The sequence below is a fragment of the Limanda limanda genome, chromosome 1 (assembly GCF_963576545.1).
Source record: "Limanda limanda chromosome 1, fLimLim1.1, whole genome shotgun sequence".
NCBI classification, from domain to species: Eukaryota; Metazoa; Chordata; class Actinopteri; order Pleuronectiformes; family Pleuronectidae; genus Limanda; species Limanda limanda.
The window spans coordinates 7,547,032-7,690,302 of NC_083636.1; the positions used below are offsets into that span (position 1 = coordinate 7,547,032).

The 143,271-nt window shown below is 42.3% G+C and overlaps 8 protein-coding genes and 2 non-coding genes across 10 annotated transcripts; 5 read left to right on the forward strand and 5 right to left on the reverse strand.

Moving 5' to 3' along the window:
- Positions 1 to 7,434: 7,434 nt before the first annotated feature.
- On the forward strand, positions 7,435 to 15,796 carry LOC133012137 (sialoadhesin-like). The gene is made up of 12 exons (XM_061080116.1): positions 7,435 to 7,768; positions 7,874 to 8,164; positions 8,805 to 9,077; positions 9,705 to 9,980; positions 11,445 to 11,717; positions 11,826 to 12,092; positions 12,599 to 12,958; positions 13,485 to 13,742; positions 14,403 to 14,478; positions 15,193 to 15,307; positions 15,399 to 15,558; positions 15,786 to 15,796. The coding sequence occupies exons 1-12, from the start codon at positions 7,435 to 7,437 to the stop codon at positions 15,794 to 15,796; spliced, it is 2,694 nt and encodes an 897-aa protein (XP_060936099.1).
- An 8,229-nt stretch (positions 15,797 to 24,025) lies between these two features.
- Positions 24,026 to 25,841, forward strand: LOC133002517 (uncharacterized). The gene is made up of 4 exons (XM_061072362.1): positions 24,026 to 24,190; positions 24,286 to 24,451; positions 25,160 to 25,275; positions 25,575 to 25,841. The coding sequence occupies exons 1-4, from the start codon at positions 24,038 to 24,040 to the stop codon at positions 25,839 to 25,841; spliced, it is 702 nt and encodes a 233-aa protein (XP_060928345.1). The 5' UTR covers positions 24,026 to 24,037.
- On the reverse strand, positions 24,601 to 28,465 carry wu:fb74b10 (uncharacterized). Its single transcript, XM_061080226.1, has 3 exons — positions 28,273 to 28,465; positions 27,402 to 27,571; positions 24,601 to 27,186 (listed from the first exon to the last, which is right to left on the reverse strand). Exons 1-3 carry the CDS (start codon positions 28,463 to 28,465, stop codon positions 26,701 to 26,703), a joined length of 849 nt encoding a protein of 282 aa, XP_060936209.1. The 3' UTR covers positions 24,601 to 26,700.
- A 428-nt stretch (positions 28,466 to 28,893) lies between these two features.
- Positions 28,894 to 28,976, reverse strand: trnal-cag (transfer RNA leucine (anticodon CAG)). The gene has a single exon. It is a non-coding gene; the product is annotated as a tRNA-Leu (tRNA).
- A 3,365-nt stretch (positions 28,977 to 32,341) lies between these two features.
- trnal-cag (transfer RNA leucine (anticodon CAG)) lies at positions 32,342 to 32,424 on the reverse strand. The gene has a single exon. It is a non-coding gene; the product is annotated as a tRNA-Leu (tRNA).
- Positions 32,425 to 33,491: 1,067 nt separating this feature from the next.
- mapk11 (mitogen-activated protein kinase 11) lies at positions 33,492 to 43,418 on the forward strand. Its single transcript, XM_061075779.1, has 12 exons — positions 33,492 to 33,604; positions 39,257 to 39,386; positions 39,503 to 39,561; positions 39,797 to 39,908; positions 40,591 to 40,620; positions 40,818 to 40,865; positions 40,958 to 41,072; positions 41,164 to 41,235; positions 41,544 to 41,623; positions 41,862 to 41,940; positions 42,122 to 42,295; positions 43,345 to 43,418. The coding sequence occupies exons 1-12, from the start codon at positions 33,492 to 33,494 to the stop codon at positions 43,416 to 43,418; spliced, it is 1,086 nt and encodes a 361-aa protein (XP_060931762.1).
- A 3,752-nt stretch (positions 43,419 to 47,170) lies between these two features.
- Positions 47,171 to 51,926, forward strand: mapk12b (mitogen-activated protein kinase 12b). The gene is made up of 12 exons (XM_061072779.1): positions 47,171 to 47,289; positions 48,265 to 48,394; positions 48,532 to 48,590; positions 48,685 to 48,796; positions 48,948 to 48,977; positions 49,452 to 49,499; positions 49,580 to 49,694; positions 49,785 to 49,856; positions 50,292 to 50,371; positions 51,029 to 51,107; positions 51,206 to 51,379; positions 51,862 to 51,926. The coding sequence occupies exons 1-12, from the start codon at positions 47,171 to 47,173 to the stop codon at positions 51,924 to 51,926; spliced, it is 1,083 nt and encodes a 360-aa protein (XP_060928762.1).
- A 7,899-nt stretch (positions 51,927 to 59,825) lies between these two features.
- On the reverse strand, positions 59,826 to 65,062 carry rpap3 (RNA polymerase II associated protein 3). Its single transcript, XM_061071198.1, has 17 exons — positions 64,947 to 65,062; positions 64,563 to 64,719; positions 64,294 to 64,473; positions 64,099 to 64,209; positions 63,885 to 64,012; positions 63,662 to 63,783; positions 63,514 to 63,584; positions 63,285 to 63,419; positions 62,943 to 63,070; positions 62,674 to 62,795; positions 62,292 to 62,362; positions 62,064 to 62,156; positions 61,525 to 61,715; positions 61,243 to 61,426; positions 60,980 to 61,077; positions 60,736 to 60,836; positions 59,826 to 60,642 (listed from the first exon to the last, which is right to left on the reverse strand). The coding sequence occupies exons 2-17, from the start codon at positions 64,713 to 64,715 to the stop codon at positions 60,557 to 60,559; spliced, it is 1,974 nt and encodes a 657-aa protein (XP_060927181.1). The 5' UTR covers positions 64,716 to 64,719; positions 64,947 to 65,062; the 3' UTR covers positions 59,826 to 60,556.
- Positions 65,063 to 66,076: 1,014 nt separating this feature from the next.
- On the forward strand, positions 66,077 to 68,777 carry atp23 (ATP23 metallopeptidase and ATP synthase assembly factor homolog). The gene is made up of 6 exons (XM_061071854.1): positions 66,077 to 66,328; positions 66,518 to 66,563; positions 67,294 to 67,375; positions 67,462 to 67,599; positions 67,871 to 67,954; positions 68,044 to 68,777. The coding sequence occupies exons 1-6, from the start codon at positions 66,181 to 66,183 to the stop codon at positions 68,245 to 68,247; spliced, it is 702 nt and encodes a 233-aa protein (XP_060927837.1). The 5' UTR covers positions 66,077 to 66,180; the 3' UTR covers positions 68,248 to 68,777.
- Positions 68,778 to 96,091: 27,314 nt separating this feature from the next.
- lrig3 (leucine-rich repeats and immunoglobulin-like domains 3) lies at positions 96,092 to 116,948 on the reverse strand. The gene is made up of 19 exons (XM_061070856.1): positions 116,529 to 116,948; positions 112,418 to 112,489; positions 112,231 to 112,305; positions 105,888 to 106,022; positions 105,550 to 105,693; positions 105,065 to 105,208; positions 104,832 to 104,975; positions 103,645 to 103,788; positions 101,252 to 101,332; positions 101,067 to 101,138; positions 100,463 to 100,534; positions 99,332 to 99,495; positions 98,671 to 99,006; positions 98,281 to 98,562; positions 97,684 to 98,160; positions 97,437 to 97,595; positions 97,204 to 97,344; positions 96,823 to 97,077; positions 96,092 to 96,738 (listed from the first exon to the last, which is right to left on the reverse strand). Exons 1-19 carry the CDS (start codon positions 116,705 to 116,707, stop codon positions 96,497 to 96,499), a joined length of 3,318 nt encoding a protein of 1,105 aa, XP_060926839.1. The 5' UTR covers positions 116,708 to 116,948; the 3' UTR covers positions 96,092 to 96,496.
- Positions 116,949 to 143,271: the final 26,323 nt, after the last annotated feature.

Consider the following 143,271-nt stretch of genomic DNA (forward strand, 5'->3'; position numbering starts at 1 on the left):
CACGGTGCTCCGGGAGGTGCTCCGGTCGCGTCCCGGTAGTCCCGGACGTCCCGGTCCCCGGAGAGGTGCTCCGGTGCTCCGGGAGGTGACCGAGACCGGGACATCCCCGGGGACGGTCCCGGAGGAGCACGTCCCCATGCACGTTAACATGTGGGTAAAAATTTCAGCTGATTATTACTGATCAATAAAACTACACACACGACACAGTAAACAACAATGATTCTATCTGTCCACTGTCTGTCCTCTACCTGTCTCACTCAGTGCTCCGGGACCGGAGCTGCACCTCCGTGCAGATTAAAAGTATCTGCTAACTATGCAGCTCCTGTAGATCAGTGATAAGGTCTCTGATTGGACAGTCCTGTCAGCATGATGTATAAGAAACCCTTTCATTGGCTGTAGGCGCAAGTGAAGTGCGCCCATGGCTCGAACTGTCATCCGCCATTGAGAAGCTGTCCTTGCTCAAATGTTCCTGCCCCTTTTGTTGGCTTCCATAGACTTCCACTTGCCCGGCGCCCACAGGGAGGAGTGGCTTCTCTCTCAGTGATAACGAATGGCAAATATATTACCAAATATAATATATTAAGTGGTTTTTGACAGGGGCTTACGGTCTCCGGCACACATTTAACGCTTTAAAACAGTACATTTCTTATTAAATTATTTGATATATAATGTTTTTTGACATTTTGACTTTTTTTTTTCATCTCAAAATTGTAGGGTGGGCGGCGCCCCAGCGCCCTGTATGACGAACCGCCACTGTGTGTTCATATATACCATATTGATATTATATATCATTTTATACAATAATATTGTCTTTTGCACACTGTCTACATACTCTTAGTATATTATATTACCTATTTCATAGTCAAATACTTATATTCATATTCATACTTCTACTATATATCATAGCATACTCTCTGTATATTCTTGTTTACGTAAGTCTATATACACAGATTTATACATGTGTACATGTTATAATTACTATTATTATACCACCATTACTATTATATATACTGTTGCTGCCATTATTACCATATACTGCTTTTATATTGGTATAATTACTATCATATATAAATATATATTATGTTATATTATATACTATATATACCGTACTATTCTTATATACTGTCTAACAATACCATTACCATCATATCATCAGTAATTTTACCATCATCTTGCCAATGCACCTTATCTATCTATTTTATTGTATTCTAACAATACCATTACCATCATATCATCAGTATTACCATCATCTTGACACTGCACCTTATCTACCTATTTTATTGTATTTTATCTTGTGCTTCTGTTTTTTATTCTTTCTACCTCAATATTTTTAATTTTATTCTATTGTATTGTATTGTATTTTATTGTATTCAAATATACCGGCTGCTATGACAACTTAATTTCCCTTTGGGGATGAATAAAGTACTCTATCTATCTATCTATCTATCTATCTATCTATCTATCTATCTATCTATCTATCTATCTATCTATCTATCTATCTATCTATCTATCTATCTATCTATCTATCTATCTATCTATCTATCTATCTATCTATCTATCTATCTATCTATCTATCTATCTATCTATCTATCTAAAGATTATATGATCGAACAGCGAGGGTTTATAGAGTTCTTGACAGTGTAACTGTTGTTTATGCAACATTAATGAAAGGACAAGTTTAAAAGAAAACATTTATTATGAACATAATAAAATATAAAAACACAAATTACTAACAAAATATACTAGCTAAACCAAGATGCGTATGTAAATTAGGGTGCTTTCAGAATGGTGGTTTGACCCCCTAAGATAGCACCCCCCTTCTTCTGCAGAAGTGGTTTTACGACATGCAGTGGGGTCTGAGCTAATGAGGTGAGGAGATATGCGGTGTCTGTGAAAATGCTAATTAGAAAATGGCAGAGTCTGAGTAGAGCCTAGCTCACATTAACTTTCATTTAGCTTGTAACTACAATAACACCACATATATCAAACTTTAAAAACACCACACAGAATCAAATAAACAGTCTTGTTTCTAGTCAAGTCTCATTATTAAGCCCAGTATGTTACCAGTCGTAGAACAGGGAGAAAGTTGCTGTGCGGTCCGCCGTTCGTCCTGGCTTTGAAGTCTCTGGTTCGTGTGGTCTCTGCTTCCGCGGTTCTGTTGAGCTGTGGCTCAGATGCTGGTTCGAAGTTCTTACTTACAGGACACCGAGTCGCTGCAAGGAGTTCGGAAGAAGCTTGTGATGCGTGGAGATTTCCTTGAGAAGATGAGCTGAAAGCTCGACCTTTGCCCTCCGGTTGTTGGATAGAGAATATTTGAGCTGGAGGAATCCAGTTTCTCCACTCGCCGATGCAGGAGGAAAGGCCGACAGCCTCCCCCTTTGGAGATGCAGGAGAGACGGCTGGTAGCCTGCTGTCCTCAGTGGTGGTAGATGGAAAGAGAGTTGAGGAGGAGAAAGCTGGAGCAGCCTTCCGCCCTCCGAGGGATTGGAGAAAGAGAAAGAATTGGGGGAGACGTTCCCTTATATTGGGCTGATGACCCTCAGGTCATGTGGCCAGACTAACCAATTGGAGTTGATCCTGATAGAACTTTGCACTTATGTGTGAAGATGCCCAGAGCAGAAGGTGTCTGTGGCCCCCTGGGAGACTGAGTTCCTTTAATGTCTCAGAACAATGGAACCTGTGGCTTCTTGGGAGATTGAGTTTGCTCCAGCACATGTGGCTTTCTCAAGACAAAGAACATGTGCTTTCAGGTTTTGACTACCCATACAGGCCGAAAGATAGGCCTGGTTTTTGCACAAAAACCATGTCCCAACATAGACGTCTTTGGAATTAGAATTAGAATTAAAGGACACATGTTGCGTGCTGTAGTTTTAACATCTGATTGAATGTTTCCCGTCAGGTAACGTTGTTTCCTGTCATCAATAAGTCACAACATGAAATGATCATAATCTAGAAAGATATTTTACACTCAAGACATATTTGAGGCAAAACTACTTTTCTTTTTTACTGTGTTAAATTCCCATCATTTCTATCCCCATTATTTCAGATATCATATCATTCAAAATGTCCAGTAACTATAAGGACGACAGTTCTGTCTGGTGCAGGGACATGTGCTGATTTCTATCACGGTGGCTCCACAGCAACAGAAACGTATTAAAGTACAAGCAGCCTCAGAGTTGGGGTGTGAGGTTCCTGTGAAGGAAACTGACCCAGGAAACAGAAATGCATAAACACCTCCCTCTCTCATGTTGATAAGGGATGTGTTCCACTGATTCTCCACCTGTCTTGAAGTGTGTCTGAGTGGCGCTGCTGGATGGGACCATGGGGAACTCTTTGCTCCATGTGCTGTCCTTATTCTGTGAGTATCAGAAACTTTTATTCTATGAATGCAAAGTGTTTATTAGATGTTTGTCCAACCACAGCAACGGCTGCTGGAACTGAAATGTCTTGATCTATTTGCTGAGGTAACCAGCTGCATGTATTCTGTTTAGGGCTGGGCAACGATAAAAAGTTTTAATCGCGATTAATCGCATGATTTCCCCGATTAATCACGATTAATCGCATTTGTATTCGCAAAATCCAATAATGTATTAAAAAGTAGTGTATAGCGCAATTTTATTTTCAATGTTCTGCCATATGAACGAAAGTGCCATAACATTTGTTGTGCAAACACTTTTAACATCAGCATTTAATACAGTAGCAGTTAAATAAAATATTCATTGTAAATCTCAACTTAACAATGTTATCAAAGCAAATACAAAATTAAAGGTCAATGCCACTGCCAGGGCATTAATGTTATCCTCTTCGTTATGAAAAATGTATACTCCTCCCTGCGTATAACGTAGTCTGCCGAAGCCTCGCTCCGCTCGCTGTTTCGTTGAGTGATTTGCTGATAACAACTGTGTGTTTTGCATTTAGGTGATATTTTAGACTGGAAGTACTCCGGTGATAAGAAAATTCACCTTGGCAGTGGCTACAAATAACTTTGGTTCTGTCGACTCCGCCGTCTGGAAGAACTTTAAAATGAAAATGGCCATGTAAAAGCTCCGTACCCTTATCCATGGTTGTTTATCCGCCAATTATTTTCTTTTTTCCTGTTCCGCAGCAGTCAGCAACAGACTTTCACAAAATAAAAGCCTGACTTTCACAATAAAACAATAAATAATCAAACCTGAGTTAATGCGAGATAAAATAATTAATCGAGTTAACTCATCACTTGAGTTAACTTGATTAAAACGAGTTAACTTGCCCAGCCCTAATTCTGTTACATGCACTTCAATAACTTTTATTTGAGGCTACATTGTTATTGTTGGAGAACCGTTAGAAAGTGGAAATTATATTTTCTCTAAATGTATTATTTGATGCCCGACACATGAAAAAAGACCAATTTTATCCCTGATTCATTGATTCATTTGCCAAAAGATAATTTGATATAAGAAAAGTTGATTTAGAAACAAATCAAACGTTGTGATGTTCTCATGGGAATTATAGACTTTAAAGTTAGTCTGTGAATATTGTCCCGATGATTATCAGAGAAACAATCATCTGATCCACATGAATTCAAATAAATGGATCAAACACAGTAGATAACTGATCATTTTAACTTCTTTTATTCATTGAGATGTTGATTCTCAAGACATTTCATACTTTTGTAAAAATTTTTGATGGGTAGTTTTAATACTACTGCTCATACTAGCTTTTACAATATAACAGTACTTATGTTGCGGGTGGAAATCACAGGCAGGAGTCGTCGTTCTCAAGTTAAAATTAAGCAGGTTTATTCAGAGGTCACAGGTCAGGAAACTGCGGTGTCCAGCAAATGGTCATGCATGGTCACTGATCCTACACAGTAAGCTTCACAGGACAAATGGCGCTTAGACAGAGTGCGCACAAAGCTTATATATTGATATACTGGGCATGACAGAGGTTCTTGTACTCGCGGCAGTGCCTCGTTGGCTGGTTCACAAGGCAGTCCTGCCTTCCTGGCTCGTTGGGTCCTCCTCCTGGCGTTGCGTGTTGATAATGATGATCTGCATGCCACTGTTGTGGCCACCAGAGGTCATGAGCATATTGCCTGAGTGTGTGCTCATTACATGTGTGAAGTGAAGGGAAACCAGAGGTCATAGTGTCCCGGCCTCAAAGCATTCTAAGACTGATAATTTCACAGGAGAGAGGATATCTCAGAATTTAATATAATGAAGTGATTCATGAAACACTGTGAGAAAAGGCATGAAAACCTCCCCTATAGTCTAATCTGCTGTGTGGCAGACTCCCTGTTTGATACGGAGCATGAGAATGTTCAATCTTGCAACTAGCTGGAGATGTGTGTGTGTATCTGACCACACGTTAAAGTGTGTGTATGTCTGAGGTGCATGAAACATAGGGTTTGGCCGAGGTCTGATCCACCTCCTTGTGTGTGTGTGTGTGAACAGTGGTGTATTGTCAATACTTACTAACAGACTTATTACTAGAGTCTGTACTGTGTTTGATTATTTACCAGGTTTATTAATGTCTGATGAGATATCAATGTTTCTTTCAGTGATGAATACTCTCCTCTCCTGTGGACACACTGAATGTGAGTCAGCTCTTTTCTTTATTGATCTCTATCTTCATTAATGGGCCACTCTACCGAATTGGTGCAAAGTCAGGTTGGAAATATTTTGAAATTTTGTATGTTTTATTCCCAAAACTTTTTTCCGTATATATATTGTACTATATCTAAAGTACACATATCTAGTAAAAGAACCGTCAATTTTTATGTTGTATTTTCAGACTGTGTTGGAATGTTTTTCCTCTCCCAAAAATTGTCACTATCAAAACATAGTAATAAACTACAGTAAAAAAGTATTATTATTAACCTGTTAAAATTGTGTTTCCGTCCTTTCTCTGAAGAGTATTTTTAAAAATATTTCTTGAAGGTTTTCACAATTGAATCAATAAAAATGATGAATTATGTTGTACTGTATGTTTAAGGGGGTTTAGTGTCAGAAACCATCACAAATCCATTCACAAATTTTAACTTTTTACATGGAGAAGGGCAGCAAGGCCATCCTGTGGTCTGACATGTGATTGGCTGAAGGAGACAGAGACTCTGACCAATGAGAGGACAGTTGATGAAACGTTTCATCATGTTGTTGTTGACACAGACTGAGGATCAGCTGATGCCTTCGTCTTTAATCACATGTTCATTATGACTTGTTTAGCATTTGTGAACACTCTTGGGGTGATCTGAACATGCCTCTGTGTGACGTTTTCTGTTGGAGGGATTAAGGTGACGACTTTGTCCACTGTCTACCAGATCTTGTCCTCTAGTCGCGGACAATAAAAGCGGTTTCGCCCAATGTTGTGCATGACTTTGACCTCAAGGTCAAAATTTTGATCATAGAATTGGAAAAATTGAATAATGGATATGTAAAAATGGTCCTGTGAGCAGTTTGCAGCATTAAAGTAGTTGTGCAGAACTAGCATCTCATAAGTTGGCAAATTGCAGCAGTGAGATCGGCTTCAGACTGTTGAATAATGTGCAGTTAAACTAGGCCTGAAGTTGGAACTTTACCATATGTTTCGGTAATGACTGTTTCGGTATTGACAATTATAGCTAACTTTGAGCATAACTAAAGAATGCTAGCAAGCACATGGCTAGTATACACATCTTTGAAGAGGTGTATACACATAAAAACAAAATACTTTGCATAAAACCCCAAAAAAGTTTACTTAATTGAAGAGAATATGTGTTCGGTAGTGACAATTCTTAAGGTTACACGCTGATTTTCAGACTTTGGAACACATTTATATCAAAACTATGGGATTTAGCTGCTTACCATTCAGCCATGAGGGACAGGGATGCAGTGTCACTGCCTGGTCAAAAATGCAGGGGTGTGGCTAAAAACCAGGCTCAGCCAATGGACTAAAACTCTTGTGTTAACGTAGTGACATGAAAACTGGGGACATGATTTTTTGAGTATAGTTTTTTAATTTAAAAATTAAACCCACAATAAATCTAAATCTTACAAGTTCTGTTCAAACTTAATCATAAATATCTTTAAAATAAGATAATTGAAAAAAATCGTACAAATTTAAAAAGTGTTATTTACAGAAATTTTAATTTAGATGTCAGGGTGGGGGACAGCTACTTCCCAATAGAAAGTACCCTATAAATGATGATTTTGTATATATTTAGCTTATCCCTATCTCATTTAATGTCTTGGGTTTAAATATACCATAACATATTCTTAGTAAATATCTATGTCTGAATACTTAATTGTTTTGTAAATAGGTTTTCTTGTTGGGGGACCATACTTTGCACCAATTCGGTAAAATGGCCCTAATATGTATATTTCATCCCATTTTTCTTCCTGTATGTTGTTTATAAGTAAGTATATGAATGAAATGCAAACTTATAGAACAAAACTCTGGTTGGTATTTCCTCTAACTATGTCCTGTTTGTGCGGGGGGGTAGATGCTGAGTTGACCTTTGAACCCAACTCAACCACTCTAGCACACAGACCCAGAGCCACAGTGAGAGCATCCAGGACATCCATACCAGTGGGCGGCTCTCTGACTCTGACCTGTTCTGTGGAGGAGTCTGCGGGTTGGAGCTATGATTGGTTCACACGTTCCCCAGACGCTGAGGAAACCGCTATCGCAACAAATCCTCTGCAAAACTCTCTGAGCATCTCACAGGGAGGCAGCTACTGGTGCAGGGGAAGAAGGACTCACTCAGATTTCTTCTCAGAGAAGAGTCACGTGTATCACATCGACAGAACCTGTGAGTAGCACGCTTTCATGACTGGCTACGATGAAAACAGAACCAGTCAGCAGCAATATTAACCAGTTCTCTCTGTTGGTTTTATATTTGTGTTTGAATGTTCAGTGTCCAACAGAAGCTTTGTTGTGCGGCAACACAACTGGACTCAGATATTCAGCGGTGAGACGATCTCTGTCAGTTGTGAGATCCAGGGAGGAGGAGACACCCAGTGGGAATATGAATGGAGGACAACAAGCTCCCTCCAACCAGTCACTGGTCCAAACACAGCTCCCACAAACAGTGAATACAGGCTGGGCACTGCCTCTGTTTTCCACAGTGGAGAGTACTGGTGTAAGGCCAGAGCGGACTGGTATTCCTCAACAGAGTGGAGTGAGGCCTTCCAGCTGAGAGTAACACGTACGTCCAACCATCTTTCAAAACTTCCATCTAGGACGTTACGTCTTCACCTCTTTCTATTGGTTGTTCTTGGCAGGATTACGTAAAAACTACTAAACCAATTTCCGCCCAATCCCCAAAAAGCATATGGGTGTGGACCTAAACTGGTCCACATGTAAATCAGCTAATGTGGCCCAAATACCTTAAAACCAACCTTGATCTTTCTGGCACACATCAGGTGCTGTAGGCAAAGTGTGATCTGGATGTGGACCTCAAGTGGTCCATGAATGGTGAACATGGCTCAAACAGCACATAACACATGGGGACCTAACCCTAACCCTTGTGGTTGACACACGGTATTGCTACGGCTCATCTGTGGCCCGGCTCTGGCAAACAGCAGTGGACTGCCCCAGTGCCATCACTCCATGAGGTGTGTGGGCTGGATGCCAGTGTGACAGTGTGGGACACATCTGGGCCAGAAGCATTGAGCTATGTGGGGATCAATTAACCTTTTACATGTTGAGATTCATCATTAGACCTTTTTTGTTTTATATATTCTACGATCAGAACTTTGTCCTCTACTGAGTGAAACTCTGCTTCATACACTTCAATCTTTTTCCCCATTTAATTTGTCTTTCATTTCTCTCACGCACTTTGAAAGCCGATAAACCCAGGCCCAGGCTGACTGCCGATAACACAACCATCACAGGAAAGGGAAGCGTAGCACTGAGCTGCTCTGTGGAGAACGCGTCTGAGTGGAGATACGACTGGTTCAGAAGAACCTCAGCCTCCTCTGCAGCCCAGATCCTAAGATATAATGAAACAGATGATGAAATCAGCTTCTCAGATGAAGGCATCTACAGCTGCAGAGGACAGAGAGGAGACACAACCTTCTTCACAGAGGACAGCAACCGAGTCACAATAGAGAACAGAGGTAAGAGTCAATTTAGAAATCCAAAGACTAGTTCCCTCCGCTGTGGAGGTTATATTCTGTCCCTGGATGTTTCTTTCTTTATTTCTTTGTCAGCACGATTACGCAAAAACTACCGAATGGATTTTCACGAAAACTTGTGACAGAACCAATGAAATTTAGAGGGAATCCAAACATCCAGACTTTCTTTAAAACGATGTAACTTTCACTGAGCAACAGCGCCCTCTGCAGCCACATGTGCTATTTTTTTATAACTTCAGAGTGTTTTGAACTGATCTCAGTTCAGCTTCACTCTTCAGCTGCAGCTGGTTGTGACAGTTTGTGACTCTCAGTCAGTTCTTCTCACAGGAGATGGAACCCACTCACCAGAGTCACAGAGAACAGACGCTCAGGGAGAGAAGGAGGAAACTTTTTCCTTATTAAGGCAGAGAATCATTACATTAACTTGGAAGCTGCTGTTTTAAGGTTAAAAAGTTGCATAGTGTTTTGCTTTAAGATTGTGTGATTCTTTTTTGATTCTTCCCCTGATGAAAAGATGAGAGGACTGGTATCTGTACAGTTTGGTGGAGGGAGGAGATGTACTGAGTGCCATTCTACTTTCTTCTGTTCTCTGATTCTATTTGTGATCAGTTTCCCACAAGGCGTCTGTGGCCCTGCAGCCTGACTGGTCTCTGGTCTTCAGCGGTGAGACAATCACCGTCCGGTGTGAGGTCCCTGCAGATGTAACAGCTGAGTGGGAGTATGAATGGACCAAACCCAACTCAACTACGGTTCCAACACACAATGAATACAGGATTGTCAATGCATCCTCGTCCGACAGTGGAAGCTACAGGTGTTTGGCTAAAGACAAGAAGAACTTGAATTCCACAACCGAGTGGAGCGATGAAGTCACATTAACAGTTTCTGGTGAGAAAGACGGAGTTTTGAGAAACTGGAAAATGCCTCCTTGAATTTATGTTCATATGCGCTGATAAGAAATAGAATACAACAAAACAGTAATGAGGGATGCACGATTCAATAGCTGAACATCTTACTGATATTTATCTCGTTGTTGCGATCAGCCTATTGGCGAGTAAGATGACGTTCACCGATGTTTAGATGTTTTTCTCATCTGGGAGGAAACAAGTGCTGTTCAGAATCCAAGCCCAAACATCCTGGATACAAACGATCTGTGACCAAGGTCCTGCCGATACTCGACCAATCGTGAGTCAGCCTCAGCTGTCAGTCACGATGTTTCACCCTGTTTTTATAACGTCAAAAACTAATTCAGTTCAACCCAAAACTTGAACATACATCAGAGGTAGAAGAAAGTCCTTTCCTCCTGAGGTAATTTGACCTATACTGCAGCCAGCCACCAGGGGGCGAACTCACTGTTGTGGAGCTGTGATGTCGTCCATCTTTATATACGGTGGATGCTCAGCACCTTTAGACCAGATGGATGTGGGCCACTTCAGGCAGGGATGCGGCTCCTCTAGCTTTCCTGTGGACAGAATGGAACCAAGCCAAAACTCGTCCACTTGTTAAAGAGCTTATGTGGCCCAACGCTACCAAAACACACCTGGGTCTTTATGGTAAACATGTGGTGCTCTAGGCAAATGTGATCTGGATGTGAACCTAAAGTGGTCCATGTGGTGAATATGAAAATAGCTCTAAACGAATCTGGGCCACGTCTGGCAGCTTTGGCTAATGTACGGGACGGCTGTGGCTAACTTGTGGCTAACTGATGTGGCAAACAGGTGGTATAATCTGGGCCAAACCATTCTGTACTTTTGCTTTTACTGCTGTTTTAGTTTGTACGACTGCAGAAGACTGAAGGAGATACATGTTCTACTCATTTCATTCAACTCACATGAAATGAACTAAATGCCAAAGAGTTTTTGAAGGGGACATATTATGCCCATTTCACCACAGTTGATATGGTTCCTTGGGGTCTTAATGAAATGTCTGTAACATTTTTTGGTCAAAATACCACAAGGATCATTTAAAAAAGCAGCCTTTTTACCCTGTCTAAAACAGCCCTCCTGAGATTGTCCTGTTTTGAGTGCTCCGCCCCCCCCCTCTCACTGCCCCGCCCCCCGTCACAGCCCCGCCCCCCCTGTCACACCAAACACACTCCACCAGATCTCCGCCTCCAGGGGGGGGGGGGGGGGCTATGCCATGCAGACAGACTGTGAGACTGTGTCACAATCTGGTGTTTTCCCATTCGACTCACTCTAGCTTATAGTTTCTGACATAGAGGAACACAACAAATCGCGGGAGGTTTTTTTTTCAAGAGTTTTTGGGACTGTAGACACGCCAGATACCCAAATTAACGTGTAGAAGCACTAGAAAAGTGGAATTTTCATAATATGTCCCCTTTAACATTAACAGAAAGACCAGCGGCGAACCTGAGTGCTGACCACCGAGCCTTTCCAGTAGGGGGCAGTGTGCTCCTGACCTGCTCCGTGGGCCAAGCATCACCTGGATGGAAGTATTATTGGTACAGAGGTGAGAAAACCTCGGAGCCCCTGACGGATGAGGATTTCAAGTCACATGGACAGAGTGCTAGTGCCTCACGTGAAGGACTGTACTGGTGCAGAGGAGGAAGAGGAGATCCAGTTCACTACACCCAGTACAGTAACTCAGTCAGGATTCATGGAATCGGTGAGTGAGGAGAGAATCCATTCTGTGTTCATGACTGTTTGTTGAGATTACGTAAAGGTTGATGCTGATACAAGATGTTATTCTATCTTTACCGGTGAATATGAATAGTCCACAACAGAGCTGCTGTGACTCTTCAACCCAACTGGCCGAACAGATACAGAGGAGAAGCCGTCACCCTGAGGTGTGAGATCCAGGGAGGAGACTCTGAGTGGGAGTATGAATGGACAGCAACCAGCTCACATGCACCTCCCAACACAAAGGAGTTCAGGATCAGTCTGGGGTCAGATCTGAGCGGCAGCTACTGGTGTCAGGGCCGACTGAAAGGTGCACAGCAGAACTCAACAGGATGGAGTGCTCCCCTCACCTTGTCTCACAGTGAGTCAAGTCATATTTAGTATTAAAATATAGGTGTTTAAGTTTCAATATTACAAAGTTTATATGTGTTCAATGCACATGTTCAAAAGAGAAGCCAAAATATCCCAGATACCAGACATCTTTCACTTTTCAGGTCATTTAGAGCCAGAGTCTGTGAAATCATGATTGAGTGTGGAGCTGGGGTATCGAGGTCCCGCCCATTCATGTGCTCGACCAATCACCAGTCAGAGTCAGCTGTCAATCAGGACGTTTTACTGTTTTTATAGCATCAAATAATAAATTCAAACCAAACTGATCTGAAACATGAACACGTGAACAAACTGAAATGAAAGAAACCATGGTTGACATATACTGCAGGCAGCCACCAGGGGGCAGTGTTATAGTTTGGCTTCACTTTTGGGGGCAGTCATGTCGATGGCTGAATGTGAAGCATCCAGAAATTGCATTGCTTCCAAAAACAAAAAAACATGAAGACGTTTTTTTGTTGTGACGATGTTCCGTTTCAGCGGCTGCACCACGACCTGTCGTCACTGTGTCTCCGTCATGGCTGACTCCTGGAGCCTCCGTGACTCTCACCTGTGGGGGGGTTCCACATCTGACTGCAGGATGGAGGTTCTACTGGTACAGAGCTCACCCCAATAGTTTGGATCCAGTCCGCAGATGTTCACAATCATTTGGTCTGGGTCCTATGCACATTCCTAAGAAGTTCAGTTATGAGCTGCTCCCAGAAAGCAACGGAGGAACTGAACAAAACTCCTTCGTCATTCAAGGCCTGACGGAGTCAGCAGGTTATGCATGTCGAGCTGGAAGAGGAGACCCCGTGTTTTACACTGAGTACAGTGAGACAGAGTGGGTCTGGTCTGGAGGTGAGTTTGTTTCTTTCTCTTGAAGCAGATGTTGTCCCTTCAGTCGGTCAGTTACTTGGGGAACTTTACTTTGGCTGGTTCCTCCAGCTGATTCACTTTTTGGAGGTCATAGGTCAAAGGTCAAGACAGATACAGGGTTAGAGAGACAATCTGAAGCTTATATTGATCAGAGAATCATTCCCCGAAAATCTAATGTCACATGAAATTATTCTTTGTGTTCATCCTACAGGACTGATCTGAAGTTGATATTATTTATGATCATATGCTTGGACTGACATCATCATGATGTCACTGTGATGTCAACAAACGATGTCGTCCTTCTGACGTTTCCCCTTTAAAATGATGCAAAGCCTAAAATGACACCTTTAATCTGGAACATTAAAAATGTATTCTGGTAATATTATGACCTTATTCCCAAAAACAAGATGTGACTGAGATTGAGTCTCTGCTGATGGCTTCAAGTTTTTAATGCTCAACAAATTTAAACCATTAGTTTCTGTTTCACACTTCATGTCACGTTTTTCAGATTCCTATTCGTCAGTGTCTCTCACAGTGAGTTCGGACTATGTGCAGCACTACTATCGTGACAAGACCCTTCTGACCTGCGAGGGAAACTCTGATAAAGTGAGATTGTGGAGGTTTACTGGAGACACAGTACTATTGTTCGAGTGCGAGTCTCAGGAGAGAAGCACAAGCTTCACATTGAACAGGGATGAGCTTCGTTCTGGAGTTTACTGGTGTGGATCTGGATCAAAGATCAGCAACGCATTCAACATCACTGAAGGTTGTAGTTTTTCATCGTATCTATTCACACTGTGCATGTTTCCAACATCCCATAATGTGATTTATAGGTAGAGTAACTTAAAGTGGGGAGCACTGCCTCCCTTCACTGCTCCTGCAGGAGCTGCACACCCCACATGTACCAAGGTGCATCACATCAAACATGATCTCTGGATGAAATTCACCTTCTTTATTTACACAAACCACACGTTCAACGCCCAGAATCAGCTGTGAGAGTGTGTCCGTCTGCGTTAAACAAGCAGACATCACTTAACTGTGTGGACGCCACAGCCCACAGCGCCACCCGCAGGCTGTTTCCCTCTCTCTACTCAAGAGGGAGGTCTTTTGGTTGGAGAGCAGGACTTATTGATGTCACATTCAGATGTTGTGATGCTCTCACTCTAAACCCTGCGCTCACACTCAACTCTCCCCTGCTTGAGCTCAGATGTCCTGCTCTTGAAGCCAGGGCTGTGTATTGAAACCAGATGGTTTTCCAGCGCACACACAACGTACAGCTCATGGACGTGAGGAGCAGAATTTGACAAAAAGTGCATTGAATGACTTTGGCTCCACTTTAACATCTAATATTTAGACTTATGCTGTTAATATACGAGCTGAATTATCAGGTTGTTCACATTGTTGATGATTTTTTAACTGTTTACAGTTACCGCTGATGTTCTCCTGGAGAGCCCTGCCCATCCTGTGACTGAGGGACAGTCCGTTACTATCGGATGCTCATGGTACGGAAGACCAAACTTCAATTCCAACTTCTCTTTCTACAAAAATGGTGAACTCCATCAAAGGGATTTCATAGGGAAACTGGAAATCTCCGCTGTGGCAAAGTCAGATGAAGGTGTCTACAAGTGTAAACATGCAGGATTCTTCTCACCGGAGAGTTGGATGTCAGTAAAATGTGAGTGTGATCAATTTGAGGTAGAAAATGAGTCTCCAGGTTGAGAAGTAGATTAAAAACTTTTCTACTCAGTTTTTTCACTGAGACAGCTTCTAAACACCAGGTCCACTTGCTCAATACATTTATAAAACCTTTTGTTACCCGTATACCAGCCATCTTTCACTTTTCAGGTCATTTAGAGCCAGAGTCTGTGAAATCATGATGGAGTGTGGAGCTGGGGTATCGAGGTCCCGCCCATACATGTGCTCGACCAATAACGAGTCAGAGTCAGCTGTCAATCAGGACGTTTCACTGTTTTTATAGCATCAAATAATAAATTAAAACCAAACTGATCTGAAACATGAACACGTGAACAAACTAAAATGAAAGAAACCATGGTTGACATACTGCAGGCAGCCACCAGGGGGCAGTGTTATAGTTTGGCTTCACTTTTGGGGGCAGTCATGTCGATGGCTGAATGTGAAGCATCCAGAAATTGCATTGCTTCCAAAATGAAACAAACATGAAGACGTGTTTTTGTTGTGACGATGTTCCGTTTCAGCGGCTGCACCACCACCTGTCGTCACTGTATCTCCGTCATGGCTGACTCCTGGAGCCTCCGTGACTCTCACCTGTGGGGGGGGTCCACGTCCCACTGCAGGGTGGAGGTTCTACTGGTACAGAGCTGACCCCAATAGTTTGGATCCAGTCCCCGGATGTACAGAGTTAATTCGATATGGGTCTGGTGATAAGCCCTTTTCTAAGAAGTTCAGTTATGAGCTGCTCCCAGGAAGCGAAGGAGGAACTGAACAAATCTCCTTCGTCATCCAAGGCCTGACGGAGTCAGCAGGTTATGCATGTCGAGCTGGAAGAGGAGACCCCGTGTTTTACACTGAGTACAGTAAGACAAAGTGGGTCTGGTCTGGAGGTGAGTTTGTTTCTTTCTCTTGAAGCAGATGTTGTCCCTTCAGTCGGTCAGTTACTTGGGGAACTTAACTTTGGCTGGTTCCTCCAGCTGATTCACTTTTAGAGGTCATAGGTCAAAGGTCAAGACAGATACAGGGTTAGAGACACAATCTGAAGCTTATATTGATCAGAGAATCATTCCCCGAAAATCTTATGTCACATGAATTATTCTTTGTGTTCATCCTACAGGACTGATCTGAGGTTGATATAATTTATGATCATATGCTCGGACTGACATCATCATGATGTCACTGTGATGTCAACAAACGATGTCGTCCTTCTGACGTTCCCCCTGTAAAATGACGCAAAGTCTAAAATGACACCTTTAATCTGGAAACATTACAAATGTATTCTGGTAATATTATGACCTTATTCCCAAAAACAAGATGTGGCTGAGATTGAGTATCTGCTGATGGCTTCAAGTTTTTAATGCTCAACTAATTTAAACCATTAGTTTCTGTTTCACACTTCATGTCACGTTTTTCAGATTCCAATTCACCAGTGTCTCTCACAGTGAGTCCGGACAGAGTGCAGCACTCCTATCTTCACAAGGTCCGTCTGACCTGCGAGGGAAAGTCTGATAGGTGGAGATTGTGGATGTTTGTTAGAGACGATGAAGGATTGTTCGAGGAGTGCAGCTCTCAGGAGAGAATCACAAGCTTCACATGGGACATTGATGATTTTCCTTCTGGAGTTTACTGGTGTGGATCTGGATCAAGGATCAGCAACGCAGTCAACATCTCTGAAGGTTGTAGTTTTTCATCGTATCTATTCACACTGTGCATGTTTCCAACATCCCATAATGTGATTTAAAGGTAGAGTAACTGAAAGTGGGGAGCACTGCCTCCCTTCACTGCTCCTTCAGGAGCTGCACCCCCCACATGTACCAAGGTGCATCACATCAAACATGATCTCTGGATAGAATTCACCTTCTTTATTTACACAAACCACACGTTCAACGCCCAGAATCAGCTGTGAGAGTGTGTCCGTCTGCGTTAAACAAGCAGACATCACTTAACTGTGTGGACGCCACAGCCCACAGCGCCACCCGCAGGCTGTTTCCCTCTCTCTACTTAAGAGGGAGGTCTTTTGGTTGGAGAGCAGGACTTATTGATGTCACATTCAGATGTTGTGATGCTCTCACTCTAAACCCTGCGCTCACACTCAACTCTCCCCTGCTTGAGCTCAGATGTCCTGCTCTTGAAGCCAGGGCTGTGTATTGAAACCAAATGTTTTTCCAGCGCACACACAATGTACAGCTCATGGATGTGAGGAGCAGAATTTAACAAAAAGTGCATTGAATGACTTTGGCTCCACTTTAACATCTAATATTTAGACTTATGCTGTTTATATACGAGCTGAATTATCAGATTGTTCACATTGTTGATGGTTTTTTAACTGTTTACAGTTACCGCTGATGCTCTCCTGGAGAGCCCTGCCCATCCTGTGACTGAGGGACAGTCCGTTACTCTCAACTGCTCATGGTATGGAGGAAGAACCAACGATTCCAACATCTCTTTCTACAAAAATGGTGAACTCCTTCCAAGAGATATCAGAGGGAAACTGGAAATCTCAGCTGTGTCAAAGTCAGATGAAGGTGTCTACAAGTGTGAACATTCAGGAGTCTTCTCACTGGAGAGTTGGTTGTCAGTAAAATGTGAGTGTGATCAATACGAGGTAGAAAATGAGTCTCCAGGTTGAGAAGTAGATTAAAAACTTTTCTACTCAGTATTTTCACTGAGACTGTTTCTAAACACCAGCTCCACTTGCTCAATACACTTATAAAACGTTTTCACTTATTTTTACACATATACAAAGTATGTCTTAAATTAAATACTTATTCATACAGTTGTTTTTTTCACTTCAAAATGTCTGCTGAAGTGTTGGTTCTATGTTTGTCCACGTCATGGATCTTTCTTTGCTCCTCACTGCTCCTCGTCTGATCAGTGACTCCTGCAGCACCTCCCTCTACGCCTCCTGTGCTGCTGGTCGTTGGGCTGGTTGGTGGCTTCACACTGATTCTCCTCCTCTCGCTGCTGCTGTTGTGTTGGTGCAGGAATTCAAAGAGTGAGAGCTGCTCTTGTTCATTTCATTTAAATCAAACTTATTTCAAACTATTGTCACGATAGTCATGGAGCAGAGGTTGAAAAATAAAATCATGTAACATGATCATTATTGTCTTTTCCACAGATCTGTGTTGTGACAGGTTGGTTCCACTCTCTCTTGTTTCATCTTCAACAAAACAGCAATACTTTACTTTTTCATTCACTTGTGATTGTTTGACTGTTTCAGGCTCAGCCAGTCTCTGAGAACCAATCAGAGCTCAGACCCAACTGTCCACCACGATGATATCCAGCTGCCAGTGTACTCGTCTCTTCTCCACGGTCAGCCGTCCTTCTCCTACTGAATGCCTTCACAGCTATTTCTAACTTGTTGCTTTTCAGAAGAACCTCGTCACAAAGTTTCAAATTACATTTCTTGTTGATTTGATTTTTTATTGACTCTTAGGTGACGACGTCATCTATGAATCAATCAGAGGAGACACGGAGGAAGGTACAGTATAAAATGTGCCTCCTGCAGAGAAGTCCTAAATGAAAAACCTTCTGATTTCAGGTGGACGGGCAGATGAGGACAGAAATGTCCAACACGATGTCATGACATCAATACACAAGCGTGGTTTTCCAACATCTCATTTAAGTAACATGGTCCAAAGACAGACATTTGGACTTTTCCGTTGAGTCTGAAGCAGAGTTACAGGTGGAAAGGTTCCCCAGACTTGCTCCAAACCAATGCACCAGAATGTAGTCAGACCCGGATCAAACTGAACCAGGGATCGGTTTAGCTGCGCCCATATAATGTTTGAACAACAAGGACATTAATTTGCATTGGAACACGTGTGGAGCACCTGAAGCTGTTGATGCTGGTTGTGATAGATATATTAGCTTGGCAACGAGATCAACTTAATGAATAAAACAGTGGTTCTCCACCTTCTCAAGTTGTTTTATGTCTGATCTTCACAGGAACCCGAGGTGATCCAGAGGAGACGTCTGACTACGTTAATGAAAATCCACATTCAGCTTCAGGTACAAATATTAACAACTGGCTGTTCAGCTACTGGCTCATGAGCATTTGAAATAAACCTCAACTGAAACTCCGTCATATCATTATTAAATAGTTCTTGTACGATAAGTATGCAGTTCAATTGGTGTCTCAAATTTCAAATCCTTTGTGTAAAACTATGAACGGCCTTGATCATGTTGTATGGTTGAAGTATCAAGTGTGTATTTTAGAAATTTATAGTTATTGTCACTTTGTTTCAGGACAACTATGAATGGTGCATCCTCCAGAAAACAAGAACATGAAAATCAACATTCATCCCTAAACACCTTCACATATTAGACTCACCAATTTTGTAACAGCTCATTGGAAAGAACGACTTGATCTGGATTGAATCTCAGTATAAATGAAAAAATAAAAGCTGTGATATTTGCTTTTGTGTTTACGTTCAACATTTAAATTGGCTGATATGGGCCTTTTTAGATATTCACCGATATGAAAAGGTTCATTTTACAGGATAAATAAAGTGCATTATGATTATATTTTACATTGAACATTTTTTTGTCTTAATTCAAGTTCTATATATTCTGTCGTATTTGTGTTTTCTTTCAATTTATCTTTATTACTTTATGAAATATTGTTTTACTTAAGCTTAATTGCCAATTTTATACACAAGTGATAGTTTTTTACTCCTTGATATCGATATCGGCATTAGCCCCTTAAAAAAGCTTATTCTGTATATTTTTGCCGCAGTCATGCAACTAAAGTTTGAATGCAACATGTGATGTTTTCCATTCGCACGTATAAATATGTCTTTGTTATTATTCACCAATGACTCAATGGAGGATGATGTCAGAAAGGACATCATCTGTCTGTGTGTTATGTTCCATATACAGTCTGTGGTTATGTGTGATTATTTCCATGGCTCGTAATTCTCTGTTTGATGAAAACACTCGTCTGCAGACAGTTTAGCTTTTTATTTAGAAATGTGATGAACTGTAACAGATTATAATTCAAACACATAATTGAATATGTTCTTTCTTTTATCTTTATTAAACTTTGAAATACCACCTGGACTCTGGCCATATGTCCTGTTTTTATTTTGAAAACGCTCACCTTATGTGTCCTCAGTGTGACTTCCTGTCTGAGTGGGAGCTGGTTTCCTTCTGGTCCCACCAGTGTCTCCTCAGCCAGTTGCTCATGTCTGCAGAGGTCAGCTGGTCTTTGCCCAGTGAAGCGCTGCAGCTGAAGGATGTTTCCTCCACATGACATCTCTGCTCTGACCGTTGACTCTGGCTTTCAAGTGAAGACAAGAAGGTTTGTGTTTTATTGTGGCAGGAAACTCTTCTGTTTTTCATTTAAACCTTTGTCTCAGTGGGAAGACTTTTCTCCCACCTGCAGCCCTACATCATAAGCCACATGGTGGCGCTGCAGCTTTGGATTTATTATATGAATTATCTTTCGCAATAATCTCATCAAACCCTGATGAAAAAGAAATGTAATTGAGGCATTCAAACTTCATCATAAATAGCTATAAATGAAAATAAAATACAAATGCAGCCAAATATGTAGAACAATGAATGAATATGTTCTGCTGTTCATCTCTCTCTCTCTCTCTTTCTTTTCTAGTTTTGAATGATACTGGTGTAATTCATCCAAAAGAGTGTTCCTGTACCTATATATTTGTGAGGACCATTTTAAGTATAAGTATACTGAGGACATTTTGGCCGGTCCTCACTTTTTACATTCCATCGATTTACAATCGATCTTTATCAGACATTTTCTTGTGAATAAACACCTTAAACATGAAGTTACAAACTGGTTCTTCTCATGTAGTGAATCCTGCTGTTGTGTTGATGTGTTCAGTTCCATCAGCATCTGCTTGTGTCCTGGGAGAGGATTGTAATGGAAAATTCCACTGACCAGTGTCTAAGGTAGTGGAAATCCCCTGACTAGGTGTCTCACTGCTGTGATACTGTCTACCTGACAGGATGGAACCCTTATTTGGTGATGTTTTTCTTCAAACTGGTTCCGGGGACGGACGGACACAGCAGATAAGACATAGATGATGATCTCATGTCTTTCATGTCTTTGATGTTTTCTTTTTTTTATATCATCTCTTATGTAACGCCTCTTTTTATAAGTTCTGGCTTTTGTGAAATTGCAGCCAGGAGTTGTGGTTCCATTTTGAGCACCCGTGCAACTCAAGTCTGAGAATTTCATTATTTCAAATCTCAAGATGAATTTCTATCACAGGATCCTCACATGGGACTGCATCATAAGCAAAATGAGACACACACTATCAGTAAAAAGAATGTCGACTTGTTCTCCGATGTTGGGACCCACTCCTTCAGGTGTCCTTCAACATTTTCAACATTCAACCCACCCTTGAAAAACCCTGAACAAGGAAAAACCTACATACAACAAACAAACATTAACAACCAATCAGAATAAGTACATACAAACAAAAAGGCTTAACCTTTATCAAATAATAACAAAGTCAAACAAGGAAGTTTCAACCCATTCTAAATCTAATCCCGCCCCTTTGGTATCCTCCACTTCCGGTGGGAGGGGCTTACAAGACCACTTCCTGCAGGCTTCAGGCCTTTTTGCCTGAGTAAGATGTACTGCTTTCCTCATACTTGTGTTTGGAACACCTCCAATACTGCTTGGGGCAGCTGCTGCATCTACAGGTACTGACGTCTTCTACATACAAATGTAAACTGTGAAATCTCACATCCACTTATTTGTTGTATTTAATGTTACCGAAAGAACAAAACATGTTAAATCAAGGTTTAAATCACAGGAAACAAAGGAGCAGCATCTTTGCATAACTTAGTGAGCAGGTACAGAGCAAGGTGACCTTTTGTTGATTTGTTTACTGAACAGTGGTTTTCAAACCAAGGTTGATCCATAACCATATAAAACAAAGTGCTGAGTCACAATCCTTGGGGTAAGAATTTGCACATGTTAAAGCCTCAAAATGCCAATTCATTAGACTGAAAAAAATGAATAATAATAATAATCCTTACAATTTCAATAGGGCCTCCCACTGGTCGGTGCTCGGGCCTAATAAGACCAGAAAACATAGAATATAAATATTGATTCAACGATAATAAGCTGCAGGTCTGTTACCTTTAAATCAATGCTGAAGACCTTCAGTGCCTTTTATTAAACGAAATAATGACTCGTTATTTTAACCTTTTGTAAATATTTTCTCCTGAGTATCTGAATGTTTTTGGACAGAGACACTCAGGACAAGCCAGTTTCAAGATGAGAAGTTTATTGGTTTGCAAAGTAGAAAAGAACACGTGGAGAACAGGAGTCGAATGCACTGTCATCATCAAACCACATGGTTTAGAACATGACTCAGCGTCTGTGGCATCTCGTTGTACACACTCAGCAGCAGAGCGATGCTTGGTCCCAAGAACGACTTTGAGAGGCTCTAACGCCGACATCCTGTTTGTCCTCAGACTCACACACGTCCTCATGTCTCAGAGTAAAGTCCAGTCTGGACGTGTCGAAGCCAAAACACTTTCATCTCTATGAAGAAAACCTCGATATATAAACAGTTAGCATGTTACCATTAGCATCGGTAAAACACTTGCAAACACATCCTGCTGGTTACACTGTGATAGATAGAAATGATAACAACCACACCACACACATGAAGCTACTTCTACTCAGAGGAAACTTCAGCCGTGGAGTTTTTCTTCGGAAACCATTTATTTTCTTATCCTCGTTTAAACTCACGTGGAAAACAAAGATTTACTCGAGTCCAAGTTCTTGTTTCGCACATTTTAAAATCCTAAAGATGGAAAACATCACAGCGCCCTAAAAGTGAAGCCAAATCATTTGGATCGCCACCTAGAGGCTGACTGCAGTATAATGGTCTCCCCCATGTTAGCAAATGGGACATGGACCTAACTAAAAAGTCAAAACACACGTCAAATACATTTTTCTTAAAGATTTCCAGTTAGATAGTTGTTATCACACTGATGTTTATTCACGTGTTTGTGTTTATGATCATCTTAATCTTAATTGATGCTATTAACACAGGGAGAAACGACGTGATTGACAGCTGACAGGGAGACTTGTGATTGGTCAGGGGGGGGGCGTCTCAGCCTCAGTCACATCGCACAGAGTCTAAATGACACGTCGTCCATCTTTATATACAGTCAACGGTTAAATCCCATAATTCAACATCAAGGTTCTGTCTCAACTTCATAAATATGAGGTCATACAAGAAAACAGACTAAAGGAAAATCTCACCTTGAATCATATCTGAGAAATGTACAAAATATAATAAATCACATGATGGACTGGAATGAAAACTGACTTAATACGACCTCAGTCTTTCCACGGTGCCGACTCACATGCAAATCAACTTGTCTTGTAAAAACTCAAGTTCATCACTTTGTACATCCAACGTCTAAAAGCTGAGCCACTGACAGACCTGGGTCACGTGACCTGGTTCACCCACTCAGGGCAGGGCAGTTTGTTATCATCAAAATACAATCAGGAGGAGAATCACATTCAGTTTGTTAAAGGGTTGTGGGACAATTTGAAAATTATTATCAGTATGATCTAAAGACAGGGGATCGTCTGAAGAGCTTTAACTTCATCACGAAACACGACGTATGCTGATGTTTTCCAAACACATGAAATGATAATTTTCCATGAAGTGGAAAAATGTGCAGCTGCTGCTCCAGCTTCTCATGAACCTGCACCACAGACGACAAGAAACACACAACGATAAAGTCTGAAGCAGTTCAACTTTGCTATGATGAGAGAAAACACACACTTCCAGCTCAGCTCCATGCACAACCACACAAACAGCGCCCCCTGCGTTGAGCCCTTGAATTCAGGTGTAACTGTTCATCTGACTGGTTTCCAACAACACACACAGCTGTTCAGTTCAGCTTCATGTGTGAGGAGTCGAACCCACGAACCCTCGTCTCTACGTGAAGACAACACCAGCATGTTTTCATCGTTACGTTCAATGAAAACTCTAATTTTCATTATTATTCTAGTGACCATAATTCTAATTAGTCTCTCCCTCTGTTGCTGTTGTGTTCTCTTCCTCTTCGGCAACTACTTTGTACTTGTTAGGGCTAGGGATTTTTCTGATTGAATGATGCCATGTTTGTTTCTGTATGCACATATTCTTTGACACATTTTACATCTTCCTTTCTTATCTGTGTTTAAATGATGTGAAGTAATTCTACATATTCTGAACATGTAAAAAAATAATATAGCCTACTCTCAATTAAGAACTGATCTCCAAACCACGCTCAGTCACGAGACACCGCGCGAGAAGGGAAACAGGAAATGACGCGACACACGACTCGCTCGCTGCTGAACCGCTGCCCCTCCCTCCCGCCATGGACGTCCGACAGAAACAAGCGCTGCTGGTCGTTTGCGCGATGATCTCCTCGGAAGGAAGACGCGAGAAGAAGAAGAAACGAGTTTGGGTGAAGGAGTGGAGCGGCGGACGTGTGCAGCCCGGACTGTCTCTTCTGCAGAGGGAGCTGGAGGTCAATGAAGATCACACACACACACACACACACACACACTCTCTCTCTCTCTCTCTCCCTCTCCTGATCGGTTGGTGTGTCTCCCCTGCGAACAGACCCAGGAGCAGACTGGCTTCAGGAAGCTGCTGCGCATGACCGCAGAGGAGTTCGATCTGTTGCTGGCGATGGTCGAACCTCTCATAACCAAACAGAACACCAAGATGAGACTGGCCATCACCCCCAGAGAGCGACTCTCCCTGACGCTGCGCTTCTTGGTGACAGGTGAGGAGTCACGTGCACTCTGTGTTATTGTTGCAGCTGTTTTGTTTACTTATGGTAATCAGGCCACGTGGTTTTGTTGACGGAAGCACAAAGGGTGTCACGTGTTCACATTTTTAATGCAAAAATATAGATATACATAAATGTGCACAAACAAACAAAAATCACAGCTGAGACAACTCACAAGTAAATAAATAAAATGAAAATGTGATTTAGATCTATTTCATCTTCTGCTTGAGGACGAATGATGTGATGCTGCTGACAGAGATATGATGTGTGGGACGGCTTCTTCCCCCCCCCCCCCATCCTCTGGGTGGCAAAGATTTGGTCGCAGATTGTCACCAATAGTAGATCTGGAAGTAAAAATCCCAATAATTATCTGAATATAGATTTTGATTATCAGCCACAATATGCAACTATCCAATGTGGACTTAGCGCAAGGCAGGAGACCGTGAAACATTGTTATCTGCTCCTGTAGAAGCCACAAGTCTGTATGATATAAGCCCACAATCCTCGGGTGTAATATTGACGGCTGTGATTGGTGCAGCTTGTTTTTACCATGGAAATGTTTTCCTCCACCTTGATTATTATGGTGGCAACAATGCGTTCGTTCAACAGAAGCCGTTCTAAAAGAGGACGGTCACTGTTACACTCTGTTGCTGTTCAGTGTCTGTTTCTGAGCTCTGTTTAATTATTTATTTTCTAACGTAGGAGAAACCTTCAAGTCTCTGCGGTTGCAGTACAGGATTGGAACCAGCACGATTTCACAGATCATCATGGAGACCTGTGCTGCTCTGCACCGGGTCATGAAGAAAGACTTCCTGAAGGTAAGCACCTCTGGCTAAATGGACTGTCCAGATTTCCCACAATGCAACAGTGGACTTGAAATCTTACTTTAAAAGTCTTACATCTACACACCAAGTGTTATTAGCCCTAGTTTTTAGGTTCATATATCAAAAATGAAAACAATAATCCCTGATTTCCATTTCGAAAACATCAGTGGATCTCCAGAGTTTGCATCATGATAAGTAGAAAGGCTGTTTCAACAATAACAAATGTAGAATCCACAATACAATTTCATTTTATGACTATCAATAATGCAACTGTTCTTTCCTTCCATTACTAGACACCATCAACAGCGGCAGAATGGCGGACAGTAGCCCAGGACTTTGATTCGAAATGGCACTTTCCACATTGCCTTGGGGCGCTGGAATGCAAACATATCCACATTCAACCTCCAGGAAGAAATAGCAGCCTTTACCACAACTACAAGGGCAACTTGTCGCTGGTGTTGATGGCGGCTGTGGACGCGGACTACAAATTTATCTATGCAAGAGTGGCTACGCAGAGCAGAGAGAGACACTGGACTGTTCGAAGACTCGGATCTCCGTAGAGAGATGGACCGGGGCCTGCTCAACTTTCCTCGACCTGACCCTTTGCCCAACTCACACGTGCTGATGCCGTACATGTTCGTCGGTGATGACACGTACCCTCTACGGAATTACCTCATGAAGACGTACCCTGCACAGCAGGTGGACCACTCTCACCGGGTCCTGAATATCCGGCTGACGAGGGCACGGAGGGTGGCAGAAAACGCCTTTGGGATTCTGGTGAACAGGCTGAGGGTCCTCAGGTCCACAATCTGCCTGGAGCCAGAGAAGGTGGTGAAAATAACCCTGGCCTCCCTTTGCATCCACAATTTCCTGTGCGAGCGCAGATCTGAGGCCTACGCACCTCCTGGCTTCGCTGACTGGCAGACCACCGATCACGTGATTGTCGATGGCGCCTGGAGAAATCACGGCACAGGGAATTTACAGCCGGTGGAGAGCAGACAGCCGTGTGACCCCACGGTTACAGCAGAGCAGCAAAGAAACCTTCTGAGTGACTACTTTGTGTCCCCTGCTGGCTTCGTCCCCTGGCAGGAGGGACACGTTTAGCCTAAACCACCGAGTAACTCTCTGCAACATGTTGGCCTTTTTGTTGTGTGTATGCACATTTTGCACAATTTGAACACAGCCATTGTGTTAATCAAATAAAGCTGTGGAATTAAAATAAATGGTGTGTACTTTGTATAAAGGTCAAGTAGAAAGAATATTCTTGTAATTGTATATATTGTCAAAGTAAATGGAGTAATAAAAGTGACACAAAGAGCAAACATGATGTATAGACTCAAATAGAAAATAAAACACTTGAGCATTAATATAAAGTATTAAAGTAAAGAATATAACACAGTTATAAGGTGGTTGAAAACACTAGGACTTGGACTGAACCAGTGGCGTAGGCGTGGTGTTCTGTTTGTATTTGTGTGCCGCTGGCGGCTGCTGCCTTTCAGAGTCCTGGGTGTCGTATATCATGTTGACGATTCGCCTTTTCAGTCTTGTGAGATTTGCTGGGTCTTTGATCAGGCGGAGTTCGGATGCCACCTGGTTACCAAAAGTTGTAAACCCATCTGCGTGATCGGCTTCAACTTTCGCCGCCATTTGTTTTAAAACCAAAAGCTTCTGCAGCTCGATGTCCTCTGTTCTTGCCTTGCGCTTGACTCCCCTTGAAGCCGATTGGGCAGGTTCCCTCGTCGGGGAAGCCCCTTCGTCCGACAACTCGCAGGAGGAGGCGGAGCGTAGCACCCGGGGCATCAGGGTTTCTGGAGTCTCAGGTCTCGACAGGAGTGCTGATTCAAATGAGTCTGAATGATCCTCCTGCTCCTCAGAGTCGTCCAGCTCACAGAGCGACACTTCAACCTGGAGGAGGGGACGCAGAAAGGGTTCAGGCAACATCACAGGGGGATAGAGACACTAAATCATGTGCAACTATTCTCAACTTTACCATCAACGGTGTAATGACGTTTCCCACCTCAGGAAAATTAGTTCAAATAGCCCTCATGTACAGTGTGTATTTCATTGTATTTTGTGCACATTGTACACTGAGTAACATGCTTTCAGTCTGTGTAACTTACAGCGGTCTCACATGGACGATGCACAATATATGGTTTGATGAAGTCCATCGCCCTGATGAGCCACTGTTGCCTCGGGGTCAGAGGTTTGATCTCGCCCCCGTTGGGCTTTGGCTTTATGAGCCTGGAGTACTGGGTGCGGAGCGACGTGGCCCTGGTCTTCACCTCCTGAACTACAAGGCAAATATTTACAGAAAAAAAGAAAGCAAATGTATCATCATTAGCTTTGCATTCCAGAATTTGGTTTGGGTATTTTAATCTATCTTTAGTATACTGCTTTTGTATGGGACTATTTAGTATACTACTACAACTACTATTGTATACTACTATTTAGAATCCTACTGGTACTACTATTTTGTGTACTACTACTACTACTGTGTAAAAACTATTTTGTATGCGTATTATTACTGTATACTACAACTACTATTATTGTATACTGCTATTTCGTATACCACTACTATTACACTACTATATTTAGTATACTTCTACTACTACGACTATTGCATATTACTACTACTATTGTATTTTACAATTTAGTATACTACTTTTAGTACTGTATACTTCTATTTAGTAAACTAATATTACTATTGTATACTACTACTACTACTGTGTAAACACTATTTGTATACTACTACTGTTGTACACTGCTCTTTAGAATACAAAAAAGTAAGGGCTGCAACAATGATTGATGAATTATCAACTACTAAATCCATCTCCAACTATTTTAATAACCTATTAATCGGTTTGTGTTTTTTAATGAAAAGATTGACTCACAATTATCTAACCTGATGTACAGTATACATCCCAGTGCAGCTGTGACAGCAGCAAGGTTTGAGTAGCTCATGTTCATCCCAAAGCAACATGAAGACCGTACCTGGCTGCTGGAGACATTTAGCAATCTCCCTCCACGCCTTCTCCTTCTCCACTCGGTTGTGATACTGAGAACTGGACACGTCGAACAGACACTGGTGCTCCTGCCATATTTCTATCAAGCTGTGCTCGGTCTCCTGACCCCAGATCGCCCGATGGCCCTTTTTTGTACCATAGCTGCCCGTCCTGTCGGCCATGTTTGTTGATATTCTTCTTCTTCTTCTACTTCGCTCGGATCGTAGGCGGCTGGCAGCCAGCGTCCCTGCTGCCACCTTGTGTTGGAAAGTGAATCAGCGTTATCTTGGTCCAAAACACAGCCAGACAGACAAATAGACATACATACAGACAGACAGACAGACAGACAGACATAGAGACAGAGAGACAGAGAGACAGAGAGATAGAGAGATAGAGAGATAGAGAGATAGAGAGATAAATAGAGCCTTCAGGGAGCAGTCACAGAAAGTAGACTTTCATATGTTCCCTGGTCTTTGCTGCCCTCCAGTGGATGTTGTCAGTATAAGCTCGTGTAAAATGTTAAAACCTTGGTAAGAATCTCTCTCACTGAGCTTTAATGTAACAACACAACAGACATGGAAACAGTAAATACATGAAAAAAGAAAAGTTATGTCAGAAGTGGGATTCGAACCCACGCCTCCAGAGGAGACTGCGACCTGAACGCAGCGCCTTAGACCGCTCGGCCATCCTGACTGTGAGAAACGATATGTCTTACAAAACGGACAGGTTTCCCATAACCGGAACTACATCTTTAACAGGAAATTACGAAAAGAGTTCTTACAATTGGTACCGTGATTGGTCAAAAGTTGGAAATCGCCACGGTGATTGGTCACTAATGTTGGACCAACGAATGTGATTGGTCCTCAAATCCAACATTCTTATTAAACCTTTAACAGGAAAAAAAATGCGTTTGTGCAAAAGAGAAAGAGGAACATTCATACATCAAAGTGGGACAAGGAGGAAGGAGGGATAGAGAAGAAAAAGAGAAAAATAGGACAGGACATACCTTCTGTGTATCTCACTTTCAGAGTGGAGTCTTTTATTCAAGTGTCAAGTTAATTAACGTGTAAATAACACGAGACCTCATTGTTGTCTTCATTGTCATTATAATCATCACTAGTGTTATTATTGTTGTTTTCTGCTTCACAAAAACGGCCGTTGCATCAGTAGTGATTGTACATGGAACAAAGAATAAAAGAAAGAAACTTTTGAATAAATTAGTTAAAACACACAACAACTACAATTAAGATTTCAAATATTGAAATTTAGATTTTTTTCCCATCCAATAGTAAAGTTACAGTAAAGAACTCAGTGTGTCCATGTGCTGGAATCCAGGGACATTCTGTTCATCAACTCATATCAGTAACGTCAACTGATACCGACTCTATCCTCTCCATGCAGTGATGGAAGAGGAACTCAAATGTTTAACTTGAGCACAAAAAAGTTTGTAATGTAAAAGTACCATGTATTTGAGTAAGTACTTGCTTTCAAGTGAACACATTATTCGATATATTATAAAACTGCCATGAAGTATGAAATACAGATATTTTCTGATATATGTATTCATGTAAAAGTACCAAAAAATAAATATACAAAAGTACAGATGGTTAAAATGTACTTCACATCATCCCTGCCCGCTGGTACATAAACTGCAGTTCTAGAGGACAGAGTGTAAGGAGCTGGGGTGGATGTGCTGGGACCAGTAGAGGCTGTGTGAATTTTTCACTAGTGTGTTTCATCCAAATTATACAAATTGTTGTTTTCTTTACCCTAGAATGTATTTAAATATTTTAAAGTTGCATCCGGAGTGGATCCTTTCTAGGAGGCTTCCATGTTTTTTACAGTAGCTGAAACTGGACAATCTAAACACTGTTTGAGTTTTTATTACAACTGAAGGCTGCCACAGATTCTCTTTCATCTTTGGAAGGGAAGGGTGAGGTGAGGGGTTTTCAGCTGCAACATGAAACTTTAACGTCACTAAATTCTACACACTGAAACTTTAAATGTTTATTTTAACTATTGTTATTGTAAATGTAAAGTTGGACCACAGAATGTTAGTGACACAGTCACAAATGTCCTGATTTAAGCGTCAGTTGGTTGTGGAAGACAGGAATGACCAAAAGCACAGAGCAAAAAATAATATTTGGACTATCCTCCCATCTTGGTTGATTTGGGAGTGTTGTTACTGATAACCAACCTAGGGCAGAAACAGCATCTGGAAATACCATGTATAGAAAAAATTACGGCTGAGAGGAGAATTGGGAAACTACAATAACATGTAAAGACCTAAACCCTTAAGTGCACTTACAAATAAGTTGGAGACAGGTCTGCTGGATGTAGGCAATTCATGTGTCCATGAGGTCCAGGCCAAACGGTCCCTATATGAAATCCTATTAAATTTTCAGCAATCCATGTATTATTTGGATCTGCACCAAATTACATGTTCTCATAAATAGCGGGTCCATTTAAATGTCGGGTTTTTTCGCCAAGATCCATGATTTATTCTCTGAGAAATCAATGAAAATGTAGAAAAATGCACAATGTTAAAGAATGTGGAACAAAAAAATTCCTTGATTTGTCCGTGGATCGGCACCAAAATCTTATTTGGTTCTTGTCTGACCCACACTACATCCTCCCCATGAAGTTTGGAGGAAGTTGGTACTAATGAGCAATTTCCAGGAACTGTGAAAGAAATAGATTACTCAAACTGGACAGGATATTCTCTAATAACTACTCGACCTGTAATTTAACCTTCAATCGACTGTTGGACTTGGTTCCGATCAGACTACAACACGGACAATCTTGACCGAAAAAATCCGCCTTGATTTCACTACCAGCCGATGCGATTGGCCTCGTGCGGCCGCCGTCGGCCAGCCGCACGTATTCGCTGTTTGATACACGCCCCCTATACTCACTTTCGCTGCTCAAACATTCCTGTGTTGTGATTGGTCAAATGTTTGCAATGTTGGCGAGAGGGGAAGAATCCACCGCTGCTATTGGCTGAATGTTGAAGGCGCGAACGTGATTCGTCTTCTCCTCGAAATTCGCCAACGTTTTCAACATTTCCACGGACGATCCGCCGGCTGCTATGAGGTCGCAGTCTCCTCTGGAGGCGTGGGTTCGAATCCCACATCGGACAGCATCATGACAACGACATATCACAATGTCAGTCACATATGTCCATGGTGGCTGTTGTCCTCCTGTAGCTCGTCTATAACATCAGAACTCATCGAATGTGTTGTGTCTTAGGATTGGGAGTCTTGCATTCGTCGTGAGTTCATTCTTAACGACTGAATGGGGCACGAGGCATAATACATATATATATAAATCAACTTTATTACAGGCTCAAGGCCCACATGGTAAAAAAAACAACAATACATACAAACAATGCATTACATAGAAATATACATGGAAAGAAGGGCTAAAAAAGGCTCATGCCAGTGTTCCCAGATCTTAGATGTGTATTTGACAGAGCTGCGGCCAGGGTCTGTCATCAGATCAATTATAAAATTGAGCTGACTCATAAACTTAAAAGTAAGGTTCCTCAGCAAGGCCATGAAGGTGGTTAGACCCATGTGACAGAACAACTCACTGGCTCTTGTATTCCTGGGTTTCTTCAGGAGTTTCCTAAGACAGTCATTATACTACTTTGAACTTACTAATATACAAATATGATCATTAATTAGTGTTATTATTTTCCAAATGAAATAACAAACTCTGGTGTGATGCTATGGGAAGAGGGGCGATTCTTTCAAGTTGTACAGGTTATAATCTTGAAGTTGTACTTCTTAAGAATTCAGACCCACTGACGTTTGAGCTCAGAGGACCTGCAGCTGTCATATTATCTGCTTCTCCCCTGCATAGATACTTTTAGGCTCCATAAGCAGAAAGAACAAATAATTGCGTGGGTTAAGACCGAAGTATCTCTCCAATACATGTGTCAGAAGAACAGATCCATGTTGACACCAGCTGAAACCAAAACCCTCCATAGGCGCCTGCCTATTCTTTCCCTTTACATTAACATTCCACTGAAAACATGATGATCGATGAAAAAGTCATGTCAGAAGTGGGATTCGAACCCACGCCTCCAGAGGAGACTGCGACCTGAACGCAGCGCCTTAGACCGCTCGGCCATCCTGACTTTGATTCTATGAAAAAACGCCGTTGAATTAAGTTTATATACAGATACAGAATCTAAGTACACTAACTTTAACCTTGTTTTTTAAACATCCACTTTATTTATAACCCATGGAAGGTCACACTGAATAAATTATTGTAATGAGTCAGCTATTTTAATGTAAGGTTTCCTGTCCCTGTCTCCAAAGTGTTGAATCATTACTCTCTCCCCCCCTCTGCGGGTGATTTGGTGAATAGTCCGACACCTGTGATTGGTTCATTTGAAGTGGTTGCTGCCTCTGGATTGGACCAGTGGATGAGGGAAGACTATTTAATCCCCAACTGAAAACAACTGTCTACTCATTACTCAAGGACGATCAGATAAACAATGAGGTTTGGACACACTGGGGCTGACGAGCACATTATACGACATGAAATACTTAAGAATTCGAATCGGGGTTTGATGTGTATTTAACAGTGACAAAGTAATAAAGTCGGCAAAAAGTTAAATGTACATGTGAATGCTCATTGTATCACTTGTGACAGCAGAGGGCGCTGTTGACCAGCAACAAGTTACTTGGTGCTCCTTTAATTTAACCTGAAGGAGTTAGTTTGTGTACGACTAGCTCACTTTTACACATCACCAACTGTATATTATATTACATCATATTATGTTATGGTTTGTTTTATTTTTTTTTAAGTTATGTTATGTTGTGTGATATCAGATTACATCATATATATATGTATATATATATATATATATATATGATATATCGTATATTCTTTTATATTATGTTACATTATATTTTTTTATATTATTAATAATGATTGTTATTTTTGACAGTGTAGGGAGAAAGATGGGGGATAGTGATAGAGAGAGGGAGAGGTGGGGGGGAAGTGATAGAGAGGGAGAGCGAGCGAGCGAGAGGGAGAGAGAGAGAGAGAGAGGCAGGCTGTGAGTGGCTGGTCGGTGTGAGCAGCAGCAGCAGCAGCTCGCATGTGTGAACAGACGGCGGCCCGAGCCTCCTCCTCCGGTCTCATCTTCCGTTTCTTTTCGCTCTCCCCCTGCTCCCCTGCAGACGGCCCGGAGACATGTCCGCCAGACCGGGCTTTTACCGGCAGGAGCTCAACAAGACCGTGTGGGAGGTTCCGGAGCGATTCCAGAACCTGACGCCGGTAGGCTCCGGAGCCTATGGATCCGTGTGGTGAGTGAGTGTGCGTGTGTGTGTGTGTGTGTGTGTGTGTGTGTGTGTGTGTGTGTGTGTGTGTGTGTGTGTGTGTGTGTGTGTTGTGTGTGTGTGTGTGTGTGTGTGTGTGTGTGTGTGTGTGTGTGTGCGCGCGCGCAGGGGCGAGGCTGCAACATTTACTGAAAACTGCCGATGATGCATCAGCACGGACATGTCAGGATGATCCGGCTGCCTGTGGGAGCTGATCATGGCTTTATTGTTGTCAGTGTTGTTATAACTGGTGTATTATCAAGCTATTAACACACTGGCTCTGCAGTTATGGTGTCAATAATTGATGAGAATCATGAAACGATAGTATTTATTCTATCATTTCCATGTTTTAATATGCATGCAGATGAATAATACAATTTCTGTATGCATGCTATTATGTCAGACATAACAGAAGCTCAGCCACAGCTCAGTCTGCTGCTCATACATCTGTCATAGGGGGATTATAGACTGAGACAGTGTAAGTACTGGAATTTCCCAAATACACCCCCCCACACACACTCTTGACTCTACACCCATGTCAAAATAACCAGTGGCTCTGCAGGGGCTGTGTCTACTGGGACTCTACAGATGCATGCCAATCTGGAGAGGGAAAACCCATCCAGGCACAGCTGCTCTCAGTAGAGATCATAATGCAAGTCTGCAGTACATAGGCGAATACATCATCATCATAGCTCCTCGCAACGCGTCCCAGTCTGGATCTTTATTTGTTCCACCTAACAACATGCAAAATGCTGGACCAGTAGATGTGAGATGGTGGAATCCGGTTGCCATGGCAATGGCAAGCACCTCCAGGAGTCAGTAATAGTTAAGTTATTATGCAGGCTGAGGGAATGAATTGAAGACTGTTTAGTGTTTTCATGTGACTGATCCCAGAGGAATAATCACAAATAAGATGTTGAAGCTGCTCCATGTAACCTTGCACCTCCAGAAGTTATTAGACTTATAAGAACACAGCTTATATAAAATAAACTTCTCTGCAGTGATGATGGGCCATCTGCTGAAATGACACCTTTTTAAAGCTGATCTAATCTCCTGCACTTTAAACCCAGCCTCCAGGCCTTTTCGCACCTCCTGAAAGTCCTGACCAAGGTTCATGTCTTTGTTACGTTGTTTACATTGGATCTGGTTTCTCTTGGTTTCACCTTGCAATGAAGGGAGCAAACTAAAGACTTCTGTCATCATCTCCTACGTGGGCTGCGTTTACCTGTACCTGACATTTATATGTTAGTAGTCTGGTGTGTGTCTGATGGCGGTGTGTTGTCAATTGGATGGGTAGTAATTCTTCAGTTTGAATAGAGATTAATGTGATCTTTATCATTCTGGATTTTAAAAAAAACTTGTTTTTTTTAACACTGTATTTGTGTACATTTCAGAGCTGTTTTTTGGGCCTGTCACATTTAGTCGGGCCTGCGCCTTTAGACATTTCACTGGATGGCTGAGACGACATCTGAACAACGAGGACGTTCATTATACTGTTAGCATTGCTATATTCCATTCAAACAGAAAATCAATTACCCACCTAACTGACAAACTGCCTTTAGACACACACCCAATTACAAACCAATCAATGTCAAGTATAAATAGCCCACGTAGGTGATGATGACATATCGTGCAAAATTATTGAATCCACACCCTAAATTACAGTGTGAAACTCATACTAACCAGATCAAATGAAAACAATGTAACAAAGACAAGAACCTTCAGGTGTTGAAAGTCAGAAAGTCCTGACCAAACCAGTTAGGTGAGAAAGTCTCAAGCACATCCTCACCCGTGAGCTGTCATGCTCTGACTGTGTAAGAAAGGAATAGTCCACTTTTAATTCGAGCTACTCGTCTGAATTTACTGCATCTCATCCTCACTTTCTCAGACAGGGTTTGTGTCTCTCTTATACCTGAGATATCATCAAGCATTGTGTCAGATCACACACTTTACATGCTCGTCAGAAACAATGGTATGGAGCTCATGTTCCGGCCTGTTCATCTCCACCACTCAAGGACTGTTTAATCTGCTGACTTCTCGTCCAGATGTCGATTAAGATGCTCTCTGAATTAGCAGGAGATGAGATGTGCTTCTCTGCCGGAGCTCCACTCGATGACTGAGGCTCCCACACGAGTATTTTGTGTATATAAACATCAAGCTTATATTGCAGCTTTAACGAGCTCTGCTCAGAATAGCACAGGGATCGAAAAATGAAAAGAGCTGGCTCACGACTTTGCTCTCAGCTGATGGGACAGCACACGGAGAACAGTAGTATTTTCAAAGCATCTATTCATTGTTACGTGAAGCTTGTCTTTGCCAAGAGAAAGGAGCTACATGGCATTAACAGTCATTACTTGCAATCAACCAATTATCCATTACTCTTATCTGTAGTGATTGTTCACTGGTTTAAGCTGAGGGCGGCTTCTCTGTTTGTAATGAAGTCTCAGTTGCAACACACAGTATTTAGGCTCAGGGTTGTACCTCATCTCTCTTTCTGTCATCCACATGTTTATGATTGGTAAGAACGTCCAAAGTTAACACGGTATAACTATTTACACCAGGGAATGTAAGTTCATGAAATCATGAAGCAAAATACAGACCTCCTTAGTTTTAAGACTATTCTTCTACAATGTTCCAGGAAGGGATTTTAGGAAAATACAATGTCTCTGAAACCTGAGAGGCCGATCATTTATATATGATTCAATAACAATTTATCAATAAATCAAAAATAATTCCACTGGCTTGGTTTGTTTGGACTAATGAGAGGAATATGAAACAGCAGACAAAGATTCTATAGTATTTCTCAGGGCATCAAATCCATAAACATCCCATAATGATGTGTGCTGGCACTAGTGAAAGTCCTATAGTTCCTAGATCTCTTTTTTTTTAAATTATACTCACAGACAAAAGGCATTCCTCCACACAACACCCAGCACTGCCCTGCATTGTGAATGTTGATCTCAAGCCATTGTCTCTGACTTTCTCATGACGAGACTTGGTTAGTAGATGGCTGGGGGGATGGGGGTGCAGAGTATGACATCTGTATGAGTGTGTTTTCATGATGGGGGTTCATGTCGTATAGGCAGCAAACCACCTTTCATCTTTTATCTCAAATAGCTACTTGTTCTCTCAGTGAACCCTCTTGAGACTGCAAGCCTGGGGTCAAGGATCCGGCCGGCTCCTATGAGCCATTATAGCTAGAGCTGGAGAACTTATACCCGCCTCACCCGTGGGAGAGGGGGAGCCCAAAGATATAGACACAGAGTTCAGAAAGAGGACGGGACAGTAGGTGTAAGAGCGGAAATTAAGGAGCGACGATGGAAGGAATTCAGAACTGCAATCCACAGACACAAGAGATCATAAATACAAAGCCTGCTCAATAATTTAGCAGACAGTGCCTCTGGAATTTTGATAAGTCACAAGACAAAACGTTTGGCAGACAGAACCCGGTCAGTTCTCTTGACTAATCCAGATTCCTTGTCCCCTAAAACCCATTGAATATTCCCTTTTCTGCTTGTGTTCCCTCAGACCGAAACTGGGCCACTTTTGGTTCCAGTCGCGACTGAACATCAGTGAAGGATATGCACTAAGCTGCTTTCACCTCGTGTCTGCATGTATAACAGCTGCTCACTTATACAGAAATGGATTTGTCAAATTGGGAATATCTGCTTAGTTTTTCTCCTGTCAAACGTGTTATGTCGCTGCTTGTCAGATTGTTGATTGGAAATTGATAAATTGGCCATTAAATGAGATTGGGCCTCTGATTTGTTGCTGGAGGTGATTGGATGAATGGACGAGCATTTGACTGCAGCGCAGCTCAACAGAAACAAATGCACGTGGGCTATAAAAAGGGCTTAAACTGTCAGTCATTTTGTGTAGCAATCGTATTGACTTGAGAAAGATTGCACAAAAACTAGGCGACAAAAGTTGTTGGAAGGATGTAGTACAGGTCAGGAAAGAACCCCTTATAAGGCTTGTTTCAATTTCAGGGGACTGTTGGACCTTTGCAGAGGTATATGCGCTATACTGGGTGAAATTGTGGTCACTGGTTGCAGCTCAAATCGTATACAAAAGACTTATTGGCGTTTTTCAATACAGATTTGGGCTTCCAGGTTAATGAGCTGGTGCTTGTCATTTTGTTAAAAATTACAAATATGCTCCTGTATGTAAATAACTATCAAGGTCAGAAAATCTACATAAAAGCTGTTGTCATATGGGGATAAACTGTGATCATTAGATTAGAGTGAGAATGTAAGAAAATACAGAGACAAAAGAAATCAATGCCTCGGCTGAGCTGTGTGTGCTGAGAGCAGCCAGACCCATGTATGGAGGACGGCAGGGAGGAAGGTATGTGTGAGGCCTGTTTGATGTCAGCCACAGAGGAAGCTGGCTGCTGTCCTGGCCGAAGCCCTGCAGGGACATCCGGACTGGAGGCCGAGGGATTTCAGAGCCACATGGTTGCACTCAAGTGCTGCTGAAGTGTAGTTTACTCGAGCATGTGAGCAGTGCAGGTCACCATGAAACGACACAGTCATCTTTACTACAGCTCTCATGCCCTGGAAGCAAACGGGAGCCATTTGGCTGGATGGCACCGACAGCTGCACACTTCAGGTCCAGTCTTCTGCTTCAGATTTATCTGCAGAGAGGTCTCACAGGTCAGATTGTGGTTTCGCCCCATTACTGAGAAATTCCTCCAATGAACAGCACGCATTCATAAGAATTACAAATGTAAGCAAGAGGGGATTTTCCTTTATGGTGACAAAAAGCAATAGCATTATATCCTAATAATAGTGGTTTAAACCACACAGTGACAAGGTTCTAAAGGTTTTCACTCTTACTCTGATTTCAAAGTCCACTTCAGTGTTTCACTTCTTGCTTCCTGCTGTTCTCCACGATGTTTCTCAAGACTCACACATGTTTCCTTCCTGTTTGTCTGCTCCACTCTCTGATGGCTGTAGTATTATTAGTGCTTCTGCATGTAAGGGCTGAAAAGACGCCAGCACCACAAAGGCAGCGGCATCAGCAGCGTGGGATTTACATTTCAAAAAGAGGCAGATGAAATGAACTGGGGCCCTTCAACAATATCAGACATTCTCACGACTCTCGTTCCACCACATCCTCTTTCACTCTCTCTCTCTCTCTCTCTCTCTGCAGCTCTTTCTTTGTCCCTCTCTCCTCTCTCAATCATTTATCACCATCTGATATTGAAGCACTAGGTTGATTCTTGGTTTGGGGAGATGTGGTTACTCCCTTTCTTGGTGAGAGTTTGATAGAGAAGAGAAGATAAACAAGTAAATTGGTAGTTGGAGCCAGCAACCAATTATCTCTCTTCTAAAGTACCAACATTCTCAGACTAAAAAAACTCTTAATTTAATTTAAACCCTGCCTTCTCCCTGTTAGTGGATGGGACATGGGACAAACCTAAAAAGTCACTTACGTTACATTAAATACATCAAAGTGTCACCTGTTCTGGAACACAAGTGATATGGTTTTCATAAAAAAAAGAATAACCTCACCTTTGGAAAGTTACCAGTTAGTTGTCAAGCTACCACCATAATGTCAGTGGATACAGTCAGTAATAATTCATGTGTGTTGATGTACACTCAGACAAGTTTCTCTCTGCTCTCTCCCTCTCTTCAGTTCGGCCTATGACGTGGTCTTAAGGCAGAAGGTTGCGGTGAAGAAACTGTCCCGGCCGTTTCAGTCTCTGATCCACAGCCGCCGCTCGTACCGGGAACTCAGGCTGCTCAAGCACATGAAACACGAGAATGTTAGTGCTGCTTATAAAAATACCCCGAATGAGACAGAGAGACTCAGTTCTCTGCGTGGTTCCACTCTGCTATTGATCCGCTGTGTTTGTCTCTGTCTCTGCCTGTGTCTCTGCAGGTAATCGGGCTGCTGGACGTCTTCTCACCTGCTGCGACATTAGAAGACTTCAATGAGCTGTAGGTCTTATTCATCACCTGCTGTTTACTAGAAGCTACACAACTGTCCACTTTCCAGCAGAAATGCAGTGACTTTGTTGTTAAAGGGCACGGTGATATGGTGATGGAGGCGAGTCCTGGGGAATTGTAGGAGGGTGGAGATGTCTGACAGTTGCCATGGCAATGCACATGTTCTCTCCTCTAACTGAACACCCCCACCCCCTCCCCATATACTCACACTCTCTCCTTCTCCCAGCTACCTGGTGACTAATCTGATGGGCGCCGACCTCAATAACATCGTTAAATTTCAGCGGCTGTCAGACGAGCACGTGCAGTTCTTAATTTATCAGCTCCTCCGCGGCCTGAAGGTAATCGACTGCTTCCTGATACATGTGCTGTATGTCATACTAAATGTTACATAGTATCCAGTTAGTATGCAGATGGTACACTGAAGGGGGTTACCAGTTGTTTTGGTCTAATTTACCTGGACAGCCCTATCAGATATTCTTTTCATAAACATCACCATAATGAACCAGACATGTTCATTTGAACTCAATTTAAACTTGCACTTGATTAAAACTGACTGCATATTGGTATTACAGTTTTTTTTTCATATAATTAAGTTGTCAGTGTTTAGGTAAATGTTTCGCTTTCGTAAAATGAACTTGAGGTGAATGTGAAAACTCTACTCTACTCTTTTCTCTAGGTTTCTCTTGTCAATTTAAATCTTGGTTAATCTCGTAATATTGCAACATTATCCCAGAAATCACTGTAGTGTCCCATGCTTGGTGTGAATGCAGACTGTCAGCAAGCTGTCTGTTAGAATTTAGAAACCAGACTCTAAAATGGAATATGCATCATGTTATTCTTTGTAAATAAGTATCGGTCTAGCGGAGCAGACTGGCTCCTCCGTCCTCCTGGGACAGGGACAAAACTAGTCTTCCCTTAGGCAGGCGCTAATATGGTGAACTGGACCATTGATGCCTGTCTCCCCTTATGTCCTCTTTTCCCCCCCTGTCCTCCTGCCCCACCCGCCTGCCTGTCGAACAGTACATCCATTCAGCAGGATTGATCCACAGAGTGAGTGCCTCCCTCTTTGCTCTTCCTGTCATTCCATCTAGTCTGTTGCAGCGTTTACCTGATTTTTAAAATAAAGAAGACATCTCTTCTAGCCTTCTAACGTGCAGCTTCCTCTGTACATGAATCTTTCAGCTACACACTGGTTAGACTACATCTTTATTCTAATCATGCTTTGCTCCTCCTTTGTTTGTTTTCAGGACCTCAAGCCAAGTAATGTGGCAGTAAATGAGGACTGCGAGCTGCGGGTAGGACTGCCCTTCAGTTGAAATGAACGAACCTATCACTCACCCCCACGGTGCGATCCCCGTCCCCTAAACAATATACACCTGTTCTACAGATTCTGGATTTTGGATTGGCCAGGCAGACAGATGACGAGATGACAGGATACGTAGCGACTCGCTGGTATCGAGCGCCGGAGATCATGCTGAACTGGATGCACTACAATCAGAACGGTAAGATGCCATCAAGCCCAGTCTCTTTCATATTTAAAGACAAAAAAAATTGACCAGCGGAATGATTATACCTCTGGTGTTTCTGTTCCAGTTGATATTTGGTCAGTGGGATGCATCATGGGAGAGCTCCTGAAGGGAAAAGTCCTTTTTCCTGGCACTGACTGTATCCTTTATCGGCACGGTGTAGCCTCAACCTTCCATAACATCTTTAAAGGCTTCGTGGATGCAGATCTCTTTTGGATTTGCATCACAATCCCAGAAGGGGAGGTGCATCAACGGAGAGAACCGGGGGATGAATAGAGCCGGTCACAGAGGGCTGAATTATCTAAGCTTCGTGTGTTTTGGTTCTTGAGCCGTTTGAAAATGACTGGTTGACTTATATGGATAAAATACCACGATGAGCCAGATCTCGTAGCTCGATGACTTCTTACAAAATCATGATGACCCTTGACCCCCCACCCCTTCTCTTAGATATTGACCAGCTGAAGCGAATCATGGAGGTGGTCGGGACTCCGACACCTGACCTGTTGAAGAAGATCTGCTCTGAACACGTAAGGGAGGACAGAATGAAACGAAGGGTGACTGGGAACACTGGTAACACAAGAGCGTGAAGAAGAAGCATTAAACAAAGACTGTAAACGCCTCCACAGATGAGAACAGCCTGCTCAGATTAGCTGGTCACTCCTCTGACATGGCTGTTGGTTAAATAGTCAATATGTGTGAGTGTTGGGCTGATTGATCGCTGACATCAGATGATGCACATTGTCACTGTCTGGTCTCTATTTGCAGGCGCAGAAGTACATCCAGTCTCTGCCCTTCATGCCCCAGCAGGACCTGGAAAAGATCTTTAGAGGAGCAAATCCACTAGGTGGGTGCTGCTCCACCGATTGGATTATCCAGCTCTTAAATCTAATTGCAAGGCTTATTACAGAGGCTATGAAAGCTCAAGTTGCTCACTCCATGTTATACATAAGGAGTTTAGTTGCACAGGTTTGGATGTATCCTCAGCCCCCTGTCACCAGTCTGCCCTGTGTCTGTCTCTCTGTTAGCTGTCGATCTTATGAAGCGTATGCTGGTTCTGGACTGTGACGGGAGGATCTCGGCCAGTGAGGCTCTGTCACACCCGTACTTCTCCCAGTACCACGATCCAGACGACGAGCCGGAGGCGCCGCTTTACGATCAAACGCTGGAGAGCAAAGACCGAACTCTAGAAGAATGGAAAGGTAACATTTTGAGCTGGAAGTTACAAAACAGATCATAGGTTACCAATAAGCAGAAATCTCGACCCAGACCTGTAACAATTTTGCATCTCTAACATTTAAAGATTTTTTTAAAATCAAGCACTTTGTTTTTAAGATGCAAACATTTTAAAAAGCCCTTTTTTATGTATTTAATTTCTGAGCAAAGACCCCCAAAAAAGCTTGTTTATAAAACTGACAATATTGTTAAAATATTATAGCTTTCTACTTAACAGTCAGTTGTTGTCTACACACAGACACTGATACATGTAATATTTCAACTGAATCTTATCTAAACTAAGTAGATATTATTATGCTCTGGACCTTTACCTGAGGCAGTTATCTTTATCTGGAGTAGATGGTTAAAAATTAACCTTTGATTGGAAAAGAAAATAATTTATTTCCAACGTAGTCCTTGAAGACAAAATTAAAACCATGATGTGATTGGATCATATTCATGTTCTTCTCAAATGTGCAGCTGTTGTTTATACTTCTCCATGTCTTTTCATTTAATGCCACGTCCTTTCACAAACATTTGTGGTTAGATTTTGAAATGAAGAAGTTGCACAAGCTTGACGCCAACGACCTGAAATGAACTTGAAACTGCGGAGTGCTTCACCTTAGAGATTTTGCAATGTTGAGTTTAAGCTTGGAATGCTGACTTTACCACCAGTGCAATATGGGCTTTAAAATATTCAGCAATGTCCTTTGCAACATCACAAATATGATTATGATCCAGTTCAGCAGGGAGTCTCATGGTTTGTTTAATGCCCCAGAGGGGATGTGAGTCATGGTGGGTAGTTTTGCATCTTAACTTTGAGTTTCTCTGATAGTCTCATATACCAAGCTGAGTAAGCACAATTACAGTAGCACTGAATAAATTTTGCACCAGACATATCTTGGTATTCACATTAAAAGTACCCTGCATTTTTAAGAACAAAAGTGCATGGTAATACTTTTGCAATTAAAATTGAATATTTCTATCTCCTACCATCTCTAATTTCACCTTGATTCTTTCACCTGCACGTGTGTAGAGTTGGTATTCGAAGAGGTGAGCAGCTTCAAAGCATCCGGCAACAAAACTGACAGCCTTCAGGTGGAGCAGTGAGCCTCCCCCCCTGCTCTGCCTCTACCTGGAGAGGGAGCCGTGTACTCAGTGGGTGAGGCAAGAAGGACTGTGACAAAGAAAAACTCCCCCCCCCCCTCCCCCACCCCCCTGCTCAGCGTGACTGTGTTTGATTGCCCGTCATGAGTGTGTTTGAGCAGCGGGGACGGACAGTCTTCACAGGATCAGACGCACACACATTACAATTCACAGGAAGGAACAGCTCGACTGGACAACGTCAGGGACCACAGAGGACACAAGGGAGAAACTTTAAAGAACTGAACTATGTCTACAAACCGGATCTATGGACGGAAAAAAAAAACGCTCACTAGGATTTCCAAAGCAAAGACAAAAAATACAAACACCCTCCGGTCCCATGTCATGACAACTAGATGTATGAAATCCATGTTTAAACGCTTTCAGCAGTGTCCCGTCATATCACTGAACAGCTTCGGCCTGCATACTACTGCATGATTTTATGTGCATCTTTTTATTACAGAATATTACCGGTACTCTACTATAACCATTATGACTGTGTATTGCATCTGCTACACTGGTATGACACCAGTATGAGGGTCAGAGAGAGGCATTACCAGGAAGGTGTCCAAACTTTCAGCTCTTATCATTTCAACACGGTCCAAGACGCAATAGGAAAGCAAACCAAACGCTAATGCTCTTCCTCAGATGACACTCATCCTCTCCCGCTCACAGACTAGTCAACACCAACTGTGCTATCAATTAGCAAGGTCAACGATATATGCCAAAGCTGGAATGGAGTGACTGTTGCTGCAGGTCTGTGTTTACAGTGTGACCTCGCCTCTGGTGTACAGATTTCTGATCACTTGTCGGGGCTGAGGCGCCGCGCCGTCAGGTTTCCATCGTTCTCCGCCGTGTCTTTCACAGCCATGGGTTGAGTTTACAGTAATTACGATTACAGGCCTTTTGTAAACTGTGGGAAACAGTGTCCAGAATGTGTGTAGCAGAGCCAGATAGAGATATATCGTACAAAACTTCTAGCTCCTTCCAAGAAATGACTTAACATCTGCTCTGGCTGAGGATTCGCCGCATAAAGCAGCCAGGGAGCTCATTAGCGATGCTTCATGTCTCCTCAGCTTCCTTTCAGATTTCACGATGCCCGAGTATTATGAAGATTGTGCACATCCATTATTGACCATGGTATTAAAGCATCTGGCTGTGTTCTGCATCTCATTTGTGGGCATTTCAATGCAGCTGCAGCTCATAGCTCGTTGCGACATTGACATTTGTACAAGCAGCTCGAGGTCAATGCATATCCAGAGTGTTGTTGTAACTGGCCGACTTCCCCACTGACGCTGAGTCATTCATGTTGCAGCAGACTGGAGTTTTAGTTCTACAAACGTTTTGCTGAGGTAGAAATAATCTGGTTAAGTGTTAAACCACACAGCAAAGTGCCAATGAACCAAAGGCTTTGTAGCGAAACAGTGAAGGTCAGTAAAAAGTGTCAAGAAGAAAAGAGGAGTCTAACCCCAACTTCTCTCCATCAAGGGTTAAATGCATCAAACCACATGCTGTAATCTAACTGTCAGCTCCAATTTAGAGCATCACCACAATGGCTTACTGAGCACGGAAGATACAAAATGTCATCTGAGGTTTAAGCAGATCCAGATATGAGATAAGCAAAAGTACAAGAAGTCAAGTGGAGGCTTCATTTAGTGACGCCAGCTGACGTTTTGGGAGCTAAGAGGGTCATAAATCAGCAGCAGGCCTAAATCTAGTTTGAATCCGGATGTTCCAGATGTTTTTAAAGCCACGCTGTGCTCTTATCAGACAAGTTGGAGACGGATGTTTGTCAAAAGTAGCTCTTTAGGTACGTGAAAAGATTTCTTATTTCTCTGACATTTTTTACACTTTTTTTGCCTCCTTGCAACAAAAGTTAGTTTAAAGTAGGGTCAAACCCATCTATTCCTTGGTCAGATTAATGGTTTGAATGAATGGGTGAAAAAATGCAGGTACTGTTGAGACCGACTACAATAAATGGAATTTAAGCACACTCAGTCAAAAATTGTTTCAAATATCTATGTTACAGTGTAATACGCTCATTATCATTGTCAATTTCAAATATATCTTTTATGAATAATCGGCACTCCAATCAATTGATATTGCAGAATTTCGATTTGTAAATTCGATAGGTAATAACGAGTTGTGTCTATGTTGAAAACGTAAATCCGTCTTTGGCTTAGGCTTATATCTGACTTCTGCAGATATGTTCTAAAAGAGATCGAAATACTCTCCACATACAAGTTGAAAACTTATGACCGGGTGTAAACCGACTCAAGCATTTTCTCGGTTTGTTTGGCGAACTCACCTTTCAATGCCAAGTAGCATAAGAAGTCCTATTTAATGTGTATTTTTTGTTGCCTTATTGTCATGCGAGGAGAAATGTGGTCCTGTGACCCGCTCTCAAGTTCAACTCAATCAGATTATTTCTACCTGGAAAATATAAATACACCTGAAACATTGTTTCACCGCTTTGGCTTCATTTTGGAGAAACACAGGAGAGACATTGTAAAGTATGTTTTCCTTCATGGCTCACACTGGAGGTGCACATGTAGCCTTTTGTGCGAGTCGTCCATCGACACTGGAAGCGAAATGTTGAATTGACAGTCCAAATGAACTGAAGATGTCTTAGTCCGGGCGTGTTAGAACTCTGAATGTTTCAAGTGTTCCGTGCTTTTGTGAATGTTGTAAATGTGATGGATTTGAATAGCAAACTGCAAACCGAATGTATATGTATACTGTGTGTATGTGTGTTACGATTTCCGAGTCTTTTGAATACGTGTTGGCATGTGATTCCGCTGTAGCCATGAGTTTCAAATCATCACACTGAATGTGCGCTCTCAGATTTTTAAGATATTTCGGATGATTTTCTCATTAACGGGTAAACGTCACTTGGCAAGTCTTGGCTTCAACAGAATAAACACCATAATTTCTGTTTGTCACTATGGGGTCACTTCTTTTTGTCCTACAACAAAACATGCACGACCCTAGTATAAATAACATATTACAGTATTAAAAGTAAATTGACTCTTTTGGTCCCTGTGAATGATATTAGTATCATGTATGGCAGTATTTGATGATTAACACCATCCTTAGGTTCTGCTTTTGGAGTTGGAGCTGGTTTGAGATACTTTATATACAGAGACATCTGCTGTCAAAGAAATGTAGTGCAGTGGAATCTGCACAAATCAATAGCAAAACCACTATACTACATAGTATAATATATTTAACAATGTTTTAAAAAAAGTAATCTGTGATGATCAGTCACAAATTAACTATGGATGCATATGATTTAAAAACATAAAGTGCATACCACAGTGTATATTCCAGGGGGCTTTTACAGCGGTGTAATTTAAAGTTGGCCAGATGTTTGGTTTGCTGGTGTTTTTTTTCCACACATTGTAGACACACCCACAGATTGCCCTGGGCGACCAGTGAGTCCCTGTGTGTGTCTGGGTGTTGGGGGGGTGTACCGGGGAAACCCTGCGCGTCTCACAAGTGGTCGACTGGTTCATCTGGAGGAATTTTTACGCACGCACCCAAACTTCTGGCTGCGGGACGGACTGCGCGTCTCGGGCTGTGACTGGAACCATAGACTCACTGGAACACAAGGAAATACATAACACACGTTTCCTCACATGAGCGGAGCGGAGCGGACCCGTGTGGAGAGCGGACCCACAGCCTGAACTCAGCCGAGTTGAGTGCGAGCAGGCCGGGCCATGGCGGTGCGCTCCAGGACGGGCTACTACCGGCAGGAGGTGAACCGGACGGTGTGGGAGGTTCCGGAGAGGTACCGGGACCTGAAGCAGGTCGGGACGGGAGCTTACGGGACAGTGAGGTGAGTAAACAACCCCCCCTCGAAAAGCCCAACGGAGTTGTGACTGTATACTGTTTATATTAGCGGTTTGAGAGCCAGACTTTATGGATCCTGATCCAAAACCAGCTCTTCCTGGTCCCTGAGAGAGAAACCACTGGGAGCTCAGAGTGGAAACAGCAGGAGAACTGCTCTCATTGCAGCTCTCTACTATAGGAAACCAACAAGTACTTCTTTTTGCATTCTCTGGTTTAATTTACATCCTCAAATTAAATTGTATCCATGTGAAACACCTTCACACTGTATATATATATATATTTTAAAAAATTGTAATGCTCTTTGTGTCTATATTGTATACTTTTATTTATTTATTGCCCTACTGAGTTTGGATCTTTGGATTCCCTCTTTGTAACATGGTGAATTCTCCAGTTTGGAACTAAACGAGGATTATTTTACATCTTATCTTATCAATACACCTAAACTCAACTAATAAACTCACCACCATACTTTGCGTGTAGCATTTTGATTATATTTTCCCCAGGTAAAGTAGAGCAGTGCTTGTGTGTTGGGGTATGTTGGTATGTTATCCATCCACAGCTGGCTCTGCAGGGCCTCTATTTGCATTGTGTTGTGTGGATGAGGACGAACAAAGAACACCACCCCCAGTCTCATTGTTAGAAAGTCAAAGACCCCCGAGTTAAGAGCATATAGAACGCACCACTATTTTGTCTTCAATCAAAAAAGGGCCTTTTCTTTCCCCCCACACAGCATTCACTGTGACTGGCAGTCGCAGGAAAGACTCATTTATACTTAACAACATAAATGATGGCTCCATTTGAGGCGTCCCCCCTGTTATTCATCACACATGTGGACGTCCTGATCAGCACCACAGAGAAAATAGATCACTGTTGCGTTAGTTTTCCTACAGAATGAGTATTTTTCAGAATAAAACTGAACTAGGACAAACTTTCCTGCATAATAAGTATCTGTGTGTTTCAGTTCTGCGTGGGACCGCCGCACAGGGATGCAGGTGGCCATCAAAAAGCTGCAGCGGCCCTTCCAGTCCAAGCTTTTCGCCAAAAGGGCCTACAGAGAGCTGCGACTCCTCAAACACATGAAGCATGAAAATGTAAGAAAAGCTCTTCGGGGAATTAAGAAAACAGGAAATTACAACACATGATTTCAAACTAACATTCTGTTTTAAGGGTTTGTGCACTCTATGAGAATCAGATATCATTTTTGATTTTATTTCTCCTCGCCGAGCAGGTGATTGGACTGATGGATGTTTTCACCGCTGAGATCTCATTGGACCGGCTTCGAGATTTGTGAGTTCCTCTGCCTCTTTCCAAACACCCACGTTGAAAGCAGTCGGAGCAATAGCTTGATGATGAGACTCCCGTTCTCTCCTCTCCTCCACAGTTACCTGGTGATGCCGTTCATGGGCACAGACCTTGGCAAGCTGATGAAGCTGGAGAGGTTGTCCGAGGACAGAGTGCAGTTCCTCATCTATCAGATGATGAGAGGACTCAAGGTGAACACCAAACACAACACAGCATCTGTTCGCAGTGTGAATACAGTTCAAAGAATACGTTGATGCTCCTGTGTTTGTTTCAGTGAGTTGAGCTGAACTTGCTGATGTCCTCTCTCTCCCTCTCTCTCCCTCTCTCTCTCTCTCTCCTCAGTATATCCACTCCGCAGGGATCATCCACAGGGTGTGTGAACTTTGACCTCTCAGACTATGAGCTTTAGGGGGCTGGGGGTTCTTGCTCATTTCACGCCCAATTCCATTCATCGGGATTCCCACAAAGGGAGCTTTACTCTGTGTGTGTGTGTGTGAGAGTGTGTGTGTTTGTGTGTGTGTGTGTGTGTGTTAGAACAGAACTATACGCTGTTACATTTTATTACTGAAAGTCCCAGATGTCTGAGCCTCTTTCCTCAACTTTGCCCTTCAGATATAGCAGAAGTTAGCTTTGAAGATATGAATTAGTTGTGATGGTGATGAAGAGTAGGATTTAGTTTGTTTCAACCCTTTTTTGCTTACATTTATATATATATATTAATTTGGTAAAAACCTTAAATTAACTGGGCAGTGTCACCTCAAAACAAATAAAATTGTCAAACAAATGTCTCCTGATGATCATCTTAATGTATTAATATTGTCATATTTCCTTTCTCTCACACCTCAGGACCTTAAACCTGGGAATTTAGCCATTAACCCGGACTGTGAGTTAAAGGTAACCCAACTCAAAATATCTTGACATGTATTTTGTACACATTTACACGTTTTCTTATCAAAGCTTTTTTTTAAATTTAGATTCTTGACTTTGGCCTGGCGAGACAGGCGGACACTGAGATGACCGGCTACGTGGTGACGCGCTGGTACAGGGCGCCCGAGGTCATACTGAACTGGATGCACTACACGCAAACAGGTAAACACTCGTCTGTCCACACGGATGCGAATGAGACAAAATAAGAATAAGAGATTAATGGGAAAAGCTGATGTTTGTTCTCTGTTGCAGTTGATATCTGGTCTGCAGGCTGCATCATGGCAGAGATGCTGCTGGGAAAGCCGCTGTTCAAGGGAAGCGATCGTATCCTTCACAAATGGTGTCTAAGCAGATATCTCATTATCATTGATCATTTCACAGAGCATCTCGGCCAATGTGAGCCTTTCACAGGCACAACAGTGTTGGCGTTTATGCTTTTTTTAACCAGTGCATTTATATTTGTATTGTAGCTTAAAAATGTTCATTTCTTTAATTCAAATTCGGTCATGTATTCTGACGTTTATGGTTAATCTGATACATATAACATATCAGTGGGGCTCTATCAGCACGAGAAATGAAGCTTCCTTCTACATAGATCTGTTGTACTTGGCTAAAACTCATTAAGATCCAGACTGTAAAGAGAAATTAGACTCATTTATTCGCCTCTTTCTCTGTTTCTACTGTCTCTTCGTGTTGCTCACATGAGCACTGTAGAAAGTTCCCATGTAACAGATGGAACTTAACCGTAGCTCCTGTCAGACCTGGACCAGCTCCGAGAAATCATGAAGATCACAGGAACCCCAGCTGCCGACTTCGTTGTGAAGCTGCAGAGCCAAGATGTGAGACACGTTAAAGTTACACTCGATGCTTCTGAGAGGGAAACAGTCTCTGGCTGAGTTGAGCAGAGCTGAACGACGGTTGCAAAATGTTTGTACTTTGCTGTTTGTTTCCTCAGACCTCAGCTGTGGAAAGTTTGGACTTCTTCATTTATATAGTTTGTGTAACAAATACACAGAAATCACACAGTATATATACTTTTTGAAATGTGATGTCACTGACTGAAGTCAAGCTGACCTGTAAAACCCCTCAAATAATAATATCGTCAAACTGGACGAAAAATGTTCGCTTTTATAAAACATGATGTTGTGGTTGGATTTCTAGATTCGATTTAATTTAACTTTTTTCACCCCAATTTTACTGTACCTACTTCGGCTACTAGCTCGTTGGTATCATCTGTTAAGTAGTCCTATGAGGTATAAATAGTCATTTTTTCTAAGGTTTATCAAGGGATTCTTCTTTGGTGAGAAGTAATGATTTAAAAATGATCCAGAGTATTTGACCTCAACCTCCTGAGTTTTGTTCCTGTAAAGAGAAGAATTTAGATGGTGTGAAAACAATCTGTCAAATAAAAAGATAAAGAAAGGGGGAAAAAAATACCATCCATTAAAATATGCTCCAAACATTCCCTCATCTTCTGTCCCCTTTTGTCTCAACAGGCCAAAAACTACATCAGAAGTCTGCCAAAAGTACCAAAGAAAGATTTGGATGTTATTTTCTCCAAAGCCAGCTCCAATGGTACGTGAAGCTCTCTGTTCTCCACCTGTTTTCTCCACCTGTTGGTTCTGCTTGGTTCTGTGGTTCTGACTGTGACGTGTCCGTGTGCCCCGCTGCAGCCGTGGGCGTCCTGGAGAAGATGCTGCTCCTGGACCCTGAGCGGAGGGTGAGTGCCTCCGAGGCCCTGGACCTGCCTTTCTTCAGCGAGTTCAGAGACACAGAGGAGGAGACCGAGGCGCTGCCCTATGATCAGACCATGGACAACACAGACCTGCCGCTGGACCAGTGGAAACGTAAGAGGGAGCGGAGAAGATGACTTTGGTTAAAAGCTACATTTAAAGTCACTAAAAAGTCAAAACACTATCTATGTAATTGGTAGGCTGTAGAATCTAGTTATATCTAGTGGTGGAGTTGCATTTTGCAGCCTTGTTTCCAGGAGCAGCTGATTTCAATGAAATTAAGGCCCCAATATATATCAGCATTGTGTTCTCATATTGTTGTACTGTCTAACAAAGCCCAAGAAATGTTTTATTAATGCAGGTTTAAGGTTTTATTCTGCTTAGAATAACTTTTGGTTTGTTGATTTGTAGGCCAGTTAAATTCAGAGGCACCGCAGCCAGCAGAGTTGTTACAGCACCTGCTGTTTGCCAGAGGAGGGCGCTAATGGGCTTAGAATTTATTTGCAGGAAAAAGAAAAATTCAGGTTTAAAAAAGACAGAAGTAAATGTGTTGATGTAAAATAAGTGATGCATCATGTTTCTCTTTGTGTTGTCAGGTCACACCTTCACAGAGATCCTGACCTTCAGACCGACCAGGGACTCGAAGGAGACGTCACTTTAAGAGCACACATGCGCGCACACACACACACACACACACACACACACACACACACACACACACACACACACACACACACACACACACACACACTTACACTCAAAGTTGCACAAGCTCCCACTTAAGAACATGCAAATATATTCTGGACTTTTTTGTATTTTTGTAGAAATTATGTTGTTGAAGTGATGTAATTAGTTTTTTTTTCTTTCAATAAATGTGACTTGTGAAATGGTTCAAAGGCTCAGTTTGGTGCTATTATCTCCTTCATCCATAGAAATCATATTCTTGCTAATTGTTGTTCCTCCAATAAACTCAGTCAGTGTGTCCATTATGCAACAGGTTTTTGATCTGTTTGTAATTTGATAATTTATTCAGATAATGGAGGTTATTAATGGAGCTGAAGGGCGAGGTCACCAACTGGGAGGGCCGAAGTGACTAATACGGTGACTCACACTTCATATCAGCCTCAGTAGCTCGACTCCAGGACTAATGCTCACAGCCTTTTTTTGTTTCCTCTGGAGCTGATGTTTTCACACAGAGCGATGATTTTTTTGCAGGTTATTTCGAATTAACCGATTTAAAATCTGCATTTTCCTCTTTACAGAGATCCGAACTGTGACATTACGTGTTTTGGATTCACTCTCAGATCCAATAAATTCTGCAGATCACTCCCTCAGACTGAATCTGAGCCAGAAACGTAAGAACTTACTCCTGCAACTGCAGGGACTCTTATCCCAGCTGGAAAACTGAGGAAATATTCAGTCGTAATTATGTTGAAAATGCTGCTGCTAAAGAAAATCTGGAAAAATGTATTTAAAGGGAATCTTGTTTTTTATATCCACTATGGTAACAATCCAGTCAATATATTATCATCAGACTGACCAATGAGGCAGATATGCTTCTTACCAGCTCGCTCAGATAAGACCGGATTGCCTGCTAATGTTTGACTTATCCCTTATTTCCTGGTGGCCTTTAATCAGATTCTTACAGAAGATGGATCAAACCTGCACGTCTAAACAGAACAGACGACTCTCAAACCTCAGCAGACTTTTGTTGCTGCTGTTTCTGGCAGGTAACACAAGGATTTATTTTACTTATGATCAAAATCACAGTGAGAAGGTTGAATTTTTTCGCTGTGATGACTGCGTATATTAATGCTGCCGCACGGACTTTGACTCTTGTTTTTAATATGTTTATACTATGAAAACCAGCTGCTCTGTATATTACCTGCTTTAAATTTGATTGATAATTCACTACAATGTGATTTTCATTTTCATTTTAGAAGGAAATGTTGTACTTTTTATATATATTTTAAAGCTATTGTTAGTAGTCCCTAAGCATATTAAGATTCCACATACAAAATCGATACGCTTTTATATAGTATATACATTGATGATATATCGGTATGTGTTTATATGACTAAATAGCAGATTAGTGTTATATATTAAGTTACACAACAATGTGTGAATCACAGTAAGCTCCACCTCTACCATCTACAACAGTAAACTTAACCAACTAACATAGCATTATATAACTCACAAGAGACAATTTTCTGCATAATGGTCGTAATAGTTTCTATACTCATATTCTGAATAATGCATTTTGAAAGTTATATAATGTCTGGGGCCTAAAGCGACATTCATGAAATCATGGTAAAAGCTAAGAGTAGTAGAGTGATAGCAGCATGAGTAGAGAATAAATTAAGCAACAACTAGACATATTAATGTCAGTTCTGATTTCATCCATGGCACTTTTATACTTTAGCATGTATTTAAGATTCAAAATTAGACATCAGGTCTCAGTCTTGAGTTATAGTTTGACCAAACAACGTCAACTGGTTTTCAACTTTCTGGGACAAATGGGCAAATCCTTGCACTGGTGACAAGTAGAGGATGACATAATTAAAAGCTGTAGACAATGCTAAGTGTCAGTATTTCCAATTGCCTGATAGGACTTCAGTCTGTACTGTCTTCGGATGGAGAGCAGCCTGAACAAGGTGAAAGTGATAACAGTAAGTGATTTTAAATTAAATCAAACATTAAATCTTATACTAAAGATGTTATCTGTGTCAAAAATGTTAAATATTAAATATCAAGATACTATTAAATCATCATAACTAAGTATGATTGCTTTAAATAGATGTGAAAATGAATGTTCCTCCATCAGGGACATTTTCAGGATTAGTGAATGTAACAATAATCGGTCCGGACTATGTGACGGTGGGAGTGCCGAGCACCGTGGAGTGTGATGCCGGATGCCCTGGATGTCTCTACTCCATGTCTCTGAATGGGCAGACCGCTCAGGGTCAGGGTGACGTACTGGCCTTCACTGTAAACGAGTGGGTGGAGGCTTTAATGGTGTCGTGTACGGCCACAGAGGAGGACACAAAGCAGACCGCCACGACAACGAAGCAACTGCAGGTGTTAGGTAAGAGGTTGCTGATTTTGACAGTTGTATAAGATCCTTCAGGATATCAATGTCCTGATGACTGTGATCTGTCTCCTTTCCTTAGACGGACCTGCCAACATTTCCATCACAGGCGCTGAGTTGATGAATCCAACCTCGAGCCACACCTACAGCTGCCACGCCCACTGTCGGCCATCTTGTTCCTACACCTGGAGGTCAGATCATGGCCCGTGGATTGGTGGTCAAGGAAATGTGATTTCTATTGTTCCTCGGGAGATGAATAATTCCACGGTGCTCACCTGCAGAGCCACCAACAGTGTGTCTGGGCTGTTTGTCTCTGCCACGCGACGGGTTACTGTAATAAGTAAGTCGAGAGTTTCATGATTTATCTGTGGCTGAAAGTTAGGGCCTCAAACCTGGAGAGTACCAGGTTCCTAGCTAGGCCCCTGCAGTCTTTATGCTAAGCTAGCTGATTCCCCATATGTCCAGTCTGTATGATAAGCTAAGCCAGCAGTGGTTTATTCAGCATGACAGTGGTATCAACCTTGTCTTTTAGCTCAAGGCAAGAAAGCAAACAAGCATGTTGTACTATTTTAATTTAACTAACATCGACATGTTAGCTAAACAGAGGAAGAAATACTATAACAGAGCTGCCAACTTTTCAAAAAACCTTCGAGTGAGATTTTGTCGGGGGTGGCCAAAATTTTGCTTCGCACGCAGCCACACACGTTGGTGGCTCAATTATCAGGGAATTGGAATTAATTTGGCGTTGTACCCCTGTTGTGCATTCTGGTGGTTTGTGGGTCGCAGAGTCGTTGATAGGGGCGGCCTACTGGAGATGGACAACATTGGTTACATTTTGTGAAGCAATGACATAGCTGAAGGTCTACCCCCAGGACATTTTGGTTTAAGCAGATGTTATTTCCTAGCCTGACGTTGTCGAACTCAATTCTAGTCAGAATATGAGTCTGAGACCGCTCCATTGGGCTGTGATTATGGGGCGTGTTTCAACCGTACCAGGAAAAAAAATGCCTCTTCGCTCAATTGGATAGACCTACAACCAATCAGAGCAACGTAGTATGTGACGTATGTTTAGCGACATTGTGAGTTATTTACTAAGTCAGACAGTCAAGACTTTCTCTTACCATAAAAAAACAACACAGCGTGTTTCCTCATTGAGATCTTTATTACAAGATGAACAACTCTTGTGGCAGTTAAACGGAATCCGTTCAATGGTTACACTTGTAAATAAGCGCTGCTGTACTCCTAAGCCCCGCTGAGAGAGCAGCTAGCCGCTTAGAGATAGCTCTGTTTGACGGCTCTCGACCTCTCAGTCCGGTTGTTGTCAAGCCCTCACTTTCGGAACTCCTCACCCAGACCCGGGTCTGTCCAGATTCCCTTCCCTTGGACTGACAGTCCGTCTGCGGACATGAAGCCGAGCAGCGGAGGCTTAGCTCCGGGCTGCTTCCTCCAGCTGCTAACGTCCTCGCTGTGCTGCGTTCAGGGAAACCTCCTGCCACATAGCGAACATGCAATAGTTTTATCGATGAAACAATAATGTCCACCTCGTCATACACGCCGAGTTGCATCGCCATGCCTTGATCGTGTTTCTCTGTTCCTCTTTCAAAATGAATGCGCTATCGATGTCTTCTAAAACAGACTCAATGGCAGCATCTACACATCTCAGCTCTCCAGCGGCAGGCATGTTTGTGGAAGTCAACCCAAGCGCTGTTTGATGACGTAGTTGATTACGTAACTGCTGATCACATATCTATGGCTGATCATCTGTCCATCATCGTATAAAGCCCGCCCTGACAATGTGATTGGTCCGAACAGCTTCTGTTCGGAGCATAATTTCTCCCCAATGGAGCGACTCCAGACCGAACTTCCCGACCAAAAAATGTTGTGGGCGGGGCTGAATTCGTCTGGCACCCAGGCTAGTTATTTCCTGCATTCTAGTGGATTTTTGGGTGGTATGCTTAAGATGAGCAATACCTGAACTTATTCTGATTCATGTTCATCTGATCATGACTTGTAGGGCCTTCTAGACTTGAGCTAAACATTCAACCAGAAAACTGTTGTTGTGCCTCAATGACTGTCGATGTACCACAATATAGCATGCGCTACGTATTCTCCACATAGGCTTGAGTGGAGAATACGTAATTTACCCTCCACACCCGACATTGAACGGAGCAAACAGCGGAGAAGTTCTTGAGGATGGATGACATTAAATTAATAATTGAAGTGGAGAAGTACAGTGAGCTGTATGATCCTCAGCACATATGAGACAAAAATACACATGTTGGGACGCTGTTGCAGTTAATGTTGGAGAAACAAGTAAGTATATGCTTGAAAAAAGTGATGAAATGCCGTTTTTACTGCAGGCTGATCACAGCAAATGTATGTGATATTATTAGCGCGGTGCGGCGCTTCAGCGTCTGGTGTGAACCCGGCGTAACTCTTCTTCTGTCGCTAACTTCGTGACTCCTATACTCTTTGGGGTAAATTGGATGTCTATGCAGCGGATAGGGCATCTACCGTCGGGGAGTAGAAAAGGAACGAACGTGTCTCGGCCCAAAATCAGATTTTTTTTTGGGCATGAGAAATTGGGTGTGTGAGTGCGTGTGAAAACATGCAAAAAGGTTTTTCACACGGCGAAAGCTTGAGAGTTGGCAGCTCTGACTATAACTGATTTTATCTTTAACTTTGAAAGATGTAGCACAATTCTAAACTCATAGCTGCTGGTTCATGACAGAACTGCTGCATTGCCAGATCTGTGAGCCAAAACAAGCCCAATACCAGAACTCACACTGTTGTTTAAAACAGTTCTTTAACCAAGGTCCTAAAACACTATTGTTTAATAAGAAATGTAAAATAAACAATAGCTCTGTTCTTCTCCACTGGCCTGGATAACGTGAGTGTATGTCCTATGCATGTACTGTAGTTAATGTAGTGCTTTATTTCAAGTGAAACACCTCATCATGTTGCTTCACTGTATTTCAATCATATACTTATAATAAATACATGTGTAAATAGGCAATTTTTTTATTTTAGCTCAGCTGATAAAGCTTATCATGTTAATTCACAACTCCTTAATAATATAGGCTAATCACAGTTGAGAGTGGATGATCCAATGTTGTTAAAAGACAAGGTTTACACCACTGTCATGCTGAATAAACCACTGCTGGCTTGGCATAGCATACAGAGTGGACACATGGGGAATCAGCTAGCTATATATATATATATAGCCACAACATTAAAACCTGTCAGTGGTATGTGAATTACCATGATGAGGTGTATTCTAGTACTTATAAAAGTACTTATAAACAGTAAATGTATGACTTCTAGGCAGGTGGAGGAGGAAACGGGTACGAGAAGGGAAAACACAACAGTTAGGAGTGCGTGTTTTGTGTAAATGGGATATGTGTATATATACAGAATTTCAGTGTACCCGTTTATCTTATATAAGGTTAACCATATTTTTTACAGCAAAACAGGTATACTCAATCTGCAGCAAGTTTAAAAGTAACCCAATTCCACGACCTCTGAAAGTCTTTACACAAAACATAAGTTCCAGTTTTAAAACAGCCTACTGAGTTTTCCTTCAAACTTCTGGGTCTTCTTCATGGTTTGAATTGATGTAGTCTATTACATTTGTATTTTTGAATCACGTACAGTTCAAATTAGTGATGTCGTGATCTGTCCTCACTATCTTTGTTTCAGCCGGTCCATCAAAGGTCCAGATCGAAGGCCCTGACGTTATAGAAATCGGACAAAAGTATAAGTTCACGTGTTCCGCCGAGTGTCTGCCATCGTGTCGCTACTTGTCGTCTGTGGACGGTCAGACCGTGAGGGGCAACGTGATCGAGATGACATTGGATCATCCGCTTGAATCTGTCACTCTCAAGTGCGAGGCACAAAACACTGCTTCCAGGAGGACAGCCACAGTGTTAAAAACTGTACAAGTAAAAGGTAGATAAGCTGGAACATGCTTTGATGTACACTCTAATCACAGTGACACTGTCCTGACCTGCATTCGGCTTCCGTTTGCTTGTCTGTGTTTTCAGGGTCAAATCGAAACCTGTCTGTTCGTCCTGAAGAGACCTCAGCACTGCTGCTGTTGGCCTCCATGATGACTGTCGCCTTTTCACTGTGATCCACTGCACACAGGTGAGGCTCTTATACTGGAGCAGGGAGAATTATTATTATCCAAGCAACATGATTGACTGTGTTCATTTGTTATTTTTACTCTTAATTTGTCTTTTTACTTGCTCCCAACATATTTCACTAATAAGCAGTCCAGTATTTAAACTGTGGAACTAACATATTTTTTCTTTCCCTCATACAAATCATTTGTGTCTATAGGTTCAGCGGATGAATAAGTGACCAAGAAATCTTTGAAATTGTGGGAAATTGGTGACTCACACACTCACACAAATGACTCCTTTGCACTGGCCTCACATGTTGACAGAGGGTTGATCCCTGTTTGCACATCGCAAGGAGTGACGCGGAAAAGAGGCTTAAATATCAACGGCTCGGAGAAAGGAGCATTGGACGTCAGAAATGGTCGATTTGTCCTCAACACTGATTTAGCTGAAGAGTCTAAAAATGTGCCGATGCGTAAATTATATACACTGCCTTCTATAATAAGAGCTTTCAGATTTGTAAAAATGCTGTCTCACGCTTCAATTAAAATCTTAAACAGATCCAGCATTTTGCCGTTCTTGACACAGGGTTTCTCAGTTACTTCTCCGCTCCAGCTGCTGAGTTAAGCTGCTGTGTGCTGAAAATGATTAAAGGTCAATGAAACTAATCACAGAAGGTGAGTAGAATAAGTTGTAAAAAAAACACTGTGGGTCTGTGTAGTAGTTTAAATCTTGAGATCACATTTCTGGTTTAACTTTGGCTCCGGCTGGCGGCTGAATGTTTATGGCACACCACAAAGATCTGGAAACCCAAAATACAACTAGTAAAACTTACTACATATTAAGGGCATTTGTAAGTGGTTCTATTTTTAAAACGTTACATATATTTCCTTATATAAAAAAGGCTATAAGTCTGTTTCATGTATTTATTGGTACATGTTTTGTTATCCGTATGATTTTTTTTTAAAGATGCCCAGTCAATTCCAGCACCAGAGATTTAATTCGAGGGATTTATCGTGATTTATGACATTTTGAAAATTAATTACTAAAGTTTCCTGTAATAACAGTGACCATGAGCTCTCCCATCAACCAGCTGTTCCACTCTTCATCCCTGTTAACCCTTCTTTTATGGATCCTTCCAAATGTGAGATATATCTAAACTAAAATTCTTTGTTTGAAAATGAAATGTGTTGAACACAAAAACATAGAATTCATCACGTAGGATTATGATTGTACGATTTTTAAATAGAACAATCCCCCCCCCACTACCCTGGGATGAGTTCCAAACATTTTGTGACCCAGAATAAAATGAGGTGGATGTAGTTGAAGCGACTCAATAACAGCCCACGTATAAATTACAAAATACACCTTTTATTTGTCATTCAGTTGTCCAAACTCTACATATACACAACAGTCGAGGCAGGTTTAGTCCAGAGCAATGTCAGTTAACTTGTTTTCTCTTTCAACAATGAGAGGAACATTCACACTGGGTAAAGTACTCACAGAGACCAATCCATGCTTTTACACTGGGTTCAAGATAAAGCCACACTTCTGTTGAAAGGACATGCATCCTCGCTGGGGTTTGACGACTTGTAAGATGCAGTAACCTGGCTCCATGCTAACACATCAACATGTTCACAGTATGAGATTGTATAGAAAGCTGTATCTGCATATAGAGATGTAGCTTTCAAAAAACCATAATTACCTTGTAAGGATTCAATTGGATGTGTGGCTCAAACGCACTGCTTACAGGGATAGTTCACCACTATTTCAAGCAGTATGGAGGCTTTTCAGTTTGATTATGTCTGAAGAATAGCTCACCATTGACTTCGATTGTATTGGGTTCTGCTGCAACAAAGTTTACCCATGATACTCCTAAAGTGTTTTGTGGACTCAGACACTTCACCCTTCCCTCCATCGGCCTAGTGGTGAGTAGATGAGTGCATTTTCATATCTGGGTGAACTATCCCTTTAAGTAACTTTAATGGAAGTTAATTGATTAATAAAAACATAATTATTTGCTTTGAATTCAAAGTGGCGCTCTGTGTTGATGTATAAGTTTGTTGCTTGAGACGTGGAGCGTCACACACCGTACTTCTTCTGTAGGAGTGCGACGGCTGATTCTTCCAGCTTCGCTCGGTGAAGGAAGTCAAACAGGTCTTTCAGCGCTGGAGCACAGAAAACACACAGCGATCATCAACATGAAAAAGATTTGATGAAAGTGTGTGTCCTCTGCTTCGGCACGTTTAACAAACTCTTACCTTTCTTCTCTGTGGACGACATGAACATTACAGCCATGTCGAAGCGCCGCACACTCGATAGACTGCTGAGGATCTCCAGTATAACAGCAGGCGTTTCATTCCTACACAAGCACTTATATTATTATACAATGCAAACAAGTAAATACAAATGCACTTAACAAGAACTAAGAAAACATTATTCAAAATGTACTAAACAAATTGGCTCTTGTAGTTATTCTCTGGGCATTTTTTTCAAAAAACTTACTTTGTATAGAACTCGTGCAGCGTCGACAGGATCTGATTGAGGATGTCCGGTTCAAGGGAGTTTTGTAAAATCTTAACGTACGATTCAGCCTTGATTTGCTGCAAGACAATGATGAGCAAAATTATATTGCCATATTGTTTATTTGAAAAGTTAATCAAGTCTGAAAATCAGACTGGGTTATTTGGTAATTACATTTTATTTTTAAGAAATAGTGATGAAAATGGATAATTCTATGGCCTACAATATGTAAAAGCTCAGCTTACCCTCAGATATCTGTAAATCACTTCTGGCTGCTTTCCGATCTTGCGGATGTCGGCCTCCAGCTGGAAGCTGCTGGTGGGTGGAGGGGGCAGGTCTTTCACTGATGAGGGGGTGTTGGTGGTTGTTTCAGGCGGGTGACTGATTACAACCTGCGCTGGTTGTTCAGTCGGTCTGCTGGGAGGGAGTCTGGTGAGAGAAGGCAGAACACAAACAAATATAATTATCTACATAATGACTGAAATGTGTCAACTGGTTTTAACCAGTAAATAAACAGTGTCACTAACGTTTCTGATACGTGTGAGGGGGCGTCCGCCATCGCCTCGATTTTGATTATTTTGGCGCTGGGGGAAGTGGACAGTGGAGACGAGTCCTCCTCCACCACTTCCTGGATCAAGGTCTTGGACCCACTTGACTCCACCTCAGGCACCGTAGCTTTCCCACTGACCTCCTCGATTTCAATTCTCCTCAGAGGTTTCTGGAGAACATCAGACAAAAAACACAGACAAGTTTTTTCCCCCAATCAAACATAATAATGAAGCGACGCACTGACGTCTGCTGCCCCCCGCTGGACAAATAAGGCCCAAGCATATAAACATGTTGATTAAATGTGTTGAAACCAGGTGATGGAGCAGATAGGGTCAGATTACATGTGTGTAGGTTTCTTGAACTTATCTACTCGTTTTCAGTATAACTCCTGTTGGCAATAGTTATTTAGAAACATAAATAATCATTAATATTAATTAGATTCCTCACATTTGTAAAACAAAATAATGTCCTCATATCGTCAATTTTCTCTGACAGTCTAAAACAATGAGGAACTCACGGTGGAGCGCAGATGAGTTGGTTTATCAATCGGCTGAACTGTTCTCCTCTTTGAGCTGTCGTCTGTTTGAAGAAGTCCACTGGGACCAAGGTCCTAAAACAAGAGGAGAGAGGAGGGAAGTCAGACATCTCCACTGTTCGTCCTGCACCAGAAATGAATTCAAGCACCAGAAGTTCATTCATTCTTTACTTAAATATTTGCACACATCTTATAGATTTTGAAACGTACAATCTGGAGTTTCTGGAGTTCATTCAAGGCCTGTTTGTTCCCTGGCTCCAGCTTCAACACTTCCTGAAAGTCTGAGAAGACACATCACAAAACTTTGAATACAAATAATCACTTTCACTCATTTCAGTGCAATTTTACATACATCATTTCAAGACGACTCTTTAAATCTCTCTATATCAAGTGTGAGATAACTTAGTAATTAAAGAGATATGGGAACTGTCCTGATGCAGGATAAGAAAATGCAACAATAAAACAAACAGTAGATGGAGAGAAAGAATGTGGATCTGCTGCATCTTTTGGGGATTCTCTCTGTTAATAATAAAAACATGGAATAGTGTGGTAGCTCTTTGACTTTAGAAGACAGTGTTGTTCTGTGCGTCACCTTGTTTGGCCTCCTCCAGTTTCCTTAAAGCCACTCTGGCTGTTGCTCGACGGGCAAAAGCTTTGGAGTAAGTCCCGTCCAGATAAATGGATTTAGTGCAGTCTTCCTCTGCCTCCTTATACCTGCAACAAATTAAAAAAAAGTATGCTGTCACTCTTTAACTGTAGAACAATATTTCTGCAATTAACACAATTTAAATATTGCCTCTCGAGAACCTAAAAGATTGTGTAATGTTTTATTTTACAGTAAAGAGAGAACGATGTGCTTACTTCTCAAGCTTCAGGAAGGCCATGGCTCTGTTGGCGGGAAGCAGGACGTTCAGGCCGTCTGCCTCCATACCTCGGCTGTAGCACTCGATGGCTGCTTCATACTTCCCCTCTTTGAAATAAGCATTCCCCTGAGAAGCACAATCAGAAAGCATAAACCAATTGGGGAAAACTGAAATGAAAATGTCCCTTTGACCCACAGTGTGGGGGATTCTTATCTTTGGTGCAATCACATATATACCTTAACAGTAACAAACATGATTCCTGCATAGGTGAGTAAACTTGCCCCACACATTTTCAGTGTGAGCTGACGTGTCCATCTGGGAAAACCACAAAATATCTTACTCTGTCTTTTTGTAGAACGGCCTCCTGCCTCCTCTGCTGTTCCTCCATCAGTCCCTGCTGCTCAGGTTCGACTGTGGAAGCCTCCAGCGGCTGAGTGGCTTCACTCTGGAAAGTCGATGCTTCTTTCCCAAGGGCCTGAAACCACAAAGCAAAAAAGTATTGCATACAATAAAGAGAGAAAGGCTTGAGAAATGACGTTCATCATCTGATCAGGTCTCATCCCACTCACCTCATTGATTTTCTTCACTTCATTCTGTGCTTCCGTGTTCCCGGGGTCAAGCTTCAGAACCATCTTATAATCTATCCAGAGGAAGATTCATGTTGTTATTTCAGAGGAATCAAGACTGAGTGGTGATCAAATAGTTTTGCTTCTTTACCTTCTAAAGCAGATCCATAATTCTTCAGTGCAAACCGCGCCGCTCCTCTCCGCGCATAAGCTTTAAAGTAGTTGCTGTCCAGAGCGATTGCTAAGTTGCAGTCAGACTCCGCCACAGAAAACCTGCGATGAGCAAGGATGAATATATAAGCAGGGTGACAAAACAAAACATTTCACCAAGGTGACATCAGAAAAAAACAGAAGGCACTTGATCTGTGCTTTACTTCTGGAGTCTGAAGAAGGAGGTGGCTCGGTTGGTGGGGAGCACAGGGTTGTAAGGATCTGCACTCATCCCTCTGGTGTAACACTCAATGGCATCGTCATACTTCCCTTCCTTGAAAAACACATTACCCTGAAAAGGAAAAAAGCGAAAGACTTTAGGAAATAAATCATCATTTCCACTTTTCTTACTTTTAGCACTTCCTATTCGGTGTTTACCTTTTCCTTCTGTGACAGAGCTTTCTCTCGATCGACAGTGGGTTCCTCTGAGTCCGACTCGTTGGACTCGACTGGACTTTCTTCTTTATCCATCTCGGCCAGAGCCCCGTCCTGCGAACACGGAAGCATTTTACAAACCCACTCCACCATTTCACTTGTCATATGAAGCATAGTGCATAAGAATGTGTTAACTACCACGTCAAACTTGTCCCATGATTGATAATCACACCCCTTTCTCCTCGACGATTTTTGGAGATCCACTGCTTTTGCGTCACAATTCCCAGCAACACCATTCCTAGCATGCTCCGTCTTCTTCTTCCTCTTCTCCCTCATCTTTGTTTTGTATTTCTTGTTGCGCACAGGTGGCAGTTTCTCCTGCAACACATACAACAACAGAGATGCTGATGCTGATCCAGAACATGATCTGCTCCTGAGGAGGACCAACACGAGCATCAGGATCTCACCCCGGTCCCCTGTGCTCCTCCTGTCCTCAGCTCCTCATCCTTCGTCTTCATGTCACACTCCCATCCATCCAGCTCCTTCATGAAGCTGTGCAGCTCCTCCGCGTTCTGTCGCATCTGAAGCTGCAACTCGATGGCTTTGTTTCCCCCGGACATGTTACTGTGAAACACGGATTTGTAAGTCACAACCTTGTGTAAACCATAGACATATATTAAGTCACAACAGTCGCTGCTGTCGTTGCGGTCGATGCTGTTTCAGGCAGGAAGAAAACACGAGAATCACGCTGGCTAGCGGCTAGTTAGCTAGCTAGCAGAAAAGCGAAACACTAAGGGGGGTTAAAGTGAATAAATTAGCCCCTCTGTGGTAACTTGAACCTGGTGAAGTACCTGTCGCGTCTCCCTCCTGAAGGAAACACACTCCGCGTGGAGCTGTGGCTAGCTTCGCTCAGTGCTCATACAAAACATGCAGTCAGGGCAACAGCTCGAACCGTGGCAGCGGTAGCTAGTCGAGGCACTTCCGGTGTCAAAATAAACTGCCACTGAAATGAGGTGAAGGCAGCTGCCTTAGATGCCACACTGTTGAAAGGCAGCTGCCTGTGATGTCACAATGTTTGGATCAATGTATGATCTGATCTGCAGAATGGGAATGCAGTGAAGTGTCTTGTTGCACATTGTTACAGTGCAAAGTAGTGATGATGTCCTCAGAAGTGATCTAGTTTGTAATATCTCCTCCACGTATCCAACAGTAATATCACTTCATTTAAAAAAAATGCTGTTCAAAGAAACACAATTACCTTTAAAGTCAGTGGCAGTTTCTGTGGCCACCGGAAATGCTCGCGCTGGCTGCCACGATTTGAGCTGATGCCTCAGAATATGTCGCGCGTCTGACTTTCTGTTTATGTTGGGAGCCATGGCAGCGGCGTCCCAGCAGCCACTGCGCGGTGCGTCAACAAAGATCGTCTATGTTACAATAAATACAACAACAATTCAACCAGTTGGTAAAATCTGCTCATTGGCAACAAATAAGAAGCATCCCCTTGAAAAAGCATGATTATTATTATTGAACGATGTAAATGAGCATTTTAATTGGCTGCAACATTCATATGATTGCGTGATAGCATACGGGCTTTCAATAAAGTAGGTTACAGCCTGAAGAAACAACATATAAACAGATATGTTTATGTAAAGCTGACCCATGGGCTCGTGTATTATTTATTATTTGTAGCTTAATATCATTGTACAGGCAGCTGCAGTAATTGCGCTGGTATATGTTTTGGTCCACAAATCTAGCTCCAGGTTGACAGCTTGTCTACAGATTCTCAATAGACGATATATACAAGAAAAGGCTCACAGAAAACTCCTTTGTAATAATTTTTAAATCATTCATATCATTTAACTGAAATTAATTCAAAGGAGGAATTATTATGTCCAAGGTGAATGTTTATAATAAAAAATAAATAGCAGAGCTCCTTTTTTGTTTAGTCTTACTAACCCTTTGACCCTTGGGTATCACGTGACTTTGACAACAGACGACCTCTCTGTGCTAGCTAGAGGAAGCTAACCGGGGGGTGGGCTCGATGCTAACACGTCCACATTGCAGTTATTAACATTTCTCACCGTCATGGACCAGACTAAGCAAGAGGAGGAATATGGCTACGACTTATTCCCGGAGAGGAACAGCCCGAAGTTCAAGAAGGGATCCTTCGCGGAGAACCTGTTCACGTTCAACCACAAGTGTCAGATCATGTTGCAGTTCGCGACTGAAACCAGTGAGTGTCCCAGTCAGGTTCCAGTTCACTGTCCTTCACACACAGAGACACCTCGGTGATGTGGAAACACGCATGTTTATTGTCATGGTGGCTGTGATTAACATGCTAGCTGCTAACGTTAGCTAGCTCTCTGTTAGCTAGCTGTGGTCGGTGGGAGTGACCACATTAACCGGCCTCTGTCTCCTCCAGGTCCTTATGCCAAACTCCTCCTCAGTGCCATGAAAAGCTCCGGATGGTCAGTATGTCTTTGTCATTGCTTATCCACACTGTTTATATTACAGGCTGACATGAAGTACGTTTGCTAAACAAATGGTTGAAACACAGAAGTAGTTAAATACAGAAGGAATAATGTTTATATTCATAAAGAGCATAATTATGCTAATGCATCTTATTTTGATAATAAGAAAGCATAATAGTTTACAGGATACCTAAGTGTGCTCGTTTGTACGGTGGCCGAGAGAGCTCAACGCACTGCAAATTAAGAACAAACATGCTAATAGAAAATACACACGCAAATCAAGAAAACAACTTGATAAATTTGACGACACATGCAGCTGCAAAATGTCCCAACACATGCAAATACTGAAACACGCTGCAAATTGTAAATAATGTAAAAAAACAGAAATGTTTCCAGGGGACCCAAAGAAGTGATGAACCTGGCTGTAGTTCAATGCTATGTGAAGTTAATGAAGTCTGCTACGCGTCAGTGGTGATGGAACTATGATTGAACTACAGCAGGGGTTCATCACTTTTTTGGGTCCCCTGGAAACATTTCTGTTGTCTTTTTAAAAAATAGCAGCACGTTTCTGTATGTACATGTGTTGTGACTTGTTTGCAGTACATGTTTCAACAAATTGATAAAGTTTTATTCAAGTTTGTTTGTGATACTTGCAAACTAGTGATTACCTGTAGCAATATCAGATTGATTCGCACCCAGATGACTTTGCCTTGTCTTCTCAACACAGCAAAGTATTTAAAGACCGACATTTTTCCTGTGAAGACTGTGACGGGTCCGTCAGCGGAGGCTTCGATGCAGCTTCTTCTCAAGTAAGAAAGATGATGGCATTAATAATAACAAAAAAAGATGGACTATAACGTGTCTCGCCAGTAATGATCTTTGCTCTGGTTTGCAGATTGTTTTATGCCAGAACAACATCCACCAGCAGTCCCACATGACCCGAGTGGTCACACATGAGCTCATCCACGCCTTTGATCACTGCCGCGCCCACGTGGACTGGTTCAACAACTACAGACACCTTGCTTGTTCTGAGGTGAGGAAGACTGTGTTTCTACACCGGCTGCAATGGCTGTGTGTGTGTAAAGTGATTCTGATTCTGTTTCATTTCTGCCAGTGTTGTTATGGTCCTGTTGTCATGATTAAACCTGTTACATCATTAGAGTCTGGATACAGACCCATCCAGCCAGTTGAGATCCTGGTCTTGGTTCGAGACTTTACAAATATAGAGAAGCCCTAAAGTTCCCACAATGACATTAATCTTGTTTGTTGAGTTTTTAAAGATTAATTTTTTGTCACTGTTTCAGATCCGGGCAGCTAACCTCAGTGGCGACTGCTCCTTTAGCAACGAAGTAGCCAGATTAAACTTCGGCTTGAAGGAGCATCATCAGGTACCTGCGCTGGGAAAAATGTGATGTGGCAGCCCTCAGCTCAGTCTCTCTAATCCAGATCTTAACCTCACCCTTCTCTCCTCGGACAGGAATGCGTCAGAGGCCGGGCCCTCCGTTCCATCCTGGCTGTGAGGAAAATCAGCCGAGTGGAGGCGGAGAAAATAGTGGACGAGGTCTTCGACACGTGCTTCAATGACCACGCGCCCTTTGGACGAATCCCGCACAGCAACAAGGACGCCAAGTTTGCCAACAGAGAATACGAGAGCAGAGATCGATACCACGCGAACCTATAGTGCCGTAGCTTTTCTCACTTCAGTCCTGAGGCTGCTGGGACTGCCGGCGATGCTGACAAGAGCCGGGCAGCGTCCGAGCCTCGGTCGGTGTGAACGCCTCCACAGAGTGACTTTGAATTGAAAAAGATAATTTCCTTTAAAAAAAAAAGGATTTTCAGAGAATGATTCGTCCTTGGAAAAATAAAGCAAAAGGAAGGAGCTTCGATACTTTTCATTTTCTAGCCTACGGATGCTAATTCTGTAAAAAAGGATTCCAAAGACTGATTTTGCTCTCCATGTATTAATTGAGGCACCAGTGTTTTATTTGTCATTAGATTTAAGGTGATAATTCGGTGCTTTCAAGGAAAATCCAAGGTTTCCTTTTCGTCCATCGATGTTTGCTGTGAAATCATTCGATGAAAAGAAAGGATGTACAGTGTTTCTGTTGTTGACACAATCTTCCACTAACTTCTTGTTAGTAGAGCAGGTAATGCATAAATTAAACAGAATTAAATGTATTACAATTAAAGTTTGATTCCACTGAAAAAGTATTTTTCACCCATTATTGGAATAAGTGTTTTTTTCCAAGTTACTTCTTTAGGACAAGACCACCCCTCTTGTTGAGTTCGACCTTGGCGCAGAAAGTTAGAATTTCTGACTTGCCCCCCCCAAAAAAGAGAAAAGATTAGTGAGTAAATTGCTAATTATAACACATTTATGTTTAATGCTGTTAGAGGATCCTTCAAGTTCCTCCACAACAACATGGACAACTTTGTTCACATCTGCTTCACCACAGTAAAATGTCATTGCCGACATCTTTATTGGAAATTAGCATTTAAAGAATCTCGTATCGCTTCGCAGAGATTAATGAGGGACAGCGTTATGAGGGAATTATCCTCATAATCCTCCCTTTCCCTCCTCCGTCTCCGCCTCCTCCACTTCTACTTATCTCAAAGACAACACCCTCTGCATCGTAATCACAAAGTCACTCAGCGCGTCTGCCGGCGTAGTGTTAATATGCCACTTATACTAATATTCTCCACTGGAAGAACAGTACAAAATCAAAAGAAGAGCATGGGCTCCAAACAACAAGACGGGTTTGTGGGATGGGATGACTGGAGAAGATTAAGTTATTTCTAGAAGCTTAACAGAGGAAATGATAGAGGAAAACGTCTTCAAGGCGGTGGGACTAATGTGAGACTAACACAAGAGGACAACAGAAGGAAATGATTTGGCCAATGTCGTACACCCAAGTACGCGAAATAAAGAAATCATACAAAACAACAGAATTACTGCTGGAATTGTGTACAAATCAAATGCTAGCTGCTAAATACATTTGACACAATTAGACATGCCACACAAGGTTGAGAATTTGTAAGTTGATTTATTTCATGCTCTCGCGCTGAGTCTGAGTCCTCGCTGCAAACCCACCTCCACATTGATGTCTCACATTCAGACTAAAAAATCTGGAATCAGCTGATGATATGAAGGTCAAGTTTACTGTTTAATTATATAATAACTTCTACAAGGTTGTTAAAACTGCAGAGGACGAGACCGCAGAGTCATGGCTAAAGCCGTGACTGATTCAGTTGCATTACCTTAATTTAAACAAAATGAGGTGTAAAAAGTGGGAGGAAGACACATTTAACTGTAATCTCTTAAGCTTATAAAGTTAGCAATCGGTTGGTTCGCATTTTCGTATAAAAGCATTTGGCTGACCAGAGGCATAGATAGGATCTTGAAACATCACATAAAATAGTTTATCACCTGGTTTTTCAGAACATAAATGTAAGTAATCTGACACTGAGCTTTACATGAGGTTCTGCTTCAGGTGTGGGGACCCCTTTTTTTTTTAGCAATCCAACTCACTGAACTTTGTTATTACCTCCACCTAGTATGTGTTTTCATCTGTTTGTTTGTTTGTTTGTTTGTTTGTTTGTTAGCAGCATTACACCAAAAAACTATGGGATGAATTTCCACAAAACCTTGTGGGAGAGTGTAGTATGAATCAGGGAACAACCTTTTCAATTTAGTTGCAGATTTAGGCGTTATTTATTTATCTACATTTATCAGAGAATAATTCATGGATCTCAATGATTAGGGGACTATTATTTATGAGTGCGTGTAATACGGCGCAGATCCAATAAAAAATCTGGATCTAGTGATTTTTAAATATAGTTTTACAGAGGGATTGTGGAGAAAGTACGTCATTCTAGTTATTCAAGGTGATGATTAGACCATGAACACAAATCTTCCCTCTTAATTTAGTTTATACATAGACTCAATTAATTATTTAAACACACCAACCTATATCATAATGAGCCATTCATGTTTCCCATTGGGCTTACAGTTGCACAACACAGCAACACTACTGGATGTAGCATCCAGCTTATGTCTTATCTGATGTTTCAGCCACAGAAGGTAATTCCCTCCCACCTCCTCTAATATAACCCACACCGGGATATTCAAATGAAGTATAAAATATGCAGTGCCGTGGCCAAGTCCAGCACAACAATATATGTTTTTAGAATTATGATAAACTGCTTTATACAAAAGGGCTGCAATCTAAAAAAAAACAAAAAGAGAAACAGAAACAAACATTTCTGTTTAAGTTCCAGCAGAGCAACCTAATTATAGCAATATTTCTTTGCACCATGAGTCATTATCCAATCAGATGCTACCCTGTGTGATCAGATTGAATCGTGAGGCCGTAAAAACCAAGTCCTCATTAACGCCTGCAGCACCGTTCCTGTCCACTAGATGGGAGTTTTTACCCACTTATGAAGCCAGTCCAATCCAAACTTGAGTAGAAAGAGCCCTCAATGTTTTAATGATACATATAATTTAATCAATTTCCCTGAGTTCTGTTCCAGGTGAGCGTCGGGCCTTTCATGAGTGGAGATAGGGGCGCGCTAATCAAGTCGCCGCTGAGAAGAGCGACGACTTTCATTATTCCATCTATTTAAGCAGGCAGCACCCACTGTGATCTAATTAGGATGCTCCAGCAACTCTGAAATCCCTTCAGCTAATCTGCTGTAGGACAACACATTAACCCCGAGAGTGCTAATGAACTCGTCTCATTAATTAGAATAATGCCAGATTTACTTGTAGCGTGGCGAGGCGACGAAGAGCGAGGACACCCACTTGTCTGTGTGAAGTCGTGTCCGAGCCTCGTGTTGGGTGGAGTCGATAATGAGAGGCCGCTGAATTATTTAGCTGGATTTGAAGAAGCGCTGAGATATTGGAGCCATTTGGCTTTTGAAGGAGACGTTTCTGCACAATACGTCCTCTCAGAGAAATGTCTGATGAGTTTTGGGGGAGTAGTTTGCACACAGCGTTTGCTTCCCGAGCCTTTTTTCGGAATGACTTTGAAACGAACGTGGTGGAAAGAAAAGAAGCTGAGAATGAGACCTTGGGAAAAGCCGGGCGACGTGACATCCTTTGGCCAAGATGGCCGCCCTTTTCTTCTGTCCCGGCTCGAGCTCTCTGGGGAAACACTTCAACAAAGAAAATATATTGAGTCCAGTCACCTGCTCTGTAGCCTGAGGAGAACAATCATGTTCAGCTGATTGAGGACAAGAGTGCATGTCTAAAGATGGCCACCGCAAACCTTGTTTTATCAGCTGACACCCTGTATTAGCACAAATATATTAACATCCACAGCATGAGGAAATATAACAATTTAACAAAGAGCAAAATTAACAGCAAGCACAACGGAGGATTCGCAGAACTTTATTAGCACTATTGTTAGTTGTAGAAGGAGATTGAATATTATTTTAATTAATAAGGAAAATAAGCAAATTCACTTTCTAGAGTTCGATGGAAAGCATCAACAGCTTCTTTGCCTCGCTTGAAGAATAGGGAAGTTATGCTATGTTCAAAAATAGCTAAATAAAAGCAATAAAATTGAAATGCTAAAGCCCTACAAATTGAAAATCTCGAAATATACGAAAACAAAGCGTAAGAATTCACAACACTTTGTGGTTTAACTCCTTGAAACTGTTGTGCTAAGCTTACTGGCTTTTGGTGTGAGCTCCATGTTTCGCGTATCAACTAGCAAAAAAGCATATATGCGGGTTTTCCATAATGTCAAACTATTACTTAAAGTATTATATCAAGTTTAAGACATAGTGGTAGTGGCTTTACTCATAAAAGTGGTGATATGATACCTTTAGGCTTTTTAAAATACACCCATGGGATGCTTTGACCTTAAGTACGTAAGGTGTGTTTTGGTTTGTACCGGACTCAGTCTTTGCACAATCTTTACAAATTATACATTATTGAAAAGTCCCTTGATTTCATCTGCCCCAAGTATTCAAGGACTTCCTTGTGGCGTTGGCTCTAAAATGTCTCCACATACCTCAGGCTCTTAAATTTCCTAATATGAAAAAAAATTAATATATTAACTATAAATTAGGCATGAAGAAAAGAGCATTCCTGCCACGTTTATGCTTCTGTAATTTTAGTCCGATATCTCTTTTACCCAATCAGACTTTTTGGTTGTAAAATTTTGAGTTACCTCTCAAAGCATTGGTTTTACGTTATAAAGTTCTTTGGAGAGATACTTCGGGAGGTGGTGTTATTCATTAGGCTGTTAACAGGCGACACTGACAGTGGAAGAAGAAAAAGTTTCATTAATCATTATAATTCACGGCTCAAATCCCCGGGAGGAGAATCCGTCTAACCTGACAATTAACTTCCCCAGCAGGGAGGCACTGTTTGAGGCCGTGCTACATGTAAATCAATTAATTATGTGTGCAAGTTGAGGATTAATTAAGGACGTGTTTAAAGCTATGAGCTCTGTATACGATAATGAATGTTGTACTGTCATTTAATGTGATGTGAACACAACTTTTAGGCCTGTGTCTCTCACATTCAGGAGACAGATACTTATGTGGTCGGTTGAGGCAAATCAGAAAAACACATTTTCTCTGAATAATCCACCAATCTCATTGTCTTTCAACCAAATAGTCTTACGAAACCTGTAAACAATGTTCAACGTTCTGTGGAGTGGCTTGAGAAGTGAGGACACTGAAAGATATTTGATCGAACTTAAACTCACCTCTGTTCTACAGGGTGGGCTGACATTTAAATGTTTTTCATTTGTAATGAGAAAAGTTTCAATTTTGAAATAAATTTACAAATAAGATTGGGAAAGTAATTCTAGGTCACATCATGACAGGTCGAGTCCCCTCTTCATATAGAAAAAAATCCATTATTAAAAGAAACACAATCGTCATTATATATTGATATTACAAATAAAATTGGATGGTGTGTTTGAGCCACCTGATACAGGAAATGTGGTGACCACCTAATCTAATCAGATGTTGCCATGGCGTACATCGCCATCACAGTCCACTGCGTGTGGGTTTATGTTTTAGATACTACATGCCTGAGTGAATTAGAAATGAATTAGATAAAATATGTTTGTTATCTTTAAAGGCAGGATTTGTATTAAATATGTCCATTAAATCCTTAAAGTAAAAACATTTCTGAGTCACTGACTGTATCTGGCATGACTTAAAGTCGCATGCTAATTTTCGTACACATTGCACCTTTAAAGGTTAATTGTGTAGAATTTAGTGACATCTAGTGGTGAAAACTGCATGTTGCAGCTGAACACCCCTAACCTTACCCTGCCCTTCCAAACATGAGAGAACCTGTGGCAGCCTTCGGTTGTCATAAAAACTAAAAAGGTGTTTAGTTTGTCCAGTCTGGGGTACTGTAAAAAAACATAGCGGCCCCCGTAGAGAGGACCCGCTCCCAATGTAAATATAAATTATTTAAATATAAAGGACCCATTCTTGAGTAAAGAAAAACAACAATTCGTACAATTTAGATGATCACCCACTAGGATTATCTATTGTCATTGCCAATAGATCTCTTTCACCTCAATCATACACAGTGGACATTTTAAGCCATGTTTTCAGTCATTCAAGTCAAATGGAGAAGGAAGGAGGTGGAGAGTCAGCTAAGTGCCCCTTTCCTTTTCCCACGTTGTCTCAAAAACAACGATAAGTCAAGGGATTTGTGGCACAATGAACAAGGTTTATTAGGAATGAAAGGCCTGGAGATTATATCAGGAAATCCCCTTTGACTCTCTCACACAGTAAATCGTCTTTATACTGCTAAACATCCTGTAAGTAAGTACAGGTTTTACTGGACAGTCAAACAGCAAATACAGAAATGCACATAAATACATAGATCACTGTTTGGTGGCCTCCGTCATCTTTTACTCCTTTCCAATATTCCTGAAAACATACAGAATGTGCAATTTAGAAATTGTACTGCTCACATGAGAAGTTATCGCCAGCAGACAGTTAACATTCATGGCAGAAATGTAGATGACTTCTACAACAGTAATTAAGACACGCTGGCATTTTAATCTTCACTTTGCTAATGAGATGCATGGTATTAATTAGGCCTGAATGATTAACATAACAACCGCTGGACAATGTCCCAGGGAGGAGCAGGGCTGTTTTTGTCTTTATTAACTCTCCCTGAAGCCACAGGCTCATTAATAAATCCTTACAGACGCCTTGGCTAACCTTGACAAGTATTGTTTCTTTTTCTTTTTTCGGAAAGTAATTTGATTAACTTTCTTGATTGAATATGTCTGGAAGTAAGGACATGGCAAAAGTGAATCGCAACAAGAGTGACACAATAGAGGAGAAAAAAAATATGAGACAAGATGACGGACTCAAGGAGAATGGAATTCAGCAAATACTGGGAAATTACTCAATAAAACCGACCACAACAGAATAAAACCGCAGCAAATCAAATAGAACACATAACTAAATCAATGGGTCTGGCTGAATTCATCTTAATATTTGTATATTTAGGGCTTGAATTTGTGGATTAAAACCTTGATGCACTTTGGCCACTCTAGGTCATTAGTAAGTAGGGCAAGTCACGTTATTTAACACTTAAATAATCCAAAATCGAATTGTCTATAAAGTCCCGTCACTGGAAAACCCAGTCGTCTGGAAACATAGCAAGCCGTGCGTGTCACTGCACTGACTCAAGCACATAGTTGAGGTTCACAATGGTTCCAACTATTGGTGGCAGCAAGTATAGACAGACCTCGAAGACAAAACCTTGACGTGATGCATTAACTGTATAATTTTAAACTTCAGACAGGAACTTTTGCTTCATTCAAGTGCTCTGTTGGGATGAGCTGACAGCGTAAAGATGTTAAATCAGACATGAACTCCAGAAAGTTTCTATAACTTTTCCGGCCAGACCCCCTTGTTCACAATATAACCCCTGGGAAAAAGCCCAAGAGTTTATATATATTACATAACATAAAAAAAAGCCCCAGAATGAATGTATACATTGTATAAAAGTCCCAGGATTAAGATATACATTATATAAAAGCCCCACAGTTAAGAAACATATTGTATAAAAGCCCCAGATTTAAGATATACATAGTATAAAAGCCCCAGATTTAAGATATACATAGTATAAAAGCCCCAGGGTTAAGATATAGATATATAGATATATCTATATCTATATATCTATATTCTATTATTTTATTTATGAGTAATTTCTTAAAAAGGTATTTCATTATTTTCTAAATGAATGTTGAATGTCGTTCCAAGTTGACATCTTCATCATTAGAGTGTATGACTCCTCTTTTCCATCCTGAACATCCACGTCGCTGTATATCTCTGAACATTTTCCTGCTGTAATACTGAAGCGGACATTTGCTTCTCACGTACAGCCCCTCCGGAAAATTTCCGGAAGATGTTCAGAGTTTACAGCATGACTCGAAGCAGCTTTAATCTGGATCATCATGGAAATAAATAGTTTGAACCTTAATTCAGGGCAAACTCACCAAACTTTTCAAAGTTATTTTCATCCATGGATTAGATGCCAAGTTGAAGCCTTTGTTGTAGTAATCCACGCACTTGAGCTAGAAAATTACAGAATGAGTCAAAACAACAGAAGCTAATTAAGTTGCATTAAAGATAAAAGATTCTTAAAGATATATAGGCATGTGGTTTTGTCTGCGAGTAATTTCTGCACTAAACCCTTCTGCTTACACCCAATTAGAGTTTAACTGAACCATTAGCTCTTAATTGAGTTTCCGCAGGTGAAATCCATGTATCCTGTGTTCGGGAACAATGAACCACATATAACTAAATGAATCTGTTATTAGTCTAACGGCTCAGAGAAGTGGTCTGGAGGCCGGACAGCGGTTTATCAGCCCTGTGTAGTCAGTTTAATCCCAAATCTTTCCTGCCTTTTAAATTCTTTGTCATTCGAAACTCCAAGGGCGCCGCAGGATCACCTCCATCTCCTATTCGCCCCAGTTGAGCGATGTGGCCGTGTCTTCTCGGAGCCGAGGAGGGGGCTCCGGTGGGACCTCCAATTCATTGAAGGGAGGAGCAGGAGATTGCCTGTAGGGTGGACCCCCCTCTCTGGTGAGCCAATTTAGTTTGACCTCTCGTCTCGTCTCCTGCGTTGCGAGTCCAGATAACTGTCCTCCAATCTGGCGGCTTTGTCACGGATGTGTGGTTGAGCTCTGGCAGCGGCAGAGCAGCTGAACCTGAACATCCACAACCGGAGGGATTACTGTGTCTTCGGTGAGGGGTGTGGGAGGGGGGGAGGATTGTTTCCGTTTGTAGAGTAGATACGAATTGGGGCAGAAAAAGGGGGCTAGCGGCTCCAGCCGTGCCTGCTCACCTGTGACTGGAAGGGGCGAAGGTTTGATCCCTTAAACCGCCACGGTGTCCTTGAACAACATGGACGAAACAAGACGTCTGCAATTACAGCTGCAGTTGTGATCAAGCAAGTGTTTGGGGTTTTGAGATGAGTATAAACTTTTATTTGAGGCCATGCTGTCTCCGTGGAAGCAGAAATTTTAATCTAAACGAGAACATTTCTTGAAAGGTTACATTGCTCTGTCTAATTATCATTTGTTGAGTTAACCGGAGGGTGAGGACGGCACTGACTGTACACTGCACTTATTAGTCAACAGCAGGTCATGCAGGATCAGGAACCATCCAGCTTTGAACACCTCACCTGACACTGTTGATCAGCAGCCGACTCAGTCAATTAAGGAGTGAACCAAAAGACAACCCATTTGGAACACGACCTCAACACACTTCAGTTATCTCACGTGGTGAAGTGAGAGAAACATGACGATATTCAAGTGAAGTTGAATGAATGGAGATGTCTGAAGGTGAATTGAAAAAGGACTCGTAAAGATGAGCAAAAAACAGTCTGATTCTGACCTTCAAGAGATCGTAATTCTGTTTTCTTACGAAATTATGAAATAGCCTCTTAACGTATCACTGAATTGCAAATGTTAGATATTGATAAACATTGTATGAGTCAAAAGACAAAAGACATTGTAGACATCTTTTATAAAGTATTTTCAGCAAAATTTGCTTAAAATATCAAAGGTAATGGGGGTTAAAAAGGATCAAACTGCTCGTTTTCCCCCTCAAGTGCTTTGGTCAAGGGCAGTTAAGCTATAACTATGATAAGTGGAGAACATTTTAATTTCCCCAATGACAATCCAACCATCAGCGTCTCTCTTACACTTATATTGGCCCTGCATTACAAATATATTGTAATTTTTACCTTACAACATTAAAATGATAATAAAAATTAAATAGATCAACATTAAGTAAACGTTGCTATGACAGTATAAGGCCTGTCACAGTTAATTTTTGAAAATGCCACCTTCTCCAAACCCAAATGTGTTTACTAAAGGAACCACTAGAGGACGCTGTGATGCTGCTTCCTATTCCACACAAGAAGCCTTCTGGGCAACACTTCACTTCACACTGGCCTTAATCCAATTTATTTACCTGTAAACTAACCTCAGTAACTGACAACAGCATTATAATGTAAATACAAATTAAATCCTGTATTTACACAATTGTGATAGTGTGTAGTGTGTGTGTGTGTGTGTGTGTGTGTGTGTGTGTGTGTGTTGTAGAGCGAATGCAAACACAGTATGAGGGAGGTGTGGCACTCTAGTTTAAATTATTTATTTTACATTTGAATCCTTGCATTAAATAACTGCACACATTGGAATGTGAACCAGCAGTAAGAAAAAGACACAACATTTATTTCTGAAAAGTTATTCCTTATAATGTCAAGTGAATCATCTCACTGTTCATTAGTTGTTTTACCTCTCAGGTCGAGGTGAACATTTTCAAGTTGTCTCCAGCAGCAGTAAATCTTAGTCGGCATGATTCAGGACTGCTGCTAATAAACAGTGAGTCCCGGCCGTACCACCGAGTATGAGGCACATCTCACTTTTATCTACAGCCCGGCCTCCCAATCCCGTCACTCCCCCACTCCCCCCTCCTCAGGACGAAGGGGGAGAAAAAAGACACATCTCCAGAAACCACTTCTGATGGAAAACGCAGCTGTTTGCAAGTTTGCTCGCTGAGAGAGCATGGAAACGGCTTGTAAGGCACGCTCCGACAGTACTGCAGGCCTCCTGGCAGACTCACACAAGGGCACAGAGCTGTGGTTTCACATGGTTCAACATGCTGCATGAGTCACTGACCAGAAACATGTCTCTGCCATACTCGCTGACTTGCACTGAGGTGGGCGAGAGCCAAAGACAATAAGCCGGGGAGGCTGCATCTGAACATATGTGAATGATGCCCAGCAAAATATGCAAAGTCAAAATCCACGTGAGGACCAAGAAAAGCCTCTTTAACGTGTCGTAAAGGATGGAAACCCACAAAGTGAGAGTGGAAGTTCATGAAAGTCCATTATGTGTTTTTGTACTCCAGCTTCGAGGCTCTTTCCTGTCACGCAGGACGTCATGCGTTTTTCTGTATGTTTGTAAAAAAACAAAGCAATGCAACAACCTGCAGATATTCATGACCCAACTCTGACAATCCCAGTTGTTGTTTTCTTGTGGTTTGCGTATGCTTACGGGAGTTTGCCCTAATTTTATATACGACAACTTAAATGATATATATTGAACTCTCATTAACTTAATTTCAATGTGCAACATGTAATATTTCTTAGAATGAAATCTCTTTTCAATCCACAATTTCTCAGCCGACGATATACTGCAGATACAGTTAGCAACTAGCTTGTGAACAATGTGGAGCGTTTTTTAAGCTTTTAAAAATTCCTTCAGAGGGCGGTGAAGACCAAAAGAGAGCAAAAAGCTGAATAAATATTGGAAGTGACATGGTGGTGTAGTAGTTCTGTGACTTCACAGAGAGAAAGTTTGGTTACCACCTGGTGGCTGGCTGCAGTAAAGGTCATAAATCCTGCCTCCTCCATGTTAGTGGATGGAACATGGACCAAGCTAAAAAGTCAAAGAACAAGTGGCATACATTTTTCTCAAAGAAGGTTTAATTAATTATTTGATGCTATAAAAACGGGGTGAATGTCATGATTGACAGCTGACACTATCGGTCGAGCACACGTATCTCGACGGGACTTCACAGTAGTAAATGTGAGTTTGTATTGTTCTTTGTCTTTATTTGTTGGCTGTGTGATACCGCTTCTCTTTTCCCAATCTCATTTGGGATTGGTTCCAGCCACGCCAGCTAATGCGTGGATTCACTGAATTAATGCCAATGTCGGCTGGATGTGTAAATTATCAACTTTGCTGACACAGTAAGCAAGGCTACTTAATAAGGTGATTATATGTAAATTATGTTTACAGTCTGTTGCACTGCCCCCCAGTGGCCAACATAATGCTGAATCCTGAGAAAGCCTGAAAAAATAATACCCGAAAAGTTAGCATGAGCAATAAACAGCACTGACAACCTCCAGGAAGGCATCGCTGCCCTCCATTGATTGGTTTAGGTGACCTCTGGGAAATGTAGGGATTATCAGTGATTAAAAACCATGTAATTATGTTACAAGATTGAGACTCCCCTGAGGATTCACCCCTTTGTCATATAAACTGAGAAATCTGTATGTTAATGTTTTTGTTTGTGCACTGTGGTGGTATGTTTGTATAAAGGCCAGTTTTTTTTAAAAGCACATCCGGGAATAGAAAACAATATATTCATGAGAATTTGTTGTCTCATTTCAAAAACAATGGGAGCTGGTGGCCGAGACTTTCACTCTAAAAATTGTTGTGTTTTTAATATCCCACAATCTTCAAGCATGTAGCTCTCAGCTATTTCGTAAGGGGTCGATGCGATCACTGCCGCCATGGCAAGGTGATTAAAATCAGGGTGTTACTGTATGACGGACGCAGTGTGCGCCACATATGTGCTGCTTTCACGTCGGTAATTGCAACACTTTCAAAAGATGTGGAATTCGCCGTTTGATGTATGTTCGCCTGCAAGGACTTTAAAGAACTCAGCACAGAACCATCTGGGACTGAGAAGAAAGTCACTGGTGAGATAAAAGAAAGGGGGGGGGGGGGGGGAGAAAATGCTTCCGTCATGTTAATCTCTGAAAATGGCATGAAGCATATTCTTTGAAGCCTAATAGTGTTTCTCTGAATCAAGACCTTAGATGAGACAGTTTCCCTAGTTTGTACTTGTGTGTCACTGATAAGTCATGTAGCAACATTTCTGCGACATTTCACGAATGGATTCTCACTGTGGTTTGTATTATAAGCTTTAAAAAGGTTTCTTTACATTCATATGATTAACTATTAATTTGTAATTATTTTGATGAATTAAACAACTGTTTTCATCCTCATCAACATTGTTTCAACCCACTGTCTGCAGCATTTCTCAAAACCTTTATATATATTATATATACATTTTTTTATTATTATATTTACTTTATGTTACCTGCAGCAGCACACAGCATAAGCCGATTTTAGACATGAAACCAGTATTGGTCCTTATCACCAAAAGCTCTAAAATCTCATTGTCTTTCCAAGTTGACCTTTTGTTATTGACTTTTTTTCATCCTGGTAGATTTGTATTCTTCCAGTTTAATGTTCATCACGTGTTAAAAATGTCATCGCTCACTTGCAGTTGATTTTATCGGACATTTTCCTGCTGTGTTATCACAAGAGCTCACTAAAAAATTGTATTCTGGAAAAGGCAAATAACTCTGACATTCGTGCTATAGTTAGATATGAGCGTAGTGTGTGGCAGAAAAAGAGGAATCTGTATGTCCCTTAGGAGCTGGGAGTGAAAATTAATGTAGCTGGATGTGTCAAATGCAGGTTACTTTGGTTTAAGTTAGAATATATTAAGAATTGTCTTTTCTTTATGTACAGCTGTTTGTGTGTGTCGAGTCACATGGAGGAAACATGCTGGTTAGTCTACAATTTATTGTATGTGTCACATAAATCCTAAAAACATAATTTTTCAAATCTGATAACTGCCCAAGCAGCAGAAGTCATGTCCAAAAAGTTCAGTTTGAGATCCATTGGTTCATCATTCTTAAACACCAACATAGATTGACAGGTTTTGGTGTCAGCATCTTTCACGTCCCGGTTATTATTTTTAACCCCAACCAATTTGCACTGATGTTTAGCTGTCATCTAGTGACAAGGAGAAAACCACACACGCCATTATTTGTTTTCCATCCGTGGCAGAAAATAAAGGTAAGAAAATAAACCAAAAGGTAAAACAGCTACAAGACAGGTGGAGCTGTGAGTGAGGAGGTGCAGTGACATGTCTCCTGACTCACGCTCTCCTGATGTGTGTGGTGAAGTTGTCATTATAATCTCCTCCTACCCTTAAAAAATGGCTGAAGGCAGCAAGTCCAGACATGTCCCCTGTGGGTAGTAGAAGGGCACCCTGGGAAATGTAGGAAGGCGGAGAGAGCGGACGGGCACATAGAGGACAATAAAGTTATTTCACTTTATGAGAAACACGAGGCATCAGCCCCGTTCGGAAGCTGACTCTCTACTTTAATCAGCAATTCAATGAAGAGCTTTTCTCTTCATTATGTCAATTTAATGAGATAATTTCCTCATAGATTAAATACAGAAATATAATCCTTCATCCCATGCAGGATTAATACCACTCTCGCATTAGACAAGTCGTTTGCATCAATCCTGCGAGTCATCGCCATGGAACCGCGTCGGAATCCCCGGCTGAAGGCAACATCTGGCTGCTTTTAAGAGTCATGGACAGTTTGCCGCAGGTGGTGGTGGGTGGGATTCATATGGGTTATATGGGCCGTGGAAGTTTAAAAGGGTCAATACATGCAGATACAACACCACGCTGGCTCACGTGGAGCGCCGGAGAAAAGGGAACAATGGCAGAATGTCAGGAAAACAGCATTCCTTCCACTTTCCCTAAAATAAAAGATCTTTGCTGATCGTCTGAACGGTTTTATGGACATCGTGAAGTTGCTTTTTTGAGACTGTTTAATTGATCTCTTTGTTGTGTTTTGTGCCTAAAATGTCCTTTTTTTAAAAATACATTTCTTGCTGGTTCGATTGAGAAAGGGGGGGAAGTGGTGTTTGAGCGCTGGATGATGGAAATGATTATGTTCCCCTCTCTATCATGGAAAGTAATGCTCGGCAGCAATTTGTCCACCTGCACCTCCGAGCAGCGGGCTTGGTAACAATTACTGGTCCAGGAAAGAAAACATTACAAAGTCATTACAATAATGATAGTAATTCAGGCCAGGATAGACGTAGCCTCTGCAGGATTTCCCTCCTCCCCCTCCCTCTCTTTCTACCTCTCTTTACTTCCTATACCTTGACTTTCAATCTTTCTTTTCATGCAACTGCTCCTTTTTGCCCTCTTTTCGTGCCTTCTATGACTCTTTTCCTTAACTGCAGTGCCCATTGTCAACCTGTGTGAATGGGCAAGTGTTTCAGAATTATTCCTCGTCATCAGTGAGTCCTCCTCAATTGTCACTTATTTCTGATGACGTTATGTACAGAGCTTTTCATAAACAGTCTATGGTGCAGAGTGAAGTTAGAAAACATTGTGTTCATCCTACCTGGTGTATCTGTAATGAAGATTTTGCCAAATATGAAATCGCTAAGATATGCGTTCCCCATACAGACAGACGTTTTTGTAATTAGTTGGTGGATGCTTTGCTGTGGTTTGAGTTTATAGCCTCACATAGATTACCCTGGGGACTCATGTAAAGTCTGGGTATGAATATGAATGTGCTCCAAGGCTTGGGAAGCTTACAAAACTTTAAAAGGTACGTATACCGTCAAACCCATTCACCTGTTTGCAGCACACAAAAGCATGTTCGTGTCCCCTGTGCCCACTGAGGGAGGAGGCACGAGAGACGACAAGGGAGGAGGCCTGCTGGAGCCCCCCCGCCTGCCAGCCAGCACGTATTTATGTTTCCCCAAACTGCCCTGACAGTGCCAAGACATTATCCAACACGCTGATGGAGTCGCCACACAGCGGCTGCTGCCATCCAGTCTGGAAAACATTTGAAAATCTTTGTTATGAAAAGAGCGCAAAAATGCCGGTCGCACGGCAGAAAAATGGCTCCTTTTTCCATCTGGAGCTCACTGAGTCAGTGTGGGAGGACGTGTGTACGTTTTCAGCACAACAGAGCGGATGATAAAATAGCTTATGAAAAAAAGGCAAAAGGGCTGTAGTCACTCTCCTGGGTGGGCCCGCGAGCGCATGACATATTAGGCCTGCGAGGGATTATTTTTGTGTTCCTCAGCAGTTTTTTAGTGGAGTTACACTGATATATGAGGCCATTAAATATCAGCCACGATGTTCTGCTTTGATATGAGGCCTCTCGCCATCTGAAATCTTTATTACATCGTGCACTTATTTAAACTGTTTTCGAACAAGTGAGCTCGAAAATAAATCCCAGAGATCAACAATTGAAAAAGTGTGTGTGCGTGTGTTTGCATTTTTTTTTTCAGAACAGTTGGTTCTAGGTTTCAAACGATATGCTTTATGGTGTTTGGTAGATGCGTGTGATTGAATCATTTAGATTGAAAACTAAGCCCAGTGCAAACCAGACTGTGTAGTTGAAACCAGAACCTGGTGCAGCTCTGCTTCCTTGCAAAATCGCTGGTGTAACTTGATGTAGTGATGAGTGGGTGAACCACTGACGAGTTATCTGCTAAACAAACCCGCTGGGAACATGCTCGCTAGCTGGTCAGTCACAATGACTCTGGACAGACCTCAACATCTGTCCTATTCCAATCGCTAGCAGCTCCAACTGCAAGTCTGAACGCACCTAAATGTGTCCTCGGTATCTGATCACTCAGGGAAGTGAGATCTGATCACAAGTGGTCACAGGAGACACATTCAGGACTCATTTTAATACCAAGTGTGAAAAGATGAACTTAGAGCTGAGCACTTGTGACCGGATGTTAATATCAGATCTGAAGAGGGTCAATAGATTACTGAGCAAACCGTTTGCCTATTTGGCAGTTTTTCATTTTGTGGCTTATACTAATATTAACTCTATAATAAAAAGATTATATAGCTAGACTTGAAATATAAGCTAATATAGCTACCTATGTTTTGGACATGACAGCTCTCTTCCCTCAAGTACACCATCGTCATACAGTTACTCTACCTTCTGTATTTGTATTTGCTGCCACTTTTGTTGTTTTCACCCTATATTTCTATATATTTTGTTCACCTGTATATAGATATAACTGGGAGAGAAAAGCCTCTATTACAATTTCAATCTACCTGAGTACAATGTTGAATAAAGACCTTGAAATGCAGGTGTGACGGAAACCTGTAGGTGTGTTTTCTCTTTATCTGAAAATGACTGTCAGTTTTAACATCATGTGGCATCTTGCCTGAAAACAGTAAGGAGAGATTAAAGTTGACTTCCTACATTAGTCCGGACGAGGAACGTGCCGTCCCGTGTTTCAGACACCAACAAGAATACAACTTGTGCAAGTCTTGTTATGCACAAAGATCTGCTGTGTGCTGCTTCAACCCAGAAATATACTATATATGTCAAAAGCTCCCGTCAAACTTGTCATGATTGTTTAGATTTAAAGAAAATGAGCCAAAGTCGAGCTCTCCATCAACGCAGTGTGCAGTCCTTCTGGACAGATGTGTGCGTTGATCAAGCACAGACAGAGCTGGTCTAATGGGAAAGTGGGAAACCCCCCCCCCCGCCACCTTCTCTCACTGAGCCGCTTTCTGTGCCGTCGACTGATGTCGTAATTTCTCACTGAAACCTTAACCAAACAATAAATATTCGACAGCTCAGTTGTTCTAAAAAGCAGCCCTGTTTGCTCAACACTGCCTGCCAGGACACGCTCGCTGAGTGGAGTGTGTTTGGTTTTTCTTTTGTCAGACACTACGTTGGAAAGACAGAAGCCTGTAGACCTCACTTTTACCCACACACATGCAGAACCTGGCTTTTCTGCTGGCTGATAAACACATGAAATGTCTTTTCTTTGGTGCACAACCATTTTAGTTTCTACGCTGTTGGATTTTAAATCCCCTGAATCCAGGCTCCGCATTAGGAAAACGCACAAAGCCATCAAGCCAAGACTGAATTCGACGCATGTGGAGGGATTGGCCATGTTGTACTCATTAATGACTGGCGCACATGAAGAAAGTGCAGTTAATTGCTTTGACATTCCAGCCAACGTATAAACTGTGGCAGTCCAAACGTTCCTTTCCAGAGAAGCCATTGCGAATCCAATCGTGCTGCAGGCCTATAATCAGTCCAAGAGGAAACTTTTGTTTGAAAGTGTTACTCCCCTTAGTGAGACTCAATGCAGCACAGCAGGTTTCACAAACACCATTTGGCGGCTGCCGGTCTCAGTAAATAGTGGTGAGGGGTTAACTTATGAAAACACTCACACCCTGTTATCAGATTAGGCCTCTACAAAGAGCTCTCCGCGTCAACAAAGGGGAAGAGATATTTCTTCCTTTTTTTAAAGAAAGCGACTCGATCAGCACTGGGTCTTGTTGGTCTTTCTCCTCTCCCTTCCACCCCGTCCCCATTCCTTCCCTCGCTTTCATTTGTTCGAGCTGTCGACAGCCGGCTTGCCCTGAAATTAAAAACCTTTCGTGTTTGTTTGCCCGTTGTCAGCACAAGGCTTTTGCCATCATTCCCAGGGACGGAGTCTGTCACGCCTTTTGAAAACTGCTTTTGATGGGCTGGTTGGGGGGGAGGGGGGGGGGGGGGGGGGGCTCCACAAAACAGAAATTTGTTTCAAAATCTAGTTGAGAGCTAATATCAGTTACTACCTGAATATGTGTCAGTCTGTATTTGCTTTTATATGAAATCTACCAAAGGTTCCATTTGTTTTATAAAAACAGTTACAGGTATATTTTTACCTTTTTGGTATTAAAATGTATAAAATGTAATAAGTAACATAAGCACACAATATTCGTTTGATCATCTCAATGGTGGACTTTATATAACATTTATTGGTTGAATGGGGGGGGGGGGGTTAGCTCATAGTCCGGGGTCAAGCACACACTCGGCACCAGTGTGTTTGAAGTGTTGATTCTCAACCAGGTCAAAGGTCAGGTAGAGGCTGATGAGTGACAGGGTCTAATAGTTTTATTTAGTCTGGTTTTGAAATGTGTTGTTACACATCTGGCAGCTTTGAATGGTGCGTTTTGAAATAGATTTGAGTTTATCATACTTTTCCGATTCTTGATATATAGTCTATGTAAGTCACATTTATACTCGGGTTATGTGTTTGGTAGTGCTTTCTGTGTGCTATGAGGCATTTGGTAACGTTTTTGGGTCAACATTTACAGTGAGTGTGTCAAGGAATTCTTCTACCTTTTTAGATGAAGTTCTGAAATCATAAGAAACACATTGCATCCTTACTTGGTCTGGTATGAACAATATCTCATGGTGGCTAATGTTAGTAAAGTGTTGTTCTGTATAAAAGAGCCATTTATCTTCAGTACTCGTCCTTTAATACTGTACGTTACTGTTATCCCACAGTTATCGGGTGTCACTGTTTTGATTGCAAATCAAAAAATTATCAAAATATCAATTTCGACCTTTCTGATGTTATCTTGAGGATTCTCAGACACACGATTGGTTGTGTCTGGAAGAAGGAGAAAAAAATCCCAAATCCAACTCTGGGTGTTCGATCTGAATCTGTTTTTTTTCTTACCGGTGTAGATGCCATGGTAACTTCCACTGTTCCTTCAACTTGCACCTAAGGTTTGTGATAAAAGATCAAAACCTGTCAACGGCCAAATTATTGACTAGTCAGATCATTGGAATACCAGCCATCATTCCTAGAAGCACAAGGCAGTTTATAGTGATGTGACAAATTATACAGAGCAAAAGATATTTTTCGTCAAACGCAGGGAGCACTTTTTAATAGCAGAACCTTGTAAATTATTAAATCATTTTAAAATTAAGTCATTTATTAAGTTGTATTTGCAAACTGTAATATTTATACAGTGTCATTCCAAACTGCTCCACGACAAATGTTAATTTTATAATGGTGGCAGACTCGACGACTAAGTTTACTCCAAATGCCTCATCATAGCTGCATCACCCTGAAGTCTGTGGGCACTAAATATAGAAGAAGACATGTCACTGTTTATAGCACAAGACGTTTATCCTTTGCTAGACGGGCTGAAAAAATATAAAAATGAAGAGTTTACCTACTTCCCCAGACACCAGTGCACCACTGACCACCACTTTCCATCAGGGAACAACACAATGAGCACTTTGCATTTAAAAAAAAGGATGATGATCCGCGTGGATGATGTGAAGTTGAGGCAAGAGCCCACATGTAAATTGCAAGATGTAGATTTGAGTCACAATACGGACTGTGGACATGTTGAGACACGGCACTGTGTGAAAGGGAGTAACACATATAGGAGAAGAGGTCACAGATACTTGATTGGTTTACTTCATCTCCAAAGACTCGCTTTTGCTATTTAGATAAGAATGAGAAAATGGGCGGAGCCTCTGGTCTGTACCCTGCGTTCATTTGGTCAATATTTGGTCAATATTTGTGCACGTCTTCTCAAAGTAACACAGTGTAGCCTATATTGAAAACATCACAATCATAGAACATGGGAAAGAAATGTCACTTTTGCCTCTTATTGGTACATGATCACAACCTCCCCCACAATGTAATATGAACTCTTCCACATTTATACAACTTGCATAATTCGTTTTTATGTTGACTTCCTGTGGCACAAAGTGCAAACAGTCTGACTGAAACCCCCCTGCAAAAGATAAACTTATTTGACGCACAATTCCGAATATACCGGAGGGGAGGAGTTTCACAACGCATCAGAGATCACGCAGGTTGCCATAGCAACGAATTAACTTCCGGTTGACTCGCATATGGGCACAGAGCTATGTGGAAACATGATGTTACAACTGTTGAAATAGATATATTGCCTTTCTTACTCGAGTTCTGTCTTTGTTTTTACGCACTATATTTTCGCCTTTCTATTCATGATCTATCTGTAGAAATCATCATCTGCTCTCCAGGGCTTTCCAGACTGTCTCACAGGCGGGGGGGGGGGATCAGAAAGGCTCAAACAAATTGAAAAGATGATTGCAGGCTGTCCAGCAACGACAGCCGCCATGTCACAGCTCTATTTGCATACAGTGGAGGAATGCAACGGGGCTGCAGCTTCAGGTAGTGTTGACAGGATGAACGGAAACCACCTGGAGCTTTAACCAAACTAACAAGGTCACCTCTCCCCATTTTTCTCCTCCTGTTGCTTGTAAAAAGAAAATCCCCCCGTGGGTTCAACCCTTCACCAGTCTGGACTCATCCAGGGCGAGTGTTTGACTTGGGCTGAGCAGGGAACAATTTACTCCTTATTGGTAATTTGTCTGGGATTATTTCTGACACCGACACCACAGGCAGGTTTGGACGATTGTTCACAGGGAAAAACTGTCTCTCTTCATCGGATGTTTGATATATGACCAAATCTGAAATCAAAATACATTATTATAGATACTTAGGACAAATCTGTACCTTTCGGGGGAAAAAGGTCTTGGTTAGTTTTGTATTTGGAATCATTTGTGCTGCCGCTGCCACCTCTGCGTTACCATGAATTCCTGAAAAGACATATCTGAGAGAGGATATAAAAAGCTTTAAACTTAACACAAAGAAGGGCGACGTGTCCCAGGTGCAGGGAAACAGCTCAGCCCTCCAGCAGTGTGTTGTCAGTGTGTCGCTCATAAATCACTCTCAATACTACAAAACGTCACCTCACTCTAACCCTTCAACACACTACAAAATACCCCAAGGCCACATCCACACTGATACAATTTAGTTTTGAAGTGCATCACTTTTGTGACATTTAAATCTGGCATCCACACTAAAAGAGTATTCGAGCCCTGAGCAGTTGCTGGGGCCATTTTTGTTTGAAATCTCAGAGGTTGCGTCGTTTAGAAAAGTCCTGACATTGCCTCCATTAATTTTTGTATGCTCCCATCATGCGACCACATATGAAGGACCGCCTACTCTGCCGAGATCCTTTGACCCACTACAGTTACATTTTTAGCTTCCCAGTGGGCATACATTGATTTGTTTGTTTCCACAGCAGGAGTTATCTGCTGAGACACGTTCTCTTTTAACATCCACCTGAGACTAACTCTGGTATACGAACCATTGTGCTCATATTAATAAATGTACACTGTTCCTTTTTTAAAATAAGTCAAAGTAAAGGATGTAATGTATTAATTAAGCTGCGGAGATCACGCCTTTTCATCTAGTTTAGCACATTGACATTATCCACAAAATCTCTTCCGACATCTTCCCTTGTCTTCTACTTGTAAGACCCTGCTTTTTTTGTCAACCTGATATATTTGCATTATTTTCTTTGTTTCAATTTTGACATCTGTTGCTTGTTAGAAACGTCATCAACACACCCACCTCGCTTGTGTCAAAAGCGTGTTCTTTTATCCTTTAAGAGAAGACCAGCCAAACTCGGTTTGCTCAATCAAAGTATTTATTTAGGAGAGCAATGAACAGGTTATAGCAAAGCAATGGGCTTCCAGTGTTTTAGTTGTATCAGAGCGCCACGAACATCCGGCATCTGTCTATTTTATAGCAGTAGGTCTTCATTCCTCCTCCTCGGAAGAGCGCAGGCGTAATCCATCCTCCTGGCATTTGGTATACGGAAGTGAAAAGGAAGACACTCCCAATGACGCTATAGTTGCTTGCCAACCTGTTTACTTCATAAAAGACCTTCAACCAGCAGATGCAATGTGGGGCAAAATTGTTGTCCAGCGAAGCAAAGAATATTATGTTTCAGCTATATCAAAACAAACCTGACTGTGTAAACATTCGGATCCTCGAAACCAAACAATGTCACAAAATGAAGTCAACAAAGTCTCTCAGTCCGACCTCGAGAACTTTATCAGACAGCTCCTGGAACTCTATATGATGTTGAATCTGAGGGAGTTACGCTTTTAATATCAGAAAAGTTAATTATGAGGACAAGTAAAAGATACATTATTGGCACTAAACAGCAACGGTTATTAAATTCATTTGTATGAAGGCATAATATCTAGCTAAAACTACCTCTACCTTTATTTGGTTAGAATTCTGTCAGCCACAACCTATAATTAAAAATTAGAAATCCCAACACTTGCTGTGAATCCTGGGTGAGATATCCTGCTGTGTTCTCACATCGGCTTCTTAGGACATTCTGTAGACTTTGTACTGGGGGGCTAGCTAGAGAAACTCTGTATAAAGTGTGGAGGATCTCATTTGGACATTTGTTCAACTTCCACAGGGTTAAAATTTGGTCTTCGCGAAAACAAATGACGTACGTGTGTATTTGAATATATAGCAGGGAAGTGATATCAAATTAGAAGTGGTCACAATAGTGTTAATACCAAATGTTAACACACAGATCTCTAAGGTCCATATATAACCATACATTTATCATTTGCATCTTCCAAATTGACTCCAGATCAGCACATTAACACTCATCACACACACACACACACGCACAGATATATATTCACATACCCGCCTCTCAGTACCAACTCTGGGTATTGAAAGAGTTTTTGGGGTTTGATTTGATTGACCATTTTGCTGCTTTTGTTACTCAGACATGGCAACCCTGACTATGGTTTTAGCTTCCAGACAAAATGTGGGTCAAAAAGCTCTTGTGGGCAGGAATTTATGACATCTTAAACAGTTCATTTCACTTTAAGTTAGAGAAAAAACTTCAACTGTCCTTAACTGGATTGTCCTCCTTAGTATCAGTATAAAACTTTAATACTCGTACATTGCTGCTTCTGAACTTTCAAGTAGCCGGATGGGGGGGGTGAAGGTTTGAGATTAGAAACCTGCCTACTGACAGCATGTTTCTCCCTGTGCCTCCGAGACTGTGATTCACAGCCCGTCCTCCATCTCAGCCATTATGGTTGCGTCTTTTACAGGCGTGGGGGTGTGGGTTACTACCGTCCACAGACTCACAGGCAGCCCGACTGATTTAGCTCTTTAGATTTGTGTGGAATTAGTCACAGTGGAAGGCTGGCTGGGACAGCAGGGAGTTTAAGACATTGTTGGGAAAAGAGAAAGCCCAGAGTAGGCGGTCTTTTTTTTTTCTTTCTGGTTTTACGACCCGTCAGGTTTCCACCTGTGCTGACATGGCTGAGACTTTACAATAGTCCTGAAAGAGTTACAAGCAGCCGGGTAGAAATTCCAGGCCCCTTTTTCTTTTTACTCTCTATTTCTTTTACCCGTTCTCTCTTTTTTTCCTTTTTACTGGAAGGGTGGGGTGGGGGCTGCAGTTATTGTGGAACATTTGTCAGGCTGCCAATTGCAGAGGCAGGGCCAACCGGTGATTTATGGCAACATCTGCAAGATGCAAAGCCCTTGTATACGCTTTTAATCATACAAAGAGCCGTGGCTGCACTGGAGATTGGAAAGAGATGGTCTGACGGGGTTTTACGGCGTCCGTGCTGGGATTCACACTGATGGCGACCCGCGTGAACATAGTATATGACCGTGGGATTTCAGCAGCTTTGTGTTCCTGGGTCGATCTTGGCTTCAGAGTTTGTGTCGCCTCTGTGATCCTGCGTACCGATGGACAAAAGATTCTCAAGGAGCACGATGATAATCTGCAAATGGCCGAAAGTTTTGTTGCATGAGAGGAAAATCCAAACGTTTAGTCAGTAAGAGAGAAAAACTGTGTGTGAAGGCAACACAGCACAAGTCTTGCTGGATTTGTCTGTCAGCAGTTGGGGAGTTGGGAGTTAAATGGAGTGTGACCTCACATACTGAAGGCTGGGGTCCACTCATTTTTTTAAATCTGTATTTTAGCACTGACAAAGCGTATCTAATGCTGAAACAAGCTCAGTGGTTGTAAAAGTCAGACAGCAATCCCCCAGCAGATTTCCTGAGCTTCGTAACAGAGGAATAATCATTTCTGCAAAGCCGCCTGTAGCTATTCAATATAACAAACATCTGTCTGCATGTCACCACATCTGGCAACAATGAAGGCAAATTAGCTACAAAATTCGGAGTGTCTGGCAATGAGATAAGGCCGTGGCATGCGAAATTCATTTTCTTGGCTCAGTCTCTGGGGTGGGGAGAGCATGGATGGCCCGAGGAGCTGACCTGGGATCAGTGTCTGACTGCTAACGTGAACAAAGTGGGGTCAGGAAACCGCTGATCTGAGACCAGGGGGTAGAGGACTCCCATCCCTCGTCTGCCAGTCACTGGTGGTCTGGAGGAACAGTCAACTTCCTGTCTCAGTTTGCTGGACACAGAATCAAAGAGGGGGAATTATTCTGCAATCTGGCTGGTGTTTTCTTTTTCCCCCGGCTGGAAATGTGAAGGTTGTCGCTGGCTGCAGACTCGGCGGGAGACTCCTGTATCCACAGCCTCCTTTAAAAGTGGAAACCCCTCTATGCCTCAGTCGCTCGTTGGGCCACAAATTGTTTCTTGGTCGTAGTGAATTCAGAGACACTCCTAAAGGAGTAAATAAACCACTCTGAGGGGAATTACATCCTAATTGCAACATGCAAGTTTAGTGAAGTGTAAAACCTGGACTACAAGGAGGGATCACATATTGTTAAAAAAAGGGTTTGAAGCCACCAAATCAGCTGCCAAACCTGAGAGGGGGAGAAACGTTCTTCCCACAATGGCCATTAAATTACCTTGAAGCAAAGTAGTTCAGGGAAAAGAAAATCCCCCCCGATCCTTCTACGCTGTTAAAGATCTTTAATTTTTTGAGTTTTTCAACACAGCCCAGGAGAAATTTTGTAATCGAGTGTAGCAGTTCATTTGCTTTTCCTCAAGACGTCTGACTTACTTCTTTACAGGGGCGTTGAAAAAGGAAAGACAAAGCAGGCAAAGGTCCGGGGCCTCGGTCTGAGAGATTTTGTGAGACCCCCCCCCTTCTAATTCAGTGGTCAGCTCCGTACCCTGCAACAACACCATTGTCGGAAACCCCCTAACGAGACCCCATGCCAATAGCTTTCCATTAAAAGCTTTGTAATTATTAAAAGTTTTATTGACAACTGGAATGTCTTCGTATATGTCATGTGTTTCTTGGGGAGGTGTTTTGTTTGTTTCATTCTGCAAGGGGCTCCTGAAATTCCCTTGAAACGCTCCTGGTCCTTCAGCCTAACATTTCATTAATGATGACTTGTGATGCAGAAGTCAAGGTTTGTCATTAACCGTGTCCACCAGCTCCTGGTAGGTCTCTCTGCTCTGGTCTGACATCTGTTTATCTCCTGCTCACAAGCATCACAAGCTCATCATACATCATCCTACCCGCACAAAGGTTTGATATTGACTTCTAAGCAACAGGACGTGTCACTCCCATAAGTGTCACCACATTGTGTTTGACTAGGTGGAACCAGAACTCGGCCAGTTTATCATTTATCCTTCTCAGGTCCCATTTATCCATCCTGGACGGACTGGCCTGTCAGACATGGATTCGGCTCTAACCTGATATGGCCCCACACTGAGATAAGGTCATTACGCAGAAGTGGACTGGTCCTTGAACGTTCCCTCAGCGGCGGCAGAAGCAGCTGCTTCCCAGGTGTTTGGACGTGTGTGGCTCCACCATCTTGTCTTAATCGCAGGCTCCTCAAAGAACTGGCAAGACTTCCAAGAACCCGGCTCATTCCTGTACAGTGGGGTAAAGACACACAAACCAGCGCCGCCAAGCCAGTGGGCCAGGTGTACTTAACCATTAGTCAGCCAGGAGGATGGGAGAGCAGTAACATGTCCTTGGAAAGCAAATCTCCTCATCAGCATTTCCATACACAAACTGAGAAGAGTCAAATCCAAACACAGACCTGCAGGGTGCACATGCTTACAGCAAAACTAAGTCCATTTTTCACTCCAGTCCATTTCACGTTGGCAGAATAAATGCAAGACCGAAGCGACCTTGAATAGGGGATCTGACTGAATCCCCCCCCCCCCCTCCTCCGAGCTGCTGGCACCACCATCGTGAATCTGCCATTTCGTAAACACCGCTCCACTGTGGCAGACAGCGAGCCGCATGACGCCGTCCAAGTGCAAGTTTCGACAGCGAGCCGGGTGCACAAGCACACCTTCTTCCCTCATGTTGAAGAGGAGAGGCCTGAAACAACAAACCGCCCGGCGAGAAGAGCTCGGGGATCAGGCAGGCAGGGAGGGAGGGAGGGAGGGAGGGAGGGAGGCGGCTGAGTCACCCAGCAAACAGAGTCCTGAGTCTTTGGCTATGGTGCTGTGTACATGCCACACTCTTCCAGCCGTAATTGTGTGTTTAACAGAAATTACATGTAATTATTCCACGTCTTATTGGATTGCTGGCATCTTTATTAATAAAGTAATTATTATTAATGGTAGGCTGCAGCTGTAAGGTCTATAATGTGTCTGTATGTGTGAATTACAGTACTGGCAGCAAGAGTAACTGTAATTGGATGAGATGGGAGCAACGAAGGTCCTTTTTGTGAGCAGTGGCACAAGCTTTTAAGTTCATGTATCTATTCATATTATTGTTATATATTGGTGGGTGTTGGTTAGCACTGTTGCTCACCGCCATAAGCAACCCAGTTTGAATCAACTGGGATCTAACAGTTTGAAGTTTGCATGTTCTCCCTGTGGGTTGTCTCCAGGTACCATGCCTTCCTCCCACTGTCCAAAGACATTCAAAATGTGACTGTAGGTGTGATTGGTTGTTTGTCTCTGTATGTTGGCCCTGAGCGACCCTGCCTCTCACCCGGTGTCGGCTGGGATTGGCTCGATCTTTCCCTGCGAGCCTCAAGGGATAAGCAGTATAGATACTGTAAGGATACTTCATCTGTATGGTCAGGAACAACATGACCAGTAGCTATTTTGACATGTGATGTAGTGAACGGCTGCTGTGAGTACAATTAGTTATAAGGGCATGATACTAGTAACTTTAGTGGAAAATATTACTAAGTGGAAATAATTGTCTTGTGTCTTTTATGTTTGCAATTATTCATTTGGTAGATTATAGAAGGAACAATCCACGTCACAGTAAACCCAGGAGAAGTCGGGTCCAGGTTCGGACAGAACTAGCTTTCAACTGCTGGAATTCACATAACTGTCTAAACAAATTTGTTTGTCCATTTTTTCCTTTTGTTTGCAAAATAACTTGAATCAGTTCCAAGCAATTTTTTTTGTGAGTTCTTCTCATTCCAGCACTGAGAGATCACACAGGAGAGAAAGTTGGATTGAGATGTTGTGCCTCACAATGATGAAAAGACTGATTGTTGATCATTAGCAGAGTGCTGTGAATAAGAAAGACTGATACACCTGTGATGTGTGTAGTGGTCTGACTGTAGATGAGCATGTGTGAGAGGAGCTTGCTGTGAGCAACGATGACCCAGTATTGTGTGTATAATAGCATTTGAGTTCCAAATTATTCTCCTTGCTAGAAAAAAATCAATTAGCTGTTTTAAAAGTATTATTACCATAAGTAGCAGCATATTCAACCATTTATGATAGCAGTTCCCTTGAGTTGAGTCCACATCACCAGTTACTAACACATCTCCTGCATGATCCTGACAGTAACATCACTGAAGACTCGGGGGGGCACTGAGATGAATGTAGCAGCACACATCAAGGTGTTTTTATTGTTTACACATGTGCAACACATTGCTTCATTCAAAGCTGGAATAACTGAATAGGCAGGGCGCAAAATACTCGTACACAAAAGGTAAGCAAAAATAATGTAATCTGTTTATGTACAATTTACAAAATATAATAAACTTTATATAAAAAATGTATATATTCATCTATGTCATTAAACAGTGTCCTTAAAGAACAGCTGTTAATATGTTCCTGGTTCTTTTTCTGTAGGAACCGGAAATCGTCCGTTACATTCACTCTTTGCACATTTGAGGAGTCCTTATTGCAAAAGTGTCCGTTCAGTGAGGTAGAAATTTCATTGAGTTTTTTTGGTCGTCCTCTTCATGAAAAACGAGATCCAGCTGGAGCATCACTCCGCTAAGTGCTGGTTCTGCGCTGTGGCAAGGGATCAGTCCTGCAGTCAAACGGATGTTCGTACACGCTGCTGCCCTGCTCTGACGACGAGTCCCTGCTGAGGCTGCTCTCTTCTTGGTCTGAATCGAAGTCAGGTGCCGTGTAAGGGTTCTCATGTGGCGTCATTGCATCATGTGGCGCTGATGGCGGGTCGCAGCCCGTGTACAGGTCCTGCTGAGGCCTCCAGGGAGCTTTCCCAAATGTTCCTAGAGAGATGCGCAAGTAGAAGTCAAACAAAAGCACGGATAAAAAGTGTTGAAGTTTTGAAAACGGATTCACTCTAGACCTACCCATGAAGGTGTTGCAGGGCGAGAGGCACTCGTGAGGTCGGCCGTAGTCGCTCACGTCTTCCTCCTCCGTGGATGGTCGGCGGTCGCTCGGCTGGTGGGAGGGGCCGTGATGGAGGCCGGCACTGGGGAGCTGCATCAGGACCGTCGAGGAGCAGACGTCAAAATGCTCAGACAGGAAGTAGTCCCTCCTTTTAGAACTGGGCAAGCTACTGCTGTAGGCGTCAATGCATGCAGGCCTTTGGTCGATGGAACAACCTGAAGAAACAGAAACTCTTTAGTCCCTTATTCAAAATGAGAGACAATTTCCAGAGACATCAGATGTTCGTCATTATCAGTAGAATAAATATTGAGGGAACATTGAGCAAAAGGAGCTGTACCGACCTGTGAAGCCCTCTGACGGGTCCGTGGCGTACATGTTGTCTCTGCGAAGCAACGAGCCTATTGGTCCTTGATAGTGGCAGAGCAGAGGATCGATGGCCGCCTCCAAGTCCGCTTCACTTCCCGTATCCAGCTGACAAAGACCTGTATGGGTGAAAGAACAGTTTGCTGTATAAATAATGTGAAGCTGCAGCAGGATTCAGTCTAAGGCCAAAGAAGAAAGGGCAGGTGTTTACCGTTCATGTCTTTCTGCTGCAGGTAGAAGCCACTGAGGGACGACGGCATGTACTGGTGACTGCTGCCGCTCTCTGACGGGATGTAGCCGTCCTGTCGGTCAGCCAGCGTGCCCTGGGAGGACAGGTAACTGGGGATGTCTGCAGGCAGGTTGGTCTCATCTGGAGGAGAAAGGCATCAAATTATATCGAAGCCTTTCATTTGTATGGATAACCGAACGTGTGTCACAGAGAGGCATGGTGACCTCACCTGTGTTGGTGACGCTGCAGTCCTCGTTCCGTCGTCGGGTGTGGTAGATGATCACCACCCAAACTAGCGAAGTGCCCACCACGCAGCACACCACCGCTATGATTACGATTCCCACTGTGGTCCAGCCATCGACGTCCGATCCGGCCCCACCCACGGCGCCGACCCCCATGCCTCCCTGCACGCCGGGGTCGCAGTTGGGGTTGGATATGACTGCCAGTCGAACATTGCCCCTCTCTGTGCCCAGCGCGTTTGACATCTCGCAGGTGTACTTCCCCACGTCAGCCTCTGCTGCGTCCACGATGATGAGGAGCTGGTTGGCGGCGGCAAAAAAGTGGCGCTCTGTCACCACCAAGGGGCTGTCGTCTTTGGTCCAGTTCAACCTCGGGGGAGGGCTGCCGCCGGCAATGCACTGGAGGACGGCGGTTTCGCCCTTGGCCACAGTGCGATCCATGAGCGGCCTCAGGAAGGAGGGTGTTTCTGTCAGAGGGAAAGACGCAACAAAAAAGCGATAAGCATGAGAAGAAAAGTGAGCGTAAAGGTTTATTTAGTCCTCATTCAGTCCCTTGTAGAATCTGCTATGATAGCGGTGTTTCTCACCTAGCACAGTAAGTGTAGCGTTTGCAGAAATGGCTCCCGCTGTGTTCTGGGCTGTGCAGCTGTAAACGCCGATATCCTCTGTCTTGACATCCACTATGAAAAAGACGTCGTCCTCCGGCATGACGTGCATGCGGCGTTCACGGGCGGCAGGAAAATCAGTACCTCCGTCTTTCTGCCAGGCGATCTGAGGGGAAGGGTGACCCACAGCCGCACATTCCAGTCTGGCTGTCGCTCCGGCACGAATACTCAAGTCCATGGGCATCTTGGTGAAGGACGGCAACACTGGAAGTAGAAAAGATCATTTAAGAATCATAGACTTTGACGGGCACTTTAAGGACCGTTGAGACAAAGACGTATGCCAAAAGGTTGGATTCTCCCAACCAAGCTTACTGTTGACAGTGAGCCGGGCCTTGGTGGAGTACGACGATCCAAAGTGGTTGGAGATGATGCACTGGTATTTTCCCTCGCTGGAGAACTCCACGGTACGGAGCTGCAGGGTGGTCGTATACTCCGTCACTTCCGTCTCACCCCCTGATCCTCCTTGCACTCGCAGGTGGGCCTGGTTGTGGATCTCTGCGTCGTTTAGGACCTCATTGTCTTTCTTCCAGGCGAAGGTCATGGGGGAGTCGCTGGAGCTGGCCGCCGAGCAGATGAACGTCACGTTGGTTTCCTTGAGGGCGGACTGGGTCTCGGGCTGAACGGTGATCTGAGGTTTTGGGAAATCATCTGCAAAAAACAAGAGCAGACATTTAAAATCTTGTTTTAATGTCTTTAGGTCTACATCTCGTTGGCAGAACTGCCGTGATTTATGTTCTAGTTAGTTCTATGTAAGAGTCACCAGGACAGCTGAAAACTTAGTAAATTTCCATAATGTTTCCCTCATGAGGCTCATTAGTTCCTCCAGGAGTCAGGGAAGAAAAATTCTGAACAATCTGGGTCAGTTTGTAAATGGAAAAAATTGACTTGGTATAATGTCTGTTTTTGAGGCATTACAGTATGTGTGTGTGTGTGTGTGTAAAGTAGAGTTCCACCGAGTGAATGCATCACTCACCACACACAAACTCGTCCTGGCTGACGGCAAACACGCTCCTGCCTTTCAGCATTTGCGGGTGGGCGCAGCTGGCGTTGACGCAGGGCAGGAAGGTTTGCTCTGCCACCCAGATGGGAAGCCACTTCAGCTGGCAGTCGCACAGCAGGCTGGAGGTGTTCAGACGCCTGCCCAGGGGAGGAGATACCAGAAACGTTCAATTCACACTGCGGCAGTATTATTCCAAAGAGTTGGCTGTGATATTTCGCATGGTTTGTGAACGTGGAAAACAGAGGGATCAACACAGGAGGGTTTGATGAATGCAAAACCATATCCAGACTAATCCTGTCATGCATTAATTACATTTTGTGAATTTTTCCCATTAAATCAGCTGAGGCTGATACAGAAAGGTTTAATTCAAATTAAAAAACATTCACTCAAACAGTGTTAAAATGAGTCACAATCCCCTCAGATACTATATGTACATAATTATTTATAGATGTATGTAATAAACAATCAGTCCCTAGAGGCTACATACGTACTACAACGTTTTAGTTTGAAAACTGCATTTTACATAATAAAACACTGACCACTCATGTACACTGGGCATGATTGCATTAACAATAGCTTGTCTGCTAAGCATGTAAGCAGTTGTATCATTATAAAATGCAGAATTTAACTGCACAACAGTTGTTAGCAAAGACATCAGAGTCAACAACACTTGTTATCGGTTATTCATGTTGCCTTCTTTAGTGGTAGATGATGTGGATTCTGAGGTTGTTTCCCTGATAAGACCTAATCAGCAAATGCATGTGAGCGTCTTCATCATCCTTTCCAAACATCTCTGTTTCTGCCTGTCCAGACAAAATGCTGCTTCAGAGTTTTGAAACTAAAACGAGGGCAGCAGCCTTTCCAAACTTCTAGGTAAAGATTCCCTCACATTGCTTGTTGCTGTAGACTCTCCCTCCCTCAGTTGTCTCCCTCAGTTGTCTCAATGGAGACAAAGGAAACTGAACCCGCTCACATTAACACTGCAGTGCGTTCTGTTCGGTGCACCACTTTCCCAGCAGACCATAATGACTTTCACCTGGTGTTCTGTCCCACATCAAAACTACAGCTCTAACCTAAACCGTCCTTGAACATGATCACACTTACAGCTCCTGCAGGTTCTTCATCTGCGAGAAGGCGTTCGCTTGAATGGACATGATGGCGTTATTGCTCAAATCTCTGTGGAGGAGAAGAGAAAAAAGGAATTAGGACTGGATAAGATCCTTGGGGGGGGGGGTTGGAATATATTTTTTTGCCAACATCAGCCGTATGGAGTGAAGGCTACAAAAACTTCAATTGAAAGAAGAAAAAGAGGGCCTGCGCTCCAGAACAATAAAAGTCTGGGCAGCAGTTTGCTGCGTTAATCAAGAGAGGCCCGACTCCGGGCTGCTTTGAGCTCTGGCAACGGCTGGGAAAAAACTCTAATTAGAATCAAATGCAGCTGTTGTACACACACACACACGTACACACACACACGTACACACACACACACACACTCCTCGCGTCTTGGTGATCGATATAGTCTGGCACACATGTAAAGATACTAATGGCAAGAGTTTTTCCTTGATTCCACATCAAAGCGGAGGACTGGGAGAAGACGGTCTGGGTGCACGGCTCGAACAAACAGCCCCTGTGTCTCGGTGTGATTCACCCTGCTTAGTTTACAGCCACGACTTTTGGAAACAATCAGTGAAACACGAGGTGGACTCACAGGTGCTGCAGCGCGTCCAGGCCTGAGAAAGACTTCTTGGTCACCGAGCGGATCTGGTTCCCCTGCAGAAACCTGAGAAGAGGGACAAACGTCGTTGCATCAGTTTCAAACTTTATTTTTCTCCACCACCTTTATTATGTTCGTGTGTTGCATTAAGTCAAACATGACGCTGGATGTGAACTCACAGTTTTTTCAGGTTGTCCAAAGCAGAGAAAGGCCCATTCATGTCCTCGATGGTCCAGGAGATTTCATTATTTTGAAGGTCCCTTTCAGAGGAAACAAAGAGAGACCGCACTGTAAAGAATCCACACCCAAACAACAACTGCGCTCGCGATGTTAATAAAACTTTATGCGGCTTTACGTTTTTGCGAGAGGGGGAAAAATGTTTGAGACTTTAAAATTATATTCAAGGCGGTTCCATGCCTCACAGGAAGTTCCTTCTCGGCCTTTGCGGCACTTCTAAAAGTCTGCAACGGCTTTCTCTCTTTTGCATTGGAAGAAAGAAAAGTTTTACAAGGAAGTGGGGCAATACAACATGTGTGCTGCATTTTTGAACTTAATTTTTTGTTGGGATAAATATACTCTGCGTGCAAGTCAAACATGCATGTGGGTTACCCTAAAAGGAAATTAGACCACAGATCTTAAATCCACCATTAAATACATAATACATCTGCGATTATTATCTGTGGATTATCTATGAAGAAGATGCATCATTTCCTCTATGTAAAAACGAGTCTGGTGCAAACTGTTATATTGAAGAAACCACTTATGTTTTATTGAGGATAAGTTTAAATGTAGGAGCAGCGGGTACAACTGGCGAACGTTTGCTTGTTAATTAAGTCAGTTTACTTTCTACTAATGTGGGTACAGAAAACTCTCTGTGTATTGGAGCATGGTCGTACATACACAAATGCAAAGCTAACCATGCGGGTCAAAGTTGAACTCCACGCAAAGCCACGGTGGGATTTGCTTTGACACAGGAAGCGAATGTTTTATCCACCCTCACTCGCACAGGTTCGCCACTGCAACATTTCTGTATGTGAGACCATTGCCTCATAAGCCGCTCTCATACATGCACTGAACTCTGCACATCCTCCTCCTTTGTTGCTGTTGTGAACGTGTCTGTGCAAAGAACCTCTCGCTGTGTGAAAGGCAAACTGCTGGTAAACCTGTATCCAGCTCACCAGACTTTACCCGCGGGTCCTGTCTGCTATAGATCTATTGCTATAGATTTCTTCCTGTGGTCATCAGGGCAAAAATATCTTGACATTTATTCTGCTCACCGCTTGAAGAAAAATACACCAAACAACTACAAATGCAGTATCAGAATAAAGAAAGAAGCCAAAATATATTCCCAGAGAAATTGCTTGCTTCGACCTTTAAGCTGGTGAAATGCTTTCCAACTGTTTTCCTCCTCGACATGCCTGGCTATGGCCGATCGAGATTGCTGAGCGGTGTATGTCAATGTGGGGGAGTGGGGGTTGGGGTGGCAGGTTAGGAGCCCTGAGGCAATCCATGTCCACCGAGCTGCACACCTGCCCTACGGTGACCTCAGCAGCACAGCTCACATTTGGTTCCAGTTAAAACAATCCCAACCAGGGGAAATGTTCTGAAGTCCCTCTGTGGGAAAGGGGGGGGATGGGTGAGCATGTGTGTGTGTGTGTTAGGGGGGCTTGGGTGGAGTCAGGGGAGAGTTGGGGGTGGGGGGGTTGTTGAGGTCGGGGTTGTGTAGCAGAGGTTTTTTTTTATGTGTGTGGAGAGACCTCAACACACTAATCTATTTCACATCCCCAAAACAAATCAGGCAGGATATTTCCACTCAGGCGGAGGATGGATGGTGAAGGTGGGTTTAAAGAGGCTGGGAGGGGCCGACCCAGCGGCCTGCCGAGCACTCATGGATTCATACGTACATTTTATGTTCATGTTGTAATGCTGGAACGCTGACGACAAAAAGCTTGCTCCGCAAAAGCTTCAAATGAACAGTTTGGTATGTTTTTATATGTTTGGTATTTTGGTCAGCTTATTATTAGATTGTGTATTTTAGGGTAACCCATCAATGTCCACAGTGGTATTATATTTCCTTTTAAAGCAGCTTATGTACTGACTGAAGTCGTTTTCAGACGGGTCCTGCGGAGGATCTCTGGAGAACTGGGTCCCGACTTTTACGGCAGTGGGACAATCACACACGTACAGCTCCCATGATATTCACTGCTCAGACGCGTTCACAACAGCAACACATTCTCAGCAGAATTCAGGTGAGGGGGGTGCAGAGATAGGACATAACGTATCAATTCTGCTGCGGAGATCACACTCTCAGTGAATCCAGTCGGGATCCCCTGCTGTGTTCTCAAGAGATCGGCAGAGAGTCCGGAGGCTCTCAGTCGGCATTTGCGTTCACACAAAGGAGGTAGCTGAGTGGAGAAACTGCGGAAAATCTCCTGAGTTCAGTGGAGAATTTGCGAACTCCAGTGAATGCTCCCATCAACGTGTTCATTTCACCTCCCAGTGTGTTGGACACGGACCCTTCTCGTCTTCTAAAGAATGAGGTGTTCTTAAAAACACATTGAATTTCACTTACAGCGCCTGCAGGTTGGAGAGGCCTCGGAAAGCTCCGTCTGCGATGAAGCTCACGCGGTTGTTTCCGATGTGGAGCTCGTCCAGCAGGCTGAGGCCGACGAAGCTGGACTCCTCCAGCCTGGACAGATGGTTGGAGGAGAGGTTGCTGTGGAACAGATACAGACAACACAACAACATGAGAACGGGGCCCTGGAAGCCTGGAGGCCTGGAAAACTCCCAAACACGCACAAGAATCACCAGGGCCTAATTTCTCACACCTCCTCCGGCATCGTCCTCTAAAGACATCGCCCACCATTTGCCTCCGGAAAACGAGACTATATCCAAATTCTGGTGTTAAATGTTGTGAAACAGATTGTTGTCCTTCCTCTATTGGAAGTGTATGCAGGAAAAAAAAATTTATGAAATCACCAAACCGTCTGGAAGCCCCAAAAAATTTGACTTCAAAACTGTTTGAGAAAAATCACATTTTCTGAAATCCCGAAACAAACTATTCGGAGCGGGTTTTAAAGTAAACTCAGATGAGGAGCCATCAGATAGCTGGACCCGTTCCCTGCCCCATGGGCGGCTTGTTGGGCGGCTACGCTCAGGTTGATGTGATAAGAGCGAGCGGCGCGAGGGGAAAAGAACAACAACCTCTCTGTGAAAAACGCTCCAGACACGGCAAACGCCGAGCCGACCGCTGCTGTAAACAACGGCCACAACAAAGGAAATTCAATCTCTTCAAAGGAATGTTTGTAGATGGGTGGGAAATCAAGTTTGAGCGTTATATCTTTTTTTGTTTTTACAATGGAAGAAAACTGCAAATGATAATGAAATTTCCAATAGGACATAATAAGTGGGACTTCCGGAGGTCGATGTTTTGGCTGAAGTGACAGCCGAGCAGAAAGGAGGCAAACGGGTGTGTAATATTTTGGCAGTGCTTTAATGTTGGCACTGACTGGCCGAGCATAAGAGACAGTGTTTTGTCTGTGTGTGTTTGTGTGTGTGGACGTGGGGATTGGTGACGGGAGGAACTGGAGTGTGAGAAAGGGCAGCCGGGAGTGCCAGAGAGGAGGAGAGGGCGACAGAAAAGTGTTGGGAGTTCAGGATGTGAATGGAAAGTGAGGTGGGAATAACAAGAAGGAGGGGGGAGAAGAAAGAAAGAGGGCGCCGGTGAAGGGGGAGAAAAAACTAAATAGGTGGACTCACAGCTCGCTGAGTTTCTGGCAGAACTCCCAGGCGTCAGGTCGGATCCTGCTGATGGCGTTGTGGCCGAGGTGGAGCTGCTGCAGAGTCAGCAGGCCGTACAGCCAGCCCTTGCTCACCTCCGTCAGGTTGTTGTAGTCCAGCTGCCTGCAGGACCACACGTACAAAATGAGACTTTATACCAGATTTGGAAGAAGCAGAACCTGACCTGTACATCATTTCGAAATAATACTTACAGGACTTCCATGTTGCTGAGGCCCCAGAAGGCTCCGTCCATCAGGCGACTGAGGCCGTTCCTCTGCATCTTGAGGGAGCTGAGCGCGTGCAGACCGTGGAACGTCAGGCCCTCCACCCTGCGAACCCGGTTCCTGCTCAGGTCTCTGAAACACACACAGCAAACACTCAGCGTCAGGACACGAGGAAGGAGACGTCAAAAGAGGAAGTTTACGGAGATGCTTTGCATAGGTAGCACAAGCAAATCACCAGCAGACAATCTTAAAAACCTTAATTCAAGTCTGCCACAACAGTGCCATTCTAGTGATTTTATCAAAGTATGTCATCAGCTTTCGAAGCCACAATGTCTATTAGCACATAATAAAAACTTGCTTAATAACTTCATAAACCGTAGAGAATCTGAATTACGACACAAAATGCGAAAATAATTGTTTCCCTGGAAAAAGTCCTGGCTTGAAATGGAAATACGCGAATGCAGCGAGCTTACAGATGCTGGAGGTTGGGCAGCTGGAAGATCTTGGCTGGGATGGAGGAGAGGCGATTGCGGTTGAGCCGGAGAACCTGCAGGCTGCTGGACAGGTTGGTGAAACAGCCCGTCTCCAGCGAGGAGATCCGATTGTTGTTGAGGAACCTGAGGCAGAAACATTCAGGTGTAAGGTTGATTTAAAAACATATAGACAGAATTAAAAAACTGCATTTCAGTTTGAGTGCGTTGTGTCCTGCACATGATTCAAATGACTGATTGGAAATGTTCTGTTTTCCATTCTCCTTCACGTACATAAAGAACCAAACAGAAAAGACACAAACAGAGATGTTGACACTCACAGGTTCTTGAGGGGCAGAGCAGGGAAGGAGCTGGCCTTTATATCCACAATGTTGTTGTAGCTGAGGTCGAGCGTTTCCAGAGCGAGGAAGGGCCGGAGCTGCTCCACAGAGATCCTGGTGATCCTGTTGTTTGCTCTGAAAACACAGACAGCACCGCTCCAATAAATGACAAAAATACTGTGTATTTGACTAGTGGCGCGCACCAGTTTCATGTTTCCAGATACTCAAACAGTCAAGGCCCTCAATTAGCCTTCGGTATTAAAAAATGACGAACTCTCACGCGCTTGCGAATCAAAAACTTACCACCCAACGTGAAGCTGTGTCATAGTTCCTTTTCTCCTGCTGAGGCTAGGAGCATATTTCACAAATTGTTCGGTGTGATCAGTGCCGCTGCTCTTCACACAAAGTCCAAACAATCTTTGGTTAAGAAATGTGTTATTTTGTTTATAAGGTAATTACTAACAAGGTATTTAAAAAGGTAACCTGCCAATTACTTGGCTGATGAATACCATTCCCTCAGTGAAAGCATGCCTCGGCAGAGGCCAGCAATTTCCTGAGCTGCACGCCTCCTAAATTGCAGTGCAGGGACTGCTTAGTTATAAACAGAGTTTGTACAGTGCCCTCTTTGTGCATGAGACTCGGCCGTAGAGAGAGAGTGAGAGCGTGAGGGAGGGGGAGGCAGGAATTCCCTCCAATGCACCAGACTACAGACCTCGTTTTCAGTATTCATGCCGATGGTTGCAGCCCCCCCCCCCCGCGCTACACCTTACTGACCAGAACTGTGTTAGTTTTTCTGATTCATTTTCCAACAGCACATGAAAACAAGCAGTGTCGACAGTTTTATAATGCATGTTTAATTTGGGATGTGGTGTCATTAATATTTAATTGTTGGAATCTGTCAGTCACGGTGCCGGCTGAGAAGGGAGAGTGGCAGCTGTCATGAACAGAGCTGAGGAGATTCTTTACATAACAAAAATCAACTAGTTCGATAATTGATTTTTTAATTTCTCAGGCAAATGTACCAAACATTCCCATGTTTCAGCATGTTTTCAGTTTTCCGTCTGTTTTACTTCCATACTAATAAATTGATACTATCTGGGTTGACTGCTTAAAACTATTGGAAGAAATCCAGTTTCTTAATTGCTTTTCTTTTTGCATTTTATTGACCAAACTAGAATATACTTAAAATATTTGATTTGGTTCTGGCCATGAATTCCATGAAATTTGAAATTCTGGAGTGAATCCATGACTTACACCTTTCAAGACTGTTGTTTTCATAACATTAAGATAACAAAGAAAAGTACAGGTAAAAAAGGATGAATGATTTATATCATATAGAAAAAAGTACATGGTTGTTTGTATCATGTTGCCAACACTACCGGTGAGTCTCATCTTGATCTCAGATTTTTCTATGCCCTGCGTCCACCTGAGTCAGAGACAGCGTGGCACCGCACTGCTGTGAAATCAAGATGTCTCACTGATTCCAAACACCGTGCCGTAACACCCAGAGTCAGTTTTCCACATGTGCTGACTGCTGGTGTATACAGTCTATTTTATACAGAAACACGGTTCTCCATCTGGAGAGTGCAGCACGTTTAGGTAATCGTCTGACACAAGACGAGATTCGCCATTCAACACAGGCCCAAAATGGAGGGCGGGCTGCAGACTGTGGGGCAACGCTGGAATAAAACCCGCCAGAGCATGTCTCTGTACCTGAGGCTCGAGTCAAAGTTGGTGCAGTGCCAGGGACAGAGAATAGGCTGGGGGGGGGCAGAAGCTACAAAAAGTGTCAAATTTGGGATCTTATAACATAGGCTTTAAAATTAGCTGGATTAAATTTGTATATAAGTACAAGGAGTTTGGTGTAAGATCAGTCCAGTTGGAAAGTCTGTTCAATGATGAGGCCAGAATCCCTGTGTGTTTTCACCATACAGGTGTTTTCAGCAGCTTAAAACGTGACAGACACTAAAATATGGTTCCGAAAAAATACATCGGCTCTTTGTCTCCAATAGAACCGGCACAGGCAGCGCTTTTGTGTGGAGATTTGCAGAGGGCTCTCCACGCACCACGGCCTCCAGGTCCCGGACAAAAGCGCTGCACACCACCTGTATCTCAGTTTCCATGTTCCCCTGACTGGTCGCTGAGAGAAGGAGGGCCGCCCGGTGAGAAAGAACCAGTCTTTCCAGTTTCTCTCAGGGGGGAAAGTGGAGCCACAGGGAGAGAGAGAGAGAGAGAGAGAGGGGCTGGTGTGCACTTCCTGCCTAGAACGAGGAGACTGACCCTGAAGTTTGTCTGCTGGAGGGTATCAGGAACTACTCCCTCAGATATAATTTGACTTATAGTCCGATAAAAAAATATTGGGCTCAGTAAACTGTGTGGAACTGTATGGCCGGACAGTTGCAAAAGCTCGGCCTGCACATGGCGAACCCGACTGTCCCTCCTTTGTCCCTCTCATCTGGACATCTGCACGTCCCCTTCGTGAGTCCTCCTCTTGTCTTGTCCACACACAAACAATCCCCGCATTGTGCACTTTAATTACGCACACTTCAAATTTGTTCATCCAGTTTGCCATCAGATAATGTGATTATGGAGCCATTACAACTGTGGCCGTTGGGCTCTGCCGCTGTCGGTGGGAGTCGATCGGGGGCCAGGCAAGTGTCAATAGCAGCCAAAGGCATTGATGACATATGTTCTCATTAAACAGGGTCGAGTGGCTGAGAGAGACTGAAGGAACGCTGCTCGGCCAATGGGATCACCGGCTTGGAAAATGTCTCTTCTGCATAAGAAGTCAGTATACCGCTCTGGTTGGATGGTTTTCAACATCAACAAAAAAATATGACTTAACTCTTCATCTGCAAGTGTTTTCTGTCCAAATTTTGAGACCTTGAGTCCATAAGAGCGTAATAAGTGCAGATGAGGCAGTATTTTTTTTTATTACACCGACACGATGATGGTTTCACACAAGCACGTACCTGCCAGTTGCTCTCAACCACCATCAAACTGACCACATTTATACACTGAAGAGTCACGTTGTTAAATCAAATCCCAGAATTCAGTTCGGTGTTGTTTGTCGTTGTTGTTGTCCACCGAGCAGCATCTAATTCTTTTAATGGGCGAAGTTCTTTAAATGGAAAGTGGCTTTTTCTAAAACCGTCTTGCTCCTAGAGAGTGTGTGTGTGTGTGCGCATGCATATGTGCGGTGGTGCGTCCGTGTGTGTGGTATTTCCTATTGGAAAAAGAACAGAGTTTTGAGAAGCCATCGGATGACTCCCCCCTCTACGCAGTGGCGCCTGTAATGAAAACCAGGGCTGCGTTTGCTGTCGAGACGCCATATTAATCCCTGCACATATCTCACTCTAATGGTTGATCATCTCATCACGTCGACTCACTCGTAGGATTGGAGAGAAGCACAGATCGAATGCACGTGTGAACTGGAGGAACTCTACATACAATTGAGCCGTAAAAGTCTTCAAACGCATTTCTGTTTGCCTACAATACTTAAAAACGCATGTTGATGCAGGTTAAAAATGCATCTGCGTTAAAATGTGTCATTTTTATTAGTGTGCATTCTTCTTTGCGAGTAAGTGCAAGTCTGCGATGTAGCTCTCAAGAGATTATCTGTTAATCACACAATGTATCTGTAGGTGGCGCTCTATTCTATGTCCGACCAGCTTTTCCTTGTTGTACTAAATACCAGGTTCTTCTCTGAAGAACAAAAAAGTTTGAAGGCACCAAAAACTTGACATTAAGGCTTAAAAAAACAATTGATGAATGGATTGCCGATTAATTAGGGCTAGATTTGATATATTATTAAGCAAAGAAATGCTAAAGGTTCATCTTTCTGTTTTGTATGTCATTGTACACCTTAGGGTTTCTGGAAATCAAAACTACCCATCAAATAATAATAAGATTCATCACTTGCAGCAATAGTGTGTCTTTTCACAACACACGCTGTATTCATAATAAAATGTCATGCATAATAACTATAATTGCTACTGTTTGGGTTTGTATTTCTCATCTTCCACAAGGTCCCAATTTCCATGGACATACCAAGAGGTTTACATCCTCCTATATCTAATCAGACCTGGAATCTCCAGGTCATTTGTTCAACCCCCCTGAACACAGGCGGAGGGATTTAGCAGCGGTGGGGTTTACCCCCTCTATAAATTCCTGGGAAATTGTTCAATTAATTAAGATGATCACGACTCAATTACTACCAGCTGCAGGGTTATTGCCGTTTGTTTTTACTCGGAGCTGCGAGGTCAAAGAAGTCGGAGAGAGCTGCCGCTATGTCTGACTGGCTGTTTGAATAAGTGGTATTCGATACCCCGAGGTCTTTTTTTCTCCTTTACTACCCTCCCAGCTCGGAGAAACTGAAGGAGGGAGAGAAATGCTGGAAAAATGTTCCACAGGAGAGAAAAATCTCACTACGTCGCTTAATCTGAGGAAAGACGGCAGCGGCGGCCAACACCAGCAGTGTGAGTGAGAGCGAGTGTGAATATCAGTTTCTTCTCCATCTTCGGCTCCAGAGAGCTTTTTGAAACAAAATAAGCCACTGTCTGCATTTTATATCATCCTGTACCTCACACGTATCTCGATTAAACAGTTAATTGAAACAACATATAACAAATATATAACATGCCACCTTAAATAACATATTTATTCATCTAAAAAAATAAGCAGCAATAAGTGCATTCAGGTGCTTTTACTGCGCCACAAAGTTAGTTGTTGCTAATGTTCTTTGTGGGAACTGTATGGGTTTCTCTCTAAACTCAATTTATGGTCTTGACCTTCAATGTAAAGTGCTTTGAGATAATGTATATTATGATTTGGCGCTATACAAATTTAATTGAATTGCTGTTTGCTAGTAGAGCAAGTAGGCCGCAATTTCCATGTAACCCATTTTATGAACCCACACTGCAGACTGTATTTGTATATTTACTATTATCCCACAACTTCCAATTGTGGTCAGTGGCTTTGGTTCAAAGGTAACATGCTGTAGTATTTTGCCCTGAATGGAGATTTTGCTGAAAAAGAGCATTTCCTATACTTTTTTACTGAGCATTATTATTGCCCTGTGACTACTGTGTTCTGCACTTATTAAAAGTCACGGTCTGGAGTGGGTTAAAGTCAAGTAAACATAGACAAAACAACTTTTGGTTAACCAACCCGAGCATGATCCTCAAATCAAATAGAAAAACTGGACCCTGCACTTTATCCCAGAATTGCTCAAGTTTGCGTGGACAATACAAATAGACGTTGTGACAGACGAGTGTTTGAACTCTTTCTAGGCTTTTCCCGCTAGGTGTTTTGGAACAAATAAGGTGCAGCCCGATAACTCGCAGAGGTACGCCTCAAAACACGCAGTGAAATATGGCAGCCCAGGTGTAAAACGCTTGGCTGAAACCGAGTCATCCTACCCATCTTCCTCTGATGACACTTGTAGCTGGAGGTGACAGTCCTGTGCTAAACGTGCAAACAAATTGCCAGCGACTGAAGGCTGCAGGCCCCGCGGCTGCTGTGGAGCGTCGTGTCAGGGCTTGATGAGGAGTGCATCTCATCCAGCCAGGAGACGGATACATTCTTACACAATAACTTCACATTGCTCGGTTTTGGAGAGGCAAGCCACAGAAAACAAACAAAATTGTTGAGGTTTCACACACTAATATCTGGTGTTGTTCCTAAGGCACGTATTGGCCACCAGTGTTCCAAAGCCTCTTCTGGTTGAAGACTGATTGTAACGTAATATGACAAGTACGTTGTTTTTCTTACATATCAGCAAAGTCAAGCATTGGAACAAAGAAATATTTGAGTGCTTGGCTTCTTTAAGGGGACAGCTCAAGATATTATCAAATTTGTAGGTGTTTAAAGAAACAACCATGGGGCCATTTTGACTTTCTGAGTCCCATAGAGGAGCACACAGAGCCATGTAATCCTTACTCTAAACCAGCAGCATAAAAAAATCCCCAAATTTGGACTTAATTCGTTTTACACGACGGATTTCTCTCTATGCAGCATCACGTCACTCCCTCAAGGTTAAAAATACACCAACGGCAGCATAAGCCAACACAAAAAAAATCTTTTCCATTTCTGTTGATGGCATTTGTCTTCCAACACGTGACCCGTCTGGGGCCGGCTGCCATGGCTCTGACTACCCTGTCTGGGAACCGGCTCGGCCAAAAGGGTTGCTCTCTAGAGGGAATGACGGGGGAGGAACCACTTCCCAGCTCACTACTTTAACCAGCAATGACAGCCCTGGCAGAGAAAGACCGTCCAGGCCGGGCAAGGACTCTCAGGAGAGTCCAGAGAGGTGTTAATCAAAATGAAGAGGTGGTTTACTTACAGAATGAGCGTTGTGATGTTTGAAGCGTAAGGGCCCAAATCTGGTATTGCCTCAAGCTCATTGTGGTTTAGCTTTCTGTAAACAAAGAGAAAAAATAAATGGGTTGGTAACATGTAGGACACTGGGAGCTGTTTGTTAGGATCCTGTCTTTACTTTACAAAGCACTGAGAACAAAGAGCATACTCACATTTCACTTAGATGTTGTAGTCTGGAAAACAAATTGCTGTCGAGCACCTGCAATTTGTTATGGCTCAGGTCCCTGTAGAAGAAAAAAGAACAGAAAGTTAGGGAAAAGTACACACCAAGCACAACAGTCTTCTATTGCTGCAGTGTCCCATTTAGGTAAACACAACAAACATAATGACACACAAATTCTCTGTGTTATTGTGCTTTCACACTGTGAACAGGAAGTGGATCAAAGAAAAGTCGCTGTTAATAAACCGTAGGGTTCAGAGAAATGTTGCAAGATCGATAATGATGATGAAATGAAGTTAGGCAAGGACAAGATTTATTACCAATTTATCGCATAAAACAGAAAACGCAAGAGAAAAATTGAATGCAGTTTCAGAACCTTTCAAGTCCAGAATCAGTACCTCAGTCTTTTAATAAACTCTTTAAAAAGTAATTTAACTGCTTCTTATTTTGGTTGAATGACAACATTTTACGACTTGGAGAGACTTTGGTTTCAAACTACATTTATTTCCAGGTCTAACCTCTGAAACAAACTTTTCAGAATGCTATCCTTCAAAGTCTTTCTGAGAAACATCAGAGCCAGGCACTGATTCTGCGTGACTAACATCTGAAATCAACAACAAAAAAGTTCCAAAACAAACTGCTTTCCCATTCAAGCCCAAAAATGGCTATTTTGGGGGGGTTTCGAGTTAAAGGTCTGGTGTTGGCTTTTCATTCCTTCTTCATAACACAGAAGAGCACGGCCATGCCAGAACAGCTCCCTTTATATCCAGGCCTCCGCTGAGAGGCAAAGCCAAAACAGACAAGCTGATAAGTTATTGAGGGGCGAGATTCTTTCGCGATGAAAGGAGGCCGGATGCTGGCGAGGGAAGTCGATAAAAGCGCCAGAGTCGAGGTTTCCGTTCTGGCCAATGCTCGGCCCAAATTCACCACTTTCAAACTAAAACCAACCCTGTATTGATTAGCCATTATTTGTGCTTTGATGTTAAAAGGTTGATGATTATTTTGTGCATTTTTTGAGGGGCCGTGTTTGCTGATTGCCTGTTTCAGTCTTGCGTAGTTCCTGATCGACTTTGGTGTATGTTTTGTTTTTGTCTGAATCTCCCTTCAGATCCTGGCCTGACTCTTTCTTGATGGAACCTGGTCTCTTTCTGGACTGAAGCTCATGGGGGGGGGGGGGGGGGGGATTCTTGCCTTTGCTGCCTGTTTTGTCAAGAAGCCTGAAAACTAGCCCAAGGAGTCTGGCAAGAAACTGAACCGTGTGTGCCATAAAGTGGCGGAGCTATGGACGCTGCTGTGCGCCATCAACGCTGTGTTGCCAGACATTTTTTTTTACACCCCCCTACCCCTCCTCCTCACCTCCCTCATCTGGAATCCATCAAGGAGCTCTAGGAGGAGGGGAAGAACCTAACAACTGGTAATGTATTCACAATGCCAGGAAAAGCGAGAGGGACGCCTTTCATACATCTGAAACACCCCTGTCGAATTTTCTGGGGCCTGTTTTTGTTCTTTGGTGGAAAGTTTGATGAAACACTCAACCAGAGTTTTACTCAACCTGCTAACGCTAACCCCCCACATCCTCATCCGTCTCTTTCCAAGCAGCTGTGTGTTGTTGTTGTTGTAGTTCCAGCACTACGGGCCATAAGGGAAAGGTGCGCTATCATACTCCCTAGATAAACCCTGAGTAGCCCGACACTTCCACTTCCCTCACAAAGCAGGCTGAGAACGGAGCAAGATAACACACAGGGCTGCGTGCAGGCTCCAGCCTGTATCTGCTGCTCTGGTGAAAATGTACCGCACAACATTCTTATCAGAGGCTGAAAAGTGAATGAATGACCTACTCTTCAGGCTACTAGAGCTGTCATCAATGCTTTAGACCAGATAACAATGGGACACAGTGGATGTGAAATTAAGTTTAAAATTAAATTAATGTTTGTTTACATCCTTGTGGATCTATGTGCATTTTATAGACAAGTTTGTCAAAATAGCCAAAAGAAATGTCAAAGAGCAAACTGTGGTAAACACGTACATAGAATTTGTGTTTTTGACTTGATAAATAATGTATATTATTGTTGAAGGGAGGAACAATACTTTTTTATTATCATTCCTATAACTTTACAAGATAGCTATCACAACATCAGATAAGTAGCTAATGAAAAGCCAAACCAATCAAACTTTGTGATATCGTCAAACTCTTTTGGTGCTATCTTATCTTTTTCATTTAGCATTACCTGTTTAAATAATTGTGTTTTTTCCTCAAAACTCGAACTCTTAAGATAATCCAGAACAGTTAATGTTCCAGTTTTGAAAAAAAAATAATTTCTTAGGTTTGTAGCTAACTCCAGAATGTCGTATGTCGAATGAAGTATTAAAATCTACAAAAACAATCAAATTTATCTTAAAGTATTAGTCAAATTATAAGGGAGTCAATATATCACCATTATAAGAAGCATTTGTTGTCATGCTCTGACTCAAAGTTCTCGATCAATTAAACATTTAAGATTCTGACCCTGGTACACAAATTGTTTTGAACCTGAAACTACTGGCATGCCTTGTTCTTAAACCCAAAAGGTTGAGATGGCATCAAATATGTTTCCCTCAACAGCTTCCCTGATACTCATGACTTAATCCTACTCCTTCATGCTCCTCTCCTTTTTCCTCCCTCCTACTTTCTCCTTCCCCCTTTTTTTCCTCTTTTAGTTAGTTTGTTTCAAACTAATCCTACACGCTCCTCCTTAATCAGTACCATCGCTGGCTCTGGGGTTGCTAATTCAGCAGAAATAATGGGGTGCTGGAAAACAAAGGGTCGGGTGGTTTGAGGGGTTTAAGATGTGCTGGAGAGCAACTCGTAAATTAGCATGCCAGAGTGAAAAGAATTTTCCCCCCATGTGGAACCTTTTTTTTCTTTTCTCGGTGGGCTGGCCTTGGTTATGAGGCTCAGGCTGGGTCTGTTTTCACTGGCAACGTCAAGTTTCCAGAGCAGCACATTTTAGAAAAGAGAAAAACTAAACTCAACAGCGAAGCAGCGGCTTTAACCAGGCACTGAATCCAGCACTACAGTCTGACACAGGACAATAAAAAGCTCCAGCTAAATGCAGGGCAATAAAAAATCCGGTGAGAATAATTATCTGTAAAGTAGAACACAGTAAAGAACATGCTGTTAAAGTTGTGTTTGGTATTTGGGGTGCAGCAGACAAACACAGTGATGGAGATATTACTCCATAAACAGTCCCATTCCTGTGCAGGGACCTCATCTGATTTATGCTCTTATGGCTTTGAAGGCCCAGAGGTCTGTGAAATGAAAATCTGAAGACTGAACCAAAACAGAGACACAAACTTGAATCACTCTAAACGCACAATAAGGCTACAACTCCTCTGTGGAACCATGCTGAACATCGTGGACGGCCCCAAGTTGGCAACCGCGTGAACTAAGGGAAACCTGGAAGGAAATTGGGAGTTTACGAACCACTAATAGCGTTGTAATTACTACAACAACGACGACAAGCAATAGCACAATTACTACTGTTACAGTTTGTATCTGCTGGTGCTTCCACTACTTTTACTCCACAAAGCCTGATTGCAGTGGAATACCTGCATGGGGGGGAATGGTTAAGAACCATTAACACCTTAATAAAGAGGTATTGGAGAGGCCTACAATAGCACATCGATGTGCAAAAACACACGGGGCTTCCCTGCTGGCCTTCTCAATGACACTGCAGGAACCAACACAATAAACAAAACCTATTAAGACTTTTAGATTAAGGACTCAAGTGGGCCAAGTGAGGCAGGGGGAGGTTGTCACAGGTTTCTGGGAACGTTCCTGACTTTGAGTCACTTCAGACGAAGCAGAGAAGTTAAATCAAAGTCTATCTCGTGTTTTCCTGCTGAAAACCAAATTCTCGGTGTGGTTTCCAGCCCGTTCCATTTCCACTACTACAGGAATGTTGATCATCCCCCTCCGCGTTGAGGGAAAACACTGATCTGAGCCTAGTTGCTCTTCCAGCCCAAAGGTGTGACTTGATGATAAAATAGATGAACGATCATTGTAAAACACAGGATCCATGACAGTGATAAGGAACACATGGGGGCTCTTTAACGGGACTCACAGCTGAACCGTCCATTCCGGGATCGTGTGCGGAACCTGGCCCCTTCTCAGGCGACTGCAGTCCACCAGCTCCCCGAAGCAGGCGCAGGGAGGCGGACACGTCCGTGCGTCCGCGGCGGATCCACGGTGCAGAGCCAGCAGCAGGAGCAAGCCCACGGTGAGCCCCGCGGAGGAACACATCTCTGTGGTGGCCGCACCAACAGCCCTGTCCTGGGGGTCGATCTTCAGCTGCAGCGCAACTTATCCAAAGTGAGAAATCACTCCAAAAAGAAAGAAAAGAACAGATCCAAGTGCTGGTCCTTACATCCGCTCCCTGGTCCGGATCGCGGGCTGGAGGTGTGAGAGGGAAGCGCTCCTGTGGAACCTGCCCATTCCCGGGGTAGGAACTTTTATTTTTGTGGCCGAGCTCCGCGCAACTTGGGGCAACTGGTGCAGAGCAGGATCCCCACGGAGCAGCGTGAGCGCACAGCAGAGGTATGTGGGGGGGAGGGGCCACACAGGGGCACCCTGGGAAATGCAGTCCACTGAGCTGGAGCCTGCAACTATAGTGAGGGGAGTGTCTGGTTTCAAAGTGTGATATCAGATATTCGAAATTACAGTTTTTCTCAGTTGTTAACACACAAAAAGCTAAAATTCGGCACAATTTGCACAACATTCACTTCATGTACCAATAGCTTGACCCAATTTGGCACTACTTCACACTCCCTTATCTCATTAGACTCTGACTTTCCTTCTTTGCACTCTGATGTAAATTACACATCACCTTGTTGTCAAAACACTACACACAATGTTCAGTTGTTGCAAACACTTCTCAAGTAAAATCTCAAAGCATCAACCTACAACACACAAATACTCAAATCTCTAAACATTCAGGTCTGTTGAGCAATTTGCAATCAGGACTGCAGCATATAAGTGCCTTCAGCCTCTGTTTTGTTTGATGAACAATGGAGAACATGGAAGATATCGACAACCAGAGAAGGAGAGGGGTAAGAGTGAGAGGAGGAGGGAGAGGAAGAGGAGGACAAGGAGGTAGAGGAGTAGGAGAACAGAGACAAGTAAGAGGAGGAAGAGGAGGACAAGGAGGAGGAGAAGGACAAGGAGAAGAAGGAGGAGAAAGAAGAAGGAGAATGGTCATCTCTAATGAGATTCGGGCCACTGTGGTAGACCATGTGCTCAACCATGGTTTGAGCATGAGGGAGGCTGGCCAGAGGGTCCAACCAAACCTCAGCCGCTTCACAGTTGCTGCCATCATAAGAACCTTCAGGATGAAAAACAGGTATGAAATCTATGTGCCTTGTGTACTGTAATACTGCATATCAATAGAATACAGTGTGCTCACAGTATTTATATTTTGCAGGGCTGAAAGAGAACCACACCGTGGAGGAAGAACACGCAACACGGAGACTGAAATTGTAGATATGGTTCGTGAGAACAACGCCCTCACACTCAGACAAATAAAAACTAGGATCCTGGCTGACCATGCTACATTTAGAAACGTCCAGACCATGTCAGCCTCTCTACATTGGATCGTATTCTTCATAGGAATGCCATGCAGATGAAGCAAGTGTACCGGGTCCCATTCGAACGGAACACAGACCGCATCAAGGAGTTACGGCGAGAGTTTGTGCTTGTTAGTACCAAACATTCAGCTCTGACACATGCATGTATTGTATCCGTAATCCAATATTGTTCCTTTTCTACAGTGTCTCACTGTAGCCCACTGTGTTGACCTCTCTGTGTCCATACTGTAACTTGCATTCTCATGCTGTCTGTGTCAGCGGATCCAGGAGCATGACACAGCTAATGTGTTCTACCAGTACATCTTCATTGATGAGGTGGGATTCAACCTGGTGAAGAGGAGGAGTGATGAGCGGGCCGGTTTACAGTACTGTACTGTTTTCTGTGTGTACCAAAAATAAACCTTTTTTTGCTGCATATTTGTGCTCTGTTTGATGTTTGACTATGAAAAAAGTAGGCCTACACTGAGACAGTTTACAAGAGGAGAAATGGCTAATTCTCCAGAGTCATTGTCATTCATATTGTGTGTTCCATTTTGATGATTGTGTTTTCAATTTTGCACTTCTGTGTGCTGTAAATGCTTGGAAGTGTGCAAGCAAATGCTTAGTTGTGTGTACTCAATAAATGGTATGTGTGTGTCATTTGAAAATATGGCTGTGTGTACCAAATGAAAACACGAGTTCTATTTTGTGAACAGTTAAGAGATTTGATGGCAAAGAGCCATCTTGCAAAGGGAGTGTCAGGTTTAGCATTTTGTGTGTGAGGTTTTCAGTCTTCCGTGTGCATTTTTGAGAAAGCCGTTATTGTTTTGAAAAACGTGTGTTAACAATTGTGAAAAACTGTAAGTGTAGGTTGATCAAGAGTGTGTGTGTGTGTGTGTGTGTGTGTGTGTGTGTGTGTGTGTGTGTGTGTGTGTGTGTGTGTGTGTGTGTGTGTGTGTGTGTGTGTGTGTGTGTGTGTGTGTGTGTGTGTGTGTGTGTGTGTGTGTGTGTGTGTGTGTGTGTGTGTGTGTGTGTGTGTGTGTGTGTGTGTGTGTGTGTGTGTGTGTGTGTGTGTGTGTGTGTGTGTGTGTGTGTGTGTGTGTGTGTGTGTGTGTGTGTGTGTGTGTGTGTGTGTGTGTCAGATTTTCATTGTGAATTGACAGGAACTTTACAACAAGTGTTTTTATATATTGTATTATTTATAGCTCTTTATTGCTCTCCGTCATTATCTTTGTCTTTGAACCACAGTACTTGCACCTAATTTTACTTTATATTTTCCACTTTACTTTATACATCATGTTGTGTGGCTTTAAGTTGGGTTTTGCGTTGTGTTTTCGTTGATGCTGTGCTGTTAATACAACAAGTGTAAAAATAATGCAGTCAAATAACAGAAGCTCTGCAGAATGGTTAACAGTGGAAAAGTATGTAAGTAAAAGTACAAATATAAAGACAATGTTGTACTCAAGTAGAGGTGAAAGTGCCACATTGACTGTTCTACTTGAGTCAAAGTGAGTAAGAACTTGTAAGTCAGTAATGTGAAAGGGAAATATACCCAGAAAAGGAAAGCAGGAAAAAGGTACTAATGACGTGTTTTATTATACCTCAGAGCTCGGCCCACAATGTTTACGTTATCCAGCAAGTCATTGTTAGGAAAGCCAGTTCATAATAACTCACTCAGCAGCATTTTGTGCATACTTACACAGAAATAACACGTCCACAGGCAGTAATTGGACATTAGGAGGCGTTTCAGTTGCAACTTCCGACTCGGGTCGATAATTCTCAGCTCCGAGGTTTAATGGAAGAGCAAATGTTCTTTGTTACATCTCCACCAAAGTTGTTGATTGACTTTAAGGCACTGCAAGATAGGCTCCTGATCAGATTATAACTTTGAATCCCTCATGAACATTTGCCTTTGAAATCCTCAGGCCGAGCTCTTCTGTTCCAGAGACCAGGCTTAAAACTGAAGGGGAAAGATCCTTTACAGTCAGGACCTCAGGTAAGTGTTTGATTTCAAAGTGTAATATCGGACTTTTAAAATTATTCTTAAATTGATCAAAGATCCAGTGTTTGTTGTGTTGCTGACTTTAAGTGTGAATTTACCGGGACTTTGCAACAAGAGTAATGCAATCCGATACAGCAGCTCTGCAAATCCTACAGGATAATTAGGACAATGGAAGATAGTTTACTTAAGTAAAAGTACAAACAGATAGTACCACATTAACTTTTCTACTTGATGAAAAAGTAAGTATTTGCTTTTAGATAAACCTCACGTATTAGAAGTACTCGCAGATTGGAGGCTGTTCCCTAATGCAACAATCACTACACCATGAATTCCATTCAGTGCCTATACTGTGAACTTTTTTTAATACAACAGTTACACAGACTCTGTCATATTAATAAAGAATGCTGCAGATGATGCTATTGAAAACACGTCATATTAACTAATGGTTGAGTCTCAGCATTGGCCTCTTCCAAATTCATTTGACTTGTTTCTTTATCAGAACTGCTGCTGCTTCAGGAGTCAGGGTCTCAAATGACCAGCCCGCTCGGATTAGATCACTTGACCAATATCCCTCTTGTTATTATTTCATGTATTGTATTATCTATATACTGGTTTGCATGCATGTTTTGTTTCACCGAGGAAATAAAAACCCAAAGGTAGAAGTGGCAGTCAGACAGAAGGCTAACATTCACTTTGTGGTAGGACACACATTCAACTTCAGTGTGAAGTCACTTATAGATGCTTTAATTGACACTTTGCACTTGAAAGCCAGGAGCCCTTTTCTCATTTGCAATTTAAAAGGTGTGTGCTCCTTTTTTCATTTCCACATTAAAGGGCTCCTCCATGGGCCTGCGTGTCCCGGCAGATGTGTCAGGTCCCCCCCCAGGCAGAGTGCTCAACAGCTTCCTGTTGACCCAGGTCATACTTTCACTGTCCGCCGGCACTTCCTCCTCCCCCAGCCAGGACACAGGCTCCTTCTTCCGTCCACATGCAGAGAAAAGTCAGACTGACCATGACCATAAGTGAACTAAAAAAATAAATGTGTTAGACTAATATAACACCAGACATTGGAAAATATTTTATAAGTTTTTGTATACATGACTACTAACTAGTATCATCTAACTAGTTTAAATTGCACAGCACACAAGTTGTCTATCTACTTACTGACTTTGCACATCTCCTGTGCACATTGCACGTGTTTGTATTGTACTCTACTTATTGCATAGATTTTATTTTCTACATATTTCATTTATTGAATATCTTCTTTATTTACAATTCTTTAATGCTCTCCGTCATTACATTTGTCTTTGAACCACAGTGCTTGCACCTAATTCTACTTTATCTTTTCCACTTTACTTTAAACTTCATGTTGTGTTGCTTTAAGTTGTGTTGCTTTAAGTTGTGTTGCTTTAAGTTGGGTTGCTTTAAGTTGTCTTGCTTTAAGTTGTGTTGCTTTGTGTTTTCGTTGATGCTGTGCTGTTAATACACGTAATTCTCCGTCCATCAGTACCAGACGTCAGTTTAAACAAATACACGTTGGGGGAATGACTTGTTTCTGGTGTGATGTAGTTAGTTTTTGATCTTACAGTGCAGGTGATGGATGATAAGAGTTTCCTTTGTTTTCTGAAAGGTGTCTTGTGAATGGTTTATTGCCTCAGTAACAGCTGCCCAACAGGGCTGCAGCTACAGGTGTGAGGCAAAGCCTTTTGTCATCTGTTTTCAAAAAGGGGGCAGCTGCGAAAGAAGAAACCCCCCATGTGCTCAGAATGTGGGTATGCAGACATTCCTATTCTGTGTCAGTGAACATTTCACCACTCCAAATCCCAATGTAATCAAATGTGTTTTAACACTATATTCATTTGACACTCACTGAAAAAAGAAAATTGTGAACTACCACCTCCCCAAAACTCTTCAGTTGTGTGAATATTGACGTGTTAACTTTAATTTGATTCAGTCGTGTGTTTCCATCGAATCAAATTATCAAGTTGGTAAACTACATTTATTTATTAAGCGTGTTCCACCATGTAGCCTATTGTCTGTTTTATACTGATTAAACACATTGTTCCATTTGCCCACATCTTCAGTCATCTGTAATTAATATATGTCATTACATTGGATTGTGCCAGAAAGAAAATGGGCCGATGAACAGGGCCAACGATTCTATACTCGTGAGGCGGGATGAGAGGGATTTAATGCTGTTCGACTGGGGAATGAATGAAAACTTTATTTACATATATAGTTTGTTACGTCGTCGATCTAAATGTTTTTGAGCGAGGAGCAGTTTAATTTAATTTGACATAAGAGTGTTGCGGTTTCATTCCATTTGACTCATCTAGTGTCATCTGGCTGAAATGTAATGTGATTAAATTCTCCCTCTGCAGCTGAATAAGTGCAACAATGGAGGAGACAGTCCTGCGAGACTCAGCTGATCAACACCACAGATAATAACTTACTTTTCTTGAAGGAATCTGCTGTTTTCTCAGCCCCTCGTTGCGCCGACTTTTCAGCGGGGAAAACACGACACAAACTGAGTAGCAGGAATCTGGCTCGGGAATTGCATGTGTGGGTATTTTGCCTGCTTGAAGTGATTGATTAGATCCCTCAGGACCTCTGTAGGATTAAGGGAGAGCACAGAAGGGGGGGGTCACATCGTCCCACCGGGCCCACTCATCGATGGGCTGATTGCTTCCTCATGGCGTCCTCTGCTGAGGCCTCATGCTGAAAACCAACACCAGACAGACACCTTCCTCCAAGTGAAGCCGCTCCATCAAAAGCACAAGCAGACATTTTTACTATTTTGAAGTAAAACAACCGTAATAGTTCAAGATTTAACATTTTTCTGGACTCAAATCAACATTGCTTTTTGTTTTGTTCCCTTGGACAAACTGGAAAGTTTCCTCAAAGGGTGTCACTGGCCACCTAAAGGGTCTTTTACACAAGCTGGAGGCTCCGAGAATCGTCCCCACAACTGAACGCACTGATCCCAGCCCATCTCTCTAGCACAGCCTCTCAGCCTTAACGCTCACATTCCTCTCCCGGGAAAAAATCATATTTTCTAGCCGCCGCCAATTTGTTTGGTCACAGAGGCGCCTGCATGATAGATGTTTTTCTGGCTGTGAAATACCTCGCGTACCCCTCGCTGCCCCCCAGTTTGGAAGATAGCGTGGAGGTATGTGGAGCTACAAGTCGGCCCGTCAGCTGAGTAACGCTGCCAGAGCCTCTGCAGCCTCTATGAAGCACAGATGTTGGCAGGGAGCTCTCAAGCTAATGCTGCTCGTGGCCGACGGCCAGACATTATACTCAGAATAGTAACGGTGCTGAAAACTGTCTACCCAGCATGCTTGGCTCAAAGTACTACTCTCTGCCAGTAACAACATACAGTGGAGGGGAAAAGTAGTATGGAAGGTATGTGTGTACATACATATTTTCAAGGGGTATTACTTCTATAAAAGAGAAGAATACGGCTCAGTAGAACACATTTTATGCTTCAGATGATGTAACGTGGTGCTAACTTCACATTCCAGGTCTGATGGTGCGTTCACACCGAACACGATACACGTTGTTTTGCTCGTGTTTACTTGTGCGAGCAACATGAGTTAACACAACCTGCACACCTTCTATACGTCAAGTTGCTGTGTTGTATTTGTTGAGAAGAAGCTGGAGAAGTCAGGACTGTTGTGTGTGTGTGTGTGTGTGTGTGTGTGTGTGTGTGTGTGTGTGTGTGTGTGTGTGTGTGTCCATCAGACCATTCAGAGGCACACACAGTCTTCTCCAGGAGCTGTGTCTGCAAGAAGGCTGGTTCACATCCTCACGTCTAGAGCGCTGAAAGATGTGGAATCTGCATCTATTTGTGTCCTTGCATTGACTTTGCATGTAATCTCATCGCATAAAAAATGTGCGAGAACACAGCATTAGGCTACATATTATTACGTTTTACTTTAATAATCACTGTTCCTACAGTTCCGCCTCCAGTCCACAATCCTCCTAGCATCTAAACTGGAGTCCCCCATATTTGCTTCCTGATCAGTTAGTCCTGACTCGACTTCCGGCAGTAATTGCAAAGCAAAGACAATTCATTCCACCTTTTTGTCGGTCCAACAAAATATACTTTTCATTCTATTTTCTGTAACTAAGCAACCAATTAGAAGATAATCTACTTACTGCACTGGCAAGCACACGCCCATTGCTCCTGTATATTTGTTTTTTGGGACTTAAATTCTGTGTTTGATTGTCATTGTCTTATCATCCCTTATGTATCATTTCCTGTTTTATTTTGAATTTCACTTCCTGTTCACTTTCAATATTGGTCACTTCTCTTCCTCTAGCTTCCCTGCTCCTGCAACTTAATATCACACCTTTGTCTCATTGTCCTTAGTTTTTTAGTAGGTTCATCTGTTCATCATAAATCACTTCTTTCGCCTCTACTTTTTGGACACACTGGTTATTTGTTTAAAACAAACGCGTATGGATGTAGCCTTTAACTAAAGAAAGAGGAGTTTAGAGCTGCATGAAAAATTGGAAAACTGGTCGGTAGGCACTTTAATATAATGCTAAAAGTCAGCGAATCTAGGGAGAAAGTAAATTTGCAATATATTTCTATTGTTTTGAGTGAGAGCCCATAATTTCACTGTTTGAATTTAGTCTCATACCTCATCAACTGCTACAGTCAACTTTAAGGCTAAAGGCCGGCGCATGCTTCTGCAACGGCGACTGCGGCTTTTCACGCAGTTGTGACGCAGGACTCGTTGTCATTCATGGTTTTCCAAGCGTTGCGTGTGTTGCAAAGCAATTCCCCGCCAGAACACTAGGCGAAGTAATGTTTTTTGTCGAAGTCGGCTCTTCTTCGTGCCACACACGAAGAAGAGCAGTTTATTCACATTGCCAAGGCGGCTCCTCAGAGCCTTTTTCTGGCGGACAAATCCGCCAGTCAGTGACACGTTATACTAGTGGTCATAGTTTCGGATCTCTTTTGCCAAGTGCTCTTCTATTTCGTCCATATTCATTCTTCTAAATCTTCCGTGGTTTCCGCCGGTATTATCGGGCATGAACCTGATTGCGACTCCGGAAATGATGTAGTTAGCTGACGAATCACAGCTTGCCGGCTACGTGAAGCTTGCGGAGCTTTGCCGTCTAGTTAGAAAAATTGGGCGACGCACTTAAGCACGTAAGAAGGGATATGTAAGCACGTAAGGGGCCCGGAAGGGCTCTTACGCTTGCGGGCCCCTGAAAACGCAGAAGCATGCGCCGGCCTTAACTAGTGAACATAATGTAGGCGGGAAAGGAAAAGTAGTTCAGTATTGCTGTTTCTTCCATTTCCCACAAATGTAAAGATGTCGGGAGTCTACCTCTCTTGTGCTCAGCTCAAGGTCAAGCATAGACGAGCTAGTGTTAGCTAGAGAGCAAGCTTTTCATATTCGATGTCAAGGATAGTTGTAAAATGAAAACACAATGTTTGATTAAAATGTATCATTACAATAGATTAAATATAATCTTTTATCTTTGCCTTAAAGTGGTCAAAAAAATCGACCCAGGTTTTCTTTTGTCTTCCGTATACAAAAAGCTTCTAACATAGAATGCATTGCTTTCATAGGAGAATAAAGATCCACTGGCAAGCTTTCAAAAAGACTGGATATCAGCAGTAAGTCATTTATTCCCATGAACACATTTCTGTTTGTTACTTTAAGTGGATATACATCATGTCTGAGGAGGAGAGGATCTTTGGCCCGCGCTGCGTTAGGGCTCATTCCAGGTGTCGGGCCATACTCTGGTCCTCAGCGCACAACACAGGATCATTTCAGCATCAGAACAGTGTGAGCGTTGTGAAGGCCGTGCCTGTGTGAGGTGGATGTTGACGGGTGGCTGAGGGGCTCCAAAGTGGCCAGTGTTAAGGTCTGCGTTGTGTGGCCGCTGCCAATTACAAGTCTTGCAGCCAGAAAACAAAATGTCTGCTGTGTGAACCGGTCAGTGCGGATAAATGGGGCAGTGTGTGGAGCGCAGTTAGGATGCCTGCCTCTCGTAATTAATGGGACGACTGACTTTGGCATGGAGTGTGGTGGCCCAGACTGATGGCCGTACGATTTGTCAACATGCGTCCATTCCCCCCATGATCCCCCTCCCCCACATACAAAACACACACACACACACACACACACACACTGGCTGAAAACCTTTCCCACTTTATTTTTTTCGCTCATCAACTTTGCCTTTGAGCAGGTTCCTAATCCAGGATTATCTTGCTCTTGACACCAGTGTGAAGGAAAGTGTATCTCCTAATATGGAAATGATTACTGATATCAATATCAGTTATCTAAATGTAAACACCAGCAACCACCGCAGATGCATTCAACTTGGGTTCAAGGTCAGAGAATAAAGGACTTTAGCCCGAGGTTTGGGTATCGATTGTAATTATCTCTCAGCCTGAGGTGGAATTGCTTCTCATTTGTAACCCAATTGTCCTGTATTTTGTTTGCTCTCATTAGACCGATGTGCTTTTTCTCCAATGATTACCCTGCTGAACGCAGACACATGGAGCAAAATGCAGACGAGACTGTTCAATATCCAATTTAACTTCTTAATCAACCTTTTGCACTTTCCCTCACTGACATTTTACTTCACAACATAATCTAAAGTGTCTATCTACGCATCTATCTATCTGTCTATATATATTCTGATATTAACCTGACTTAGAAACAGAATTAATAAAACGCTTGCAAGTAAACTGAAGTTTCTAATTTAATCTAATCTAGACATTAGTATTATTCTGACCTTAGTGGCATTATGTAGACACTCGTGTGTCTTTATCACATTATAACATCCTATTGGAGTTTTCACAGCATTTTGCAACGCTGTAGCGTAAAATTAAACAGTAAACACTCCAATTTAAAGCTGACAGAATGACATCAGTGGCATAGATGACATAATCAGACTGTGCTCTGTGACATGAAATCATGTAGTCAGAATCTTGGTGTCCATGTAAACATAGTCAGTGACTATTACAAGAGAATGGACACATGCTGCTATGTCAGAATACTCTTGAGGTCTTACTTTGATTAATGCATCAAATTAAACAGAAAAGGATTTTATTATATTGACTTCATCAGGTTTATATCGAAGCATTGGTGTCCATGTATCTACTGTTACTATTAGTTGACCTCCATTGACCTAAGCACCTTTCAAATGCACTGCATCAACAAATCGTCTTTCCTAGAAAATCCCTTTTTCTCCTTTTTAGTGATTCTTGCATGATTTGAATTTCTTGGTTCTTCTTCCTTTCTGCTCTAATAGCATCATGAGTATCAACCTCCTGGAGACTTGAGCTCATGAGACTCGGACACAATAGTCTCAGAAATAGGTTGGAGAAGGTGCATGTGTGTGTCTCTTCCATGAGTGTGGCCGCTCTGCCAAAACAAGGCAATAGTCAGACCTCCTTCCTGCTGGGAGCCCTCCCAGCTTTGGGACCCCCCACATTCACATATTCCCCTCACTTACCCCCTCCCACCAGGAAGAATCAGCGGTGGGTCTTCGGCTGTGATAAAGAAAACCCAGCTGTTCAAACAGTCGGGAGGGAACACAGTGGGGGATGCTGCAGGGAAACAACATCAGCATATTTAAACTCCGAGCACATCGACAGACCAAATTAATGAAGTGAACTGAAAACGAAAATGGAAGCAGAAAGAATAAATAAGATCATAATTAGTTTGAAAAATGGTCTTCATTTACACCATTTAACAGAAATGTGACTGCGGTGAAGAAGAAACTGGAAGACAGTTAAATCCAAAAGAGTTTTTGTTATATTTGTGGCTAAAGAAAGAAGCTGCAGGCTCTTTAATTCAGGGAGAACTATCATGTCTCAACAAAAAGTTAGAGAATCAAACATTTGCTGGATTTTGTATATGTCTCTAGCTGTGATCCTTCATGTCAGATATTTAATCAGACCACTATCAGCATGAGATGTACTGCACGTAACGATATTGATGTCGACATTGATTCGGTTGCATTAAGACCCAAACCTTCCAAACAGATTAAATATCAGCAGATGGTTTATTATTCATCATCAGAGTCCATTTAGAAAACAGTGAGAGACTACAGTTGGGTGTTTTACATTTTAACGTGAAAAGCAGTGTGAAATCTCTGAACATCAGTTAAGAGGGTAAAACCTCTTCTCCTCTCCTCTCTTCTCTTTGAGTTCATGGTCAGAACGTCGCCTCATAAAGTCGACACAAACACTTCTCAATCAACAGCTGTGCTCTTCCAGTGATATTATTGTTTAAATCATGTAGTATCTCTGGAGCTCAGCGTATGTCTGAAAGCAGATATATGTGTTTTGATGAAGCCAAATCCACAATACAGTGGAAAAAACACTGGGATAAACATTACATATTAACTTGCAGTCCTTCATACGGTGCTGTGCTCGTGGTTAAATCATCATTCATTTTATAATTGCAACCTCATGTGATTTAAACAATTGAAATCCAGGTTAATTGCACCGGCCCTGCTGTGAGTTCTGCTTCCCCAACATTTAAAATGAACAATAACAATTAATGTTCGAAGCAATGAAAGGTCGTCTTCTTAACTTTACTGTCACTACATGACCCTCAGTGGGCTGGCGCACAAGATCGTTTTGGAAAAACACCATCCACTACTAACACGACACCTTTTATGCAGTGATTCTGCTATATTGCATAAAACAAGACCTCTTACGATGTGTTTGTTTACACTGAACCTATTAATCCGGTATATTACCGCCCTTATGGGTGATTTAAGATATATGCTGGTGTCCTGGAATTAGAGGTGTTACCAGAAACAAAACAGCATCAACATCCAGGGGGGGATTTATGACCTGTGGTGCAGCCAACCACTACAGGGTGATTGAAGTCTCAGATTCATACTAAAATGAATTTATAATATTAGAGGATAATCATCTGCAGCTAATTACACCCTGGGAACAAATTTCAACACACTCCATCAGTGCACAAGTGTAGAGGCACAGGGTCGCGCATACATTACAAGATGCAGTGTGTTAGTGTGTCCGTGTTCATAAATCATGTATGTTCTAGTTCGGACGCTCGCTTTATATTAATTATTTACCTTTTTAAAAACATGATTAAAAGCCTCAGTAACTAGAAATGTGAGTATAAAGCTTAGTGGTAACAGCCTCAGAGCAAATTAATTGAATCCTATTAGCAGAATGTACGATCTGATCACTAGCATCAGTGGGTGTACACAAGGTTCTGTGTGGATGACCATGTACCCACTTCCATGAGCTGAAAACCAAACATGAACACTGGCTCTGAGGGGAGGCTGTGTGAGGAGATCTGTCGCTACACCCTCACCTCTGTAATTCATCTTTGAAAGAAAGACAGCAGCAGACAATGCAGCTTTTCTTCTTACTTGGATGCTGCCATTGCTCAGGATACTCAGCAGCCACATGTTCCAAAGTGAAGTATAAAACTTCTTTTACACCAAAATAAGCAGGTATATGCAGGTTTTTTTAAATGCAGGTACACCCACTAAATAAAGACAAATAACTCCATTCCCATTACCAGTAGAGGAGTTTCTCTTTCTGTATTTTCCCTTTTCTTTCCAGTGTAACATTTTGCACGATATGAGAAAGAAAAAACAAATCAAGATTGCAGCTTGTTAGAGAAGTCCAGAAACGATCATGGATATGTTACGCACCAACGCTCGGAATTTGAGTCATAACTTCACTCAGAAAAAGTGCAAAGTCAGCGTCTAGACTGGCGAAATAAAGAAGAAATTGGCGAGTTCAACTGTGTGTCATATTTCCATCGCTGCCGATCGGCGCCGATACAAACTTGTGTCTACTGCAGCGTCATCTGACCTGAGAGTGAACACAGATTGTACCCAGTCCCATTGCAGACAAAAGCCAGATGTTCGTGGGTAAGTGACTTCATACGACTACGTGTCTGTGATGTCTGCACCTGCACCTGTGTACAGGTCTGTGACCGAGATTAACTGAGGTGTAACAGACACAAGCTTCGGTTTGTTTGCTCTGGTTGTTTGTGTGTGTCATTACATTTGCATTTCAAAGAGCCCTTGCTAGATAACACCATGCCCCTGCGAGCTCAGTGATGGGTTAAAGGGTTACTTGTTGAATACAATGTATTGTTAATAGGTCACTCATTTTGAATGGACTGGAGGATATGCACACATCTGATGGGAGATAAGTGGGAGAGAGGATGCAGGGGATGTGAGTTTTTAGTTTGTTGTCTACTGCACAGAAACATGAAGCTTTTCGTGGCCTTAAAATGATTTGTGATTGAATGTATGTAAGATAATCAGTTGTGATTGGGTAACACCCCTTGAATCGTGAGGATTGGCTGATTATCTGTGGTGTGTGGAGAGCAGGAGGGGGGCTCGGCACCTTGATAGCACCCTGGGGACACCGATGACTCCGACCAGCCCCCTACCCAACTCTTATCCCCTCACAACCCTCCCACTGTTTCTCCATCCCGGCCCATTGTCTGGCGACTGGCGGTGCGTGGCATTCAAGCCCAGCTGGAGCTTTTTGTTTCCAGGGAGGGAGGAGATACCTGGCTAATCACCTGGAAAAGAAAAGAAAACTTCACAATGTAATTTCTTCCTTTGTTATTTCGTAGCAAAAACCTTTCTATGCTGCCAAAGTTGGTTTCTGCATTAAGCATAAATGTATGACAACTTTAAACCTGCAGAATACAACAAACAAAGCATGATACCTAATTGATTATGGTGGGATTACAAACATTTAAGTTTATGCATTTAGCTTTAATTTCCAACGTATGCACAAAATATTTGAAATTTTCCCCCAGCACCTTCCCGCTGACTCTCTGACGTCATAAGGTTGCCAGGCCCTCAAGGTAGACTGGTAAATGACTGGTTCAACACATGATAAAATGTGTTCATTTATGAGCTGTAGAGTTGCTGGTTGGAAGATCGTGTTGCCCTTGGACAGATGTGGCCCAGTAGTACACACGTTCTTTGCTCCAGTAGAAGTACAGGTAGTACTTGTGCACCGCTCTGTGGATCGAGTCTCCCTCTCTTGTCTTTTTCCTCTTGATACATCTTTTACACCATGGTGATTCATACTTGTGCATATGTTTACTTCAATACCAATACCAACATATATACTACCAATATATAATAAATTTGAAAGCCATATCATTATTGTAGATTTGACGTTCTTTAAAATACGCCACTAACAAAGTCACTGTTGAGCTTTCAGTCTTAATTATGCTTGTCTTGTTTAAACTTTTTTTTTGCAAGAGTTCTATGGGTACAGCTGTTGGATGTCTCCTTACCACCACCACCCTCACAACCAAAAAAGGGAGGTGTTGAGGTGAGAATGCAGCGCTCCCTGCTCCAGCTGCAGCCCTTCTCCCTGACCCTAAACAGCCGGGGTCCTCGCCGCCTTTGTGGAAACAAGCTGACAGGAAAGGTAAACACCAAGGTGTGGACAGAGCGTCTTCCTTCGGTGGTCTCATCAGTCACACACGGGCCCCTGTGCGGTTTAAATACAGCTCTAAATCAGAGGACGGAGGCAGTGAACGCAAACATCCACCCAGCAGAGGAGGAACAATGGAGTGAGAGGTGATGTGATGATGGGAGAGCCCAGTGCTGCTCCTCTCCCATTGTGAGGGAGATTTCTGGTATACAGGGACCTCTAGGGGTCAAGATAGTGCACAGTGCATCCACACATTTGGATTTTGTGACCGTCAGTCCCTGTCTATATTGACTTGAAAATCCTCCCGATGACTCATCTGCTTTTCCCTTTTGTTTCAGCGGGATCCAGGCCAATGTGAAGAGAGGGAGTTGTCTCTGAACCCTGAGAAGCCAGTGTAGAGCTTGAGAGACATTCAGTGGGCTGCACCATAAGTAAGTGCAGTTCACATAAAGACATGTGTTGATTCTGAGGTGATATAATATTATATATATCAGATTTGGTTTGTTTCCTCAACTTGTTTTGGGGAAATTAACACATATTTGAGTGTTTTGGTTTTCTGAGGAATTTCAAACTGAAACTCACTTCAGAGGCAGTGCACCAGTTTCTCTTCTTCTTAATGAAGAAATGCATTGTAAATAAAAAAGGTAACAAAATCAAAAGTTAATGCAAATCCACAGTCCTAGTACTTCATGTTACAACATGGTTGTAGAAGACATTTATCTTTCCTTTTATAAATATATATATGTGTGTGTGTGGTATTTAAATGTCATCTACAACCATCGAGAGAGAGACAGACAGAGAAAAATAACTATATAGCTGTATATACAATAGTATAGTAACAGGGCACAGGGGAAAAATACACTTGGAAAATCCAGTATTCCCAAATTAACCTCTTTAAACTCATTGTCTTACACAGTGGTGGAGAAAGAACTCAACCATGCTCCTTAAGTAAAAGTACAAATAAATAGACAAACATGTACTCAATTAAAAAGAAAAGTACCACATTAACTCTTCTACTTTAGTGAAATTAAGTAAATACTTGCTTTCAATATGAAAAACCCTATAAGCCTGACCCATTGCAGAGGGAAGCCTGTTACTTAATGCTATGGTCTATTATATCATTATATAACAAGTATAAAAAAACAATGTAACAATGTAACTGCATTGTAAAAATGTTGTTGAGCAGAAAGTACCTGCAGATATCTAAAATACAGATACATGAAAAATATGCTTAAATGCAGTAGCAAAGTAAATGTGCTTGGTTTCATCCAACCACTGGTGTTAAATGTGTCATAGTTTCATTGATTAGAATAATTCAATGATGAAAAAATAAGTGCAGCTTGATTGAATTTAATGGGACTATCGGGATTTGGCTGAAGCCTGCACTCTACTGAGGGTCATTCTAGTAGATTATAGATTTTTCTATTCTAGATTTCACACATCAGTGCAAGTAAGAGCTCTTTATATTTAACAAATTGGCATCATATGTTAAAACAATGCGTGGGCTTATCCTGCTCTGTTTGTACTGGTGCACCTTGACTGCTGCTAACTGAAAACCTGAGTCACTGAAAAACCTGAATCTGATCTTCATGTATTATCTCCAGGGAAGCTTCTCCATTCCTCCAAGTGAGATGAGGACACTGACAGTCTTTGTCCATGTGCGACCCTGTGGAGTCATTTACCACACCGCCCTCTGCTGGTGGGATATATCATGTCCATTAGTTGCCCCACAGCCCTCCGCGGGCATCTTTTTGCAGTGCAAGAAAAAAACGTCCATCTTAACTCAGAGCAGCTCATTTTTAGTCAGAGGAAAAACTATGTTAATGCATTCATTTTCTATATGTGTACTCACTTTGAAATCAGTACAAATATATAAAGCTAATATGTCTACAGAATGAATTTAGTCAGTAACATCTTTTTGTATCATAGATGTTTGTAATTATGTGTCTAAGCTGATGTTTTTTTTGTTTGTTTTATGTCTCGTGTGGACCCAAGGGCCGAGTAGCAGATGCTCCACATCGGCTGATAAAGATCCTAATCAAGTCAACCATAAAAGTTACACAGGTATTTTATTGTGAGGCAGCTGTCCTATATTTTAGATAATGAATTTCAATGTCTTTTTTTAGAATAAACGGGTCAATACCCTAAATAACTACTTTAAATGTCGTTGTATAAATATCACAATATGATAAGATCACCTGACGTTCTACTTTGGTCACGTAATGATAATGATGGCCAATGATAAGATGAGATAAGAGGAGTGAGATCCTGAAGGAAATTCTTGTGTCAGCCTGCTCCAACAATACAATTTGCAATAGAGCACAACAGAATAAAACAAGAGAATATTATGAATAAATACATACAAGTGAGAATAACAATATTAAGTGTATCATAAATTAAAATAACAAATAACAATATAAAGTTTATATCGAGTAAATGCAAAACCAGTGTCTAATAGAAATAACATTAGACTTGAAATAAGTTAGATGACAGAGTAAACTAATAATTCAATAAAGAAGCAATAGACAGTAGGTGATGATAATGATGATAGGAGTAGGTGATATGGATGTCAGATTGCACATGGATAATAATTTCGCAAATGGATCATAATAATAGCCAATCCCAGCTGACATTGGGTCAGATCCTTACGGCTGCAAATTAAAACAAATGAAGCATGGATGTAAACACACTCAGGCCGATGTATATTTAGTCAGTCATGTAGTTCCCCATGTGAAAATCTTCTCATGGTGATCTGGTAAATTAACCTTTTTGTCTTTATTCCTCTGTTGGATCCATCATTGAACTGAAATTAATCTCTCTCTCTCTTTTTCCTCTTCGAGCTGCTTGAGGTTTGTTCCTGACGAGTGAAACCAGACGGCTTCATTGTCTGATGCACGACAGCTTCTCACCAGGAAACACCTTGTGTCACACACCTGACTCGGGTTTCAATGTGACCGTACAGGAAACACACATCAAAGAACGGAAATGACCCAGTTACTGCTGGATATTCACAATGAGAGCAAAACAAAAGCAGGTCTATCAAAATGCCGCGTGAAGTTAGTAAGTCTAAATCAAAGTGATAAAATATCCAACTCATTATGTCTAATTTTTAGCATTTTTAATAATATACACTTCTGATGGTCTGTGTGAGAGTTGTGTGACAAAGGTAACATATACTTAGATTTAAATCGTTTTCTTTTTTTGTATCCTTACGGATCATGTTCCTTCTAAATTCTCCCTCACCTCAGTCTCAACTCTGCCGGGAGACAAAACAGATATTTGGCTAGGCCCCCCCACCTGGACCTCCAAAGCGTGAGCCAGTGTGAGGTTTCTGTTTGGATTCTGGGAGCGCCGCACTTCTCTAATCTGAGCTCCCATGTTTGTGTTTTTGTCCACGAGCTGAGACAGTGTAGTTTACAGTATCAGACAGTGAGGGTGATGGGAACTCTCGCAGAGCACAGCACGTGGGTTTGATACTGAAGAGCTCGTTGAGGCCTGATGTGAAAACAGCTTTTGTGAAGAAAATAAACTTAAAATTTAAAAATTTCACTTCACACATGTTGGCTACTTAGACTGTATCCTATTAGCTCATGAAACTCAGCGAAAGTTCAGCTAGGAATCATTCATTCTCTCACTCTCCCTGCTTCCTATATTCAGCTGACTGTTGGGTGTTTACATTTGTCCAATCAGATTGTGGCATCATCTCAATCAGCCAATCACATCTTTGCTGCCAAAGTTTCTATCTGCTCTCCTCTCTCTTGCTGTCAATTGTTGTCATTTCAGGGATCCAATTCAAACCCTCTTCTTCCTCCAGTGTGCTGGTCGAGTCCACTTATCATCCAACTGGAGAAGTCATCAACATTTATCAAGTGTGGTAAAATGAATATGGAAAGCATCATTCAAATAACATAAATCTTCAATGTTTATATTACAGTTTATCAAAATAGATCCCTAAATATCTGGAAGACAAACAGAACAGTCCTGACAGGCTTGTTAAAATGTCCCAATGTCCTCTGGCAGGTCAATTTTTTCCGATTCCCTGCTCCATCAAATGTAATGGTGGATACTCCTGACAGTAAGTAATGACAGAGAGCATGCAGGGAGAATCAGAGACGTTATTCAGAATTAATATGCACGGTAATTCTGAATCACGTCCCGGATGGCCTCTCATAGAGTCGCCCTCGAGCAACATTCAGCAAGTCCAGTGCAATTTAAGAATGAAAATTTAATGGGCGACTCCCGAGCTAACAGCCAGCATCTGCACACTCAGAAAGCAGCAGAGTCCTCCCTCAGTTTGGTTCAATGGTCAATTGAGGCAATCAGGCAATTCAGCAAATAGCAGCACAGAGATACTCCCCCCCCAAAAAAACAAAAACAAAGTATTATGAGTAGAAGAGATGGATGTGGTTCAAACACAAAGAGGCAAGTGATTTCAGCATCATTTATTCATTTATCCTTAAGTGGCAAGAAACGCAGTCACGTCCCTGTTGAAGTTGCAGAATCAGATTAATTCTGACTACAAGCGAGTGAACTGAAAACAAATCAACTCTCAGAATGTATACACACACACACGTACACACACGTACACACACACACACACACACACACACACACACACACACACACACACACACACACAGCAGACAGAAGTGTCAGATGGAAACATTATTCACAGAGAATGGAAGAAATGATTCAAGGACTTGGGCTGATGATCTTGCAAGTCCTGACAATTAATTTACATTGTTATTAGTTTGAGTGAATCATTCTCAAAACCATCAACGATGCTGGTGCAAAGGCTCAGTGTTTTCAGCACTGTGTCGCTCAGAGATCTGGTGACATCTGAAAGATTACGTGTTTATGCATGAAAAATGCATCTTAGTGAAATTATATCAAAATTCAAGACTAACAGTGGACATGGTAGCGGTTAATGCTGCACCAATCAATGCTTCTATGTTAAGAATGGATATAGTGACGACTACATGTAACGGGAAAGAAGCCGCTCTAAGATGAAAATATCTGAGAACACATATGTCTGTTGCTCCTGACATTTTCCAGAAGTTTCCCTCCACAGTGTCCTGTTAAAATATCTGGAAAGTGTCTGAGTGAGCCCATGTGAGAAAACTGCAGGAAAACTCACAGCGAGTGGTGCAATAAAAACACATTGAGGACGCAAACATACATGTTAACTTGGAAAGACAATGCGATTCAAGAGCTTTTGTTAATCAGGGCCGATGCCAACAAAAACACACACATAGTGGAATATATACGTTATGTTCTGCCTCCTGCATCTCGACCCAGGCACCCCCCCCATCCCCCCCCCACCACCACCTAAATGATCCCGGATATTATACTGTTTTTGTGAATGTATCTGACCTGGAGAATCTCCTTCTGCTCCTCACATGAGAAAGACAAACTCTGGAAAACGTCCAGGCCCAGTATTCCAGAGTTCATGTCTAAAAACTGGCCATAATGACAGAAATAGAGAAGTTTTATGAAATTGTTTTGCTTGTGCGGCTTTAATGGTTTATTAATTCTCCCTTTATTTCAAACAGCAGCAGGCAGTTGTATTCACCCCCAAAAAATAACTTGCTGTTCACATACTGCCCTGCAAAGGGTGGTTTTACTATTATTACTGGGGAACTTATAGAGGAGAATTCAGGAGCCAAAGAGCCCAAAACTAATTTAAATGAATAATGTCCCAGAGAAAAACAAACAGAGAATGGCTTATGCTGCACATGTTATATTAGGATGAGTGGAAGGACCTAAGTAGACATGTATATGGTCAGGAAATCTGTGTATATGTAAGTTCCCTGAATGTGTTGCACATATTGAAGAATTTATAGGGAGGAGCTCTCTGGAGGAGTTTCCTGGAAAGGAAAGCTGGACGACTGAAAATTAACTGCATATATGCTGCAGTACACGAGCCCCGTGATTCAGGCTGTATCTTGTCAGTTTTCCCATATAATTACACAAGAAATTAAGGGTCAGGAACTAAACCAAATAATTTTGGACTTTTGTTTATCAGTTGAATGTTTTAAACATGTCTGTGATGTGTTTGTAGCTTGCTGCGCTGCCCGAAATGGATAGAAAATCAATTAATACCACTTGAAATCTACTTGTTAAATACTTCTTTTCTTTAAACTCTATTAAATGTATGTCAACTGTAGCTGAAAAGGGACAGCTAGAGATATTTGGCATTAAAAAGTCAAAGCTTTGCAACACAAAATTTGATATAAAAATTTATATATATTGAATCCACCTTATGGAGTTAAGGTTAAATGAATGTAGTTAAGGAAAGGCTAAGTGTTGTAAAGTTGATAAATGATCATAGCTGATATTTAGGTTTACTGTAAAACACACTCAAATCCCAGGACATTTTGATAAGTTCAAAATCTCAAATATATGTTTAAATCATAAATATAGTTTTTTGTTCAGACGAATCAAATCAGAGGGCAGTATAGCAACCCTGAATCTGTAGTACTCAAACATAACTTGTATTTGCAGATCTACTGTTGCAATCCCATACAATACATATTTTACTTCAATAATAATTTGCTTTACAAATACCAACTTAATCCATTGGAGTTCAGCCATTATCTAATTACGTCAATATTGGGTGCTTCATATATTCAGTTGTTCTTAAATTACTTCTTTGACATTTGACAAGTCTCTGTCATCATATACAGAAGCTTCACTGTGACCCTTTCAAATTAATCCCATGGATTGAGCTCCAGTGACCCAGATTAGGTTTGTAGTTGATGATGTCAGCAGCTTTGTGCACGCACACAACGACCACATCCAACACCACAAGTATTTTAACATAATATCAAAAATCTGCATTCCAGGTAATATTTTCTGGACTACGACCTTTAGGACCATAGAATATAGAATTATATGTATCTGGTTGTATATCATATCATCATATACTAAAAACTAATGTATACAAAATGTCTTTCAATTAACTTTTAAACCCATACACAACAGTTTGGTACACACACACACACACACACACACACACACACTTATGCTACTACTACTACTAACAATACAGTATACATTGCACAGCCCTCGTGGCACATCTGCATTACATACCATATCAGTTATGTTATGTAATGTTTTTTATCACCGGGGTTTTGTTCATATGAGGAAGAAGAAGATCTATAATAATTCTCTAAAAACTGTGACCGACAACGCAGCTGTGGAGTATTTATATCGCCCAAATTTATTAAATTTCGCTTTCAGCACTTTCACTTCCTCTGCTCACACTCACCGACATTCGAACTTCAAGAGCTCACCTTATTTATACATTTAATTATTTATTTTTATTCATTCATTTCTGTAGCTGACCATTTATTGATTGATTGATTGATTTACTTATAGGCGTATTTATTCATGTATTGCTGTATTCACACCTTGGTTAAATAACTAATTATATAAATTCTACATCTATTAACTGATTAATTTCCTTTAAAAAAAAATCTATTTAATATCCATATTTCTGTTTATTTCTTTCTTAATTTTTAAATTTCTTTCTTATTTTTAAATGTATTTATTCATTTATTTCTGTATTCACAAATCAACAAATTATTGAATTGAATTCAACATTTATTAGGTTATTTCTACATTTATTTGTTCATTTCTACGTTCATCAATTTATTCATTAATCCCCACATTTATTTATTTATTTATGAGTTATTTATTTATTGATGGTTTGTCCTTGATATGCATGGGACACGTTGCTGAAACACTACATTACCCAGGAGCAGCGTTGAGGAACGTGTATGTATGTGTGTGTGTGTGTGTGTGTGTGTGTGTGTGTGTGTGTGTGTGTGTCTGTGTGTGTGTGTGTGTGTGTGTGTGTGTGTGTGTGTGTGTGTGTGTGTGTGTGTGTGTGTGTGTGTGTGTGTGTGTGTAATGTAACGAGTAACGCGTGGTGAAGTACCAGGAGCAGCTCGGGGCAAAAATAGAAACAGAGGCCGGGACAGCGCCGCCCTCCGCAGCTCCACGTCACACAGCGACTCAGTCTGTCAGGAAATTCAAACACACACACACTGATCCGTCCACCTCACTGACACACACACTCACACACACACACAGCACATCTCTGGTGCTGCTGCTGCTGCTGCAAGGTCACCGAGCCGGACACCCTGCGCTCCATCATCCATCATCCGTCCAGTCCACAGGTAAAGTCCCGCTTCATGCGTCTTTCCGCGGCCGGTGATCAGGAGGATCCACCGGGCTTTCGTGCGGGGTTTGTCGGCTTTTGCGGGGAACGAGCATGTGTCGCGATGAGTGGAAGATGCGTGACTGAGAGAGAGAGAGAGTTTGTCGGTGCGTTTCGTGGTGCGTTCAGGGGCAGGCTTTTTTTAGTGGGGGTGGGGGAAAGGGTAGAGATCCGTGCAATCTCAGGCGCGCAGTTGAACGTCTGCAGGAAAGAACGAGTTGTGTGATTTTAACACTTGGAGGAAAAACGTGGCCGGTGCAGCGCGCGTAGGCCCTGGGCTCTAAGACTGGCTTCATCCGGTCCCTATCCTTACATCAGCAGCATCATATGATCAGGCTGCGGTGCTGAGGACTCACCCTGTTGCATCACTCTCTCAGCTTCTCATGGTTTTCTCACAATATCACATACAACACTATTTACTATCTGTTGTCAGCCGTGGGTGTGAGGAGGATGTTGTTGTTGTCCACTAAGCAGGTTTAGCACAAGCTGAGCCCTCCTGTGATCAGCTGCTGTAAAAATAACTCCACATGTCACATTGTGGTTTCCTCTTCAAACTGTCACACTTCAGGCTGCGCAGTCTCAGAAGGAGTGGAGCTCAGGTGCTGAAAACGAAAATTAAATAAACTACAAGTATTTCATATGCCCTGCCCTGGACATCTCAGGGTCATTATCCATGTGGAGCTTATTGAACTGCAGGCCTGATTTTGATTGGACCAAATAGTCATGTGACACACACAATAAGAAAACAATACACATGCGTAGTGTGTAATTAAACAAAATATATCCAGCTTGCCCTTACTAACCGGTATACACTTTATACTTACTTTATATTTTCACTTATATTTAAATACTCACTGGCCCTGATAGGTAAATTCTCTGTACTTTATTTGATGTTGTGTCGCTGTGATCTTGGAGTAAGCTGACGCCTGAATTTCCTTCCGTATTGATAAAGTCGTATCTAACTTTAAATCATTTGTAGGTGTTATAGAGGCAGGGATGTTAGCTAACTTTCTAAGCTAGGGGTCAAACCAGATCAAGTGAAGGTTAATATGTATTCTCCATTTACGTACATCACTTGCATCCGCTTTTAACAATGTAACTATCACTGCTAATATACTTCTATGCGTTTTTTTCCTTTTCTCAGACATATCTAATGCTTCGCATAAATGCGCCTTTAGGGTGTATCCACAAATTCTTCATTGTGATGAATTGACTCATTTGGATTTCAAGCAAGTTTAATTCTCCCTCTGAAAATGAATTTTAAGTTACAGAAATTATTTGATAGTTTGGGAAATCCTCTTCTTTGTTTTCTTGTTCGGCGTTAGATGACAATATTGATACCTTTTTTATTTATATGCATCAATTATGCAGCTCTCCTCAGCAGGAAGTTAACTTGGCATCCGACAGGAAACTGGAAAACAGCAAGCAGCCTATATGTTACCTCTCATAAAGTTAATCTTTACACAAAATGTACAGTGAACAAGGGAAACGGAGGTTTACGGGGGGGTAATGTCCTGCTTGGCTGCTGGTTGTATTTACTGTATTGATTTCCACTGTCAGCAGAAAAAAAAAACTTCATTCTTAAATTCCTAGAGGAAAGTTTCTCATTAGTGAGCACATTTCGAAGAAGGATCCTTTGTTCTGCGGCTATTTAAACATTTCAATTGGGACAAGTGTGATGTTTTGTAGTTACCCAGCCGAGGTTGTTCATGGTGTCCTATAACCTTGGCTGAAAGTTGAGGTGTTTTTTGCAGTTTTACTGTATTGTTGCAGTGTTTTTTCTTGTTCTTCATGTCGTCCTGCCTTCAGTTACAAGGTGTCAGTGACTGAATCACACTGTTTGCCAGCAGTTACGCCCTTCACAATGTGGACCCGGACCTCTTTCCATGTTTCAACAGAGAAGTTTATTGTGGACACAAGCCCGCTGCTGTATGCAAACAACATCACCTGATACAGTAAAAATGAATTACAACTAAAAACTTCATAATGTGCAGGTGTAACAGAGTTGCAAGAAACTATACGCCCCCAATAAAGTTGTCTCTATGCCTTGTTTTAATTACCACAATAAAAACGGTATTAGAAACTCAGTCACTCATCTGTAAAACACTTATACACGGAGGCTATTAGAAAGTGACTCACACTCACATTCATTCATTAACGTTGTGAAGGTGGCACAGATCATATGTAAATCTGTCAAGATAAAAAAATGCGTCATTTCCTAACCTGTGTCTTTGACCTTCATGACGTGTTCGGAGGTGTACAGCAGAGCCGAGGCATCTGATTGGTGGTTTGGCTTTGTAAATGTGGGTGTTATCCACCCACATGACAGCATGAAGTGGATGGACTTTTCCAGAGTGCTGTTGTGTCCACACCAGTGTAGTTGTGTGTCAGTGGTGGGTTGAATGATGCTCTTGTTTCGTGCTGAGGTGATCAAACACCACAAACAAAAGGGTTCCAGAGAATACAGTGTTGCTGCGCGTGCAAATTATTGTTGGAGGTTTTCCACCCTGTTTCAGTGTAAGGTTAGAGGAGTGTTTTTTTTAATCAAGGCTCTTTCCCAGGAATTCCCAGCCCAGGGGCCTCAGAGTAGACAGGCGGACAATTGAGTAGATAGAGTAAAATGATCTTGGTACATTTTGCGGGAGCTCGCCCTACCTGGTGGTCTATTTCTTTAGAAAGCAGGTTTGAGAGGGAACCTTTGTTTTTGTGGTACTTCCACCTGTCGGTGCTCCAGACCGTGTGTTTACAGGATCACCTTGGGGAGATTAGATGTCACGGTGCTAACAAGAAGATAATGTGTGGTTTGGGCGACGTGTAAGGAGCTGCTGATTGGGTTAATGATGTACTCTCTCAAAAACAAAGTGAGTTGTGTTACTTTAGAGGTTGCCCTAGAGCTAATCTTCCGTTGCCATAACCTTAAGTCCGCCGAGGGTGGGGGGGGGGGAAGGTGAGCTGATGGTCAGCCTGGCAGCCGGTGACGGTAGAGGACAAGTTTTCTTTCGTAGAGTCTTACAGGGCTTACGGCACCAGTTAATTTGTATTGACATCAAACTGGGACCAAAGAATATTTCTGCTGCTCAAGATTTCTAGTAATCTTATACTTCTGGGTTTTACAAGAATGCCTTCTTGTCCCGTATCTCTGACATCAACCAACCTGTAGTTCTTCATTACAGTTTCAGTCCTGCAGACCTTCAAAAAAGAAAATCCAATTAAACTTAGAAACCACTGCCCAGCCCTAACAGTGAAGTTACTCAACTTATCATATAAGAAGTCAAAGCAAGCTTTAATATAAGAGGAAACATGGTGCTTTGACTGTTCCCTCCTTGCTGCAATACCCACTGCTTCATTAAAGTCTACCTGTTAATACAAAGTTGGCTATCCTTTCATCACAGTCAATATTTCTATTTGACCAAATGGTGTATAATGTAAAAAAAAAAAGGTTGCTTATATATGGTGTTTTTTTTTTGCCTTTTAGCATTCATCAATTTGTTTTGATTTTGCATTCCACAGCTGCGGTTTATCTCTCTGCTCTCATTAGCAAAGCAACTCTAGTAAAACCACCGTAACTGGTCAAACCAC

Coding starts and splice junctions, on each gene's coding strand:
- mapk11 (XM_061075779.1), top strand. CDS start 33,492: ATGTCCGCCAGACCGGGCTTTTACCGGCAGGAGCTCAACAAGACCGTG. Junction 33,605..39,256: donor GGAGCCTATGGATCCGTGTG/GTGAGTGAGTGT, acceptor CCCTCTCTTCAG/TTCGGCCTATGACGTGGTCT. Junction 41,624..41,861: donor AGAAGATCTGCTCTGAACAC/GTAAGGGAGGAC, acceptor CTCTATTTGCAG/GCGCAGAAGTACATCCAGTC.
- wu:fb74b10 (XM_061080226.1), bottom strand. CDS start 28,465: ATGGCCGACAGGACGGGCAGCTATGGTACAAAAAAGGGCCATCGGGCG. Junction 27,572..28,272: donor TAAATGTCTCCAGCAGCCAG/GTACGGTCTTCA, acceptor TTTGCCTTGTAG/TTCAGGAGGTGAAGACCAGG. Junction 27,187..27,401: donor ATCGTCCATGTGAGACCGCT/GTAAGTTACACA, acceptor CCCCTCCTCCAG/GTTGAAGTGTCGCTCTGTGA.
- LOC133012137 (XM_061080116.1), top strand. CDS start 7,435: ATGTCCTGTTTGTGCGGGGGGGTAGATGCTGAGTTGACCTTTGAACCC. Junction 8,165..8,804: donor CTTCCAGCTGAGAGTAACAC/GTACGTCCAACC, acceptor GCACTTTGAAAG/CCGATAAACCCAGGCCCAGG. Junction 14,479..15,192: donor GTTACTATCGGATGCTCATG/GTACGGAAGACC, acceptor GTTCCGTTTCAG/CGGCTGCACCACCACCTGTC.
- lrig3 (XM_061070856.1), bottom strand. CDS start 116,707: ATGTGTTCCTCCGCGGGGCTCACCGTGGGCTTGCTCCTGCTGCTGGCT. Junction 112,490..116,528: donor CCGGAATGGACGGTTCAGCT/GTGAGTCCCGTT, acceptor TTTCTTCTACAG/GGACCTGAGCCATAACAAAT. Junction 98,563..98,670: donor GGCCCGGCTCACTGTCAACA/GTAAGCTTGGTT, acceptor TTCTACTTCCAG/TGTTGCCGTCCTTCACCAAG.
- atp23 (XM_061071854.1), top strand. CDS start 66,181: ATGGACCAGACTAAGCAAGAGGAGGAATATGGCTACGACTTATTCCCG. Junction 67,376..67,461: donor TCGATGCAGCTTCTTCTCAA/GTAAGAAAGATG, acceptor TCTGGTTTGCAG/ATTGTTTTATGCCAGAACAA. Junction 67,600..67,870: donor GACACCTTGCTTGTTCTGAG/GTGAGGAAGACT, acceptor TCACTGTTTCAG/ATCCGGGCAGCTAACCTCAG.
- LOC133002517 (XM_061072362.1), top strand. CDS start 24,038: ATGGACGTCCGACAGAAACAAGCGCTGCTGGTCGTTTGCGCGATGATC. Junction 24,191..24,285: donor TTCTGCAGAGGGAGCTGGAG/GTCAATGAAGAT, acceptor CCCTGCGAACAG/ACCCAGGAGCAGACTGGCTT. Junction 25,276..25,574: donor TGAAGAAAGACTTCCTGAAG/GTAAGCACCTCT, acceptor TTCCATTACTAG/ACACCATCAACAGCGGCAGA.
- rpap3 (XM_061071198.1), bottom strand. CDS start 64,715: ATGTCCGGGGGAAACAAAGCCATCGAGTTGCAGCTTCAGATGCGACAG. Junction 61,078..61,242: donor TGATTTACAGATATCTGAGG/GTAAGCTGAGCT, acceptor ATTGTCTTGCAG/CAAATCAAGGCTGAATCGTA. Junction 60,837..60,979: donor CTGCACGAGTTCTATACAAA/GTAAGTTTTTTG, acceptor GTGCTTGTGTAG/GAATGAAACGCCTGCTGTTA.
- mapk12b (XM_061072779.1), top strand. CDS start 47,171: ATGGCGGTGCGCTCCAGGACGGGCTACTACCGGCAGGAGGTGAACCGG. Junction 48,978..49,451: donor CCGCAGGGATCATCCACAGG/GTGTGTGAACTT, acceptor CTCACACCTCAG/GACCTTAAACCTGGGAATTT. Junction 51,108..51,205: donor CTCCAAAGCCAGCTCCAATG/GTACGTGAAGCT, acceptor GCCCCGCTGCAG/CCGTGGGCGTCCTGGAGAAG.